Source organism: Heptranchias perlo, chromosome 1 (genome assembly GCF_035084215.1).
Source record: "Heptranchias perlo isolate sHepPer1 chromosome 1, sHepPer1.hap1, whole genome shotgun sequence".
In the NCBI taxonomy this organism is placed as follows: Eukaryota; Metazoa; Chordata; class Chondrichthyes; order Hexanchiformes; family Hexanchidae; genus Heptranchias; species Heptranchias perlo.
The window spans coordinates 19,849,811-19,993,989 of NC_090325.1; positions in this window are offsets into that span (position 1 = coordinate 19,849,811).

Sequence of the window (144,179 nt, forward strand, 5' to 3'; positions counted from 1 at the left end):
TTCCGGGTGGCAGGCAGTGACTAGTGGGGTACTGCAGGGATCAGTGCTTGGGCCCCAGCTATTCACAATATATATCAATGATTTGGATGAGGGAACTGAATGTAACATTTCCAAGTTTGCAGATGACACAAAGCTGGGGTGGAATGTGAGCTGTGAGGAGGATGCAAAGAGGCTCCAATGTGATTTAGACAAGTTGGGCGAGTGGGCAAGAACATGGCAGATGCAGTATAACATGAGGTTATCCACTTTGTTTGTAAAAACAGGAAGGCAGATTATTATGTGAATGGTGATAGATTGGGAAAAGGGGAGGTGTAACGAGACCTGTATGTCCTTGTACACCAGTCGCTGAAAGCGAGCATTCAGGTGCAGCAAGCAGTTAGGAAGGCGAATGGTATGTTGGTGTTCATTGAAAGAGGAATTGAGTACAGGAACAGGGATGTCTTACTGCAGTTATACAGGGCCTTGGTGAGACCACATCTGGAGTATTGTGTGCAGTTTTGTTCTCCTTATAGGAACATAAGAATATAGGAACAGGAGTAGGCCATTCAGCCCCTTGAGCCCACTCTGCCATTTGATAAGATCATGGCTGATCTGTGATCTAACTCCATATACCTGCCTTTGGCCCATATCCCTTAATACCTTTGGTTGCCAAAAAGCTATCTATCTCACATTTAAATTTAGCAATTGAGCTAGCATCAATTGCCATTTGTGGAAGAGAGTTCCAAACTTTTACCACCCTTTGTGTGTAGAAATGTTTTCTAATCTCAATCCTGAAAGGTCTGGCTCTAATTTTTAGACTGTGCCTCCTACTCCGAAAATCCCCAACCAGCGGAAATAGTTTCTCTCTATCCACCCTATCTGTTCCCCTTAATATCTTATAAACTTCGATCAGATCACCCCTTAACCTTCTAAACTCTAGAGAATACAACCCCAATTTGTGTAATCTCTCCTCGTAACTTAACCCTTGAAGTCTGGTTATCATTCTAGTAAACCTACGCTGCACTCCCTCCTCGGCCAATATGTCATTCCTAAGGTACGGTGCCCAGAACTGCTCACAGTACTCCAGGTGCGGTCTAACCAGGGTTTTGTATAGCTGCAGCATAACTTTTGCCCCCTTGTACTCCAGTCCTCTAGATATAAAGGCCAGCATTCCATTAGCCTTCTTGATTATTTTCTGCACCTGTTCATGACACTTCAATGATCTATGTACCTGAACCCCTAAGTCCCTTTGGACATCCACTGTTTTTAACTTTTTACCATTTAGAAAGTACCCTGTTCTATCCTTTTTTGATCCAAAGTGGATGACCTCACATTTGTCTACATTGAATTTCATTTGCCACAGTTTTGCCCATTCACCTAATCTATCAATATCCCTTTGTAATTTTATGTTTTCATCTCCACTGCTTACAATGCCACCAATCTTTGTGTCATCTGAGGAAGGATGTCCTTGCCATGGAGGGAGTGCAACGAAGGTTTACCAGACTGATTCCTGGGATGGCAGGACTGACATATGAGGAGAGATTGGGTCGACTCGGCCTATATTCACTGGAGTTTAGAAGAATGTGAGGTGATCTCATCGAAACATATAAAATTCTAACAGGACTAGACAGACTAGATGCAGGGAGGATATTCCCGATGGCTGGGGAGTCCAGAACCAGGGGTCACAGTCTCAGGATACGGGGTATGCCATTTAGAACTGAGATGAGGAGAAATTTCTTCCCTCAGAGGGTGGTGAACCTGTGGAATTCTCTACCACAGAAGGCAGTGGAGGCCAAGTCATTAAATATATTCAAGAAGGAGATAGATATATTTCTTAATGCTAAAGGGATCAAGGAATATGGGGAAAAAGCGGGAACAGGGCACTGAGTTCAACAATCAGCCATGATGATTTTGAATGGCGGAGCAGGCCCGAAGGGCTGAATGGCCTACTCTTGCTCCGATTTTCTGTGATTCTATGATTCTACAAGCTTGAGTAACCCTTATCAGTGTGAATGTATTAAAGGCTAAATTCACTGATTCTGCACTCCCAGCGGGGATCTGTCCTCGAAGGGAGCACGGGTCAGAGATAGCACTGCAACAGCATACCATTGATTTTCCAATCCGTGCTTCCTTCATGCACACTGGAAGTGCAGGATTGGTGGATTTATCCTGAAATGCCATACATTATGTGGAGAGATTGGGAAAGCTGGGATTGTTCTCCTTCGAGCAAAGAAGGTTAAAGGAAGACTTTATAGAGGTATTCAAAATAATGAGGGGTTTTGATCGAGCAAGTAGGGAGAAAATGTTTCCTCTGGAAAGTGGGTCGGCAACCAACGGTCATAGATTTAAAATAATTGGCAAAAGAATTAGAGGGGAAATGAGAAGACATTTTTTCACCATGGATGTTGTATATATGGACTTTCAAAAGACATTTGATAAAGTACCACATAACAGACTTATTCAGAAAATAGAAGCACATGGGATTAAAGGGATGGTGTTAACTTGGGTATTAATTGGCTAAGCGATAGAAGGTAGAGAGTAGTGGTGAATGAATGTTTTTCTGACTGGAGAGAAGTATGCAGTGGGGTCCCCCAGGGATTGGTATTAGGACCATTGCTTTTCCTGTTATATATAAATGACCTGGACTTGGGTATAGGGAGTATAATTTCAATGTTTGAAAATGATACAAAACTTGGCAACATAGTAAATAGGAGGATAATAGCTGACTTGAAGGGGACTCAGATAGGATGGTGAAATGGGCAGACCCATGGCAGATGCAATTTAACGCAGATAAGTGTAAAGTGATGCACTTTGGGAGAAACAACATGGAGAGGCAGTATAATCTAAATGGTACTATTTTCAGGGGAGTGCACTATTTAAGAAAGGAGGGGGAGAGAAAACAGGGAACTACAGACCTGTTAGTCTGACATCTGTAGTAGGGAAAATACTAGAATCTATTATAAAGGATGTGATAACAGGACACTTAGAAAATAATAATAGGGGGGTACTTGAGCAGAGGGACCTGGGTTACATATTCACAAATCTTTGAAGGTGGCAGGGCAAGTTGATAAGACAGTTAAGAAAGCAAATGGGATACATGGCTTTGTAAATACGGGCATTGAATAAAAAAACAAGGAAATGATGCCAAAACGTTACAAATCACTGGTTGGGCCTCAGCTGGAGTATTGTGTACAATTCTGGGCACCGCACTTTAGGAAGGATGTCAAGGCCTTGGAGATGGTACAGAGGAGGTTTACCAGGATGATACCAGGGATGATGGACTTCAGTTATATGGAAAGATTGGAGAAGCTGTGATTGTTCTCCTTAGAGCAGAGAAGGTTAAGGGGAGATTTAATAGAGGTGCTCAAAATTATGAGGAGGTTTGGTAGAGCAAGTAGGGAGAAACTGTTTCCTCTGGAGAATCTTTTTCATACAGAAGGTTGTTAAGATCTGGAACACACAACCTGAAAGGGTGGTGGAAGCAGATTACATAGAAACTTTCAAAAGGCAATTGGACATGTACTTGAAGAGGCCTAATTTGCAGGGACATGGGGAAAAAGCTGGTCGGACTAAATTGGACTGCTCTTTCAAAGAACCAGCACAGACAGGATGGACAGAATGGCCTCCTTCTGTGCTGTAAGGTTCTATGATTCAATGATTATGCAAATTAATGCTTGTGATGTGATGGTAGATGGTGAAGTTCTGAATGTTAGTTTTAGCCTTATAGAATCATAGAATCATAGAAGTTACAACATGGAAACAGGCCCTTCGGCCCAACATGTCCATGTCGCCCAATTTATACCACTAAGCTAGTCCCAATTGCCTGCACTTGGCCCATATCCCTCTATACCCATCTTACCCATGTAACTGTCCAAATGCTTTTTAAAAGACAAAATTGTACCTGCCTCTACTACTTCCTCTGGCAGCTCGTTCCAGACACTCACCACCCTCTGAGTGAAAAAATTGCCCCTCTGGACCCTTTTGTATCTCTCCCCTCTCACCTTAAATCTATGTCCACTCGTTATAGACTCCCCTACCTTTGGGAAAAGATTTTGACTATCTACCTTATCTATGCCCCTCATTATTTTATAGACTTCTATAAGTTCACCCCTTAACCTCCTACTCTCCAGGGAAAAAAGTCCCAGTCTATCTAACCTCTCCCTATAAGTCAAACCATCAAGTCCCGGTAGCATCCTAGTAAATCTTTTCTGCACTCTTTCTAGTTTAATAATATCCTTTCTATAATAGGGTGACCAGAACTGTACACAGTATTCCAAGTGTGGCTTACTAATGTCTTGTACAACTTCAACAAGACATCCCAACTCCTGTATTCAATGTTCTGACCAATGAAACCAAGCATGCCGAATGCCTTCTTCACCACCCTATCCACCTGTGACTCCACTTTCAAGGAGCTATGAACCTGTACTCCCAGATCTCTTTGTTCTATAACTCTCCCCAACGATATGGGGAAAAAGCGGGAACAGGGTATTGAGTTAGACGATCAGCCATGATCATTTTGAATGGCGGAGCAAGCCCGAAGGGCCAAATGGCCTACTTTTGCTCCTATTTTTTATGTTTCTATGTTTCTGGAAAAGCGGGGGGAAAAGAGAGAGGAAATAAAATGGTTTTATACCTTCATAGAAAGAAAATGTCCATTGCACCTTTATTTGGTGTAATGGAGATTGGAAATAAAATGCAAAAGAAGGAAATTGTCTGAAATATACCAATTTAGTTTAGGGCCTCAGGTTTAACTTAATTAATTTTACTTTGTTTGTTCACTAAGGTTTGAAAATATTTTCTTGTTTTGTTATTTTTCGTTCTCTTAGTAAGTCATTCTAAGCCATGAACTATTGGTGGCCACAAAAAGGGCAAATCCGAGTTATGAATGTCAAGGCCTAGGATAGGATGCAGAGGAGATTTATTAGAATGGTACCAGGGATGTGGGACTTTAGTTATCTGGAGAGACCGGAGAAGCTGGGATTATTCTCCTTAGAGCAGAGAAGGGGAGATTTAATAAAGGTGTTCAAAATTCTGAGGGTTGGTAACCAGAGGACACAGATTTAAGGTAGTTGGCAAAAGAACTAGAGGGGAGATGAGGAGAAAGTTTTTTATGCAGCGAGTTATTATGATCTGGAATAAACTACATGAAAGGGTGGGGGAACCAGATTCAATAGTAACTTTCAAAAGGAAATTGGATATATACTTGAAAAGTAAAAATATGCAGGGCTATGGGGAAAGAGCATGGGAGCGGGACTAATTGTATAGCTCTTTCAAAGAGCCGACTTAGGCATGATGGGTCGAATAGCCTCCTTCTATGTTGTCTATTTTCAAAGAGTCCTCAATTCTTACAAACCTAATGATGTGAGGATTTCCAAGAAGATAAGATCATTAAATGATGGAGTAGTCAGGACTCCTGGTGACCCATGCAATGGAGAACTTTATCCATAGAAGAAAATATTTTTAATAAAATGGAGTTAAAATATATTTTGCTATAAATTTTAGAGAGAAATAGAAGCTTATAGTGAAAGAATGTCACTGTTAGATAAGCAGAGTCAGTCAGGTGTGGAAACATTGAAGCCGTAAGTCTTGCGTGGAATTGCAAGTCTTTTGAAAATCAATTCCATGATTACCTTCTGGGCAAGCACCTCGAGGGATCTTTTTGCTCCAGATGCTTATCAGGTGCCTCTGGAACCGGTGAAGCTGTCACTTTTGCCAGCCTCAATAACACAGGCACTTAGTTTGGGAGCCTGGATGCGAATTGTCGATTTACAAAACGTCTGTTTCCACACTCCAGTCAGAGAACTGCAGGAAATTCCTGATGCTTTCAGCAGCAAAATATGTTTTCAATAGAAAGTGCTGCCATTTGGACTAGCCTCAGTTCCAAAGCTGTCAAGGCTGATACGTGCATGGGAGAACCAGCACATTTACAGCAGAAAAGTCTCCTTATATGCTCATAACTCAGATGACTAGTGCATTAGAATTTTGGAGCGCCTTATCAAAGTGAAATATCAACAAGCAGGCAATGGGGCATGTTTTCTGATTGCTGCTGTTTTGGTATGAATGCTTATAATCTGCTCGTACCAAATTCCTGCCGGTGCTATTTTAACGCAGGCGTTAACCCATTAGACACCACGTTGAAATAGCACAACACGCAAGTTGCTGCAAGCAAAAGAGCTGATCTGACTGTAATTTCAACCCAATAGTATCCAGGCCAGAGGGATATTCTCAGATACTTAGTGCCTGATTCGCACTTTATGCCCAGGTATGTAGATCACTTTATTTATTTGGGGCAATTGGTGGCCATGTCAAAACCAAGTGGGAGTGGGCAGATTAGGACAATGTAATATGGGAATCGACAGAGACCCTGAGGTGTTAGATGAAGGAGAGTCAATGGATGTTATCAAGATGGATTTTCAGAAGATGCTCAGAAGATTTTCAAAATCATGAGGGGTCTAGACAGAGTAGATAGAGAGAAGCTGTTCCCAATGGCGGAAGGGTCAAGAACCAGAGGACACAGACTTAAGGTGATTGGCAAAAGGACATGATGAAAAACGTTTCTACGCAGTGAGTGGTTATGATCTGGAATGCGCTGCTTGAAAGGGTGGTGGAGGCAGATTCAATCGTGGCTTTCAAAAAGGGAATTGGAAAAGTGCTTGAAGGGAAAAAATTTGCAGGGCTATGGGGAATGGGCGGGGGAGTGGGACTGGCTGGATTGCTCTTGCAGAGAGCTGGCACGGGCTCGATGGGCTAAATGGCCTCCTTCCATGCTTTAACCATTCTATGATTCTATGAAAAGATTGCCAGCTAAAGCTCAATTGGAATGGATAGGAAATTGGTTAGGTGGGTAGGAGTCAGAGAGTTTGGGATTAAAAGGACATCCTTGGATTGTTTTTTTTTTATTCGTTCACGGGATGTGGGCGTCGCTGGCAAGGCCGGCATTTATTGCCCATCCCTAATTGCCCTCGAGAAGGTGGTGGTGAGCCGCCTTCTTGAACCGCTGCAGTCCGTGTGGTGACGGTTCTCCCACAGTGCTGTTAGGAAGGGAGTTCCAGGATTTTGACCCAGCGACAATGAAGGAAGGGCGATATATTTCCAAGTCGGGATGGTGTGTGACTTGGAGGGGAACGTGCAGGTGGTGTTGTTCCCATGCGCCTGCTGCCCTTGTCCTTCTAGGTGGTAGAGGTCGCGGGTTTGGGAGGTGCTGTCGAAGAAGCCTTGGCGAGTTGCTGCAGTGCATCCTGTGGATGGTACACACTGCAGCCACAGTGCGCCAGTGGTGAAGGGAGTGAATGTTTAGGGTGGTGGATGGGGTGCCAATCAAGCGGGCTGCTTTATCTTGGATGGTGTCGAGCTTCTTGAGTGTTGTTGGAGTTGCACTCATCCAGGCAAGTGGGGAGTATTCCATCACACTCCTGACTTGTGCCTTGTAGATGGTGGAAAGGCTTTGGGGAGTCAGGAGGTGAGTCACTTGCCACAGAATACCCAGCCTCTGACCTGCTCTCGTAGCCACAGTATTTATATGGCTGGTCCAGTTAAGTTTCTGGTCAATGGTGACCCCCAGGATGTTGATGGTGGGGGATTCGGCGATGGTAATGCCGTTGAATGTCAAGGGGAGGTGGTTAGACTCTCTCTTGTTGGAGATGGTCATTGCCTGGCACTTATCTGGCGCGAATGTTACTTGCCACTTATCAGCCCAAGCCTGGATGTTGTCCAGGTCTTGCTGCATGCAGGCTCGGACTGCTTCATTATCTGAGGGGTTGCGAATGGAACTGAACACTGTGCAGTCATCAGCGAACATCCCCATTTCTGACCTTATGATGGAGGGAAGGTCATTGATGAAGCAGCTGAAGATGGTTGGGCCTAGGACACTGCCCTGAGTGGTGCCCCGAGGAATCTAAATTGGAGCCCCAGTTTTTCACTCTGTATGTAAAAGAATTGGATTTGGGAATGCAGGGGGGTATAGCCCAATCCCATTTACCTGCCTCTGATCTAAATATCTTCATACCCTTATCTAATAAAATATCTGTCGATCCTAGTCTTGAAAATTTCAATTAACCTGCATCCATGACCTTTTGGTGGAAATAATTCCAGATTTCCACTCGTCTTTGTGTAAAAAAGTGCTTCCTGAAGTGAACACCACTTGTCACATCCTGCCAATCCTGTCTCCTACCTCCCAACCAATTACCAACCCATGTCACAAGGTTACCTTCACATCCACTTTCATTGTACTAATAATCTCTTGTGCGGAACCTTATCAAATGCCTCTGGAAGTCCATATAGACAACATCCAAAGACCACCCATGTTAGTGATCTCCTCAAAAAATTCAACTAGATTAGTCAGACATGACCTTATCCGTCACAAATCCATGCTGACTCTCTTTGATCAGCTCCTTTATCTCATTGTTGTTTGTGGGATCTTTCTGGTTGTTGTCTTTTCTCACAAAATGACAGTGCCTGCACTTCAAAAGAAGTTCATTCACTGTGAAGTGATTTGGGACATCCTGAGAATGTGAAATGCCAATTCTTTCTTTTGCTGTCACTGTAACAAAAACGGAAAATGCCGGAAATACACAGCAGGTGGGTCAGCATCTGTAAAGGGAAAAGACTAGTTAGCATTTTGGAACTAAGAAACGAAACATACACAAGCATATTAATAGAATCATAAAAATGGAGAGAGGAGGTGAGAGGGGTGGGAAAAAATACTCCAGTCGCAAGAAGTTAATGGGTCGACTGACTTGTAAACTGCTTGACAGCAAAGCAGGAGATTGTTAGCAGATATAAACAACAACAGCTTGCTTTTATATCGCACTTTTAAAGTAGTAAAACATTCCAAGGTGCTTCACAGGAGTGTTAGCAAACAAAATTTGACACTGAGCCAAATAAGGAGATATTAGGACAGCTGACCAAAAGCTTGGTCAAAGAGGTAGGTTTTAAGGAGTGTCTTAAAGGAGGAGAGAGAGGTAGGGAGACGGAGAGGTTTAGGGAGGGAATTCCAGAGCTTAGGGCCTAGGCAGCTGAAGGCACGGCCACCAGTGGTGGAGCAATTAAAATCGGGGATGCGCAAGAGGCAAGAATTGGAGGAGCGCAGAGATCTCGGAGGGTTGCAGGGCTGGAGGAGGATACAGAGATAGGGAGGGGCGAGGCCATGGAGGGATTTGAAAACAAGGATGAGAATTTTAAAATTGAGGCGTTCCCGGACCGGGAGCCAATGTCGGTCAGCGAGCACAGGGGTGATGGGTAAAAGGGACTCGGTGCGTGTTAGGATATAGGCAGCAGAGTTTTGGATGAACTTATGTTTATGGAGGGTGGAAGATGGGAGGCCGGCAATAAGAGCATTGGAATAGTCAAGTCTAGAGGTAATAAAGGCATCTTAGGAAGGTATTTATTAAATAAAAGAAAAAAACAAATAGCGGGGAAAATGCAAGGAGAAGAAGCAGGCCAACACCAAGTTAACACTGTAACGGAAGAAGGGGTCAATAGTGGGGACTTAGTAGAATTGGAACAAAGCGTGTTGCGGATATCCTATAAATAGTCAGACTTAACTGTGACCTGACTGAATTTGTTCTCACAACTTCTCTTCTGATTTCATTCACTTATTCCTGATTAAAGGTGCTGCTATGGGAACACATGAGAACAAATTCAGTCAGGCGGAGGAAGGTGGTGGTGGTTGGGGACTGGTTGGGCTGCTGATCAAGGTGGAAGCAGGGAGTCCAAGGACCATCCAGGTGAGGGGTAGCATACGAATTGTTACCGCACTGTTATCTCTCTTCTGCGCTTTGGTATGAATTGAATTTTGTTTGTTGCCCCCCTCACTTTGGAAGCTACCACTGATTTACATAATCTGACCTAGGCCACTGCTGGATGGGCTGCGTCCTCTGATTAATAAGTGCAGACTGCGCCTCTTCCAAAATCCACATGCCCACAGTGTTGCCAAACCTTTTGCTCTTGCCGGGGCCTGAAGATGGTGCTGTTTATCATAGTCCAGCATTTCTCTTACTGTAACACAGGTAACTATTTCAATTCATATCCAAACAAACGCTTACTTTTAAAGTGCCATCCCCTCATTAACTTAGAAACAGGATCCTCAGTAAATATGCCAATTCTCTTGAGTCACGCTGCTTGAAATTAACTCCTGGTAGTGTCATTATATCACCAAAATGCTGCAAATTGCAGTTTGTTGTTTTCTCCTAATTTTGCTAAGAAACTGAGCAATCTTGTTTTTAGCATTTCTCTTGGGATTTATTGCCTTCAGTTTACGGCGACAAGAGAATGACTTTCGCTGTTAAATTGCGCGATTACCACAAATTGATTCTCTTGATTGTTAATGTGAAAGAAAGGGCTTGCATTTATATAGAGCTTCTCATGACCTCAGGAAGTCCCAAAGCGCTGTGCAGCCAATGAGGTAGTTTTTGAAGTGTAGTCACTGTTGTAATGTAGGAAACGCAGCAGCCATTTTTGTGCACAGCAAGGTCCCACAAACAGCAATGAGATAAATGACCAGATAATCTAGTGGTGTTGGTTGAGGGATCAATATTGGCCAAGAAACCAGGGAGAACGGCCCTGCTCTTCTTTGAAATAGTGCCATGCGATCTTTTAGGTCCACCTGAGAGGGAAGATGGTGTCTCGATTTAACGTCTCATCCGAAAGACGGCACTTCCAACAATGTGGTTGCAGTTTTAAGAGGAAAATAAATCACAGTGAACTTTTCTTTCTGCAAAATTATTTTTAAAAATACTTTTAAAAGCATCGTCTTCATTGCTTGCAAGCGTAACATTTCAGTGACTTAAATCGTACGGAAATACCAAAATATCAGCAGGAAATTACTTAATTAGGACAAAATGACACGAGGCTGTTCTCCCTTCCCAAACAACAGTAGAAGTAAACAAAGAAGTGGTAAGTGCAGATAACAGAAATAGAAACAGAAAATGCAGGAAATGCACAGTGGGTCCATTAGGATCTGAAAATAGAGAGGTTCATTCATCGGAACAGAAACCTTAGCCTACAAACTCCAGGAGCCCAACTCCAGGAGTTCCCACTCCAGGAGTCCCACTCCAGGAGTCCCACTGCAGGAGCCTCAATCCAGGAGCTCCACTCCAGGAGTCCCACTGCAGGAGTCCCACTGCAGGAGGTCCCACTGCAGGAGGTCCCACTGCAGGAGGTCCACTCCAGGAGCCCAACTCCAGGAGTTCCCACTCCAGGAGTCCCACTACAGGAGTCCCACTCCAGGAGGTCCCACTGCAGGAGGTCCCACTCCAGGAGTCCCACTCCAGGAGCTCCCACTCCAGGAACCTCACACTGATGTCAGAAATGCAATGGGACGAAACTTCCGCCATCCTGTCGGCCTCAGCCCTGACATCAGTCCACATCCCGAAGGCCCAGCATAATAGAGGTGGGCATCAGCACCATTTACGGTGCTGCAGGGGCGCCCATCCCGCGGGGTCATTTCAGAATGGTGCCTTGCGTGTAGCTGGTGAGGGGGTTGGGGGGGGGTTTGTGGGCGGGAGGAGTGATGAGGCATAAGAACATAAGAAATAGGAGCAGGAGTAGGCCAATCGGCCCCTCGAGCCTGCTCCGCCATTCAATAAGATCATGGCTGATCTGATCCTAACCTCAAATCTAAAATCATGTCCAATTTCCTGCCCGCTCCCCGTAACCTCTAATTCCCTTTACTTCTAGGAAACTGTCTATTTCTGTTTTAAATTTATTTAATGATGTAGCTTCCACAGCTTCCTGGGGCAGCAAATTCCACAGACCTACCACCCTCTGAGTGAAGAAGTTTCTCCTCATCTCAGTTTTGAAAGAGCAGCCCCTTATTCTAAGATTATGCCCCCTCGTTCTAGTTTCACCCATCCTTGGGAACATCCTTACCGCATCCACCCGATCAAGCCCCTTCACAATCTTATATGTTTCAATAAGATCACCTCTCATTCTTCTGAACTCAAATGAGTAGAGTCCCAATCTACTCAACCTCTCCTCATATGTCCGCCCCCTCATCCCCGGGATTAACCGAGTGAACCTTCTTTGTACTGCCTCGAGAGCAAGTATGTCTTTTCTTAAGTATGGAGACGAAAACTGTATGCAGTATTCCAGGTGCGGTCTCACCAATACCTTATATAACTGCAGCAATACCTCCCTGTTTTTATATTCTATCCCCCTAGCAATAAAAGCCAACATTCCGTTGGCCTTCTTGATCACCTGCTGCACCTGCATACTAACCTTTTGATTTTCTTGCACTGGGACCCCCAGATCCCTTTGTACTGCAGTACTTTCCAGTTTCTCACCATTGAGATAATAACTTGCTCTCCGATTTTTCCTGCCAAAGTGCATAACCTCACATTTTCCAATATTGTATTGCATCTGCCAAATCTCCGCCCACTCACCCAGCCTGTCTATATCCCCTTGTAGGTTTTTTATGTCCTCCTCACTCTCCACTTTCCACTTTCCCTCCCATCTTTGTATCATCTGCAAACTTTGATATGTTACACTCGGTCCCCTCCTCCAAATCGTTAACATAGATTGTAAAGAGTTGGAGACCCAGCACCGACCCCTGCGGAACACCACTGGCTACTGGTTGCCAGTCCGAGAATGTACCATTTATCCCAACTCTCTGCTTCCTGTTAGATAACCAATCCTCCACCCATGCCAGAATATTACCCCCAATCCACTTATTCTTTATCTTGAGCAATAATCTTTTATGTGGCACCTTGTCGAATGCCTTCTGGAAGTCTAAATACACTACATCCACTGGTTCCCCTTTATCCACTCTGTACGTTATATCCTCAAAGAACTCAAGCAAATTTGTCAGACATGACTTCCCCTTCGTAAAGCCATGCTGACTTTGTCCTATTAAATTATGTTTATCCAAATGTTCCGCTACTGTCTCCTTAATAATAGACTCCAAAATTTTACCCACCACAGATGTTAGGCTAACTGGTCTATAATTTCCAGCCTTCTGCCTAATACCTTTTTTAAATAACGGTGTTACATTAGCAGTTTTCCAATCTGCCGGGACCTTTGCCGAGTCCAGAGAATTTTGGAAAATTATTACCAAAGCATCCACAATCCCTACTGCCACTTCCCTCAAGACCCTGGGATGTAAGCCATCAGGTCCAGGGGATTTATCCGCCTTGAGTCCCATTAATTTACTGAGTACCAATTCCTTAGTGATTTTAATCGTATTGAGCTCCTCGCCCCCTGGAGCCCCCCATTTGTCCACTGTTGGGATATTCTTAGTGTCCTCTACCGTAAAGACTGAAACAAAATATTTGTTCAGCATTTTTTCCACCTCCATGTTTCCCACCATTAATTTCCCGGTCTCATCCTCTAAGGGACCTACGTTTGCCTTAGCCACCCTTTTTCTTTTTATATAACTGTAGAAACTCTTGCTATCTGTTTTTATATTTTTTGCTAATTTATTTTCATAATCTATCTTCCCTTTCTTAATCAATCCTTTTGTTACTTTTTGTTGTCTTTTGAAGACTTCCCAATCTTCTATCCTCCCACTAAGTTTGGCTACCTTATATGTCCTTGTTTTTAGTCGGATACTATCCTTAATTTCTTTACTTAGCCACGGGTGGCTGTCATTTCTTTTACACCCTTTTTTCCTCAGTGGAATATATATTTTTTGAAAGTTGTAGAATAACTCCTTAAATGAACACCACTGTTCATGTACCGTCTTACCCTTTAAACTATTTTCCCAGTCCACTTTAATCAATTCCGCTCTCATACCATCATAGTCTCCTTTATTCAAGCTCAGTACGCTTGTTTGAGAACCAACCTTCTCACCCTCTAATTGGATATGGAATGTGACCATGTTATGGTCACTCATTCCAAGGGGATCCTTAACTAGGACATTATTAATTAATCCTGGCTCATTGCACAGGACCAGGTCCAAGGTTGCTTGCCCCCTTGTAGGATCAGTTACATACTGCTCAAGAAATCCATCCCTAATACACTCAATAAACTCTTCCTCAAGGCTGCCCTGCCCAATTTGATTTGTCCAGTTAATATGATAGTTAAAATCCCCCGTAATTATAGCTGTTCCCTTATTACATGCCCCGACTATTTCCTGATTAATACTTCTTCCAGCAGAGTTGCAACTATTAGGAGGCCTATATACTACGCCCACAAGTGTTTTTTTCCCCTTATTATTCCTTATCTCTACCCAAACTGTTTCATTATCCTGATCCTTTGTCCCAATATCTTTTCTCTGTATTACAGTGATTCCTTCCCTTATTAACATAGCCACCCCACCTCCCCTTCCTTCCTGCCTGTCCTTCCTGATTGGTAAATACCCTGGCATATTTAATTCCCAGTCGTTGTCACCCTGCAGCCATGTTTCTGTAACGGCCACAAGATCATACCCATACGTCGTTATTTGTGCCGTTAACTCGTCCATTTTGTTATGAATGCTACGTGCATTCAGATAAAGAACTTTCAAATATGTTTTGTGACACTTAGTTCCTGCTTTTTCCTTTTTTAACACTTTACCTTTTTCTCCATACCTTCTGTCCCTTCCTGACACGCTTTCCTCTGTCTCCCTGCTCAGGTTCCCAACCCCCTGCCACAGCTTTGATGCTGGGTTAATCGCCTTGCACCTTCTAGTTTTTATTTTATTTCTCGTGCCTAAAGTACACTTTCTTTCCGCTTCTCTACGCTTTTCCCTTTCACTTGTTCTTGAACAACTGTTTGTACTATTTGTATTGTAGATTTCCCCTGGGTCTTCCCCTCTCTTGCTGCTCTCAACTTTATTCCCTTCTGACTCCCCGCTCAGGTTCCCATCCCCCTGCCACTCTAGTTTAAACCTTCCCCAACAGCACTAGCAAACATCCCCGCGAGGGCATTGGTCCCAGTCCTGCTCGGGTGTAACCAGTCACGCTTGTACAGGTCTCACCTTCCCCAGAACCGGTCCCAATGCCCCAGGAATCTAAATCCCTCCCTCCTACACCATCCCTGCAGCCACGCATTCATCCTGTCTATTCTCCTGTTCCTATACTCACTAGCACGTGGCACCGGTAGTAATCCTGAGATCACTACCTTTGAAGTCCTGCTTTTTAATTTATCTCCTAACTCCATAAATTCACCTTGCAGGACCTCATCCCTTTTTTTACCTATGTCGTTGGTACCAATATGGACCACGACTACTGGCTGTTCACCCTCCCCCTCCAGAATGCCCTGCAGCCGCTCCGTGACATCCTTGACCCTAGCACCAGGGAGGCAACATACCATCCTGGAGTCACGTTTGCGGCCGCAGAAACGCCTATCTGTTCCCCTTACAATTGAATCCCCTCTCACTATAGCCCTGCCACTCTTCTTCCTCCCCTCCTGTGCAGCAGAGCCACCCGTGGTGCCCCGAACCTGGCTCTTGCTGCTTTCCCCTGATAAGCCATCTCCCCCAACAGTATCCAAAGCAGAATATCTGTTTGAGAGAGAGATGGCCCCAGGGTACTCCTGCTCTACCTGCCTAGTCCTTTTACTCTGCCTGGCGGTCACCCATTTCCTTTCTGCCTACATATTCTTTACCTGCGGTGTGACCACCTCACTGAACGTGCTATCCACGATAGTCTCAGCATCGCGGATGCTCCACAGTGAGTCCACCCGCAGCTCCAGCTCCGAAAGACGGTTAGCCAGTAGCTGCAGCTGGACACATTTCCTGCACACATGGTCGCCAGGGACACTGGTATTGTCCATGACTTCCCACATAGTGCAGGAGGAGCATATCACGGGTGCGAGCTCTGCTGCCATGACTTGCCTTCGACTTTCAGACTCTCTTCCCGCTCTAGGTCTCCCCTTTTATACTGTGCTCACCTCTCGGACTCTCCTGCCTCACCTGTGACGTCGCACAGTAGTTTTCTCTTGTTGTAGGTCTGCTCCTGCTTTTATTCCCCAATCTCAGTCTTCTACTCTCAGGTACACTGCCGCTCTGGGGAAAAAGTCAGGAAAAGCAAGGCAAAGCAGCACCTCCTTCCCCCACTGCACCGAACTCCCACACTTACCGAACTCTCAGCAGTTCACACTGTGTAGTCCGCACACCGTGCTGTTCGCAGCATGGCCTAGTCTGGCTGAAGTACTGATAGGCAAATGTTTGAAGTGTTTGCTTTCTCCTGATTGTTGTGCCAACCTCCTTTCGATCCCTCTGAGATCGATTGCTTTTGGAATATGGCATTTTGGGCCCCACTTATGGCTGTTGTATGGTAACTATGCCTGCTTCATGCAGGTACTTACTGGTGGCTGTACACCAGGCAGAACTGGTGGCATTTCTAAGGGAGGCCAACATCTTACCATTAACTGTGATGTCACAACAAACGGGAGGCAGATGATTGTGTGTTCAAGTCCCATTCCAGAGACCTGAGCACATAATATAGGCTGACACTTTGGTGCAGTGCTGAGGGAGTGCTGCACTGTCGGATTTGCCGTCTTTCGGATGAGACTTTAAACTGAGGCCCCGTCTGCCCTCTCAGGTGCGCATAAGAGACCTGATGGCACTATTCGAAGAATAGCAGGGGAGTTGGCCGGTTTCCTGGCTAACATTTATCCCTCAGCCGACACTGCTAAAAACAGATTAACAGGCCTTCTATCTCACTGTTGTTTGTGCTCAAATTGATTGCCCCAGTTGCCTACATCAAAACAGTGATTGCACTTCAAAAGTTCTTCATTGGCTGTGAAACACGTTGGGACATCCTGAGGATATAAATGCAAGTTCTTTCTTTCTATTAATATACATTATTAATACTATTAATATTATATTATGTCTTTTGACCAGTAGGCATAATGCAAGTACAGAAACAAATAATGGTAAGTACACACAGGAGTGTATAATAACATTAAATTCCACTTAAATCATTGAGAAACACAGCTTTGTAAATGAATGTGCTGCTGACCAAAACGCCCACGTAACAGAAGCTCGGTGTTGAGAACCGTGACCTTCAGGAACAGAGACAGAGGATAGTGTATAAATTGCTTTAATTCATGTCATTTATTCCTCAGAGCAAGTAAATATAAGAATAAATACGGTATCCCACAGGGTAATTTTTATCTTATATCATTTAATTTTTCAATGTTACGTGCATTCATTTTTTTCTGAAGTAATGAGTACTTGAATAATTCAGTGATGGATGTTAAATTAGTAGATTATCTCCCGAACTTAAAACTCTCTCATTCCAACGAGTTCAGATTTTAGTAACGAACGCATTAGGGCATTTGATTGAAATTCCTTCCTTTGCTATTTTGACAAAGATATTTAACTCTGTTTGAAATACATAAAACATATTTATTGCCAGCGGGAAGTGTCAACTTGGCTCAATTGGTATCAATTCTCACCTCCGTATCCGAAAGGTTCAAGCCCATCTTTTGGACTTAAGCTGACATTTTAGTGAGTGAGTGCTGGATTTTAGAGGTGTGGCTTTTGAGATGAGATATTAAACCAAGGCACCCTCTGCCTAGTTAGGTGGATGTGAAACATCTTGTGGTGCTATTTCATAGAAGAACAGGGTGTTCTCCTGGTGCCTTGGCCAACATCCCTCCCTCAACCAACACCACCGGAAACAAGTTATCTGGTCATTCGTTCGTTTGCTGTTGGTGGGACCTAGCTGTATGCAAATTGATTACTGCATTTGTCTACATAACAGTGGCGAAACTTCCAACATGACAATTTGGTTGTAAAGTACTTTGGCTCTTCCCGAGGAAGTGAGAAGGTGTGAGTAAATTCAAGTTCCGACTATTCATAATATTGCATAGCACAATTTCATACGATCACTCAAAGTTAACAAGTCACCCGGTCCAGATGGGATGCATCGTAATTTGCTGAGGGAAGCAAGGGTGGAGATAGCAGAAGCTCTGACCAAATCTTTCAATCATCCCTGGATATGGGAGTGGTGCCAGAGGACTGGAGGATTGCAAATGTTACACCCTTGTTCAAAAAAGGGGAGAGGGATAAACCTGGTAACTACAAGCCAGTCTAATGCCAATGGTGGAAAAACTACTGGAGACCATTGTCAAGGACAAAATTAATTCTTACTTGGAGAAGCGTGGGTTAATAAAGGACAGCCAGCACAGACTTGTTAAAGGCAAATCGTGTCTGACTAATCTGATTGATGTGGAGATTGACTATCGTGTCTGACTAATCTGATTGAGTTCTTTGATGAAGTAACAGAGAGGGTTGATGAAGGTAGTGCAGTAAATGTTGTATATACGGACTTTCAAAAGGCATTTGATAAAGTACCACATTTGATAAAGTACCACATGACAGACATATTCGCAAAATGGGATTAAGGGGATGGTGTTAACTTGGGTATTAATTGGCTAAGGGATAGAAGGTAGAGAGTAGAGGTGAACGAATGTTTTTCTGACTGGAGAGAAGTATGCAGTGGGGTTCCCCAGGGGTCGGTGTTAGGACCATTGTTTTTCTTGTTATATGTAAATGACCTGGACTTGGGTATAGGGAGTATAATTTCAAAGTTTAAAAATGATACAAAACTTGGCAACATAGTAAATAGGAGGATAGTAGCAGACTTCAAGAGGACTCAGATAGGATGGTGAAATGGGCAGACCCATGGCAGATGCAATTCAATGCAGATAAGTGTAAATTGATGCACTTTGGGAGAAACAACATGGAGAGGCAGTATAATCTAAATGGTACTATTTTCAGGGGAGTGCACTATTTAAGAAAGGAGGGGGAGAGAAAACAGGGAACTACAGACCTGTTAGCCTGACATCAGTAGTAGGGAAAATACTAGAATCTATTATAAAGGATGTGATAACAGGACACTTAGAAAATAATAATAGGATTTGGCAGAGTCAACATGGATTTATGAAAGAGAAATCATGTTTGACAAACCTATTGAAGTTCTTTGAGGATGTAACTAGTAAAAAAGATAAGGGGGAACCAGTGGATGTGGTGCATTTGGATTTTCAGAAGGCCTTCGATAAGGTCCCATACAGAAGATTGGTGAACAAAGTTAGAGCACATGGAACTGAGGGTAATATACTGGCATGGATTAAGATTTGGTTAACAGACAGAAAACAGAGAGTAGGAATACATGGGTCTTTTTCAGGCTGGCAGACTGTGACTAGTGGGGTACCGCAGGGATTGGTGCTTGGGCCCCAGCTATTCACAATCTCTCAATGATTTGGATGAGGGGACCAAATGTAATATTTCCAAGTTTGCTGATGACATAAAACTAGGTGGGAATGTGAGTTGTGAGGAGGATGCAAAGAGGCTTCAAGGGGATATAAACAGGCTAAGTGAGTGGGCAAGAACATGGCAGATGGAATATAATGAGGAAAAATGTGAAGTTATCCACATTGGTAGGAAAAACAGAAATGCAGAGTATTTTTTAAGTGGTGAGAGATTGGGAAATGTTGATGTTCAAAGGGACCTGGGTTTCCTTGTATATCAGTCACTGAAAGCTAACATGCAGGTGCAGCAAGCAATTTGGAAGGCAAATGGTATGTTGGCCTTTATTACAAGAGGATTTGAGTACTGGAGTAAAGATGTCTTACTGCAATTAAATAAGACCTTGGTGAGACCGCACCTGCAGTATTGTGCACAATTTTGGTCTCCTTACCTAAGAAAAGATATACTTGCCATTGAGGGAGTGCAACGAAGGTTCACCAGACTGATTCCTGGGATGGCGGGATTGCCGTATGAGGAGAGATTGAGTAGACTAGGCCTGTATTCTCTAGAGTTTAGAAGAATGAGAGGTGATCTCATTGAAACATACAAAATTCTTACAGGGCTCGAAAGGGTAGATGCAGGGAGGATGTTTCCTCTGGCTGGGGAGTCCAGAACCAGAGGTCACAGTCTCAGGATAAGGGGTAGGCCATTTAGGAATGAGATGAGGAGAAATTTCTTCATTCAGCGGGTGGTGAATCTTTGGAATTCTCTACCCCAGAGGGCTGTGGAGGCTCAGTCATTGAGTACATTCAAAACAGAGATCGATAGATTTCTAGATATTAAAGGCATCAAGGAATATGGGGATGGTGCAGGAAAATGACTTGGAGGTAGAAGTTCAGCCATGATCTTGTTGAATGGTGGAGCAGGCTCGAGAGGCTGGATGGCCTACACCTGCTTCTATTTCTTATGTTCTTATGTTCAGAGGGACCTGGGGGAGCATATTCACACATCTTTGAAGGTAAGGAATATTACAGCACCAGGTTATAGTCCAACAGTTTTATTTGAAAATCACAAGCTTTCAGAGGCTTTCTCCTTCGTCAGGTGAGCCTCCGAAAGCTTGTGATTTTCAAATAAAACTGTTGGACTATAACCTGGTGTTGTAAGATTCCTTACATTTGTCCACCCCAGTCCATCACCGGCATCTCCACATCTTTGAAGGTGGCAGGGCAAGTTGATAAGGCGGTTAAGAAAGCAAATGGGATACATGGTTTTGTAAATACGGGCATTGAATAAAAAAACAAGGAAATCATGCTAAACCTTTACAAATCACTGGGTGGGCCTCAGCTGGAGTATTGTGTACAATTCCGGGTACCACACTTTAGGAAGGATGTCAAGCCCTTGGAGAGGGTCCAGAGAAGGTTTACCAGGATGATACCAGGGATGAGGGACTTCAGTTATATGGAAAGATTGGAGAAGCTGTGATTGTTCTCCTTAGAGCAGAGAAGGTTAAGGGGAGATTTAATAGAGGTGCTCAAAATTATGAGGAGGTTTGATGGAGCAAGTAGGGAGAAACTGTTTCCTCTGGAGAATTTTTTTCACACAGAAGGTTGTTAAGATCTGGAACACACAACCTGAAAGGGTGGTGGAAGCAGATTCCATAGAAACTTTCAAAAGGCAATTGCTCATTTACTTGAAGACTAAGTTGAAGGGTTACGGCGAAAAAGCTGTGGTGTGGGACTTGGACAACTCTTTCAAAGAGCCAGCACAGGCACAATGGGCCAAATGGCCTCTTTCTGTGCTGTAAAATTCTATAATTTTATGACCACAGAAAAGTACAGGGTGAGAAAAGGCTCTGTAGCTCATTTGGATAATTCTCAAAAAATTAATACCTCTCAATTGCCCACTCCCTCAAATATCTGCTTTACTCAATTTTCAATTTGCTTCAGCAGATTTTACCTTTGTACTATAAGTCACTAATAAACCGAATAGGGAATTCAGGAGAAACTTCTTTACCCAAAGAGTGGTAAGAATGTGGAACTTGCTGTCACAAGCTGAGGCAAATAGCATGGATGCATTTAAGGGGAAGCTGGATAAACACACAAGGGGGAAAGGAATAGATGGATATGCTGATAGGTTTCGATGAAGAGGGATGGGAGGAGGTTAGTGTGGAGCATAAACACCAGCATCGACCAGTTGGGCCGAATGGCCTGTTTCTGTGCTGTGGACTCTACGTAATTCTATGTAATTCTAGTCAGGGTGGACAGAAGTTAAGCAGACAATGGTCAAGACCAATGATCTGCAGTTTTCATGCAAAAATGGATGGATTTGTAGAATATGATTGCCAAAAAACTGGTAACAATCTGAGAATTCTATGTAATGAAAACAGATTTTGACTTAGTCAGTCACCATAAAACAATGGCCCTAATGATGCACCACTGTATTTAAAACAAAGACTAACAAAATAGTATTCTTGTACCTGCAGGGCTGGTTGAGAAAATGGTTAAAAAGCATACGGGATCCTGGGCTTTGTAAATAGAGGCATCGAGTACAAAAGTATGGAAATCATGATGAACCTTTATAAAACACTGGTTTGGCCACAACTGGAGTATTGTGTCCAGTTCTGGGCACTGCACTTTAGGAAAGATGTGAAGGCCTTAGAGAGGGTGCAGGAGAGATTTACTAGAATGATTCCAGGGATGAGGGACCTTAGTTATGTGGATAGACTGGAGAAGCTGGGGTTGTTCTCCTTGGAACAGAGAGGGTTGCGAGGAGATTTGATAGAGGTATTCGAAATCATGAAGGGTCTAGACAGAGTAGATAGAGAGAAACTGTTCCCATTGGTGGAAGGGTCAAGAAGCAGAGGACATAGATTTAAGGTGATTGGCAAAAGAACCAAAGGTGACATGAGGAAAATCTTTTTTACACATTGAGTGGTTAGGATCTGGAATGCACTGCCCGGGGGGTGGTAGAGGTAGATTCAATCATGGCCTTCAAAAGGGAACTGGATAAGTACTTGAAAGGAAAACATTTGCAGGGCTACGGGGATAGGGCGGGGGAGTGGGACTAGCTGGATTGCTCTTGCATAGAGCCGACGCAGGCTCGATGGGCTGAATGGCCTCCTTCCGTGCTGTAACCTTTCTATGATTCTATGATTGTCTGTTGAGTCAGAATTACATAGAATGTACAGCACAGAAACAGGCCATTCACCCCATAAGGTCCATGCCAGTGTTGATGCTCCACACAAGCCTTTCCCTCCCTACTTCATCTAACCCTATCACCATATCCTTCTATTCCTTTCTCTCTCATGTGTTTATCTAGCTTCCCCTTAAATGCATCTATGCTAGTCGCCTCAACTGCTCCTTGTGGTAGCGAGTTCCACATTCTAACCACTCTCTGGGTAAAGAAGTTTCTTGTGAATTCCCTATTGGATTTATTAGTGACTATCTTATATTTATGGCCCATAGTTCTGGTCTCCCCCAGGTGGAAACTTCTTCTCTAAATCTACCCTATCAAATCCTTACATAATCTTAAAGACCTCTATCAGGTCACCCCTCAGTCTTTTTTTTCTAGATCAAAGAGCCGCAGCTTGTTCAATCGTTCCTGATAGGTATAAACTCTCCGAAAGCTGTATGTAGTCTTAAGCCCCAGTCTAGCTTTTTAGCACTTAATCTAGGAGGACACTTGGGTGCAGTATTAAGGGTGTACAGTCCTTTAGATGAGATATTGAAGTGAGGCATTGTCCACCTGTTCCAGTGTTTCAAGGGGATGTTAAAAACCCTATTACACAAGTCAAAAGCAAGGAGTTTTGCTGGAGATCCTGGCAACACCCCTCCCTTCATCAACGTCATCAAACCAAAAACAGATTAGCTGGTCATTTATCTGATTGCTGTTTGTGGGATTTTGCTGTGCACAAAATGGCTGCTGTTCTGTCCCATACAACAACACTTTCACCTTCCAAATAATTCATTGCATGTGATGCAATTTGAGGCGTGATAGGGCACCGTAAGTAAAAATCTTTATGATTGCATTTTTTTTCAGACTAATAACAAGTCTTTATGAACTACAGGTGTATGCTGCAGTATTGAGGTAGGAAACCATTATCAGGCTATTTCTTAGTGGCGAGCAGCAGGGATGATTCCAGTTTGAAGCACGTTACATGCAGTTCCCAATCCTAGTCATACTGAGCAGGGAGATGCTGAGTAGAGAGGCTCTCATGTATCTCCCAGCAAGGGGGAGGAAAGGTCAGAGTTGGGGGAGGGAGACGGGATGATGACACCTGTTTGCAGAGGACATTGATGTGCATATCCTTTCTTGGCTTCAGAGAAAGAAAGCACTCATAGAAATACGTAGAAGTTACAACACGGAAACAGGCCAATCGGCCCAACTTGCCTGTGTCAGTGTTTACCCTCCATGCAAGCAAATAGTTCTAATCACATTTACTCACCCTGTTCCCATATTCCTTCAGCCCCTTATCCTTCATCCACGTATCTAATCTAATCCTGAATATTTATAATCTCACTTATCAACATTGGCTAAGGGACAAAAAGTAGTGGTGAATGGTTGTTTTTCAGACTGGAGGGAAGTATACAGTGGTGTTCCCCAGAGGTCAGTATTAGGACCACTGCACTTTTTGATATATGTTAATGACCTGGACTTGAGTATACAGGGTGTAATTTCAAAGCTTGCAGATGACACGAAACTTGGAAATGTAGTAAACATTGAGGAGGATGGTCACAAACTTCAGGCAGACTGATGAAATGGGCAGACAAATGACAGATGAAATTTAATGCAGAGAGGTGTGAAATTATGTATTTTGGAAGGAAGAATGAGGAGAAGTAATATAAACTAAATGGTACAATTTTAAAGGGAGTGCAGGAACAGAGAGACCTGGGGGTTACATACACAAATATTTGAAAGTGGCAGGACAAGTTAATAAGGTTGTTAAAAAAGCATATGGGATCCATGGCTTTGTAAACAGAGGCATAGAGTACAAAAGCAAAGAAGTTATGCTGAACCTTTATAACTCACTAGTTAGGCCTTAGCTGGAGTATTCTGTTTGATTCTGGGCTCCACACTTTAGGAAGGACGCCAAGGTCTTGGAGAGGGTGCAGAGGAGATTTACCAGAATGGTACCAGGGATGAGGGTCTTCGGTTATCTGGAGAGATTAGAGAAGCTAGCATTGTTCTCCTTAGAGCAGAGAAGGTTAAGGGGAGATTTAATAGAAGTGTTCAAAATTTTGAGGGGTTTTGATGGAGTACATTAGGAGAAACTGTTTCCATTGGCAGGAGGGTCAGTAACCGGAGGACACAGATTTAAGATAATTGGCAAAACAACCAGAAGGGAGATGAGGAGAATTTTTTTTATGCAGCATGATCTGGAATGAACTGCCTGAAAGGGTGGTGGAAGCAAATTCAATAGTAACTTTCAAAGGGGAAAAATATCTGAATAAGAAAAATTTGCAGGACCATGGGGTAAGAGCAGAGGAGTGGGACTAATTGTATAGCTCTTTCAAAGAGCCAGCACAGACATGAAGGGCCAAATGGCCTCCTTCTGTGCTGTATGATTCTATGTTCTTTTCGCTCCTTAGGACATCTTCATAACCAAAAAGACTAGACCTACAACAATGTGGCACTCCTTCAGTACTGCACTGAGGCACCAGTCTGGATTATGTGCTTAAGTTGATACTTGAGTCTATAGCCTTCTGACTCGAAGCAAATGTGCTACTAACTGAGACATGGTTGATGTTGGAAACTGGGGAGAAAATGACAAAACAAAATCACAGGAAAGCTTACCTGAAACAATGGATAAAGAACAGTTAAATAAAAAAGGACTGGAGGTAGCTGAATGGTATACTGCTCTTCTCTGAACTGCTAACTGAATGTATTTGACAGAAGGATAACCATATAGTACGAAATTACATTTAATAATATGCTTGCAATGGAGATAATTCTGACATCGGAGCAAGAAGAGATGGCCTATTTGCATTAATAATTATAGTTCACTGCTGCTGGATTCACAGACTGGTGATGAGATCCTGTTATAATTCAGCATTGACAGTTTGCTAGTAGAGCATTGAGCACTGTTGTAAAAAACAGTTCCTACTTGTTCTCGGAGAGAAATTATTTATTTCTGGGGTTTTAAATTATCAATGAAATAAAGACCACGGCATCTGGACATGACCTCTGACCTCCATGTCTAGTAATAGCCATCACGTTATTGGCCTAAGCAAGTCGGTCCATAACTGAATGAAAAAGATAGGATAACATTTCAGGTTTGACCCTGAATTGGAACTTCTGATGAGCTCCACATTCTCATCCAAATGTTTGTGTAACTTTCATTTTCATTGAAGAGAAATAGAACAGGTAGGAAGCAAAAGTTTTTATTACATCTCTCCTAAACAGTATATTGGATGCGCCTTACAATTATTTGTCGCCACCCACTTATTGAACGCTATATTTGGCTAGAAATTCCTTAACGTCTCACATTTATCCCACAGGAAAAATCATGTAACCACCATGTCAATAAATGTAACGCATGGAGGAATTTCTAGCGAAGTCTGATCGTGGATCATAAGTAAAATGAATCTTCCAGTAACTTTGCTAACTGAGTCATCTGAGCTGTCAGCTGTAGCTCAGTGGTAGCACTCTCACCTGTGGAGTAAGATAGTTGTGGGTTCAAATCCCACTCCAGAGACTTCAACACTAAGCTGACACGCCAGTGCGGTACTGAGGGAGCGCTGCACTGTTGGAAACGCTGTCTTTCAGATGAGATAGTAAACCTAGTCTGCCCTCTTAGGTGGATGTAAAAGAACACATGGCACTATTTTGAAGAGCAGGGGAGTACTGCTTGGTGTCCTTTCCAATATAGGAACATCGGAACATAGGAACAGGAGTAGGCCATTCAGCCCCTCGTGCCTGCTCCGCCATTTGATAAGATCATGGCTGATCTGTGATCTAACTCCATATACCTGCCTTTGGCCCATATCCCTTAATACCTTTAGTTGCCAAAAAGCTATCTAATCTCAGATTTAAATTTAGCAATTGAGCTAGTATCAATTGCCATTTGCGGAAGAGAGTTCCAAACTTCTACCACCCTTTGTGTGTAGAAATGTTTTCTAATCTCGCTCCTGAAAGGTCTGGCTCTAATTTTTAGACTGTGCCCTCTACTCCTAAAATCCCCAACCAGCATATGCCCCAACCATCATCACTATAACAGATTATCTGGTCATTATCTCTGTTTGTGGGACCTTGCTGCAAATTGGCTGCAAAACAGTGACGATACTTCAAAAGTACTTCATTGGCTGTAATGAGTCCTGAGCTCGTGAAAGGCACTATAAAGTCTTTCTTTCTTGGGTTATCATCTCAAAGTTGTTATTTTTTGGAAGCCTTAGCATTGATTTTTTTTGGCAATCTCAGTACAGTTGTTTGCTCTCTGACTCCCATTATTCCGTGTCTATCCTATTAATCTAGTGCCTCATATGAAAGTTCAGTTTACATCACTGCTTTTACAGTTTTGGCTCCAATGCTTTTTTCTAATAGCTACAATCTAAACTACTTATTCATTGATGTTCCTTCCATTTTCTCATGGGCTCAGAGTCTCCTTTTGAATTCTTCCTCTGTCTTCATCTTTATACACACTTTATACAAAGACCATGAAAAGTAATGAATCAAACTTCTGTATATATTTAGAACTGAATGTACATTCAGAAAGGTTTCAAAGTCAAGAATGCTCAAGCTCATTGATTGGCGAGAATTCCAAATATTAGATCATCTCTTAATAAAGCAAAAGCCGTCAGTGCTAAATTACTTATTCTTAGTTGTTGTGTTTCTAGAAGCATCTCCTCTTTTCCTTTGGAATCTCTTTATTTCTGACTGAGAAGACTGAGTGGAGATGTACTCCAAAGCTTTTGCCAAGAGCATTTTATAAATGACTGCTAGAATGTGAAATGCAGTGGCTTCTGTCACAGTGCATGACTTCTGCCCTGCCCCTCCTTACAGCAGACTGACTGAGATCCTGAACTCATCCTGAGGGAGCTGGTGGGTACGTATCTTTTTTCTTCGAAGAACAATGCGTTAAACCTCAAGTGTCAAGTTGCTCCCTTTAGTTCCAATTTAAACACAGTGGAAAATCACAACTGCCTGAGAAACTATACCTCACAAAAGGAAATTTAGCCAGTAATACATCTCCATTAACTGCACCGTCATCTCCAGCGTCCCCCAAGGATGTATCCTTGGCCCCATACTCTTCTTCATCTACATGTTGCTCCTTGGCGACATCATCCACAGACATGAGGTCAGCTTCCACATGTATGCTGATGACATCCATCTCTACCTCTCCATTGCTTCTGTGTTGTCTAACATCTAGAATTGGATGAGCTGCAATTTCCCCTAGTTGAACATTGGGAAGACTAAAGTCATGATCTTCAGCAACCACCCCAAACTCCATGCCCTTGCCATATAGTCTATCCTTCTCACTGACCAGTGGCTCAGATTGAAGCAGACTATTTGCAACCTCAATGAACCTGTGCTAAGCTTCCGACCTAAGATCCTCCCCATTATCAAAGATGGCCTATTCCCATAAATTTGCCCGCCTCAGTCCTCACCTCAACCCATCTGCTGCTGAAACCCTCAACCATGCCTTTGTCACCTCCAGATTTGATTACATCAGTGCTCTCCTGGCTGGCCTCTCATCATCCACCCTCTCATTGCTCACCACCATCTTCTCAAGGGCAATTAGAGATGGGCAATAAATGCTGGCCTTGCCAGTGACACTACATCCCATGAATAAAAAAAAACCCTACATAAGCTCATTCAAATCTCTGCTGCCCATATCCTGCTCACCCATCACCCCTGTCCTTGCTGACCACTGTGGCATCGTGTCCTCAGAAGCCTCAGATTTATCATTCTCACCCTCGTTTTTACATTCATTCATGGTCTCATCCCTCCCGATCTCTCTAAAGTCCTTCAGCCCTACAAACCCCGCCGAAATTCTGCGTTCTTCTGACTCTTGTGCATTGCCCCCTGCCTTTGCCCCATCACTGGCAGCTGTGCCTGCAGCTGTCTAGGTCCCAGACTCTGGAATTCCTTCCCTCTACTCCTTTAAGACCCTCCTAAAAACCAAATCTTTTGGTCACCCCTCTTAATATCTCCTTATTTGGCTCAGCAATTTGTGAAATGCTTTGAGACGTTTTTCTACATTAAAGCTAGTATATAATTACAAGTTGTCATTGTTGCTGTTGTCCTTACCTGCTTAAAATCTTTTTACCTAACAAACCACTGCACTAACAGTTGTGTGTATGTATGAGTGGCTGTGTTTGGGATCTACTCAGTAATAAGCATTTTTATGAGGCCAGAGGAGCTGATATTTTCCTTGATCTTCATACCCTTTACCCAACCAGGTTAACACCCACACGAGATTGACAATTGGAATGCAGAACCTTCCTGTCTCAGCCCAGTTTTGACCAAATTTGTTTTTTAACCCACTTGCTATGATTTTCTGTTTGCAAAAGCTACATTTTCCAGTATCTCTCTCAAACACCCTAAGCACGTAAAAAATTGCAATTAATTTTAAAGCACCAGATAGCTACAACTTAAAAGTTCTTCATTTTCATCAGACAGAACTAATACATTGGTCATAAATAACTAACATGCAGGAAAGTGTAAAATTATCCATAAGAAAAATACATTCTTCAAAATCACAGAAAAACTCTCTGTTATGTTGACATGATTAATGATGCTTGCACTTCCCGCATTTGAGGCCAGAAATTATTGTTGGCGACAACATTTATTTTAAATGCCTCCAGTAAATTAGTGAACAGAATATGCTAAGTGTTGGGTCTGATATTGCAGCAAATAGTATTTTCTAAGTTTTAACAGTTGAAGGCGAAGTGAAAATCATTTCAGGTATTCCCATTTTCACCTTTAAATTTGTTCTTCTAACTCACTTAATGAATATTTACTCCAATTGCTACGTGACAGTGATTCGCAATGTGTCTACTTCTGGCAAAATCATAAAAGAATTCCTCCCAGTCCAAAGGTTTGCGATTCCACCAGAGATACTGATCAGACAGTGATCACATTGAAAGTAAATGTGTTTCAATGATCACTGATGGAAAGTAACGGTGTTAAAAATAGGTTAGTATCTCTGGATGGAGGAATGTCAAACAACGTTTGCCCGCTATTATCACCAATAGTAATTTCAGGCCTATCACATACTTTTGTATTTATACCAACTTGTAAGCGATTATGTTTATATTAATTGACGTCATCTCCGACTGTGGTTACACACCATCACAGTGCAATGACTGTTTGTGTAGGTGTATAATGTACAGTTGTATTAAGGGGTACAAGCAGCACAAAGATCTGTACTGCCATAGAAGAGACTTTGAAAATAGAGCGCAAGGTCAAAAATAAAAGTGAATTCAATTTAATGTTGAGAAACAATATCATTTGCAGCAACTGGTAAAATTGTGAATAAGAATGGTAAAAGTTGTAAATAAATGGTACAAAACAAACTGAGGTATTTAATTTCACATTTTGCATCAGGTTGTAATGTTAGAAGAAAATTCCTATCGTTTTTCTGAACTATTATGCATTCACTTACAGAAACAGATTGGAATTAATGGTGTTAGGTTCCTTCTTGTTTATATGTGTGGGAGTAATACCGGAGCCTTGCGACAGCTAAACAGCATTGATACTTATTACCCATGACATCGTTTTGATGGGGAAATTACAGCAAAAACCCAGCAGCAGCAATCAGCTCTGCATGGCAGCGGTATATAATAAAGGAACAGTCCTGACAAGCAAATACCAACCAACATTGCAGTCAACGTAAGAAATGCTAAACAATATTCTTTTTACCAACCACTTTAAGTGATTGGAGGGGTTTGCGTTAGCACCACCCTCACCCAGAAGATTGTAAGGAATCTTACAACACCAGGTTATAGTCCAACGGTTTTATTTGAAAATCACAAGCTTTCGGAGGCTTTCTCCTTCGTCAGGTGAGTGTGGGAGTCTCACACTCCCACACTCACCTGACGAAGGAGAAAGCCTCCGTAAGCTTGTGATTTTCAAATAAAACAGTTGGACTATAACCTGGTGTTGTAAGATTCCTTACATTTGTCAACCCCAATCCATCACCAGCATCTCCACATCACCCAGAAGATTGGCACTGAAACTTACGATAAGTCTTTCAAGAATTTCTATTTACCATTAAAATAAATTCTGAAAACCATTCTTAGCCTTTAACCAAGTCATTGTCCAATAGATGATTCTTCTCTAACATTTGGCTTCCAAACTTCCACTCCTGTAATCTTTCTTGCCTCTTATTAGTATTGGTTTGGTAATTGCCCTGCAGATGCCCAAACTTCTGTCCTTACCAAGCTCCAAACACACCTTCCTCCATTCTCTCTTTCCTCCCTGTGGCTTCACTGGGGTGAAATTAAGATTTATTTCACCATCCCATTCTTTAACTCATTCTTTTCCAGGAACCCCAAAACTGTCGAACTCCTTACCTCCTGCAGACTTCTCATTTTCCTACAACCTTCCAGCTTTTAAACCCAACCACTCATCATCTTTCAGATGAGAAGTTAAACTGAGGCCCCGTCTGCCCTCTCGGGTGGATGTAAAAGATCCCATGGCACTATTTCGAAGATGAGCAGGGGAGTTCTCCCCAGTGTCCTGGCCAATATTTATCCCTCAACCAACATCACTAAATCAGATTATCTAGTCATTATCGCATTGCTGTTTGTGGGACCTTGTGTACAAATTGGCTGCTGCGTTTCCTACATTACAACAGTGACTAATGTTCAAAAAGTACTTCATTGACTGCAAAGCGCTTTGGGACGTGAGAGGCGCTATATAAATACAAGTCTTTTTTTTCTTTGTTTCTTTCTTTCTTACCACTACTTCCTGTACCGCACTGTAGCTTTCCTCCTATCCTTCCAACCTTGGCAGTGCACTACAGCATGGATCTTGGCCCTTCGCCTCTGTTTCTAAGTCAACACAGTAAAAGCCAGCACAATGGGTGTTGTGATTGAAGTTTTAAGGTTAGAGTTTTGGCACAAAATTTAGTTGGGATTATTTGCAAAGTGATCTAGTCTTTTTGGCATTGGCCACAAGATTTAATTAGCTAAGGTACTGTTGAAAGCTATATAAAAAGGCAGGGATAAAATCTTAACAGCATTGGAAATGAGCAGGCCCACATACTGAATGTCATTTATGTATGTGCTAAGCTACTTTTTTGATTATGAAGAACAAGGAATTTTATGAGGTGATGAAGTTGGACATTAGAACTTTATAAATTCTGAACTTGTAAAAAGTTTTCTTTATTTATTCTGGGGTGAGGGTGGTACCAACACGGCAGCATTTATTGCCCATCTTTAATTGCCCTGAGGGCATTAAGAGTCCAACACAGAGTGTGAGGCTGGAGTCACATGTAAACCAGGGCAGGATGGGGTGACAGGTTCCCTTCCCTGAAGGACATTAGTGAGTCAGTTGGGTGTTTAAAACAATTCAGCAGCATTCGTGGTCATTGTTTCCTGGTACTAGCCAACATGTTACGACTGGAGGATTGTAAATGTTACACCCATGTTCATAAAGAAGGAGCAAGATAAATCCGGCAACCACAGGCCAGTCAGCTTAATGTCACTGGTGGGGAAACTTTTAGACACAATAATCCGAGACAAAATTAATTGTCACTTGATAAAATATGGGTTGATAAATGACAGCCAGCACGGATTTGTTAAAGGCAAATCGTGTTTGACTAACTTGACCAAGTTCTTTGATGAAGTAATGGGGGGGAGGCATGGGGGCATGGGGGAGGGCACGGGGGCATGGATGGGCATGGATTGGCATGCGTGTGGTAGTGTGGTTGATGTATACATGGACTTTCAAAAGGCATTTGATAAAGTACCACATAATAGACTGGTTAGCAAAATTGATGCCCATGGGATTAAAGGGACAGTGGCAGCGTGGACATAAAATTGGCTAAGGGACAGAAAGCAGAGTAGTGGTGAACGGTTGTTTTTCAGACTGGATGGAAGTATACAGTGGCATTCACCAGGGGTCAGTATTAGGACCACTGCTCTTTTTGATCTATATTAATGACCTGGATTTGGGTATAGAGGGTATAATTTCAAAGTTTGCTGATGACACGAAACTCGGAAATGTAGTAAACAACGAGGAGGAGAGTAACATACTTCAGGAGGACATAGACAGACTGGTGAAATGGTGGACACATGGCAGATGAAATTTAAAGCAGAGAAATATGAAGTGATGCATTTTGGTTGGAAGAATGAGGAGAGGCAATATAAACTAAATGGTACAATTTTAAAGGGTGTGCAGGAATAGAAAGATCTGGGAGTGTATGTACACAAATCTTTGAAGAAGGCAGGACAAGTTGAGAAGGCAGTTTAAAAAGCTTACGGGACCCTTGGCAAGGGGCACGATTTTAACAGTGAGAAACGGGTGGGTTGTGGGCAGGGGGCATTCAAAATTGCAACCATTTCAGACCCACCCCCATCCCGCCTCCAACCCACTGATTTTCGGTTTTCACCAGGGCGGGTCGATGGGCAGGCGACCAACCCGCTCCAAGGAGGTGGGTCGGGTCTTAAAATCTCTCAAGGAGGCCTCGGGCCTCCATTTTCCCACAGTTTCCGATTTCAAACCCGGGGGACCGGGATTCCCGGGCCTTCTCTTTCGGGCCTCGTGAAAGGAGGCAAGAAGGCCCAAGACTAACAGGTAGGTGCCTTTCTGGCACAGGTTGTGAGCCCGGAGGAGCTGGAGAGCTTCCAACAGGCCCATCAAATCTACCTGCAGCGAGCCCCGCAACGATCGCGGACCCCCGACCCCAACGCCCGATTGTGGACCCCCGACCTTGATTCCCAGTTGCGGACCCCTGACCCCGATCGTGGACCCCTGACCCCGGTCCCCGATTCCCCCACAACGATCGCGGATGCCCGACCCTGATCCCCGATCCCCAATCCCCAATCCCCCCCAACAATCACGGCCCCCCGTGATGACCCCTGATCCCGACACCGCCCCCCGTGACTGACCCCTGATCCCTCCCCCCATGTCTGACGACCCCATGCCAATCCATGCCCCGTGCTAACCCATGCCATATGCCAACCTATGCCTGTGCCAACCTATGCCCCATGCCAATCCATGCCCCGTGCTAATCCATGCCATATGCCAACCGATGCCTGTGCCAACCTATGCCCATCCATGCCCCCATGCCTCCCCCCTACCCCATCCATACAAACTAAGACTTACCTGAATACTTACCTGAACATGTCCTCTCCCTGGCTGGTCTCCCGTCCGACTGAGACCAGCCTGTCAATCAGGCCGTTCAGTCGGATGGCAAATTGCCATAACAAAATAAAAGGCGTCCTTACATCAAAATTGTAAGGATGTCTGGGAAACCTGTACTTCTGGGTTTCCCGTCTGCAATTTGACCCCCCCCCCGCCGCCTTCCCGTCGCGGGGTCAAAATCATGCCCAAAGAGTACAAAAGCAAGGAAGTTTTGCTAAACCTTTATCAATCACTAGTTAGGCCTCAGCTGGAGTATTGCATCCAATTGTGGGCACCACACTTTAGGAAGGATGTCAGGGTCTTAGAGGGGAGATTTACTAGAATGGTGCCAGGGATGAGGGACTTCAGTTACGTGGAGAGACTGAAGAAGCTGGGGTTGTTCTCCTTAGAACGGAAAAGGTTCAGGAGAGATTAAATGGAGATGTTCAAAATCATGAAAGTTTTTGATAGCGTAAATAAGGAGAAACTGTTTCCAGTGGCAGAAGGGTCAGTAACCAGAGGACTCAGAATAAAGGTAATTGGCAAAAGAACCAGAGTGGAGATGAGGAGAATTTTTTTAATGCAGCGAGTTGTTATGATCTGGAATGCACTGCCTGAAAGGGTGGTGGAAGCAGATTCAATAATAACTTTCAAAATGGAATTGGATAAATACTTGAAGGGGAAAAATTTGCAGAGTTATGGGGAAAGGACAGGGGAATGGGATTAATTGGATAGATCTTTCAAAGAGCAGGTAAAAGCCCAATGGGCCTCCTCCTGTGCTGTGTCATTCTCTGATTCTAGATATATTGAATTCAATTTCACAAGTAGTCGTGGTGGGATTTAAACTCACGACCTCTGGCTTGCTAGTCCAACATCGTAACCACGAGGCTACAGTACCCATTCAAAAGGCTCGAAACATCCCTGCAATAAAAGTCAGATACATCAGACTGGTACTTGACCTCACTTCTACTTGAGTGATATTTACAGCTCCAGATGTCCTGAAGCAGAGCTTCTGGTATAGTCAACTTCCACATTAAGTGGCACGCAGCCTCCATCATATCTAACACTGCCGAAATCATTGGACCAGCTTAGGCATATTTCTTCAACCAGCTCCAGTAACCTTGTAGTGTTGCATTATAGCAACAATAACAACCATTTATATAGCGCCTTTAATGTGGAAAAGCATCCCAAGATGTTTCACAAAGATGTAATCAGACAAAAATGGTTGCAAGACAAAAAAAACAAGATATTAGGTGGGGTGACCAAAAGCTTTGCCAAAGAGATAGGTTTTAAAGGAGGAGGGAGCTGGAGAGATGGAGGGGTTTAGGGAGGGAATTCCAGAGCATATGGCCTAGACTGCACAGCCGGCAATGGTGGGGTGAAGGGAGGGGGGATGCATAAAAGGCAGAACCAGAGGAATACAGAGTTCAGGGGGAGGGGTTTAGGGCTAGAGGACGTTACAGAGACAGGAATGCAAATTTACCCACAATTTACCCAATTTTCAGCGCACATTTCCAAAAGTCACCTAAGAGCTATAAAGCACCCGAGTGCATTGTTGGCTTTTAGGCATTATGTCGGCACACTGTAACCAAAAAGCTACACAGTTTGAGGACTTCTCTTGTACTGAACATTCAGAGCAGAAAATTCACGTCAAATTGTAAATCCTCAAGTAGCACAGTGCTGTTAAATGCTCATCTGGAAACGAGCAGTCAGATTCAAACTTTAGCATGATAAATTAGGCTTTGCACTTTGTAAGTATGTACTTTGATTAAGTGCGCCTAAAGTCCCAGTACTGTGCAGTAATCAAGGGGCAGATATTTGTACTGTCTGGTATAAAGCCTCTTCAGACAGTTCCCTGGCAGCAGCCACATCAGTTTAATGCTGAACGATTTCACACTGAATATTCTCATCGAGTGAAACTGCAGCACATAAAGACATTCAATTGGATGAAATTATTCAGATTTACCATCTTAATTAGGAGTGACTGACAAAAATGGGTGCAAGACGAAGAAAGAGATATTAGGAGGGGTGACTAAAAGTTTAGTCAAAGAGATCGGTTTTAAAGGAGGAGGGAGCTGGAGAGGAGGTGTTGTCTAGGGAGGGAATTCCAAGCATTACACCTAAACGGCTGAAGGCACAGCCGGCAATGGTGGCGTGACGGGAGGGGGACGCATAAAAGGCAGAACCAGAGGAATCAGTCACGTGACCCACGCAAATGATGTGACTTTGTTACACTGCAGAAAAAAACAAATTTGACAGTAAATTTAGAAACAGAATAGGGAGAAATGATTGTGAAGAGAATAATGGAAAACAGGAAAGGCAGGATGAGCAGAGGTGATGGATTCAACATTTTAAATGTTAGTTGAGACTATTTTTGTGTACTCGTTGATATTCTGTAGTATTGCTCAGAGACAAATTATAAAAAAAAGCATTGTGTCTATCTTCCTGTGACTGTCTCTCACTTTTTAATTTTTTGTCTGTCTATCTATGTGCATTAAATTCTTCCTGTTTGCCTCTCTCTCTGTATGCGTCTCATGCACCTCCGTTGTCTCTGTATCCCCTGTATGTCTCCAACTTTTTTGTTGTTCCTTAATGCATTCCTTTTTTTATACGTCTTGCCTTCCCTCTGCATGCTCGCTCTTCTGTATTTTTGTAACGTAAATCATTTATCAAAATCAAAAATACACAGTGTATGTGTTTTATTTTAGTAACACCTGTTATTTTTCGAGCCCGCTAATTGAAATTGAAATAAGAGAGATTTGATTCAGCTGTAGGCCAAAGGTTAAATACCAAACACTTTGTTGGCAAAACACACAGCAATGAGCTCAATTTTGTCTCACTGAGTTTTCAGAGGATCTGATAATCCAATAACATTGACTGGAGGACAATCTTTCCTTTCAGCGTCTGCAGCTCGCCAGAAATATGGACCCAATTTTGATTGAGCCTCGGGCCATCAGGTTCAGGTTTGTGCTCCCAGCCCCGCTAACCATTCTGCGCCCCAAAAACGGACCGAAACCAATTTCTATCCTGGTGTCTTTGGTAGAGATTACATAAAGGATACAGACTGTAGAGCTTAGGAACAGCTTCTCTAACACCGGTCCAAAGCAGCGGTTTTCAACCTTTTCTGCGTGGGGAACTGCCTGCAAATATTATCCGCATGTTCCTGTCGACCCCTGCCCCAACTTACAGTTGTAAACAATTTTACAACACCAAGTTATAGTCCAGCAATTTTATTTTAAATTCACAAGCTTTCGGAGGCTACCTCCTTCGGTCAAAAAGAAAAGAACTGCTATCATTATCAGTGCGTTTCAGCTTAAATAATGTGCTGGCAATACAGAAAAGCAGAGAAAAAATATGGGATATGGAATTCTCGAGACACTGTGCTTATAATATAGAGGCACACAACCACGGGGGCAGGACAACAGAACCCTGTGGGCAAGGTTCCGCCATTCAAATAGATCATGGATCTGTACCACAAAATCCATTCGCCTGCCTTTAATCCATATTCCGTGATGCTCTTATCTAACAAAAGTCTGTCAATCTCAGTTTGGAAAATTTCAATTGACCCAGCATCCACAACCTTTTTGGGGGAGGAAATTCTAGATTTCCACTGCTAAGGAGAAGAACATGGGGCCTTTCTGCCCATCAGGCAGACTGGGTCAAAAGACATCATTTTCATAATGCAGCAACCCCCCTCCCCCCCTCCTCCCCCAGTACTCTCTGAAGTGTCATCCTAGAATATGTTCTCAAGTCCATAGTGGGACTGGGACTTAAACCCACAACCTTCTGAATTAGCGGCAAGTGTGGTATCATTATCCAAGATGACAGCTTGCTGCCACACTTTTGTAAATGACATACAGCTCCCATGTGATATCCAAATGATCTGCTTTGCATTTCATGAACTGTATACCAATCTAAACCGCTTCCAGCAAATGGAATCCCAGAGATTGTAAATATTTGAATGCAATTTGTCAGCATCTCTCAGTGATTTGATCGTGTCCTTTTTATCGCAGCTAAAGGTCAATTTCCATTTCGCGCTGTGACATAAGCTTTGTAATGAATTCTCCCAGGGAAGCTCTGGGAGGAATATAACTTTATCAAAGTCAAATGACTTTCTCTGAGCCTGCAGCAGAATTCAATAATAGTAGCATACATTGCATTACATTCGCATTTTTAGATATGTGTCTTATTAACAGCTGCCAGTGAATGTCTGTTTATAGAATATACTTGCTACCGTGATTTAAACTCCTCTTACCCATAGCCGGGTTGGTGACAGTACCATCCAGGAAACCACGCAGGCCAGAATGTTCCAGTTCCAGGTCTGTGTTATGTTAAATGATCTCAGGTACCATATATGAATGCTGACCTTTTTTGGAACAAACTGGTATCTCATATATACAGGAACTACAATTGGGGAAAAATCAGCCAGGGCTCCCACTCCTGTCTGCTATCCAGTGATGCAAGCTGGAATGTGGGATTATGGGTGATTGGTGAAAAAAAAGATACGGTTCAGTTGTGATGCTGCCATAGTTGAATAGCCTGCTGACAATCACTGCCTGGGGTCACACATCGAGAATGACCACTCGACAAGGAACCCGTGAGCTGGCGGTGCCCACGGAACTGTATTCCAGCAAGAGTCAGCACTGTCTGACACAATGAAATGATCATTTCTCGTGATCACTGAAGGCTTTCTCTGGCATCTCACATCCTTCCGAGGGGGTCCGGTAGTACAGTGGTTATGTTACTGGGCTAGTAATGCAGAGGCCTGGACGACTAATCCAGAAAACTGTAAGTTCAAATCCCACCTTGGCAGTTTGGGAATTTGAAATTCCATTTATTAAAAAGCTGGTATCAGTAAGAGTAACTATGAAGCTGTTAAGAATGTAAAAACCCAACTGGTTCACTGATGTCCTTTAGGGAAAGAAACCTGCCACCCTTACCTGGTCTGGCCTATTTGTGACTCCAGTCCCACACCAACATGGTTGGCTCTTACTTGCCTTCTGAAGTGGCCTGGCAAGCCACTCAGTTACTACCACCTTCTCAGGGCAGCAAGGGATGGGCAATAAATGTTGGCCTTGCCAGTGAAGCCCACTTCCCAAGAATTAATAAATAAAAAAATGTTCCATCACCTCCTTTCTCATTCCTCTCTGCTTTATCCATATTGCCAGTCAGTGCTCTGAGAATGATTCAACACAGAAGGAGGCTATTTGGCCCATCGTGCCTGTACTGGCTCTTTGAAAGAGCTATCCAATTAGCCTCATTTCCCCTTTTTCTTTCCCCATAGCCCTGCAAATTTTTCCCCTTCAAGTATTTATCCAGTTACCTTTTGAAAGTTATTATTGAATCTGCTTCCAGCACTCTTTCAGGCAGTGCATTCCAGATCAAAACAACATTCCTCTCTTATTATTTCTGTTGACTTCAAAATTCAAGTCAAGTGAATGTGCTTCGTCAGACTGCTGCTTTAACCTCCTGCTGTGAGGAAACTACAGGGAGTGGGGGAGGGCTGTTTATTAATATGTTAGAACAGCAATAAAAGTCATTCATGCATCACACTGAGGTGAAGTGTTATATTTAATTGCGCCACTAGCTACTGTTGCAAAGCTGATGTCACAAGTCCTTTAGATCACGGAAGAAAGCACGAGTGTGCTACGTGTTGCCTGGCCTATGGCACACTCCAAACTCCTGGAGGTCAGCTCCTTCCACAGCTTCCTTGCCAATTAAGGTCACCATCTGTTCCTCAAGCAGCATTGGGAAGCTCTGCATTTCTGGTCCCTCCCTGTGCCACTGCTCACATTATTGTTGTTGGTCAATTTAGCCTGTGAACAGATTACTGTTCAAGAATTCATAGTAATGTAAGTCATAGTCATTCATGGGTGCATTAGCTGCCCTGCCTCTATAGTGTAATACAATGGGTACAACTGAGCTGTATGTGACCTATACTATATACCTTACACCTACACAAACATCTCCATTTTAAAATTCTCATCCTTGTGTGCACATTCCTCCATGGCCTCACCCATCCCTATCTCTGCAGCCTCCTCTAGGCTTACAGCCCTCCGAGAACTCTGCGTACCCCCAACTCTGGCATCTTATCCATCCCCCATTCCCTTCGCCCCATCATTGATGGCCATACCTTCAGCTGTCTAGGTCCTAAGCTCTAGCAATCCCCCCTAAACCTCTTTGCCTCTCCACCTTTCTCTCCTCCTTTAAGATGCCTGTTAAAATCTACCTCTGACCAAGCTTTTGATCATCTGTCCTAATGTCTTCTTTTTAGGCCCAACTTTTGTCAGATTACGCTCTTGTGAAGCGCCTTGGATGTTTTACTATGTTAAAGCGCCATATGAATGCAAGTTGTTATACTATGGAACAAAACTTGCATCAGGTTATGCTGTATACCAACCCACAAAGATGTCTTAGCAATTATACTGCAGCAAACCACTGTTACTGAGAATACATTTATCATTCCTCTAATTGGTAGCAGCCCCACAACTAGAATGAATGGACAGGATATCGGGTAGGCTTTGTTACGACGCAAGATTCTCCCCACACAATACTCCTTCATGCACAAGTGATCTTTTAGGATCAAGCCCAATAAGAGGAAAATCTGCCTTTCCTGAAGGCTGAGCTTTCATTGATGTTATCATTAATCTGATATGTTCCTCAGAAAATGAAAACAAAATGCATAATGACGATTTAAAAAAAAAAAATGCTGTATTAACTTATTTCAATCTACACACAATTATATATTTTAAAAAAATGTTTAAAAATAAATGATCAAAATTTGCAACATCATTGAAAATTCAGGCTGCAGACTGTTCTCTCACCAAGCAGCATTGACTGTAAATTATCACGCTGAGCTTGGTAATAAATATCCCTTCATCTACTTAAACACCGTCGAGTTCAAATTGCCTGTGATGAAGATACTTGGCCAGAAATCAAAAGTAAAGGTACTCAAAGATACTGAAAAACTTTGATCGTGGAACAGTTCCGGCCGTATAACTCCACAAACGACGCACCACAATGAACTGAAAGAAATTATGACTCTTTCAATGAAGTCAGGTTCCTTCTGGCCTCTGCAGAAGTGTATCTCCATTTTGAGGCAGCTTTAAATTATTCTTTCTTTTTTGGTATGCTTATTGAATTAACCAAACTGAGGCACAAGTAGAATAAACATCTTGTAAACATTCGTGCTCCAGCCATCATGAGTGCAGGGCAGGCTGGTCTTTTCCTGCCTGTCATTTTCGCATGTTCGCATGGAAGTAAGTCAGTCATCATAGCCAGGTTGCCCTAAGACTCCATTAGACCTCACCATCGCATTTTGCCCTCCGTCCGCTGTCCATTGATTTATCACTCGGATCTTCCTACCATCTCAGCTGTATATTTTCTCATTTTGTACTATTCCATCACTTACAGTAGTTACTGACCTTCTCCATCCCATTCTTAATGAGCCAGCTGATGGTCACAGCTAACACTCATCTATTTAGTCAGTTCAGTCATTTCTCAGCAAGGCTTGCATGAAAGATCGAGGCCTATAATGTAGGATATCACCGAGGTTGAGAACAGTAAGGGAGTAGGCATGGTAAACAATGAAGTTCTGGCTAGCCAAGGCCAAGCTTGGGTTATAAAAACCTGTAACTTGGAGGAGGAAGGGGAAAAGAACTATGGGGCGTAGTGCACTTGCTTAAAAGTTCATCTGTAACATCTTCCAGCTCTGATGAAAGGTCATCGACCTGAAACTTTAACTCGGTTCCTCTCTCCACAGACGCTGCCTGAGCTGCTGAGTATTTCTAGCATTTCCTGTTTTTATTTCAGATTTTCAGTATTTTGCTTTTGATTTATGGGAGGGAAGAGTTTGACACATTGAAGTCCTGGAAAAGTGGGAGTTAGAATAAGAAATGGTGTGGTGAGTCTTGCTTTTTAATCCAGCGAGAATGCTGGGAGGATGATTTATAAAATAAATCTGAGATGAATATTTTCTACTCACTGCTCATTAAGCCTCCCATCAGGAGTTTTACTGTGATTGTGTAACCAGCCTGTTTGTTCTTGGCCATATCCCAAGATTTCTTACCTTCTGTGCGGTAACTGCGAAAGCTCCTCATTCCTACTCTTCTAGGTCATTTTTTTCCTATTTAAAATCCTTTTTGAGCCAGGGACCTTATTGCTGATATCGCTCCTTTGTCACCTTTCCATAGTAAGACGCAGATGGAGGGGTTGATTTTAACCCGGAGTGGGTTTCAGTGGGGCCTAAATTTCAGGCCAGGGTTATTTTAGCTTCCGGGCCTCATTAAAATGCCAGGATGGGTGTGAAAAGGGCTCAGAGCTGCTGTCAGCAGGTGCAGCTACAAAAAAGTAATCAAAAAGGCTAATGAAATATTGGGCTTCATCTCAAAGGGGATTGGATTCAAAATGATGCTTCAGTTGTACAGTGCCTTGGTCAGGCCCCATCTGGAGTACTGCGTTCAGTTTTGAACACCAAACCTCAGGAAAAGTATATTGGTTTTGGCAGGGGTGCAGCGCAGATTTACCAGAATTATACCAAGGCTTAAAGATTTAAATTATGAGGGTTGCAGAAAGTTGGTTTGTATTCCTTGAGTTTAGAAGGTTGAGGGGTGATCTGATCAACGTACAGAAAATGATTAAAGGATTCGATCTTAAAAGTAGAACGAGGCCATTTATGAGTGAAATCAAGAAGCACTCTTTCACACAAAGGATAGCAGAATTCTGGAATTCCCTCCCCCAAAAGGCATTGGACGCTGGGTGAACTTAAACATTCAAGGCTGAGGTCAATGGATTTTTGTTATGTAAGGGTATCAAGGGATTATGGATCAAAGGTGGATAAATGGAGTTGAGGTGCAGATCAGCCATGATCTAATTGAATGATGGAACAGGCTCAAAGGGCTGAATGGCCTAATCCTGTTCCTATGTATGTATGAAGATCAGGTGACCCTAGGCCGCCTGCTGGCTTCCAGGTAGGTGGCGGGATGGGGGGTTTTGAGAGGGTCTTGCGATTAGGAAGGAGGGGGGTTGCAAGTCTGAGAAGGCTGCAACTTTTCTTGTGGGGCCTGGAGTGGCACTCCTGCTCCTCCTGGCTTCACAAAAGACATTTTTTGACTTACTTGGAGGGCCTGTTTCTCCTTCCCACCAGCTGCCGACTCGCTTCTGCTCAGGCCCTTGTTAAAATTGACGTAATATGGTCCCTCTTTGCATGAATTCATACGGCTCCCATTTGCTTTAGGTTAATATCGGAAACAGTGGAAAAGGGTTGAGTTCGGAATGGGTTTTTAGCTGCCTCCTCTCAACCCAGTTCCGCCCGGCGGGTAGGGTTAAAATCGACCCCGCAATTTGCTCCCATCTCTGGGATGGGCACAAGACGGTTAAGATACTCGCTCTTACACTCTACTTCCTTGTGTGGAACTTGCTCATCCTCCCTCAACACCTCTAGCAACAGTTTGGCTAAAAGAAGGACCTCACCATGTAAGATATTGACCCTGATAATAACGGGGAGGCGGAAAGGGAACGAAGGAGGCCGGGTGCTGAGATTTAACGGCAGATCCTTATTTAAATTTTTCGAATCGGCTTCCCGACCGCAGTCAGCCAGATTGAGGGGCCGGGTGGGTGTCGGGCGGAAGGGCAGCTGGGGAGCAGAGGGGTGGTGACTCGGACATGGGGGCTGTCAACTGTGGGCCAGTCCGGATAAGACACAGGTCTGTGCACTCCATCTTAACAATAGAGACGCCAAACAGGAATTGAATATTGAGTGGTACGGGAAAAGCCTGGATCATTGTTTCAGCCTAGGCTACCTTGGTGTGACACTGGATCATTTGGCCACGGTGGTCTGGCCATCATGTTGTGTGGGGCGGGCTTGATGGACCAGCTGGACTTTTCCTACCCATCAATTTCGTATGTTCGTATCACGTTTTGAATTACAACAACATCATCAACATCAAAGCTAAATTTGCAGCTATGAATAACATCCTGCAAAATCTGGCTTAGTCAAAGTGGGGCACTGATCCAAACACTATCAGGACGACAGCTCCAGCATTCTGTTTCTCTGCTGCCAAACATACTTGCCCGGTATGGGAACACTCCGCCCATGCAAAGCAATTGAACTTAGTTCTTAACGTCTGCTGCCGTCGCACTTTTGGCTGCCTTAAACCTACCAGGGTAGACAATCTTTACCTACTGTCGGGTATTGCACCTCCACAAACACAAAGAACAGGGGCAGCCAGAGCCAAAAGAAACAGGCAATCTAATAATCCTCGCCATCCGTTTCTCCAGCACGGTCCTACTCAGGGTAGACTGAAGTCAAGACGCAGCTTCCTACACTGTCAACCCTCTCGACTCCAGTGTCAATCAGTGGAGAAATAACGTCTGAAGAACACATCAAATAAGCCATGTTGTCTGGAGAGGGAACCTGAGCAGAATGTCCCAGCTGGTGCCTCTGAGCCATGTCCAATCTGGCAACGCCTCAGTCATTCACGCACTGGTTATGGTCGTTCGAAAGTAATGATGCAGGAATGGGGTTACAACGACAGTAACTCAGTGACCTGCGACTGTGGCGGTGAGCCGCAAACAACAGATCATCTGCTCCACTGCCATCTCCTGTCTGAGTCCCGTAATGCTACAGACCTTGGCAAATGCAATGATAATGCCGAGGCGTGTGCAGCCATGTGGCAAGGAAGAGTGCGAAGACATGATACAACGACAAGCACTGCCCATTCTCGCTGATGTCTGGATTACTGCCGGTTTGGTTGGAGCCTTGAAGTGGGCGGCCCAGGAGCCTGCCGGAAACAGGCGGGAGCCTCATTAGCCCACACAAGTTGGGGTTCTAAAATTTCAATAGGACCCTGATGCAATTTTGAAGTACCAATGGGAAGAGCCTGCGTCGTGCACACCACGCTCATTAGTAATTGGCATTGAGTGGCCTAACCAGGGTACTGGTAGCATAGTGGTTATGTTACTGGACGAGTAATCCAGAGTCATGAATTCAAATCCCACCATGGCAGCTGGGGAATTTAAATTCAATTAATTAAATATAATCTGGAATTAAAAAGAAACTAGTACCAGTAATGGTGGTCATGAAACTACCAGATTGTCGTAAAAACCCATCTGGTTCACTAATGACCCTTAGGAAAGGAAACCTGCCGCCCTTACCCTGTCTGGCCTATTTGTGACTCCAGACCCACAGCAATGTGATTGATTCTTAATTGCCCTCTGAAATGGCCTAGCAAGCCACTCAGTTGTAAAACTCTCGCTAAAAAAAGTCACAATAAGAATAAAACCAGATGGACCACGAGGCACCGGACAAGACAAAGGCAAACCAAGTCCAGTCGACCCTGCAAGGTCCTCCTCACGAACATCTGGGGACTTGTGCCAAAATTGGGAGAGCTGTCCCACTGACTAGTCAAGCAACAGCCTGACATAGCCATACTCACAGAATCGTACCTTTCAGCCAACATCCCAGACTCTTCCATCACCATCTCTGGATATGTCCTGTCCCACCGGCAGGACAGACCCACCAGAGGTGGCGGTACAGTGATATACAGTCAACAGGGAGTGGCCCTGGGAGTCCTCAATATTGACTCTGGACCCCATGAAATCTCATGGCATCAGGTCAAACATGGGCAAGGAAACCTCCTGCTGATTACCACCTACCGCCCTCCCTCAGCTGATGAATCAGTCCTCCTCCATGTTGAGCACCACTTGGAGGAAGCACTGAGGGTAGCAAGGGCACAGAATGTACTCTGGGTGGGGGACTTCAATGTCCATCGCCAAGAGTGGCTCGGTAGCACCACTACTGACCGAGCTGACCGAGTCCTGAAGGACATAACTGCCAGACTGGGCCTGCGGCAGGTGGTGAGCGAAGCAACACAAGGGAAAAACCTACTTGACCTCGTCCTCACCAATCTACCTGTCACAGATGCATCTGTCCATGACAGTATTGGTAGGATTGACCACCGCACAGTCCTCGTGGAGATGAAGTCCCGTCTTTGCACTGAGGACACCATCCAACATGTTGTGTGACACTATCACCGTGCTAAATGGGATAGATTCAGAACAGATCTAGCAGCTCAAAACTGGGCATCCATGAGGCGCTGTGGGCCATCAGCAACAGCAGAATTGTATTCCAGCACAATCTGTAACCATCATGGTCTGACATATTCCTCATTCTACCATTATCAACAAACCAGGGGATCAACCCTGGTTCAATGAGGAGTGTAGAAGAGCATGCCAGGAGCAGCATCAGGCGTACCTAAAAATGAGGTGCCAACCTGGTGAAGCTACAACTCAGGACTACATGCATGCTAAACAGCGGAAGCAACATGCTATAGACAGAGCGAAGCGATTCCACAACCAACGGATCAGATCAAAGCTCTGCAGTCTTGCCACATCCAGTCGTGAATCGTGGTGGACAATTAAACAACTAACGGGAGGAGGAGGCTCTGTAAACATCCCCATCCTCAATGGTGGTGGAGTCCAGCACGACAAGGCTGAAGTGTTTGCAACCATCTTCAGTCAGAAGTGCCGAGTGGATGATCCATCTCGGCCTCCTCCCGATATCCCCACCATCACAGAAGCCAGTCTTCACCCAATTCGATTCACTCCACGTGATATCAAGAAACGGCTGAGTGCACTGGATACAGCAAAGGCTATGGGCCCCGACAACATCCCGGCTGTAGTGCTGAAGACTTGTGCTCCAGAACTAGCCGCGCCCCTAGCCAAGCTGTTCCAGTACAGCGACAACACTGGCATCTATCCGACAATATAGAAAATTGCCCAGATGTGTCCTGTCCACAAAAAGCAGGATAAATCCAATCCAGCCAATTACCGCCCCATCAGCCTACTCTCAATCATCAGCAAACTGATGGAAGGTGTCGTCGACAGTGCTATCAAGCGGCACTTACTCACCAATAACCTGCTCACCAATGCTTAGTTTGGGTTCCGCCAGGACCACTCGGCTCCAGACCTCATCACAGCCTTGGTCCAAACATAGACAAAAGAGCTGAATTCCAGAGGTGAGGTGTGAGTGACTGCCCTTGACATCAAGGCAGCATTTGACCGAGTGTGGCACCAAGGAGCCCTAGTAAAATTGAAGTCAATGGGAATCAGGGGGAAAACACTCTAGTGGCTGGAGTCATACCTAGCACAAAGGAAGATGGTAGTGGTTGTTGGAGGCCAATTTTCTCAGCCCCAGGACATTGCTGCAGGAGTTCCTCAGGGCAGTGTCCTAGGCCCAACCATCTTCAGCTGCTTCATCAATGACCTTCCCTCCATCATAAGATCAGAAATGGGGATGTTCGCTGATGATTGCACAGTGTTCAGTTCCATTCCCAACCCCTCAGATAATGAAGCAGTGCGTGCCCGCATGCATCAAGACCTGGACAACATCCAGGCTCGGGCTGATAAGCGGCAAGTTACATTCGTGCCAGATAAGTGCCAGGCAATGACCAACTCCAACAAGAGAGAGTCTAACCACCTCCCCTTGACATTCAACGGCATTACCATCGCCAAATCCCCCACCATCAACATCCTGGGGGTCACCATTGACCAGAAACTTAACTGGACCAGCCACATAAATACTGTGGCTACAAGAGCAGGTCAGAGGCTGGGTATTCTGCGGCGAGTGACTCACCTCCTGTCTCCCCAAAGCCTTTCCACCATCTACAAGGCACAAGTCAGGAGTGTGATGGAATACTCTCCATTTGCCTGGATGAGTGCAGCTCCAACAACACTCGAAAAGATCGACACCATCCAGGACAAAGCAGCCCACTTGATTGGCACCCCATCCACCACCCTAAACATTCACTCCCTTCACCACCGGCGCACTGTGGCTGCAGTGTGTATCATCCACAGGATGCATTGCAGCAACTCGCCAAGGCTTCTTCGACAGCACCTCCCAAACCGCGACCTCTACCACCTAAAAGGACAAGGGCAGCAGGCGCATGGGAACAACACCACCTGCACGTTCCCCTCCAAGTCACACACCATCCCGACTTGGAAATATATCGCCGTTCCTTCATTGTCGCTGGGTCAAAATCCTGGAACTCCCTTCCTAACAGCACTGTGGGAGAACCGTCACCACACGGACTGCAGCGGTTCAAGAAAGCGGCTCACCACCACCTTCTTGAGGGCAATTAGGGATGGGCAATAAATGCCGGCCTCGCCAGCGACGCCCACATCCCATGAACGAATTTTTAAAAAAGCAGCGGTCCCTTAACAACTTGACTATCTATTGCCATTCTTTCATTACAATGAATGCCAGTCAATATCCTGTAACTTACTGATTAACACCCACATGGAGGCATCAAGATTGCAATGCTTTAAGAATAAGGCCCAACCGCAACCTTCTCAGAGCACGTGGGGATGGAGAACAAATATGGCCTTGCTAGCATCCCCCACATATCGAGAGCAAATGACGAAAGAGTTGAGATCATCCTACTCAGCAGAGACCAGGGATCGAAGCTGGGACTTTGAGTACCGCATGAGGGAGCACATCAGCAGACTGAACTAACGGCAACTCATTTATCGATTAGGCACTTTACAACTTTCCAGACTCAACATAGATTTCAATAACTTCAGATCATAACCACTGCTCCATTTTATTTATTTATTTATTTTTCGGTCAGCAGCTGCTGGTAATGGTTCTGCTTTTGCTATTTACAGCTCCTCGAGACGCATCTTTTGTTTCTTAACCTGTCCCATTACCACCCTCCTTATTTTGCACCATCATCCCTTTTGCCATTTTATCACCCTTGCCCTCGACCTGATCACAGACCGTCCCTTTTGTTCTTTCCTCCCCTCCCCCCTCCCCTTTCCCTGGCTCTGTACTTGCTTAAAAACTTTAACTCTTTACCATCTTCCAATTCTGATGAAAGGTCTTCGACCTGAAACATTGGGCCCAATTTTACCAGGGGTGCGGGTTCTCGGCGGATGGGCAAGCGGGCGCGTTGGTAACGCGCCCGGTGAAATTAGTGTGTTTCCCGCGCGATCGTAGCAGGCAACCCACTAATTGGATTCACTTACCTGGTCTTCCGGGTTCCCCGCTGCTGATCTGCGTGTCGGGCGGGCTGCGCATGCGCAGTAAGATCTGTCAGCTGGAGGAGCTCTATTTAAAGGGGCAGTCCTCCACTGACAGATGCTGCAACCAATAGCAAAGATGACTGCATGGAGCAGCCCAGGGGGAAGGCTGCTTCCAGTTTAATGATGCCTCACCCCAGGTATCAATACATGGGGTGAGGAGGAGGGGGAGGACAGAGATCTTCCACCCCGGCGGGCGGGAGGAAGCGGCCCGCCTCCGCCACCAGGAAGGCCTGGCTCGAGGTGGCAGAGGGGGTCACCTGCGCCACCAACATATGGCCCACCTGCACACAGTGCAGGAGGCGGTCCAATGACCTCAGTAGGTCAGCCAAAGTGAGTACACGTAGTCGTTCCCCTACACTCCGTCTGACACATCACTGTCCCCACCCCACATCTCCTTCTGCACTGCCAACACTACTCTGTCACATCACCCCTCATAACCACTCAAACCCCATCCTCATCTTACCTGCACCTACTCACCTCGCCAGTACTCACCCCACCACTACCACTCAACCCAATCCTCATACAATCTCATGGCTCTATCTCATACTCACCCTCTCGTGCATCTCTCTCACGGCCAGCCTCACTCAACCTGCCACTACCTGTGCTGCAGCCACAGGGCATGCATCACATATGTGCAGTAGGCAGCGTAAGGCAAATGTGTCGTGAGTATGAAGGGGATGCACAAGGGTGTTTGAGGGTTTGTCATGGTTGTTACTTATATTGAATTTCAGAACAACTCACATCACACATTATATTGGCACCACTACTGCCATGTCTTCGCGAATCCTGTCCGGTTTGTGCAATAATGCCCGCTCCTGGGTATCCCTATGAGGACCCACCACTGATGCCACCCAGTGTGTCACTGCAGAGTGGGTGTAGGTGTATTTGCAGGGCTCTTTTGCGCAGACGACTGAGAGACATTGGCGATGTCCCCGGTGGCACCCTGGAAGGCTGTGGAGGAGAAGTTCGGGAGGGCAGTAGTGACTTTGACAGCGACAGGTAGGAAGATGGTGCATGGGCCAGCCAGGAGCAACTCGACATGAAAGAGGCTGCAGATGTCCACGGCTACATGTCGAGTGACTGTGAGCCTCCATGTGCACTGCTGCTCAGAGAGGTCCAGGAGGCTGAGCCTCGGTCTGTGGACCCTGTGGCGAGGGTAGTGCCCTCTGCGACGCATCTCTCTTTGTGGTAGCCCTCCCTCCTGCTGTACAGGTGGATGTGTCACAGCACTCTGTTGTGGAGCTCCACGTGTCAGAGGTGGACGGCGTGGATGGCGAGGCTGGTGAGGCTGGTGATGCTGTTTGCCCTCCGAGGAGGTCATGACTGCAGCTACGGCGGCCCCCATCCGCAAGATGTACATCTGAGGGGGTCCGCAAGGTAGGTACATGTCTCCGGACCCCGGGGTAAGTGTGCAGGTTGGTGACTTTGACCGTCAGGAGGAGGGTGGTGGAGGCCAAACTTTGTCCCAAATGACAGAGTGGCCTCCTGCAATGGGTGAGGGTCTCCCCCCCCCACTTGTCAAATGGACCTTTGCAGCTGCCACAGGGTGACAGCTGCAACACGTCCATTCGATCTGGGAGTGTTTCCCCCAGTGTGGGAAACAGTCCCATGTTGATCCAAAATCACACACAGTCCCTTAATCAGGTCAGTTAATGACCTGAAATAGCTAAATAAATACTCTCAAGTGGCATCCCGCTGGCTTTAATTGCCTGCGGGATTCCCACCAGCGGGGGCTGCGCACGCACGCCGGCGCGTCAGCGGGGAACCCGGAAGTGGGCGGGATCGAGGCGGGATCCGGTCGGGCTCCTGCATTTCACGATTTTCGAGGCCCCCCCGCCGAGAACGCACCCGATAGCGGGTGCTAAAATCGGGCCCATTAACTCTGTTTCTTTCTCCACGGATGCTGCCTCACTTGCTGAGCTTCTCCAGCATTTTCTGTTCTTATTTCAGATTTCCAGCATCCGCGGTATTTTGCTTTTGATTTGGCGGAGACCTCAAGTTGTGTTTTTAATGTCATTTAGTAAGGTAGTGTTTACTTGGTCATGAGTCTGACTGCAAAATAAACTTACGATTTAAGTATATCCTGTCAGCCCTCAAAGTAACCTTTGAGCCACGAGAAATTATTAGCAATTTACTATAATTATATTTAAAAAAAACATATCTAAAACAAACAGGATCTGTTAAGCACATGTGAGAGAACATCAAACAGGCATTTAAAAAGAAAATCCCCTCCCTGTATACCAATGGATTGAACATGAATGTAGAAAATACTCAGTGGGAATTTCACATAAGGTTAGTTGGGTGGTTAAAGTTGAGTCACTACATACACCTTTGAGCTGATATGGTTTTAGTTTATTTTTCCATGTACGTTCAGTTTGAAAGTTAAGCGCTCCAGGGGAAAGCTAGAAGGCGTTATGCAAATTAAGCAGTCTACTGCTAGAAATGTGGAAATACTTAACTGGAGGAGGGGTAATTTCACTGAGTTAAAAAGGATCTTGCCCAGGTGGATTGGAATCAGAAGTTGTTCGGCAAAACAGTAATTGAATGATGGGAGGCCTTCAAGGAGGAGATGGTTTGGGTACAGAGTGGACACATCCCTATGAGGGGGAAAGGAAGGGCATTCAAAGCTAGAGCTCCCTGGATGATTAAAGATATAGAGATTAAAATGAAACAGAAAAAGGAGGCTTATGACGAAAGTAAGGTTTATAATACAATAGAGAACCAGGCTGAATACAGAAAGTATAGAGGAGATCTAAAAAAAGGAATAAGAGGGACAAAGAGAGAGTATGAGAATAGATTAGCAGCTAACATAAAAGGGAATCCAAAAGAGCTAACTAAGAATATTTTTCAAAGTAAGTAAGGACAGTAGGGCCGGAGGATGTATGTTTAAATTGGTGAAAAGTGAATCTAGAACATTCATTAGGAAGAAATAATTTATAGAATGATAAATGTTTGGATATGCTACTGGACATGGCTGTAAAGGTAAAAATGGGAGAGTTAGAGTCCCAGAGGGGTGAACTTTGATAGGTTCAGTAACCTTCACTCGTCCTTTGATTTTTCTATTGTTCTACTAAGGATCAATGAAGCAAAAGATGGAGCTAAACCACCTCCCAAACCCGGGACCTCTACCACCTAGAAGGACAAGGGCAGCAGGCACATGGGAACAGCACCACCTGCACGTTCCCCTCCAAGTCACACACCATCCCGACTTGGAAATATATCGCCGTTCCTTCATTGTTGCTGGGTCAAAATCCTGGAACTCCCTACCTAACAGCACTGTGGGAGAACCTTCACCACACGGACTGCAGCGGTTCAAGAAAGCGGCTCACCACCACCTTCTCAAGGGCAATTAGGGATGGGCAATAAATGCTGGCCTCATCTGCGACGCCCACATCCCATGAACGAATAAAAAAAAAGTCTTAATTCAGCAAAAAGAAATATGGCCACAGTTTTGCGCTCTTTCAGCGAGGAAGATAGCACAGCCATCCAGTCCCCAGATCCTGGTAATATTTTTTTGCATCAAAATTTACATTATTCATGGTATAAAAGTGTCAACCAAAGAGTAGAATTTATAAATTTATGTTAGGTGCGCATATCGGAAATTCAGGATTTCTGTTAATGAATGGAATGTCGACTTCCACTCCCAAGTTCCCACTATGCACTACTTTTGCATGAAGCTCAATGCCAATAGAAGAAATTGGTTAAATCTACTGTAATATATAATTTAGTCCAACATTACGTGGCTACTAATACCACCATGCACAACGTACCTCACTAGCATAATCATTATGGTTTTGTGAAAAGTAGACCATGTCTAACTAACACTAATTGAATTCTTTAACAGCTCCACAGAGGCTCAATGAACGTCATATGCATAGATGTTCAGAAGATATTTGATAAGGTTCCACACAAGGGGTTGCTAGTTAAATTTGAGGCGCATTGAACTTCAGGCAACCTCACGACATGGTTATGATGTAGGTGGCAGAGAGATGCGATAAAAGAAAGCTAATTGAAAGCAGTGACAAGTGATGTTCCCCAGGGATTGGTGCTCCATCAGTTGAGGTTTTTAAAGGGGAGATAGATACTTAAAACTTGAGAAGTAAGAGCTTTAAGGGATGTAGAAAATGGATGGGGAAATGGGATTAAACACACAAGAGTAGTCTTGGCTAACATTAAAGTGTTTCAATCAATAATATTGTTTAAAGTTTTACACATCATCTTTAGAGGGCCTCCAACTTCATGATAACGAGTTTGACAATCCTTCAGAAACACATGATGCGATGACACCAGTCATATCGAAAATGCACCATTGCATTCTTTCCACATGGTACCATTGTGACAAAGCTCATGTGCTGCATTTCTCCATTTCCAGACAAAGACTTCCCAAAAGCATTGTTATGATGGCAGTGCTCCTTAAAGAAAACCTTCTCAAACTAATGGACAGCGCAAGGTCACATCTGTAGGTATGATATTTTCATATCTCAGATGTACTTAGTCATCAGTTCCCATCACTAACATTCAACCATACCTACAGGAATATTAATCTCAAATCATTACTGCCGACAAAAGAAGCAGCAACAACTCGTCTGGGGAGCAGGATGAAGTAAAAGAAGAAGAGGGGTTAGACACAACTGAGAATGTGAAATTTCATCCAATACTGGGGCATAACAGAACGATAAAAGGGAAGAGCTGGAAACACAGAGCATTTGGAAATAGAGATAGTAAGGTTAACATTTTTGGCAGAGTCCCTTCATCAAAATTGTCCAAGGCAAGGATTTCAACCCCAAACATTAAAATGTCTTTTATCCTTTCAGATGTGGGCAAACCTGCTGAGTATTTCCTCCAATTTTGATCTCTTGCGCATCCCTGATTTTCATTGCTTTAACACTGTTGGCCGTGCCTTCAGCTGCCTAGGCCCTAAGCTTTGGAATTCCCTCCCTAAAGCTCTCTGCCTCTCTAACTCTCTCTTCTCCTTTAAGACGCTCCTCAAAACCTACCTCTTTGACCAAGCCTTTGGTCACCTGTCCTAATATCTCCTTATGTGGTTCGGTGTCAACTTTTGTCTGATAACGTTGCTGTGAAGCCCCATGGGACGTTTTACTACGTTAAAGGGGCTATATAAATGCAAGTTGTTGTTGTATTTCCAGAATTTTCTGTTGTTGTTTCATTTATTTGGATTAGAATTTTTTTTTGTGGGGGTGGAATCTACAATTCAGTTCAAAGATACAGTCCTAAAAAAAGACTCTGGGCTGTGAGACAAAAAGAAAGGTAACGGAAAGCAGCACTCTGTTCAGTTTAAGGATTTATGACACCTCTTTGATCTGACAAAACAAATGATTCCACTCTGAATTTTGTGGTGGTAAATGAAAGAAGTTTATTTTATATATTCACTGAACATGCTGCAAAATCATTCCTTCCTGATCCTGGCACAATTACAATAATGAATAAATCATTTTGCAAATATCTATAAAAATGCCTTCTGCTATATATTTATGTATTTGGAATTACATCAAGTCATGCTTGGGTCAATCGGAAAAAAACAGAATTTCACCCACACACCTCCTTCCTTTCCTTTCCCACACAAAAATACATTGGATCTTCAAGATTATTCTGATAAAAACGGTCTTTTAGCTAATTGGAATGAACTAAATGCTTCCTTTAATTTTTACCTCGCTTTTGTAAATTTGGCAGTGTTTTTAATCATTTGAAGCTTATAGTTTTCATTAAATTTTTGGCTGTCAGTCAAAAGCAATATTCTGATGACAGCAGAATGGCCAACAATCCCTAAAAATAAACTCACTGATGAAGAGGAGGCAGGTTAGTAGCGATCAGGTCAATTATTAAGATCAATGAGTAGAGGTTGCTGATGAAGTGTTAACCTGTCTTTTCTCTTTCAGCTGCTGACTGACCCGCCTCCCATTTACAGCATTTTCTGGGGTAGAAATTTGCCTTGACTGTTACCCGCCTCTTATATGCCCCACCTGATCTTTAGTCCCATTGTGAAGTGAACAGCAGGCGGAGCATATACAGGACGGCCCATACGGGCACCGGCCGAGACCAATTTCTACCCCTCTATTTTTTAACCCAGGTTATCAGCACTCTGATAAACCTGCGACCCCACTCCACCGGTGTAACAGGGCAGAGCTGAGCGTCCTGAACTCGTACCACAGTTAAGCGTCCAACTCCATCGGCCTTCTTGGAGCCAGGCTGCTTACATGATGTAGGAGGGTACCTACGCCAATACAGACATAGCTGGACATCTGTAATTTGGCGGGGTGGGGGGGGGCGGTATTGGTGGGGGGGCGGGGGAGGGAAACAAAAATATCAATATTGGCCAGGCACTAAAGCAGATGCTGACAGTTCCGGCAGAAGATGAGAGAATGGAACACAAAAAGACCCCTTTTCTTGGACGCTCCGTTTTTCTAGTTACAGGTGATTGTTGTGCAACCAGTTGCTAGAAGGAAACCAGGGTTTTTCCCACTTTGGTGGGCCTCACTCCGCTGGCTGAGAGTGTTGTATACCTGCTTCATGTGGACGTACAGTGGCTTGGGGGTGGGGGGGGGTGGGGGGAGCGGAGGGGAGCCAGCAGCTGGATTGGTGGGAATTCCGGGCACTTCTGCCGCTTTTTTTACGACACCTGGAGAAGTCTCTGACCCCTTTGGCTGAGGAAACCTCCCGACGCAGGACTAACGGGGTGGGGAGCACAATGTTCACCTCTGCTCATTGCTATTGCACCCTGGATGCCCTGAAAACGTCCAGGGTTTCAAGGCCTGGATATTTTCCAAGAATAGCTGGAAGCTGAGTTAACTCACTCGTTTGCTTTCCGTTCATGACTGTAAATGATCTTGCCAAATTTGACTTATCAGAAACTTACCTCTTGGGTGGAATTCTGGACCTACAGAAGACGTAAACCTGTCCTCCCTTCAGTTTCATATCCATTGTAAACCAGCAGCATTGCACAGTACAAAGGAACATGATTGCCATCAGCATAAGGGGCTAAGGCCTTTCCGCAGGCTACGGTACAGGAAGCAAAGCCACTTACCTGTAGAGAGCTTCCTTAGTGGCTGGGGAAGTTAATGAACGTAGGAATCGCTAGACGAGAAAAGTCCATGTTTACCTTTAAACACCCTGGTAATCGCATGATACAATGAGAATGGAGTTGTTGACTAATCACAGCAATCAATTAGTCTACAATAGACCCAGACCAAAAAATGAACATGTGCCGCCCCATTTACTTTCCCAACCACTGGGTAAAGTCCAAGTAAAATTGCTTCACGCCAGGACTTGATCACACAACGGGGAGTCATCTTCAACCTCGCTGCCAGGCTGGTAACCAGCCAGGGCGGATTGCTCGCCCATTACAGAACACACCCGAATTTAATTCTATGGATGACATCAGTCACTGCTTAGCGACAGTAATTCATGATGTGAAGGGGAAAGAGAGCATGAGCTTAGTACACTCACTCGGGCTGGTGGTCCAAATCCTACTCTCCAGTGGCTGGAGTCATACCTAGCACGAAGGAAGATGATACTGGTTGTTGGAGGCCAATCATCTCAGCCCCAGGACACTGCTGCAGGAGTTCCTCAGGGCAATGTCCTAGGACCAACCATCTTCAGCTGCTTCAATAATGACCTTCCCTCCATCATAAGGTCAGAAATGGGGATGTTCGCTGATGATTGCACAGTGTTCAGTTCCATTCACAACCCCTCAGATAATGAAGCAGTCCGTGCCCGCATGCAGCAAGACCTGGACAACATCCAGGCTTGGGCTGACAAGTAGCAAGAAACATTCACGCCAGACAAGTGCCATGCAATGACCATCTCCAACAATTGTAAACAATTTTACAACACCAAGTTATAGTCCAGCAATTTTATTTTAAATTCACAAGCTTTCGGAGGCTACCTCCTTCCTCAGATGAACGATGTGGAAATGAAGTCCTCGAAATGAAGTCGCATTTATAATTCACAGAACAATGCTGGTGATAACAGACAGTTTTTTCAACTGCCCGTTGCCAAGGCAATCAGTGTGCAGACAGACAGGTGTTACTTGCCAGGTCTCAGAATATACAAATCACCAAAAAAAAACAACAAACAAAAAAAAAACAGAGATAGAGAGGTAGAAACATAGAAAAGACAGCAACTGACCCGTTATATTAAAAACAGATAACATTTGTTCGCTGGTGGGGTAACGTGTAGCGTGACATGAACCCAAGATCCCGGTTGAGGCCGTCCTCATGGGTGCGGAACTTGGCTATCAATTTCTGCTCGACGATTTTGCGTTGTCGTGTGTCTCGAAGGCCGCCTTGGAGTACGCTTACCCGAAGGTCGGTGGCTGAATGTCCTTGACTGCTGAAGTGTTCCCCGACTGGGAGGGAACCCTCCTGTTTGGCGATTGTTGCGCGGTGTCCGTTCATCCGTTGTCGCAGTGTCTGCATGGTCTCGCCAATGTACCATGCTCCGGGGCATCCTTTCCTGCAACGTATGAGGTAGACAACGTTGGCCGAGTCACAGGAGTATGAACCATGCACCTGGTGGGTGGTGTCCTCTCGTGTGATGGTGGTATCTGTGTCGATGATCTGGCATGTCTTGCAGAGGTTACCGCGGCAGGGTTGTGTGTACGACACCACACAACCCTGCCGCGGTAACCTCTGCAAGACATGCCAGATCATCGACACAGATACCACCATCACACGAGAGGACACCACCCACCAGGTGCATGGTTCATACTCCTGTGACTCGGCCAACGTTGTCTACCTCATACGTTGCAGGAAAGGATGCCCCGGAGCATGGTACATTGGCGAGACCATGCAGACACTGCGACAACGGATCAACGGACACCGCGCAACAATCGCCAAACAGGAGGGTTCCCTCCCAGTCGGGGAACACTTCAGCAGTCAAGGACATTCAGCCACCGACCTTCGGGTAAGCGTACTCCAAGGCGGCCTTCGAGACACACGACAACGCAAAATCGTCGAGCAGAAATTGATAGCCAAGTTCCGCACCCATGAGGACGGCCTCAACCGGGATCTTGGGTTCATGTCACGCTACACGTTACCCCACCAGCGAACAAATGTTATCTGTTTTTAATATAACGGGTCAGTTGCTGTCTTTTCTATGTTTCTACCTCTCTATCTCTGTTTTTTTTTGTTTGTTGTTTTTTTTTGGTGATTTGTATATTCTGAGACCTGGCAAGTAACACCTGTCTGTCTGCACACTGATTGCCTTGGCAACGGGCAGTTGAAAAAACTGTCTGTTATCACCAGCATTGTTCTGTGAATTATTAATGCGACTTCATTTCGAGGACTTCATTTCCACATCGTTCACCTGAGGAAGGAGGTAGCCTCCGAAAGCTTGTGAATTTAAAATAAAATTGCTGGACTATAACTTGGTGTTGTAAAATTGTTTACAATTGTCAACCCCAGTCCATCACCGGCATCTCCACATCATCTCCAACAAGAGAGAGTCTAACCACCTCCCCATGACATTCAACGGCATTACCATCGCCGAGTCCCCCACCATCAACATCCTGGGGGTTACCATTGACCAGAAACTTAACTGGACCAGCCATATAAATACTGTGGCTACAAGAGTAGGTCAGAGGCTGGGTATTCTGTGGCGAGTGACTCACCTCCTGACTCCCCAAAGCCTTTCTACCATCTACAAGGCACAAGTCAGGAGTGTGATGGAATACTCTCCACTTGTCTGGATGAGTGCAGCTCCAACAACACTCAAGAAGCTCGACACCATCCAGGACAAAGCAGCCCGCTTGATTGGCATCCCATCCACCACCCTAAACATTCACTCCCTTCGCCACCGGCGCACCATGGCTGCAGTGTGTACCATCCACAGGATGCACTGCAGCAACTCGCCAAGGCTTCTTCGACAGCACCTCCCAAACCCGCGACCTCTACCACCTAGAAGGACAAGAGCAGCAGGCACATGGGAACAACACCACCTGCACGTTCCCCTCCAAGTCACACACCATCCTGACTTGGAAATATATCGCCGTTCCTTCATCGTCGCTGGGTCAAAATCCTGGAACTCCCTACCTAACAGCACTGTGGGAGAACTTTCACCACACGGACTGCAGCGGTTCAAGAAGGCGGCTCACCACCACCTTCTCAAGGACAATTAGGGATGGGCAATAAATGCTGGCCTTGCCAGCGATGCCCACATCCCATGAATGAATAAAAAAAATCTTTGCTGCCCCTGTGGCCTTTCCTGTTAAAACCGGTCTACACCCACTGCTCACCACAGTGCAGCTCCCTCTGAGGACGCCACTCCAACAAAACCAGCACCTTTTACCCTGATCCACAGTGAAATGAACGTCTTGTGGATCAGTGTGTGTGTGTGTGTGCCCGCAAGGAAAACCCCAATGGCTCAATTTGGTACGTTCATCACCCAATGTGGAACTGTGCCGTATAAATCAGGACAATCCCAGGTCATGTCTAGTCTGCTTTATCTCAAGTGGGGTGGCGATAGGGAAGCTACATTTGGCTTCAGAGACGCCGGACTAGGGAGGATTGGCCCTCACAGTTGAATAGGCTGCCTACACTCACTGTCTAGGCTCATTCATGAAAAATGGGTGCATGGGTGAAGTACCAGAAAATGGTTGATGCCCATGAACTGTTCCCCAGTCATCGCTCCACCTCCTGGAAAGAAGGAGAGAACATTTGGAGAAAAAAACCCCACAGTTGTGTATGTGTATGAGAACAGGCTAATGTTTGGAAGTTTCACTCAGGTTTCATTGAGGGCTGTCAACCATGGCTCAGTGGGTAGCACTTTCACCTCTGAGTCCAAAGGCTGTGGGTTCAAGTCCCACTCCAGGCGCTTGAGCACAAAATCTAGGCTAATACTCCAGTGCAGTACTGAGGGAGTAGCACACTGTTTCGAGGTGTTGTCTTTCAGATGAGACGTTAAACCAAGGCTCCATCTGCCCTCTCAGGTGGACATAAAAGATCCCATGACACTGTAAAGAGCAGGGAAGTTCTCCCTGGTGTCCTGGCCAATATTTATCCCTCAACCAACATCACTGAAACAGATTATCTGATCATTATCACATTGCTGTTTGTGGGACCTTGCTGTGTGCAAATTCACAGCTGCGTTTCCTACATTACAACAGTGACTACGTTTCAATAAAAATACTTCATTGGCTGTAAACTGCTTTGGAACGTCCTGAGGTCGTGAAAGGTGCTATATAAATGCAAGTTCTTTTTTTCTAAGGAAGGAAAGTAGCACATCTTGCAGTGTGTTTCAAACAATGGCTGCACGTGCAGCATCATAGAAAGAGTAACTGCTGCCAAATGCTTTTGTTTCAGACTGGCCCGTGTGTCCAACACATGCTCAGCACATATCTGGCAATGTAGAATCACTTGGACAGATTTAATTTTTTTAATCAGCATGAATGCACACTGTTTGAGACTCTTGTGCCAGCAGCTTCACTGCAGCTCTGTGTATGAATGAAGCGAATAAAATAAATAATTCCTTCTCGCTGAGAGCCCGTGGTGACTCTGTTCCAGTGGGGTTTTGCATATAGCATCAGCCCTCGGTGTTACAGACCCAGGGGCAGTGAAAAATAATTCTACTCAGGACCTGAGCTCTTTAGGATTTGACGGCTGATTTTAACATCCCCCTGCCCGACAGAAACTGGAAGGCAGCAGAGTTAAAACCGTAACAGTGGACTTACCACTTTGTCTCACCTCTGGCGCCGTATTCTCTCTGGTGTTTTCACAGGCAGCCAAGGCGCATGCCTGAACCAGTCGGAAGCCTCATGAATCCATGCAAATCAGGGTCCGATGATGTACATAACAATAACAACGTGCATTTATATAGCGCCTCTAATGTAGTAAAACCTCCCAAGGCGTTGTTATCAGACAAAGAAAAACTGACCCCACGCCAAAGACGGAGACATTAGGACAGGTGACAAACGCCTGGTCAATAGAGATCGCCATGTCTATTGACACCACTAAGTTGGAGGCGGGCGGAACTAATGGCCAGCAGGAATTGCAGCCAGTGTATTTGACAGCAAATAAAGCAAAGAGCGAAGCAAACAAGCACTATTTACAGTCTATTTAAAAAGAGTCTCTACGAACTGCACCAAACAGAACTCATGTGTGTAAAATCAATCCAAGTCACATACAGCAATGCAGTGGTTAATGGGGGAATTACCCATTCTGGCCGGGAATAATGGTATCACTATTTGCAGTCCAAAGAGAGCGGTTTTAAGGATTTTCTTGAGAGGTGAAAGGTAGCGAGGCGGAGAGGTTTAGCGAGAGAGTTCCAGATGATAGGGCCTAGACAGCTGAAGGCACGGCTGCCAATGGAAGGTCGAAGGAAATCGGGGATGCACAACGAGCCAGAAGTGGAGGAATGCAGTGTTCTCGGAGGGATGTAGGCCTGGAAGTGGTTACAGAGATAGGGAGGGTCACCCCTTGGCGGGATTTGAACACCGGGATGAGAATGTTAACATAGAGGTGTTTGGGGACCGGGAGGCAACGTAGGTCAGGGAGCACAGGGATGATGCGTGAATGGGACTTACTGCAAACAGACAACAGAGTTGTGGATGAGTTCAAGTTTATGGAGGGTGGAAGGTGTGACATTAGACCGTAAGACCACAAGAGATAGGAGCAGGAGTAGGCCATTTGGCCCCTCGAGCCTGCTCCGCCATTCAATGAGATCATGGATGATCTGATTTTTACCTCATCTTCACTCTCCCCCCTTTCCCCATATCCTTTGACTCCCTTGCTGATCAAAAAATTGTCCAACTCAGCTTTGAATGTATTCAATGACTCAGCATCCACGGCTTTTTGGGGTAAAGAATTCCAAAGATTCACGACCCTCTGGGAGAAGAAATTCCTCCTCATTTCCATCTTAAATGGGCGACCCCTTATTCTGAGACTATGCCCCATAGTTTTAGATTCCCCCATGAGGGGTAACATCCTCTCAGCATCTACCCTATCGAGTCCCCTCAGAATCTTGTATGTTTCAATAAGATCTCCTCTCATTCTTCTAAACTCCAATGAGTATAGACCCAACCTGTTCAATCTTTCCTCATAAGACAACCCTTCCATACCCGGAATCAACCGAGTGAACCTTCTCTGAACTGCCTCCAATGCAAGTATGTCTTTCCTTAAATAAGGGCACCAGAACTGTACGCAATATTCCAGGTGTGGTCTCACCAGCACCCTGTACAGTTGTAGCATGACTTCCCTGCTTTTATACTCCATCCCCCTGGAAATAAAGGCCAATATTCCATTTGCCTTCCAGATTACCTGCTGCACTTGTATGTTGACTTTTTGTGTTTCATGTACGAGGACACCCAGATCCCTCTGTACCGCAGCATTTTGTAGTATTTCTCCATTCAAATAATATTTTGCTTTTTTATTTTTCCTCCCAAAGTGGATGACTTCACATTTTCCCACATTATATTCCATCTGCCAAATTTTTGCCCATTCGCTTAACCTGTCAATATTCCTTTGCAGACACTTTGTGTCCTCATCGCAACTTGCTTTTCCACCTATCTTTGTATCATCAGCAAATTTGGCCTCAAGACTCTCTGTTCCTTCATCCAAGTCATTGATATATATTGTAAATAGTTGCGGCCCCAGCACTGATCCCTGCGGCACCCCACTAGTTTCAGATTGCCATTTTGAAAATGACCCTTTTATCCCGACTCTTTGTTTTCTGTTAGCTAACCAATCCTCTATCCATGCCAGTACATTACCCCCAACACCATGAGCTCTTATCTTGTGCAGTAATCTTTTTTGTGGCATCTTATCGAATGCCTTTTGGAAATCCAAATATACTGCATCCATTGGTTCCCCTTTATCCACCCTACCCGTTACTTCCTCAAAGAACTCTAATAAAATGATCAGACATGATTTCCCCTTCATAAAACCATGTTGACTCTACTTGATTGTATTATGAGTCTCCAAATGTCCTGCTAATACTTCCTTAATAATGGATTCCAGCATTTTCCTAATGACAGATGTTAGGCTAACTGGTTTATAGTTACCTGCTTTCTGTCAGTTTTTATATTTCTTGCTAGTTGACTCTCGTAATTTATTTTCTCCCTCTTTATTATTCTTTTATTCATCCTTTTCTGGTTTTTAAAGTTTTCCCAATCTTCAGGCTTACCAGTAATCTTTGCCATGTTGTATGCTTTTTCTTTTAACCTGATACCATCCTTGATTTCCTTAGTTAGCCATGGTTGGTTCACCCTTTTTGTGGAGTCTTTCCTCCTCACAGGGATATATTTTTGTCGCGAGTCATAAAATATCTTTTTAAATGTTTGCCATTGCTTATCCACCATCTCACCATCTAATCTGTTTACCCAGTCCACTTTAACCAATTCCGCCCTCATTCCTTTTGTAATTGCCCTTATTTAAGTTTAATACAGTAGTTTCAGACCAAAGATCCCCGCTTTCAAACTGGATGGGAAATTATATCATGTTATGATCACTGCTTCCCAAGGGATCCTTTACTTTGAGATCATTAATTAATCCTGTTTCATTACCCATTACCAGATTCAAACTGGCCTGGTCCCTGGTTGGTTCCCTGACGTATTGGTCTAAGAAACAGTCCCTAATACACTCTGAACTCCTCCTCAGGGCTATTTTTGCCAATTTGATTTGTCCAATCCATGTGAAAGTTAAAATCGCCCATGATTATTGCATTACCTTTTTTACAAGCCCCCCTTATTTCCTGATTTATATTTTGCCCTGCAGTGTAGCTACTGTTAGGGGCCTATATACTACTCCCACCAATGATTTCGTTCCCTTGTTATTTCTTACCTCCACCCAAATTGATTCAACATCTTGATCTTCTGAGCCAAGATCATTTCTCACTATTATACCAATTTCATCCTTTATTAACAGACTTTACCTTTTTTCCTATCCTTCCGAAATGTTAAATAACCCTGACAATTTAGCTCCCAAACTTGGTCACCTTGCAACCACGTCTTTGTAATGGACCATAGGAACAGGAATAGGCCTTTCAGCCCCTCGTGCCTGCTCCGCTATTTGATAAGATCATGGCTGATCTGTCATCTAACTCCATATACCTGCCTTTGGCCCATATCCCTTAATATCTTTGGTTGGCAAAAAGCTGTCTATCTCAGATTTAAATTTAGCAATTGAACTAGTATCAATTAGCGTTTGCAGAAGAGAGTTCCAAACTTCTACCACCGTTTGTGTGTAGAAGTATTTTCTAATCTCACTCCTGAAATGTCTGGCTATAATTTTTAGACTGTGCCCCCTACTCCTAGAATCCCCAACCGGCGGAAATAGTTTCTCTCTATCCACCCTATCTGTTCTCCTTAATATCTTATAAACTTTGATCAGATCACCCCTTAACCTTCGAAACTCTGGAGAATACAACCCCAATTTGTGTAATTTCTCCTCGTAGCTCGACCCTTGAAGTCCGGGTATCATTCTAGTAAACCTACGCTGCACTCCCTCCAAGGCCAATATGTCCTTCCGAAGGTGCGGTGCCCAGAACTACTCACAGTACTCCAGGTGCGGTCTAACCAGGGTTTTGTATAGCTGCAGCATAACTTCTGCTCCCTTGTACTCCAGTCCTCTAGATATAAAGGCCAGCATTCCATTAGCCTTCTTGATTATTTTCTGCACCTGTTCAGGACACTTCAATGATCGATGTACCTGAACCCCCAAGTCCCTTTGGACATCCACTGTTTTTAACTTTTTACCATTTAGAAAGTACCCTGTTCTATCCTTTTTTGATCCAAAGTGGATGACCTCACATTTGTCTACATTGAATTCCATTTGCCACAGTTTTGCCCATTCACCTAATCTATCAATATCGCTTTGTAATTTTATGTTTTCATCTACACTGCTTACAATGCCACCAATCTTTGTGTCATCGACAAACTTAGATATGAGACTTTCTATGCCTTCATCTAAGTCACTAATAAATATTGTGAATAATGGAGGCCCCAAGACAGATCCCTGTGGGACTCCACTAGTCACATCCTGCCAATCTGAGTACCTTCCCATTATCCCGACTCTCTGTCACCTTTCGCTCAGCCAACTTCCTAACCAAGTCGGTACTTTTCCCTCGATTCCATGGGCTTCTATCTTAGCTAACAGTCTCTTATGTGGGACTTTATCAAATGCCTTCTGGAAGTCCATATAAATAACATCCATTGACATTCCCCTGTCCACTACTTTAGTCATCTCTTCAAAAAATTCAATCAGGTTTGTCAGGCACGACCTACCTTTCACAAATCCATGCTGGCTCTCTCTGATTAACTGAAAATATTCGAGGTGTTCAGTCACCCTATCCTTAATTGTAGACACCAGCATTTTCCCCACAACAGATGTCAGGCTAACTGGTCTATAATTCCCTGGATTCCCTCTCCTTTCTTAAAAAGCAGAGTGATATGTGCAATTTTCCAATCTAGAGGGACGGTTCCTGAATCTAGAAAACTTTGAAAGATTATCGTTAGAGCATCTGCAATGTGCTCACCTATTTCCTTTAAAACCCTGGGATGGAAACCATCTGGTCCTGGGGATTTGTCACTCTTTAGTGCTATTATTTTCTTCATTACTGTTGCTTTACTTATGTTAATTTTATCGAGTCCCTGTCCCCAATTCAATATTAGTTTTCTTGGGATTTCCGGCATGCTATCCTCTTTTTCTACTGTAAATACTGACGCAAAGTAATCGTTCAACATGTCCGCCATTTCCCCATTGTCAATGACAATATCCCCACTTTCAGTTTTTAAGGGGCCAACACTGCTCCTGACCACCCTCCTTATCCTAATATAACTATAAAAGTTCTACGTATGGGTTTTGATATCCCTTGCAAGTTTCTTTTCATACTCTCTTTTTGTAGCTCTTACTATCTGTCTTGTGACCCTTTGTTGATCTTTGTATCTTTCCCATTCGCCAGGATCTGTGCCATTTTTTGCCTTTTTGTATGCCCTTTCCTTATGTCTTATACTGTCCCTTACCTCTTTAGTTGTCCATGGCTGTTTTTCTTGGCAAGTAGAGTTCTTGCCCCTCAGGGGTATAAGCCGGTTCTGTATCACGTTAAATGTTTCTTTAAACATTTCCCACTGATCATCAGTCGTTTTACCCATTAACAGTTTACTGTGGACAGTCTCTGTCTCATCCCATTGAAGTCGTCCTTACCCAAGTCTAGAATCTTAGCACCTGATTCACTTTTTTCCCTTTCAAACACTACATTCAACTCGATCATGTCATGATCGCTATTGGATAGATGTTCACGCACAGTTAAGCCGTTAACTAAATCTGGTTCATTACTCATTACTAAATCTAGTATGGCTTGCCCCCTATTGCCTCTAGGACATACTGCTGTAGAAAACTATCCCGGACACACTCAAGAAATTCACTACGTTTCTGACAGTTGCTAGTCTGCTTTTCCCAATCTATTTGAAGGTTAAAGTCCCCCATTAAGGCCACTATGCCTTTTTTGCACGCTTGTCTAATCTCTGCATTTATACAATCTAGCACTTCAGAATTGCTGCCAGGGGTCCTATACACAACTCCCACTATAGTCTTAGATCCTTTCCTATTTCTCAATTCAACCCATAAGGTTGGCTGCTTACCTCTCGTTATATCCTCCTTTATCATTGAAGTGATTTCATCTCTAATCACTAAGGCTACTCCTCCCCCTCTTCCATTTTCCCCATCTCGTCTGTAGACCTTATAACCTGATATATTTGGTTCCCAATCCTGACCATCCTGCAACCATGTCTCAGTAATAGCTATCATGTCATATCCTCCAATTTATATTTGTGCCTGTCGTTCATTTAATATATTCCTTATACTCCGTGCATTTGTATATAGAACTATTAGTTGGGCCACACACCCTAGCCTGACCTTCAGCTTTGATGCTGGGTTAATCGCCTTACACCTTCTAGTTTTCACTTTATTTGTTGTGCCTACACTACATTCTCTTTCCGTTGCTCTCCGCGTCTAGCCTAACATCTGTGGTGGGTAAAATTTTGGAGTCTATTATTAAGGAGACAGTAGCGGAACATTTGGATAAACATAATTTAATAGGACAAAGTCAGCATGGCTTTACGAAGGGGAAGTCATGTCTGACAAATTTGCTTGAGTTCTTTGAGGACATAACGTACAGGGTGGATAAAGGGGAACCAGTGGACGTAGTGTATTTAGACTTCCAGAAGGCATTCGACAAGGTGCCACATAAAAGATTATTGCTCAAGATAAAGAATCATTGGATTGGGGGTAATATTCTGGCATGGGTGGAGGATTGGTTATCTAACAGGAAGCAGAGAATTGGGATAAATGGTTCATTCTCGGACTGGCAACCAGTAGCCAGTGGTGTTCCGCAGGGGTCGGTGCTGGGTCCCCAACTCTTTACAATCTATATTAACGATTTGGAGGAGGGGACCGAGTGTAACATATCAAAGTTTGCAGATGATACAAAGATGGGAGGGAAAGTAGAGAGTGAGGAGGACATAAAAAACCTACAAGGGGATATAGACAGGCTGGGTGAGTGGGCGGAGATTTGGCAGATGCAATACAATATTGGAAAATGTGAGGTTATGCACTTTGGCAGGAAAAATCAGAGAGCAAGTTATTATCTTAATGGAGAGAAACTGGAAAGTACTGCAGTACAAAGGGATCTGGGGGTCCTAGTGCAAGAAAATCAAAAAGTTAGCATGCAGGTGCAGCAGGTGATCAAGAAGGCCAACGGAATGTTGGCTTTTATTGATAGGGGGATAGAATATAAAAACAGGGAGGTATCGCTGCAGTTATCTAAGGTATTGGTGAGACCGCACCTGGAATACTGCATACAGTTTTGGCCTCCATACTTAAGAAAAGACATACTTGCTCTCGAGGCAGTACAAAGAAGGTTCACTCAGTTAATCCCGGGGATGAGGGGGCGGACATATGAGGAGAGGTTGAGTAGATTGGGACTCTACTCATTGGAGTTCAGAAGAATGAGAGGCGATCTTATTGAAACATATAAGATTGTGAAGGGGCTTGATCGGGTGGATGCGGTAAGGATGTTCCCAAGGATGGGTGAAACTAGAACTAGGGGGCATAATCTTAGAATAAGGGGCTGCTCTTTCAAAACTGAGATGAGGAGAAACTTCTTCACTCAGAGGGTAGTAGGTCTGTGGAATTTGCTGCCCCAGGAAGCTGTGGAAGCTACATCATTAAATAAATTTAAAACAGAAATAGACAGTTTCCTAGAAGTAAAGGGAATTAGGGGTTACGGGGAGCGGGCAGGAAATTGGACATGAATTTAGATTTGAGGTTAGGATCAGATCAGCCATGATCTTATTGAATGGCGGAGCAGTCACCGAGGGGCCGATTGGCCTACTCCTGCTCCTATTTCTTATGTTCTTATGTTCTTTTCCCTTTCACTTGTTCTTGAACAACTGTTTGTAATATTTGTATTGTAAATTTCCCCTGGGTCTTCCCCTCTCTTGCTGCTTTCAACTTTACTCTCTTCTGACTCCCCATTCAGGTTCCCATCCCCCTGCCACTCTAATTTAAACCCTCCCCAACAGCAGCAGCAAACCCCCTTGCGAGGATATTAGTCCCTGATCTGTTGAGGTGAAACCCGTCCAGCTTGTACAGGTCCCACCTTCCCAAGAATCGGTCCCAATTCCTCAGGAATCTAAATCCCTCCCTCCTGCACCAACCCTCCAGCCACGCATTCATCCGGTCTATTCTCCTTTTCCTATACTCACTAACACGTGGCACTGGGAGTAATTCTGAGATTACTACCCTTGAGGTCCTGCTTTTTAACTTATTTCCTAACTCCTTATATTCTGCTTGCAGGACCTCATCCCTCTTTTTACCTATATCGTTGGTACCGATATGTACCACGACCTCTGGCTGTTCACCCTCCCCCTTCAGAATGTCCTGCAGCCGCTCAGTGACATCCATGACCCTGGCACCAGGGAGGCAACATACCATCCTGGAATCACGTTTGAAGCCGCAGAAATGCCTGTCTGCTCCCCTAACTATAGAATCCGCTATCACAATTGCTCTCTCGACCTTTCTCCTCCCCCCCTGTACAGCTGAGCCACCCATGGTGCTCTGGTCTTAGCTCTGGCTGCACTCCCCAGAGGAACCCTCTCCCCCACCAGTACCCAGAACTGAATGCTGGTTAGAGAGTGAGATGCCCTCAGCGGACTCCTGCACTACCTGCCTGGTCCTCCTTGTCTGTCTGGCGGTCACCCAGTCCCTCTCTGCCTGCACTCTATTAATCTGCGGGGTGACCACCTCCTGAAACGTGCTATCCACGAAACTCTCAGCCTCGTGGATGCACTGCAGTGACACCAGCTGCTGCTCAAGGTCCGAAACCCGGAGCTCGAGCTCCTCCAACTGATGACGCTTCCTGAACATGTGGATGTCCATGACACTGGAAGTGTCCTGGAGTTCCCACATGGCACAGGTCGTGCGTTCCACGGGTCTGAGCTGCCCTGCCATGCCTTAATTTATTAGTTGTAAACAATTTTACAACACCAAGTTATAGTCCAACAAATTTATTTTAAATTCCACAAGCTTTCGGAGGCTTCCTCCTTCCTCAGGTGAACGGTGTGGAAATGGAATTTTCGAATCCTTCGCATTTGAAAATCACAGAACAATGCCTGGTGATTACTGCCCGTTGCCAAGGCAATTACACCTTCGGGTAAGCATACTCCAAGGCGGCCTTCGAGACACACGACAACGCAAAATCGTCGAGCAGAAATTGATAGCCAAGTTCCGCACCCATGAGGACGGCCTCAACCGGGATCTTGGGCTCATGTCACGCTACAAGTAACCCCACCAGCGAACAAATGTTATCTGTTTTTAATATAACAGGTCATTGACTGTCTTCCTTCTCTCTCTCTCTCTTTTTTTTGGGGGTTTGTATATTCGGTGGCCTTTTAGGTGACACCTTTCTGTCTGCTCACTGTGATTGCCTTGGCAACGGGCAGTAATCACCAGGCATTGTTCTGTGATTTTAAAATGCGAAGGATTCGAAAATTCCATTTCCATACCGTTCACCTGAGGAAGGAGGAAGCCTCCGAAAGCTTGTGGAATTTAAAATAAAATCGTTGGACTATAACTTGGTGTTGTAAAATTGTTTACAATTGTCAACCCCAGTCTATCATTGGCATCTCCACATCTTAATTTATTAGATCAACTTAATCCAAGCAAAAACAAATTAAGCCTTAAATACGGTTATTTTTGGTTTTGTTACTCTAGTTCAGTAGGTTACGTTTTTAATTTTAATGAGCTACCAGTAGTTTTACGCTTCTAGCTTTTAATTCATGGCCATGAGATCATACCCATTTGTTTCTATTTGTGCCGTCAATTCATCTACCTTTATTACGAATGCTGCGCGCATTCAGATAAAGAACCTTTAATGTTGTCTTTTTACCATTCTTTCCTACCACGGCCCCATTTGCTAGTGTACTCTTATGTTTGTACGCTCTATCCATTCCTGACCTACACTGTTTATCATTACCCCCATCACTTTCCTGTACTACTTCCTTGTCTTTTCTCTTTAGCAATCTAAACTTCGCCCCACCTGAGCCCTCTTCCCCCCACTCTATATAGTTTAAAGCCTTCTCTACCCGCCCTAGTTATTCGGTTTGCCAGAACACTGGTCCCAGCATGGTTCAGGTGAAGCCCGTTCCAATGGAACAGCTCCCTCTTTCCCCAGTACTGCTGCCAGTGCCCCATGAATCGAAACCCACTTCTCCCACACCAATCTTTGAGCCACGCATTCATCTCTCTGATCTGATTTACCCTGTGCCAATTTGCTCGTGGCTCAGGTAATAATTCGGAGATTATCACCTTTGTGGTTCTGCCTTTTAATTTAGTCCCTAGCTGCTCAAAGTCCCTCAGCAGAACCTCTTTCTTAGTCCTACCTATGTCGTTGGTACCTACATGGACCATGACAACTGGATCCTCCCCCTCCAACTCCATGTTTCTCTCCAGCCCGGCAGAGATGTCCTTAACCTTAATTCTACAGTATTTAGTCTAAGGGGCATGACTGCCTTCTGGATCAAAGTGTCCAGGTAACTTTCTCCCTCCCCGATGCATCGCAATGTCTGCAGCTCGAACTCCAGCCCCTCAACTTGGAGCCGAAGTTCCTCGAGCTGCAGACACTTACCGCAGATGTAGTCGCCCTGGACAAAACTGTCCAGTAGCTCCCACATATTGGAGCTGCAACACATCTCCTGCCCTGTCATAACTATTTTATTTATTTCGTTGATTACTACAATGCCGATCAAATTATTTTTAGGTTGAACCAAGCACTGGCCTTGTTTAATTTATTAAATTAAGTTTAGTTTCTTTTAAAAATATTTAGTTTTATGCTATAAGTTACTGAGCCCACAGTCCTAAGAAAGAAGAAAACAGAAGAGATACTCACCACCTACCTGCCTTACCTGTGACGGCACACTGCAGTTTGGTTTTGTTGTTGCTGTGACCCACTCTCCGTACGCTCCTCTCCGCTCTCGGTACGATCCTCTCCGCTCTCCGTACGCTCCTCTCCGCTCTCGGGGCGCTCCTCTCCGCTCTCGGGGCGCTCCTCTCCGCTCTCGGGGCGCTCCTCTCCGCTCTCCGTGCGCTCCTCTCCGCTCTCGGGGCGCTCCTCTCCGCTCTCGGGGCGCTCCTCTCCGCTCTCGGGGCGCTCCTCTCCGCTCTCGGGGCGCTCCTCTCCGCTCTCGGGGCGCTCCTCTCCGCTCTCCTTACGCTCCTCTCCGCTCTCCGTACGCTCCTCTCCGCTCTCGGGGCGCTCCTCTCCGCTCTCCGTACGCTCCTCTCCGCTCTCGGGGCGCTCCTCTCCGCTCTACGTACGCTCCTCTCCGCTCTACGTACGCTCCTCTCCGCTCTCGGCGCGCTCCTCTCCGCTCTCGGGGCGCTCCTCTCCGCTCTCGGGACGCTCCTCTCTGCTCTCCGTACGCTCCTCTCCGCTCTCCGTACGCTCCTCTCCGCTCTCGGGGCGCTCCTCTCCGCTCTCGGGGCGCTCCTCTCCGCTCTCGGGGCGCTCCTCTCCGCTCTCGGGGCGCTCCTCTCCGCTCTCGGGGCGCTCCTCTCCGCTCTCGGCCCGCTCCTCTCCGCTCTCGGCCCGCTCCTCTCCGCTCTCCGTACGCTCCTCTCCGCTCTCCGTACGCTCCTCTCCGCTCTCGGGGCGCTCCTCTCCGCTATCGGGGCGCTCCTCTCCGCTCTCGGGGCGCTCCTCTCCGCTCTCGGGGCGCTCCTCTCCGCTCTCGGGGCGCTCCTCTCCGCTCTCCGTACGCTCCTCTCCGCTCTCGGGGTGCTCCTCCCCGCTCTCGGGGCGCTTCTCTCCGTTCTCGGGGCGCTCCTCTCCGCTCTCGGGGCGCTCCTCTCCGCTCTCGGGGCGCTCCTCTCCGCTCTCCGTACGCTCCTCTCCGCTCTCGGCCCGCTCCTCTCCGCTCTCGGGGCGCTCCTCTCCGCTCTCGGGGCGCCCCTCTCCGCTCTCGGTACGCTCCTCTCCGCTCTCGGGGCGCCCCTCTCCGCTCTCGGGGCGCTCCTCTCCGCTCTCCGTACGCTCCTCTCCGCTCTCCGTACGCTCCTCTCCGCTCTCGGGGCGCTCCTCTCCGCTCTCGGGGCGCTCCTCTCCGCTCTCCGCGCGCTCCTCTCCGCTCTCGGGGCGCTCCTCTCCGCTCTCGGGGCGCTCCTCTCCGCTCTCGGGGCGCTCCTCTCCGCTCTCCGTGCGCTCCTCTCCGCTCTCCGCGCGCTCCTCTCCGCTCTCGGGGCGCTCCTCTCCGCTCTCGGGGCGCTCCTCTCCGCTCTCGGGGCGCTCCTCTCCGCTCTCCGTGCGTTCCTCTCCGCTCTCGGGGCGCTCCTCTCCGCTCTCGGGGCGCTCCTCTCCGCTCTCGGGGCGCTCCTCTCCGCTCTCGGGGCGCTCCTCTCCGCTCTCGGGGCGCTCCTCTCCGCTCTCCTTACGCTCCTCTCCGCTCTCCGTACGCTCCTCTCCGCTCTCGGCGCGCTCCTCTCCGCTCTCGGCGCGCTCCTCTCCGCTCTCGGGGCGCTCCTCTCCGCTCTCGGCGCGCTCCTCTCCGCTCTCGGGGCGCTCCTCTCCGCTCTCGGGGCGCTCCTCTCCGCTCTCGGGGCGCTCCTCTCCGCTCTCGGGGCGCTCCTCTCCGTTCTCGGGGCGCTCCTCTCCGCTCTCGGGACGCTCCTCTCCGCTCTCCGTACGCTCCTCTCCGCTCTCGGCGCGCTCCTCTCCGCTCTCGGGGCGCTCCTCTCCGCTCTCGGGGCGCTCCTCTCCGCTCTCGGCCCGCTCCTCTCCGCTCTCGGGGCGCTCCTCTCCGCTCTCGGGGCGCTCCTCTCCGCTCTCGGGGCGCTCCTCTCCGCTCTCGGCCCGCTCCTCTCCGCTCTCGGGGCGCTCCTCTCCGCTCTCGGGGCGCTCCTCTCCGCTCTCGGGGCGTTCCTCTCCGCTCTCGGGGCGCTCCTCTCCGCTCTCGGGGCGCTCCTCTCCGCTCTCGGGGCGCTCCTTTACGCTCTCGGGGCGCTCCTCTCCGCTCTCGGCGCGCTCCTCTCCGCTCTCCGTACGCTCCTCTCCGCTCTCGGGGCGCTCCTCTCCGCTCTCGGCCCGCTCCTCTCCGCTCTCGGGGCGCTCCTCTCCGCTCTCGAGGCGCTCCTCTCCGCTCTCGGGGCGCTCCTCTCCGCTCTCGGGGCGCTCCTCTCCGCTCTCGGGGCGCTCCTCTCCGCTCTCGGCGCGCTCCTCTCCGCTCTCCGTACGCTCCTCTCCGCTCTCGGGGCGCTCCTCTCCGCTCTCGGGGCGCTCCTCTCCGCTCTCCGTGCGCTCCTCTCCGCTCTCCGTGCGCTCCTCTCCGCTCTCGGGGCGCTCCTCTCCGCTCTCCGTGCGCTCCTCTCCGCTCTCGGGGCGCTCCTCTCCGCTCTCCGGGCGCACCTCTCCGCTCTCGGGGCGCTCCTCTCCGCTCTCGGCCCGCTCCTCTCCGCTCTCGGCGCGCTCCTCTCCGCTCTCGGGGCGCTCCTCTCCGCTCTCGGCCCGCTCCTCTCCGCTCTCGGCGCGCTCCTCTCCGCTCTCGGGGCGCTCCTCTCCGCTCTCGGGGCGCTCCTCTCCGCTCTCCGTACGCTCCTCTCCGCTCTCCGTACGCTCCTCTCCGCTCTCGGGGCGCTCCTCTCCGCTCTCCGTACGCTCCTCTCCGCTCTCGGGGCGCTCCTCTCCGCTCTCGGGGCGCCCCTCTCCGCTCTCGGCCCGCTCCTCTCCGCTCTCGGGGCGCTCCTCTCCGCTCTCGGGGCGCTCCTCTCCGCTCTCGGGGCGCTCCTCTCCGCTCTCGGGGCGCCCCTCTCCGCTCTCCGCACGCTCCTCTCCGCTCTCCGTACGCTCCTCTCCGCTCTCGGGACGCTCCTCTCCGCTCTCGGGGCGCTCCTCTCCGCTCTCCGGGCGCTCCTCTCCGCTCTCGGGGCGCTCCTCTCCGCTCTCGGGGCGCTCCTCTCCGCTCTCGGGGCGCTCCTCTCCGCTCTCGGGGCGCTCCTCTCCGCTCTCGGGGCGCTCCTCTCCGCTCTCCGTACGCGCCTCTCCGCTCTCGGGGCGCTCCTCTCCGCTCTCCGTACGCGCCTCTCCGCTCTCGGGGCGCTCCTCTCCGCTCTCCGTACGCGCCTCTCCGCTCTCGGGGCGCTCCTCTCCGCTCTCGGGGCGCTCCTCTCCGCTCTCCGTACGCTCCTCTCCGCTCTCGGGGCGCTCCTCTCCGCTCTCGGGGCGCTCCTCTCCGCTCTCGGTACGCTCCTCTCCGCTCTCGGGGCGCTCCTCTCCGTTCTCGGGGCGCTCCTCTCCGCTCTCCGTACGCTCCTCTCCGCTCTCGGGGCGCTCCTCTCCGCTCTCGGTACGCTCCTCTCCGCTCTCGGGGCGCTCCTCTCCGCTCTCGGGGCGCTCCTCTCCGCTCTCGGTACGCTCCTCTCCGCTCTCGGGGCGCTCCTCTCCGCTCGCGGGGCGCTCCTCTCCGCTCTCTGCACGCCCCTCTCCGCTCTCGGCACGCCCCTCTCCGCTCTCGGCACGCCCCTCTCCGCTCTCGGGGCGCTCTTCTCCGCTCTCGAGGCGCTCCTCTCCGCTCTCTGTACGCTCCTCTCCGCTCGCGGGGCGCTCCTCTCCGCTCGCGGGGCGCTCCTCTCCGCTCTCGGGGCGCCCCTCTCCGCTCTCGGGGCGCTCCTCTCCGCTCTCTGTACGCTCCTCTCCGCTCTCCGGGCGCTCCTCTCCGCTCTCCGGGCGCTCCTCTCCGCTCTCCGGGCGCTCCTCTCCGCTCTCCGGGCGCTCCTCTCCGCTCTCAGTACGCTCCACTCTGCTCTCGGGGCGCTCCTTTACGCTCTCGGGGCGCTCCTCTCCGCTCTCCGGGCGCTCCTCTCCGCTCTCGGGGCGCCCCTCTCCGCCCTCGGGGCGCCCCTCTCCGCCCTCGGGGCGCCCCTCTCCGCCCTCGGGGCGCCCCCTCCTCTCCGCTCTCAGTACGCTCCTCTCCGCTCTCAGTACGCTCCTCTCCGCTCTCCGGGCGCTCCTCTCCGCTCTCGGGGCGCTCCTCTCCGCTCTCGGGGCGCCCCTCTCCGCCCTCGGGGCGCCCCTCTCCGCCCTCGGGGCGCTCCTCTCCGCTCTCAGTACGCTCCTCTCCGCTCTCCGGGCGCTCCTCTCCGCTCTCGGGGCGCTCCTCTCCGCTCTCGGGGCGCTCCTCTCCGCTCTCGGGGCGCTCCTCTCCGCTCTCGGGGCGCTCCTTTACGCTCTCGGGGCGCTCCTCTCCGCTCTCGGCGCGCTCCTCTCCGCTCTCCGTACGCTCCTCTCCGCTCTCGGGGCGCTCCTCTCCGCTCTCGGCCCGCTCCTCTCCGCTCTCGGGGCGCTCCTCTCCGCTCTCGAGGCGCTCCTCTCCGCTCTCGGGGCGCTCCTCTCCGCTCTCGGGGCGCTCCTCTCCGCTCTCGGGGCGCTCCTCTCCGCTCTCGGCGCGCTCCTCTCCGCTCTCCGTACGCTCCTCTCCGCTCTCGGGGCGCTCCTCTCCGCTCTCGGGGCGCTCCTCTCCGCTCTCCGTGCGCTCCTCTCCGCTCTCCGTGCGCTCCTCTCCGCTCTCGGGGCGCTCCTCTCCGCTCTCCGTGCGCTCCTCTCCGCTCTCGGGGCGCTCCTCTCCGCTCTCCGGGCGCACCTCTCCGCTCTCGGGGCGCTCCTCTCCGCTCTCGGCCCGCTCCTCTCCGCTCTCGGCGCGCTCCTCTCCGCTCTCGGGGCGCTCCTCTCCGCTCTCGGCCCGCTCCTCTCCGCTCTCGGCGCGCTCCTCTCCGCTCTCGGGGCGCTCCTCTCCGCTCTCGGTACGCTCCTCTCCGCTCTCCGTACGCTCCTCTCCGCTCTCGGGGCGCTCCTCTCCGCTCTCCGTACGCTCCTCTCCGCTCTCGGGGCGCTCCTCTCCGCTCTCGGGGCGCCCCTCTCCGCTCTCGGCCCGCTCCTCTCCGCTCTCGGGGCGCTCCTCTCCGCTCTCGGGGCGCTCCTCTCCGCTCTCGGGGCGCTCCTCTCCGCTCTCGGGGCGCCCCTCTCCGCTCTCGGGGCGCTCCTCTCCGCTCTCCGCACGCTCCTCTCCGCTCTCCGTACGCTCCTCTCCGCTCTCGGGACGCTCCTCTCCGCTCTCGGGGCGCTCCTCTCCGCTCTCCGGGCGCTCCTCTCCGCTCTCGGGGCGCTCCTCTCCGCTCTCCGTACGCTCCTCTCCGCTCTCGGGGCGCTCCTCTCCGCTCTCGGGGCGCTCCTCTCCGCTCTCGGGGCGCTCCTCTCCGCTCTCGGGGCGCTCCTCTCCGCTCTCCGTACGCGCCTCTCCGCTCTCGGGGCGCTCCTCTCCGCTCTCGGGGCGCTCCTCTCCTCTCTCGGTACGCTCCTCTCCGCTCTCGGGGCGCTCCTCTCCGTTCTCGGGGCGCTCCTCTCCGCTCTCCGTACGCTCCTCTCCGCTCTCGGGGCGCTCCTCTCCGCTCTCGGTACGCTCCTCTCCGCTCTCGGGGCGCTCCTCTCCGTTCTCGGGGCGCTCCTCTCCGCTCTCCGTACGCTCCTCTCCGCTCTCGGGGCGCTCCTCTCCGCTCTCGGTACGCTCCTCTCCGCTCTCGGGGCGCTCCTCTCCGCTCTCGGGGCGCTCCTCTCCGCTCTCGGGGCGCTCCTCTCCGCTCTCGGTACGCTCCTCTCCGCTCTCGGGGCGCTCCTCTCCGCTCGCGGGGCGCTCCTCTCCGCTCTCTGCACGCCCCTCTCCGCTCTCGGCACGCCCCTCTCCGCTCTCGGCACGCCCCTCTCCGCTCTCGGGGCGCTCTTCTCCGCTCTCGAGGCGCTCCTCTCCGCTCTCTGTACGCTCCTCTCCGCTCGCGGGGCGCTCCTCTCCGCTCGCGGGGCGCTCCTCTCCGCTCTCGGGGCGCCCCTCTCCGCTCTCGGGGCGCTCCTCTCCGCTCTCTGTACGCTCCTCTCCGCTCTCCGGGCGCTCCTCTCCGCTCTCCGGGCGCTCCTCTCCGCTCTCCGGGCGCTCCTCTCCGCTCTCCGGGCGCTCCTCTCCGCTCTCAGTACGCTCCACTCTGCTCTCGGGGCGCTCCTTTACGCTCTCGGGGCGCTCCTCTCCGCTCTCCGGGCGCTCCTCTCCGCTCTCGGGGCGCCCCTCTCCGCCCTCGGGGCGCCCCTCTCCGCCCTCGGGGCGCCCCTCTCCGCCCTCGGGGCGCCCCCTCCTCTCCGCTCTCAGTACGCTCCTCTCCGCTCTCCGGGCGCTCCTCTCCGCTCTCGGGGCGCTCCTCTCCGCTCTCGGGGCGCCCCTCTCCGCCCTCGGGGCGCCCCTCTCCGCCCTCGGGGCGCTCCTCTCCGCTCTCAGTACGCTCCTCTCCGCTCTCCGGGCGCTCCTCTCCGCTCTCGGGGCGCTCCTCTCCGCTCTCGGGGCGCTCCTCTCCGCTCTCGGGGCGCTCCTTTACGCTCTCGGGGCGCTCCTCTCCGCTCTCCGGGCGCTCCTCTCCGCTCTCGGCACGCCCCTCTCCGCCCTCGGGGCGCTCCTCTCCGCCCTCGGGGCGCTCCTCTCCGCTCTCGGGGCGCTCCTCTCCGCTCTCGGGTCATTCCTCTCCGCTCTCAGTACGCCCCTCTCCGCTCTCAGTACGCCCCTCTCCGCTCTCGGGGCGCTCCTCTCCGCTCTCGGGGCGCCCCTCTCCGCTCTCGGGGCGCTCCTCTCCGCTCTCGGGGCGCTCCTCTCCGCTCTCCGTGCGCTCCTCTCCGCTCTCGGGGCGCTCCTCTCCGTTCTCCGTACGCTCCTCTCCGCTCTCGGTACGCTCCTCTCTGCTCTCTAAACAAATACACCTCACCCTTACTGCACCGAATCCCCTCACTCGCCAAATTCCCAATTTTAGACTCCGTCGAAACCAGACTCCATTGATAGCTGCTACTCCGTGCTCCCTCACTCCTTGCGTTAGCAAAACCCTTCTGAATTTATGCTAGCTCGAATGCCAATCATTGAGTCAGCCCCAGCTGACAGTAGATTACCAGTTCTAACCAGTCACCTAATTAACTACGTGACCAACTGCCACTTGATGACCCTGATGCCATTTTAACGGCCTACTGGGCTCAGTAAAACCCAGTGCTGCAACAGATGTTGCCCAAAAAGGTAAAAGTCGAAATTATTTTCATGCTGCCAGGAGGTTCAGAAGTGTTTCTCCAGGCTCCACCAGAATAATGTGGGCCGTTGTCGCCTCAGGTCCCCCACCTCCACAATCACAAACTCCCCCCTCCCCCCCCCCCACCCCAGACCTACCATTTTCCTGGGCTGGCAGCTCACACCAGGATTTAAGCAGATAATGACTGATACTTGATGCCGTAATGATGTATTGTTGCATTACTTTGTGAGGGAGGGTTGTATTATTCACAACGGGAACCGGGCGGGCACGGAGCTGGGCAACCAGCAAACCCCCATGACGTCGCTGGCCGTGAGATCTGAGTCTTATTTTAAAATGATTGGTGGACGGAAACTGGTTAGGCCCCAGCTGGAGTATTGTGGACAATTCTGGGCACCACATTTTAGGAAGGATGTCAAGGCCTTAGAAAGGGTGCAGAGGAGATTTACTAGAACGGTGCCAGGGATAAGGGACTTCAGTTATGTGGAGAGACTAGAGAAGCTGGGGTTGTTCTCCTTGGAGCAGGGGTTTAGCGGAGATTTGATAGAGGTGTTCAAAATCAAGAACGGTTTTGACAGAATAAATAAGGAAAAACTGTTTCCAGTGGCAGAAGGGTCGGTAACCAGAGGACACAGATTTAAAGTGATTGGCAAAAAAACCAAAGGTGACATGAGGAAAAATAATTTAACGCGGCAAGTTGTTATGATCTGAATGCACTGCCTGAAATGGTGGTGGAAGCAGATTCAATAATAACTTTCAAAAGGGAACTGGATAAATACTTGAAGGGGAAAAATATGCAGGGCAATGGGGAAAGGGCAGGGGAGTGGGACTAATTGGATAGCTCTTTCAAAGAGCTGGCACAGGCACAATGGGCTGAATGGCCTCTCCGCTCTCGGCCCGCTCCTCTCCACTCTCCGGGCGCTCCTCTCCGCTCTCCGGGCGCTCCTCTCCGCTCTCCGGGCGCTCCTCTCCGCTCTCCGGGCGCTCCTCTCCGCTCTCGGCGCGCTCCTCTCCGCTCTCGGCGCGCTCCTCTCCGCTCTCGGCGCGCTCCTCTCCGCTCTCGGGGCGCTCCTCTCCGCTCTCGGCGCGCTCCTCTCCGCTCTCGGCCCGCTCCTCTCCGCTCTCGGCGCGCTCCTCTCCGCTCGCGGGGCGCTCCTCTCCGCTCGCGGGGCGCTCCTCTCCGCTCGCGGGGCGCTCCTCTCCGCTCGCGGGGCGCTCCTCTCCGCTCGCGGGGCGCTCCTCTCCGCTCTCGGGGCGCTCCTCTCCGCTCTCGGGGCGCTCCTCTCCGCTCTCGGGGCGCTCCTCTCCGCTCTCCGGGCGCTCCTCTCCGCTCTCCGGGCGCTCCTCTCCGCTCTCCGGGCGCTCCTCTCCGCTCTCCGGGCGCTCCTCTCCGCTCTCGGGGCGCTCCTCTCCGCTCTCGGGGCGCCCCTCTCCGCTCTCGGGGCGACCCTCTCCGCTCTCGGGGCGCTCCTCTCCGCTCTCCGGGCGCTCCTCTCCGCTCTCCGGGCGCTCCTCTCCGCTCTCGGGGCGCTCCTCTCCGCTCTCGGGGCGCTCCTCTCCGCTCTCCGGGCGCTCCTCTCCGCTCTCGGGGCGCTCCTCTCCGCTCTCGGTACGCTCCTCTCCGCTCTCTGGGCGCTCCTCTCCGCTCTCGGGGCGCTCCTCTCCGCTCTCGGGGCGCTCCTCTCCGCTCTCGGGGCGCTCCTCTCCGCTCTCCGGGCGCTCCTCTCCGCTCTCCGGGCGCTCCTCTCCGCTCTCGGTACGCTCCTCTCCGCTCTCGGGGCGCTCCTCTCCGCCCTCGGGGCGCTCCTCTCCGCCCTCGGGGCGCTCCTCTCCGCTCTCCGTACGCTCCTCTCCGCCCTCGGGGCGCTCCTCTCCGCTCTCCGGGCGCTCATCTCCGCTCTCCGGGCGCTCATCTCCGCTCTCGGGGCGCTCCTCTCCGCTCTCGGGGCGCCCCTCTCCGCTCTCGGGGCGCCCCTCTCCGCTCTCGGGGCGCCCCTCTCCGCTCTCGGGGCGCTCCTCCCCGCTCTCGGGACGCTCCTCCCCGCTCTCGGGGCGCTCCTCCCCGCTCTCGGGGCGCCCCTCTCCGCTCTCGGGGCGCCCCTCTCCGCTCTCGGGGCGCCCCTCTCCGCTCTCGGGGCGCTCCTCCCCGCTCTCGGGACGCTCCTCTCCGCTCTCGGGGCGCTCCTCTCCGCTCTCGGGGCGCTCCTCTCCGTTCTCGGGGCGCTCCTCTCCGCTCTCGGGGCGCTCCTCTCCGTTCTCGGGGCGCTCCTCTCCGCTCTCGGGGCGCTCCTCTCCGCTCTCGGGGCGCTCCTCTCCGCTCTCGGGGCGCTCCTCTCCGCTCTCGGGGCGCTCCTCTCCGCTCTCGGGGCGCTCCTCTCCGCTCTCGGGGCGCTCCTCTCCGCTCTCCGTACGCTCCTCTCCGCTCTCGGTACGCTCCTCTCCGCTCTCGGCCCGCTCCTCTCCGCTCTCGGCCCGCTCCTCTCCGCTCTCGGCCCGCTCCTCTCCGCTCTCGGGGCGCTCCTCTCCGCTCTCGGGGCGCTCCTCTCCGCTTTCCGGGCGCTCCTCTCCGCTCTCGGGGCGCTCCTCTCCGCTCTCGGGGCGGTCCTCTCCGCCCTCGGGGCGCCCCTCTCCGCCCTCGGGGCGCCCCTCTCCGCTCTCGGGGCGCCCCTCTCCGCTCTCGGGGCGCTCCTCTCCGCTCTCGGGGCGCTCCTCTCCGCTCTCCGGGCGCTCCTCTCCGCTCTCCGGGCGCTCCTCTCCGCTCTCGGGGCGCTCCTCTCCGCTCTCGGGGCGCTCCTCTCCGCTCTCGGGTCATTCCTCTCCGCTCTCAGTACGCCCCTCTCCGCTCTCGGGGCGCTCCTCTCCGCTCTCGGGGCGCCCCTCTCCGCTCTCGGGGCGCTCCTCTCCGTTCTCCGTACGCTCCTCTCCGTTCTCGGGGCGCTCCTCTCCGCTCTCGGGGCGCCCCTCTCCGCTCTCGGGGCGCCCCTCTCCGCTCTCGGGGCGCTCCTCTCCGTTCTCCGTACGCTCCTCTCCGCTCTCGGGGCGCTCCTCTCCGCTCTCGGGGCGCTCCTCTCCGCTCTCACTACGCTCCTCTCCGCTCTCACTACGCTCCTCTCCGCTCTCCGTGCGCTCCTCTCCGCTCTCGGTACGCTCCTCTCCGTTCTCCGTACGCCCCATCCGCCCTCGGTACGCTCCTCTCTGCTCTCTAAACAAATACACCTCACCCTTACTGCACCGAATCCCCTCACTCGCCAAATTCCCAATTATAGACTCCGTCGAAACCAGACTCCATTGATAGCTGCTACTCCGTGCTCCCTCACTCCTTGCGTTAGCAAAACCCTTCTGAATTTATGCTAGCTCGAATGCCAATCATTGAGTCAGCCCCAGCTGACAGTAGATTACCAGTTCTAACCAGTCACCTAATTAACTACGTGACCAACTGCCACTTGATGACCCTGATGCCATTTTAACGGCCTACTGGGCTCAGTAAAACCCAGTGCTGCAACAGATGTTGCCCAAAAAGGTAAAAGTCGAAATTATTTTCATGCTGCCAGGAGGTTCAGAAGTGTTTCTCCAGGCTCCACCAGAATAATGTGGGCCGTTGTCGCCTCAGGTCCCCCACCTCCACAATCACAACCTCCCCCCCTCCCCCCCCCACCCCAGACCTACCATTTTCCTGGGCTGGCAGCTCACACCAGGATTTAAGCAGATAATGACTGATACTTGATGCCGTAATGATGTATTGTTGCATTACTTTGTGAGGGAGGGTTGTATTATTCACAACGGGAACCGGGCGGGCACGGAGCTGGGCAACCAGCAAACCCCCATGACGTCGCTGGCCGTGAGATCTGAGTCTTATTTTAAAATGATTGGTGGACGGAAACTGGTTAGGCCCCAGCTGGAGTATTGTGGACAATTCTGGGCACCACATTTTAGGAAGGATGTCAAGGCCTTAGAAAGGGTGCAGAGGAGATTTACTAGAACGGTGCCAGGGATAAGGGACTTCAGTTATGTGGAGAGACTAGAGAAGCTGGGGTTGTTCTCCTTGGAGCAGGGGTTTAGCGGAGATTTGATAGAGGTGTTCAAAATCAAGAACGGTTTTGACAGAATAAATAAGGAAAAACTGTTTCCAGTGGCAGAAGGGTCGGTAACCAGAGGACACAGATTTAAAGTGATTGGCAAAAAAAACCAAAGGTGACATGAGGAAAAATAATTTAACGCGGCAAGTTGTTATGATCTGAATGCACTGCCTGAAATGGTGGTGGAAGCAGATTCAATAATAACTTTCAAAAGGGAACTGGATAAATACTTGAAGGGGAAAAATATGCAGGGCAATGGGGAAAGGGCAGGGGAGTGGGACTAATTGGATAGCTCTTTCAAAGAGCTGGCACAGGCACAATGGGCTGAATGGCCTCTCCGCTCTCGGCCCGCTCCTCTCCGCTCTCCGGGCGCTCCTCTCCGCTCTCCGGGCGCTCCTCTCCGCTCTCCGGGCGCTCCTCTCCGCTCTCCGGGCGCTCCTCTCCGCTCTCGGCGCGCTACTCTCCGCTCTCGGCGCGCTACTCTCCGCTCTCGGCGCGCTCCTCTCCGCTCTCGGCGCGCTCCTCTCCGCTCTCGGGGCGCTCCTCTCCGCTCTCGGCGCGCTCCTCTCCGCTCTCGGCGCGCTCCTCTCCGCTCTCGGGGCGCTCCTCTCCGCTCGCGGGGCGCTCCTCTCCGCTCGCGGGGCGCTCCTCTCCGCTCGCGGGGCGCTCCTCTCCGCTCTCGGGGCGCTCCTCTCCGCTCTCCGGGCGCTCCTCTCCGCTCTCCGGGCGCTCCTCTCCGCTCTCCGGGCGCTCCTCTCCGCTCTCCGGGCGCTCCTCTCCGCTCTCCGGGCGCTCCTCTCCGCTCTCGGGGCGCCCCTCTCCGCTCTCGGGGCGCTCCTCTCCGCTCTCGGGGCGCTCCTCTCCGATCTCGGGGCGCTCCTCTCCGCTCTCCGGGCGCTCCTCTCCGCTCTCGGGGCGCTCCTCTCCGCTCTCGGGGCGCTCCTCTCCGCTCTCGGGACGCTCCTCTCCGCTCTCGGGGCGCTCCTCTCCGCTCTCGGGGCGCTCCTCTCCGCCCTCGGGGCGCTCCTCTCCGCTCTCCGGGCGCTCCTCTCCGCTCTCCGGGCGCTCCTCTCCGCTCTCGGGGCGCTCCTCTCCGCTCTCGGGGCGCCCCTCTCCGCTCTCGGGGCGCCCCTCTCCGCTCTCGGGGCGCCCCTCTCCGCTCTCGGGGCGCCCCTCCCCGCTCTCGGGGCGCTCCTCTCCGCTCTCGGGGCGCCCCTCTCCGCTCTCGGGGAGCCCCTCTCCGCTCTCGGGGCGCTCCTCCCCGCTCTCGGGACGCTCCTCTCCGCTCTCGGGACGCTCCTCTCCGCTCTCGGGGCGCTCCTCTCCGCTCTCGGGGCGCTCCTCTCCGCTCTCGGGGCGCTCCTCTCCGCTCTCGGGGCGCTCCACTCCGCTCTCGGGGCGCTCCACTCCGCTCTCGGGGCGCTCCTCTCCGCTCTCGGGGCGCCCCTCTCCGCTCTCGGGGCGCTCCTCTCCGCTCTCGGGGCGCTCCTCTCCGCTCTCGGGGCGCTCCTCTCCGCTCTCGGTACGCTCCTCTCCGCTCTCGGCCCGCTCCTCTCCGCTCTCGGCCCGCTCCTCTCCGCTCTCGGCGCGCTCCTCTCCGCTCTCGGGGCGCCCCTCTCCGCTCTCGGGGCGCTCCTCTCCGTTCTCCGTACGCTCCTCTCCGCTCTCAGTACGCTCCTCTCCGCTCTCCGGGCGCTCCTCTCCGCTCTCGGGGCGTTCCTCTCCGCTCTCGGGATGCTCCTCTCCGCTCTCCGGGCGCTCCTCTCCGCTCTCGGGACGCTCCTCTCCGTTCTCGGGGCGCTCCTCTCCGCTCTCGGTACGCTCCTCTCCGCTCTCGGGGCGCTCCTCTCCGCTCTCGGTACGCTCCTCTCCGCTCTCGGCCCGCTCCTCTCCGCTCTCGGCCCGCTCCTCTCCGCTCTCGGCCCGCTCCTCTCCGCTCTCCGCGCGCTCCTCTCCGCTCTCGGCCCGCTCCTCTCCGCTCTCGGGGCGCTCCTCTCCGCTCTCGGGGCGCTCCTCTCCGCTCTCACTACGCTCCTCTCCGCTCTCGGTACGCTCCTCTCCGCTCTCGGTACGCTCCTCTCCGCTCTCGGTACGCTCCTCTCCGCTCTCGGGGCGCCCCTCTCCGCTCTCGGGGCGCCCCTCTCCGCTCTCGGGGCGCTCCTCTCCGCTCTCGGGGCGCTCCTCTCCGCTCTCGGGGCGCTCCTCTCCGCTCTCACTACGCTCCTCTCCGCTCTCACTACGCTCCTCTCCGCTCTCGGGGCGCTCCTCTCCGTTCTCCGTACGCTCCTCTCCGTTCTCGAGGCGCTCCTCTCCGCTCTCGGGGCGCTCCTCTCCGCTCTCGGGGCGCTCCTCTCCGCTCTCGGTACGCTCCTCTCCGCTCTCGGTACGCTCCTCTCTGCTCTCTAAACAAATACACCTCACCCTTACTGCACCGAATCCCCTCACTCGCCAAATTCCCAATTATAGACTCCGTCGAAACCAGACTCCATTGATAGCTGCTACTCCGTGCTCCCTCACTCCTTGCGTTAGCAAAACCCTTCTGAATTTATGCTAGCTCGAATGCCAATCATTGAGTCAGCCCCAGCTGACAGTAGATTACCAGTTCTAACCAGTCACCTAATTAACTACGTGACCAACTGCCACTTGATGACCCTGATGCCATTTTAACGGCCTACTGGGCTCAGTAAAACCCAGTGCTGCAACAGATGTTGCCCAAAAAGGTAAAAGTCGAAATTATTTTCATGCTGCCAGGAGGTTCAGAAGTGTTTCTCCAGGCTCCACCAGAATAATGTGGGCCGTTGTCGCCTCAGGTCCCCCACCTCCACAATCACAACCTCCCCCCCTCCCCCCCCCACCCCAGACCTACCATTTTCCTGGGCTGGCAGCTCACACCAGGATTTAAGCAGATAATGACTGATACTTGATGCCGTAATGATGTATTGTTGCATTACTTTGTGAGGGAGGGTTGTATTGTTCACAACGGGAACCGGGCGGGCACGGAGCTGGGCAACCAGCAAACCCCCATGACGTCGCTGGCCGTGAGATCTGAGTCTTATTTTAAAATGATTGGTGGACGGAAACTGGTTAGGCCCCAGCTGGAGTATTGTGGACAATTCTGGGCACCACATTTTAGGAAGGATGTCAAGGCCTTAGAAAGGGTGCAGAGGAGATTTACTAGAACGGTGCCAGGGATAAGGGACTTCAGTTATGTGGAGAGACTGGAGAAGCTGGGGTTGTTCTCCTTGGAGCAGGGGTTTAGCGGAGATTTGATAGAGGTGTTCAAAATCAAGAACGGTTTTGACAGAATAAATAAGGAAAAACTGTTTCCAGTGGCAGAAGGGTCGGTAACCAGAGGACACAGATTTAAAGTGATTGGCAAAAAAAACCAAAGGTGACATGAGGAAAAATAATTTAACGCGGCAAGTTGTTATGATCTGAATGCACTGCCTGAAATGGTGGTGGAAGCAAATTCAATAATAACTTTCAAAAGGGAACTGGATAAATACTTGAAGGTGAAAAATATGCAGGGCAATGGGGAAAGGGCAGGGGAGTGGGACTAATTGGATAGCTCTTTCAAAGAGCTGGCACAGGCACAATGGGCTGAATGGCCTCTTTCTGTGCATTCTAAGATTCCATGATTCTAGCCCGCCATTTTCTCCACACAATTTCTGTCGGGCATCCTGAGGCCTATTTAAAGTGAGAATGCACCACTTAAAGTGAGGTGACATTCTCTTCTGGAAGATTTCATTGGAACAGTGTGGGGACAATTATCTTTGTAATAATGAATCGCAGAGCTGCCCCTCGGTTTTGAGATGCCTCCCTGGAAGTCCACGTGCAGGAGGTCAGGGCAAGGATGGCGGTATTGTTCCCCCACGGGAACATCCCCACGCCAATTATCCAGCAGCCCTGGACAGAGGTGGCTGAGAGGGCCAGCACCCCCAGGACCTGGCTTCAGTTTAGGAAGAGATTTAATACCCTCACTGGAGCAGCAAGGGCGAGTACAGCTCTTCATCTCTTCATCTCTTCATCTCTCTCAACAGCACCTGCCCAACGGGTACGGTAGTGCAGTGGTTACCTCATTGGACTAGTAAAACTGTCCAATTGTCATAAAGATCCAACTGGTTCACTAATGTCTTTTCTCAGTCTGGTCCAAATGTGACACCAGTTCCACACCAACATGATTGGCTCTTAACTGCCCCATGAAGTGGACAAGCAAGCCATTCAGTTGCATACCACCTTCTCAAGGCAACTAGGGATGGGCAATAAATATTGGACTTGCCGATGAAGAATGAATAAAGAAAACCAATCCTTTCGACCCCTTTGCACCGCTCTCAACAATTCTCTTCCTTCTATCCTAATGTTCAACATACAATCACAAGAGTGTAACATATCAGGGACCGAGTGTAACATATCAAAGTTTGCAGATGATACAAAGATGGGAGGGAAAGTAGAGAGTGAGGAGGACATAAAAAACCTACAAGGGGATATAGACAGGCTGGGTGAGTGGGCGGAGATTTGGCAGATGCAATACAATATTGGAAAATGTGAGGTTATGCACTTTGGCAGGAAAAATCAGAGAGCAAGTTATTATCTTAATGGCAAGAAACTGGAAAGTACTGCAGTACAAAGGGATCTGGGGGTCCTAGTGCAAGAAAATCAAAAAGTTAGTATGCAGGTGCAGCAGGCGATCAAGAAGGCCAACAGAATGTTGGCTTTTATTGCTCGGGGGATAGAATATAAAAACAGGGAGGTATTGCTGCAGTTATATAAGGTATTGGTGAGACCGCACCTGGAATACTGCATACAGTTTTGGTGTCCATACTTAAGAAAAGACATACTTGCTCTCGAGGCAGTACAAAGAAGGTTCACTCGGTTAATCCCGGGGATGAGGGGGTGGACATATGAGGAGAGGTTGAGTAGATTGGGACTCTACTCATTGGAGTTCAGAAGAATGAGAGGCGATCTTATTGAAACATATAAGATTGTGAAGGGGCTTGATCGGGTGGATGTGGTAAGGATGTTCCCAAGGATGGGTGAAACTAGAACTAGGGGGCATAATCTTAGAATAAGGGGCTGCTCTTTCAAAACTGAGATGAGGAGAAACTTCTTCACTCAGAGGGTAGTAGGTCTGTGGAATTTGCTGCCCCAGGAAGCTGTGGAAGCTACATCATTAAATAAATTTAAAACAGAAATAGACAGTTTCCTAGAAGTAAAGGGAATTAGGGGTTACGGGGAGTGGGCAGGAAATTGGACATGAATTTAAATTTGAGGTTAGGATCAGATCAGCCATGATCTTATTGAATGGCGGAGCAGGCTCGAGGGGCCGATTGGCCTACTCCTGCTCCTATTTCTTATGTTCTTATGTAAGAGAAACACCACGAATCCTCTCCTTCTCATCCTAAACGCACGCACCTCTTTCCTTGCTCTCTTCACACCACACTGAAGCCCTGGAATCAGTGGCCCAGGAGAAGCCGTGAGCATCGAGGGAGGCAAGGGTCTTGGCATGGTGTCTGCACATCACTTGCAAACTCTTTGTTTACATTTATTAAAAGCAATTTGATTATAAAAATGATTAGCTGAACAACAACCATGCTACAATTCTGCTGTATATTTTATGGAAATAATGTTTATAATATAATATTTAGAACTCAAAGAGCTGCAGAGATCTAATCCCCTATGAATATACTGCAGAATGTCAAGTATTTATCAACCAAGTTTCCCGGTGGCACTCACTACTAACTCTGCCACTGTTAGTCTGCGCCCGAGCTTAATTACATGGGGCTTAATATAGCTTGCTGTTGGGACTGAGTGATTAGACAAACAACACTCAGGATTACAGTTAAACTGAAGAACCTGAAACTCAAAGAAAACCATTTACTAGAAGAGTTGTTAATATTTACCCCAGCTGTGATATTTTAAAGTATTTTCATTAATATATTTCAAATGCTGCCAATTTTCCCCATCGGTACAAGAGGCACCAATATATCAAGGTCAATTTTGCCGGGCTCCATTCTTGGCACAGAATCTCGCTTAACTGGAACGTGGATCGGAGAATCGGGTTCAAAGGTCACATGGCACTGGAAATTTTCCGGTCATTAAAATGGGACCTGCTAACCTTCTCGTCCGATTCTCCGACCTGCAATCCCGTGATGAGCGGTCTGTCACGAGACGTACCCAATTGACCCTACCTACAGGCACGGAAACACAAAACAGAAAACTGCCTGAACTCCTCGGCTGATTAAAGCATTGTTGGCACCACATGGTAATTCACTCACTGACCCACCAAGGCTGCCCCCTTACACTTTTTAAAAATCTGTCATCCTGGAGTATCACTCCCCAAATCAATACCTGGTAACTCTTTTCACTTTGCTGTTTCATTAGGAATAACCACCTTTATCCTAAATTACAGACTGGGTAATGCACAGATAGACAGGCAGGGCCTGATACTTCCTGATTGACATTCTGTAACAGCTTTCTGATTAAAAACCATCGCCCCACTCCTCGGCCTTCCAGAAGTTTTACTGGATTCCTAAAAACCACCTCCATATTAATAAATCCTGCAAACTTTTTGCTGTTGTTTTTCTAACGCAAAGGTATTAATCAACGTCTTCCAATATTTATTAGCGTCAGAGGTCGTTTCTCTCAAGCACCCGTCAAACATGACAACATCGGCATATAGGTGTGCACTGGAAGCTCTGTCTAAATATAATTTAATATTCACAGGGTGTGATCCACTCCACTGATACTCAGTGCCACAGAGTGGGAGCATGCAGGATCAATCCCCCAGTCCGTTATCTGAGGCACCGGTTCGCGAGGCACTGAATGGAAGCTGCAGTGTTTACTTTTCAGGGGGCAATAAAAATCAGATGGGGCAGCATTGTCAGATCACTCGGTGACTGGAGCACAGCACTCAAGGGATACTTAGGATTACAGGGAGAGCAATACGGATATCATTCATGGAGGGTTAAAAATTTGCCACAAGAAAGAATATTCAAATGTGTGTACACAGGAAAGCACATGGGGCTCGATTTTCCCGGGATATTGCGGGTGCGTTGGGGGTAGGGGGGCTCCAAAAATCGGGAAAATCCCGTTCGGGTTCGGAGCCCGGCTCCAACCCGCCGACTTCCGAGTTCCCCACGGACGCCCCTGTGAGCACATTAATCACCATCAATTACGATGCGATCGTGTCAGAAACAGTAAGTTTTGTTTATTCGGGTTTGCCACGCGCACCTTCACCCCCCCCCCCCCCCGCTGCCAACCCGCCACCATTTCAAAATCGAGCCCATGGTGCAGATGTGTGTACACGTGCACACGCACATATACAAACATACATACAGAACAGCACTTCAACATATTCACATACATCCATATACAAACATGTACATATATATATACACACAACAGACACATATACAAAAACAGACACAAACATAAACATATACACAAACAGGTACATGCAGACACACACACAAACACATATGTACACACGAATGCACACACACATGTGCAAACATATACATACAAACACATACACACGCAAACGTACACACAAAACACACATGCCTACACAAGCACATACATGTATACATAAACACATACACACACAACAGATACATGGGCCCGATATTTATGGGGAGGGTGCAGGTGAGGCCGAAAACAGCCGAAGAACCCGGCAAGGCCGGGGACGTGGAGGGCCTGCCGATCTTAACGCCAGCACCTCATTAACACCTTTGTAGTTCCATCACTGGCCCAGCAGCCAGCCAAATGTTCAGCCTAGCTGTCGGGCGGGACGGAACACCAGCGGCAGGAGGTCGCAGCCAGAGACCCGTGGGGATGGTCCCCGGCAATTGGGGGATTGGCGGATGTCGACAATTGGGAAGGAAGGAGGTTTGGCAATCGGGAGGGAGGCCTTTTAAATAGCAGGTCCCTTCAGCCTATATTATAGAAAAATATTAATAACCGAGCCTCTCACCTCTTCTTGAGCAGGTCAAGGCAAGACAATAGAATTTTAAAGCTCCACGAGACAACTTGGGGCCTACATTCAACATCGTTGCACGCTGCCCCTCGGCCCCTCGGTGACATCATTCGAAAACTCAATGTCAGGTTCCACACGTACGCTGTTGACACCCAGCTCTACCTCACCAGCACCTCTCTCGAACCCTCCACTGTCTCTCATTTGTCACACTGCTTGTCCAACATCCAGTACTGGATGAGCAAAAATTTCCTCCAACTGAATATTGGGAAGACCGAAGCCATTGTCTCCCTGGCCACTGCGAGGCTGAACCAGGATGTTCGCAACCTTGGCTTCCTATTTGACCCTGTGATGAGCTTCAGACCACATATCCGCCCCATCACCAAGAGCGCCTACTTCCACCTCCATAACATCGCCCGTCTTTGCCCCTGCCTCAGCTCATCTGCTGCTGAAACTCTCATCCATGCCTTCGTTGCCTCTAGACTGGACTATTCCAATGGCCGGCCTGCCTTCTTCCACCCTCCATAAACTTGAACTCATTCAAAACTCTGCTCCCCGTATCCTAACTCGCACCAAGTCCCGTTCACCCATCCCCCCCGTGCTCGCTGACTTACATTGGCTCCCAGTCCCAGAAAGCCTCGATTTTAAAATTCTCATCCTTGTTTTCAAATCCTTCCATGGCCTCGCCCCTCCCTATCTCTGTAACCTCCTCCAGCCCTACAAACCCTTCGAGATCTCTGCGCTCCTCCAATTCTTGCCCCTTGCGCAGTCCCGATTTTAATCGCTCCACCATTGGCGGCCGTGCCTTCAGCTGCCTAGGCCCTAAGCTCTGGAATTCCCTCCCTAAACCTCTCCGCCTCTCCACCTCTCTCTCCTCCTTTAAACACTCCCTAAAACCTACCTCTTTGACCAAACTTTTGATCAACTATCTTAATATCTTCTTATGTGGCTCGGTGTCAAATTTTGTTTGATAATTACTCCTGTGAAACACCTTGGGATGTTTTACCACCTTAAAGACGCTAAATAAATGCAAGTTGTTGTTGTTTTATGGGCCTCGAACGATAACCAATTTAACAGGGAAGAGACATTTGGGCGTTCCGATGACGTCATTGGGATGATAAGCTGCTGTTTAAATGAGGACCCCCATCTCTGAAGCAGGCGACCTTCCTGTGCCTGAGATCAGGCAAGTAAACGTGGTAGGGTGCGGGAACATGTCGGGAATGTGGTGCAAAGCCCCCAGTCACCTTGATTTCCTCCCTGCAATGTTCCCGCAGATGTGAGCATTAAAATCGACCCCTTAAACCATTAATGTAGACGAGGAGTGGTAGAGGTCCTGGTAAAGATCCCTGGGACCCTCCACTCAGAGCATCTCCCACCCTCAACTCAACCCCCTAACAAGTACCCGCTGTTTTTTTTCCTTCGCACAATTTGTTGTCCACATCCATGTGTTAATGTAAATTCCCCTTTCTCCCCACAGGCTCACTTTCTTTCTTATACTTTCGAGTTTCACTTTAGATTATTTGCTAGCACCGTGGTTTTGCGTCTGTGTTAGCTAATCAAAAGTATATATTGGTTCTACATACTCCTCAGTACGCCTTTGAAGGTGTTCAATTTTCCCTCAAGTGAGGTGTCAAGAAATAATTTCTTTCAGTCAATCTATTTTAGCTCTTCCCTCATATCATATCAGAGTTTGAAAAATCCTGAAATGTGACAAATGCACTGGGTGATGACGTCTTCCTGCATTACTTTACCAATTCCTGACTCTAAACCACATTCCCAATTTTTATTTGGTTGGTTGAAATCTCTCATGACAACAACTTTCCTGTACACACAATTTGGAACTTCAAAAGTACTCTATCGTCCCTCTTATTCTGAGCTGGTGATCTACGGCATGTCCCTGGTATCATTCTGGTTCTCATGGTGTTAGAAACTTCCAGCCAGAGTATTACATCGGGTTGTTTTTTTTTGTCCTTTTCCACAATATCTACTCCTTTACTCCCCAGGTGAGCTACATCCCTTCTGTTCCTAACTATTCTATTCTTCAACAACAACAACAGCAACCTGCATTTAGAGAGCCTCTTTAATGTAGTAAAACGTCCCAAGGCGTTTCACTGGAGCGTTATCAAACAAAAATTTGACACCGAGCCACATTAGGACAGGTGACCAAAAGCTTGATCAAAAGAATTAGGCTTTACGGAGCGTCCTTTGACCTTCGGCACCTGACTGGTGCTGAAAGCTGGATCCAATATTTATTCCAGATTGATTGAGTTCCAACTCCTTCTACTGTAACCTGTTGGGGTACATTGTTGTCTTCACACCCAGGCAATAATCTTGGAAAGTGGGATCGCCCGGTCTTTTTAGAACCCACCCAATTTTAATTCCATTCAAATCAAAACTGGGCAGCTTCTATGAAGGGTAGATGATCCTTGCACTGCAGCAACTTGCCAAGGCTTCTTCGACAGCACTTCACAAACTCGCGACCTCCATCCCCAAGAAGGACAAGGGCACCTCCAAGTTCCCCTCCAAGTCACACACCATCCCGATCTGGACATATATCTCCATTTCTCCATCATCGCTGGGTCAAAATCCTGGAACTCCCTACCTAACAGCACTGTGGGATCACCTTCATCACACGGACTGCAGCGGTTCAAGAAGAAGGCCCACCACCACCTTCTCAAGGGCAACTAGGGATGGGCAATAAATGCCGGCTTTGCCAGTGATGCCCTTATCTCGAGAATGAATATAAAAAGAAAATGACCCACTCTGTCAGATCACTGCCCAGACAGTGTAGACAAAAATCTTCCCCCTTCTTTCCGAGTACCTCAAAACTATGAAACTCCTTACTCCTTCAGCCTTTCTCTTACAGGCGACGGGCTTTTAAAAGCCGAACGTCACTACTTCCTGATTGACATTCTGTAACAGCTTTCTGATTAAAAACCATCGCCCCACTCCTCGGCCTTCCAGAAGTTTTACTGGATTCCTAAAAACCACCTCCATATTAATAAATCCTGCAAACTTTTTGCTGTTGTTTTTCTAACGCAAAGGTATTTATCAACCTCTTCCAATATTTATTAGCGTCAGAGGTCGTTTCTCTCAAGCACCCGTCAAACATGACAACATCAGCATATCGGTGTGCACTGGAAGCTCTGTCTAAATATAATTTAATATTCACAGGGTGTGATCTACTCCACTGATACTCAGTGCCACAGAGTGGGAGCATGCAGGATCAATCCCCCAGTCCGTTATCTGAGGTACTGGGTGGGGAGGTACTGAATGGAGGCTGCAGTGTTTACTTTTCAAGGGGCAATAAAAATCAGATGGAGCAGCATTGTCAGGTCACTCGGTGACTGGAGCACAGCACTCAAGGAATACTTAGGATTACAGGGAGAGCAATACGGATATCATTCATGGAGGGTTAAAAATTTGCCATAAGAAAGAATATTCAAATGTGTATACACAGGAAAGCACATGGTGCAGATGTGTGTACACATACACACACACAAACACATACAAACAAACATACAGAACTTTCACACATGCCAGGGACGCAGAGGTGCTGGCAATCTTATCGGCAGCACTTCATTAACATCTTGTAGTTCCGCCTCCCGCCCGGCAGTCGGCCAAATGGACAGCCTGCCCGGCAGGCGGGAGGGAACACCAGTGACAGGTGGTTGCATCCGGGGAGCCTTGGGGATGGTCCCCAGCAATAAGTTGGGGGGGTGGGGTGACAGTCGACAATCCGGAGTTGGGGAGGTCGGCAATCGAGAGTGGGGGAGGTCGGCAATCGAGAGTGGGGGAGGTCGGCAATCGAGAGTGGGGGAGGTCGGCAATCGAGAGTGGGGGAGGTCGGCAATCGAGAGTGGGGGAGGTCGGCAATCGAGAGTGGGGGAGGTCGGCAATCGGGAAAGGGGGAGTTCGGCAATCAGGAGAGGGGAGGTCGGCAATCAGGAGAGGGGAGGTCGGCAATCAAGAGGGTGAGAGGCCTACGATCGGGAGGAGGCTGGAGCTCGGGGCTGGGGGAAGGCCGAAGGCTACCGTGATGGGCCCGGAGGGGACACTCGTGCTCCTCCTGGCCCACAAGGAGTGCTGAATTAGCCAATTACCTGGTAGAGCCGACAGCTCCTGCTTTTGTTTCACTGCCAAGTTTCCAGACCCCTGGGGAAACTGTGCAGCAGCAGTTAACTTTAAATCAGGCTCCCAGCCCGATTTAAATATGTTAAGAAGTGGCCCGCCTCTTCACGGCGTAAAAATGGCGGCGGGCGCCTGCGTGGCAGGTTGGGGTCGCATTCCATGTATTTCACTTTTTAACCCCCCCCCACCTACCGACCCTCTCCCCCAATTCGTGAGGGAGTTAATATCGAGGCCATACATTCACAAACGCACACAAAAACTAACATACAATACGTGCATGCACAACACATGCATGCACACACATAAAACACACATGAATACACTTGAATACACACACAGATATAAACACACACTCCACACACACATTATAGACACATAACGACTAGCATGTATTGCACACACATACACATGACACGCATATATACACATACATAACACGCAACACACATACATACATGTATATACACAAACAACAAGCACAACTCACACACACACAAACATACACACACATCGTGCACTCAATGTGCATACAGGAGATCATTTTAACTTTCAGTGATGACTCCAATGGAAAGGAAAATCAGCTGAGCTGTACAATGGTTGCAGTAGCAGCCAAACCAATATCGCCCGTTTTACACTATCGCTGAAAATTAAAATTCGCCCCACACGCACAAAACACACACTCAAGAAGCAAACACAGCCAATGTATTCTTCACTTTCAAAAAATGTGAAAACAACCACACCCTTTTCAGATATTCAAAGCAAAGCTGTCTTTACTAATGTCCCCAACATATATTCATTACCAGTTCAGTCTGCACCTTGCACCAAGACATTTGTTTCATCTGAATAATGTGTGATCTTCAGTTACGCAGAACTAAGGTCCTGAAGGATCCCTGGAATTGAAATGCCACCCTGCTCCTGTCCACGTAGGGTGCTGCGTTATACACAGTTTGTGAATGAGTGCGAAAAGTGTTAAGTAGTATATCACAAGATGGTTTCACCAAGAGAGAAAGTATAATTATTGAGTTCAGTCTGTCGGCAGCAGATTTGTTTTAGATTTCTCACAAAACTTTTATTTCCTGTGAAGATAATTCAATATTTTCATGGTTGATGAGTCATACCATGATTCCATTTTCTTTCTTTTAAGGTACGACATCGTTGAAGGGAAACGGGTGGGTCATTTACTAATTTAGGACACTGGAGTAAACTTTTGTTTTCACCGCCTGGGCAGTAATCTAGCGGAGCAGATTGCCCAGTCATTGTGCAATTGGTCAGGGTTTCATTTTATTGGATGGGTTGTATAATGGCGATCCTCTCCGCCAGATTACTGCCCGGGCAGTGAAGACAATAATTTACTCCATAAAGTTTCGATACGGACCCCAGTTTTGAGGTGCCTGCAAAATGTTTGACCTGTTGTTTCTCTTTTAAGGGTGCATTTAAACTACAGCCCTGAATTTCCTGTCAGCCGTAAAGGCAGCGGGGTCTTTGGAAGGTCATGACCTCTGCCTGCCCCATGACTGGACCATTTCCCAGGGTGGGGGTAACTTAGATATTGAGGGTGGATACCGGGGTCATTTCCAGTGGTTGCTGGGTCGTGTGCCTCAGGGGGGGAGGGTGAGGGGAATGACTGCGGCCCCTTGCCGCAGAGCAGCTTGCCTAATCGTGCTGCATGAAGAGAAGGAAAACATTCGAGAAAGTTTAAAGATATTCAAATTCTGAAGTTGCTTACGTAAGTAAGATGTAAAATTATTCCCCCGCACCCCCCCACTCCCACCCCATGGCAATGTAGGATGCCAGGATTACATCAAAAATTCGGTCCATTTTTTGCTGCCAGAGAACTGGGATCAGTCCAAGTGACCATGAAGCCGTGTAAGGGGTTTTTGTTTCCGGGGCTTATTGGAGGTCAGCCAGTTATGTTTTCCTGAGCTGCCCTGCCCGCTGTGCGGTTTCGAATCGCTTTCCCCTTTCTGATTCTGAGCTCAGGACTAATCGAGGGGTAATAAGGACAGACAAACAGACCAGTGGATTGGTGCAAGGAAAACCAATGTTTATTAATAAGAAAACTAAAACTACAAGGTAAACAGTATTACACAAAAGGAATCGCTATGGATGCAATACAGTCTTACACTTAACGGGGTGGAAGAAACGGACACATCGAGGGAAAATTCTAAAATCACAATTTTAGCAATACCCCTTTAACTCCCACCCTTACACCTCGCTAGGTTGTCTTGTGGTGGCCAGAAAAAAAAATAATGCTCACCGTGAAACAGATGAAAAGGCCTGGCCCTTGTGTCCTGCTGCTGCCGTCGACATGTGGTTGCAATGTTTACTGGACGGCCTTCCTTCTTGGTTGCTAGCAGGCAAGCAGGACACTGGGCCAAGGCGAAGAGAGAAGTGAGAGAGAGGTCTGGGATGCCCCCAGTTATACCCTCCTGGTAATGGGTTAATTTCGCACCTCATCAGTTTGCTCCATTGTCCGATTTGGGCTGAAAACGTAAGACAATAGAGCCCCGATCTTGGCCCATTTACATTAATGGCCGGTACCTGTACTGATCTGTTCCATAACTGCTTTTCATTGTTCCGAATGTTCCTTAATGGGTCACATTAGTCCTGGGATTATTCCTGCTCGAATTTTGATGTGTAGGACGGCAACGTTGATGGCTTGCCTCAGGGCGTGAATGCAACTGCATTGTTCAAAGAAACCTGTCTGAAACACGGAGCCTGCCAAGCTGTTAGAGAATCCAATTTCAAATCTGCAGGCCCTTGGCCATGTGTCTGACTGCAGCCATTTTGAAAGACCCTGGATTTTTTAAAACACACACACCAGGGTTTCTTTAATAACTCCAATAAATCTTCGGCGGTGGCGGGGGTGGGGGGGACATGTGAAATTTTGCGAATCCCTTCACCGTCAGATTATCATAAAAACCCAACTGGTTCCTTAACGTCTTTTAGGGAAGGGAACCTGCCGTCCTCACCCGGCCTGGCCTCTACGTGACTCCAGTCCCACGCCGACGCGGTTGACTCTTAACTGCCCTCTGAAGTGGCCTGGCAAGCCATTCAGTTGTATCAAAACATTGGGCAACTAGGGACGGGCAATAAATGCCAGCCTTACCAGCGACGCCCACATCCCAAGGATGAATAATAAAATCAGATGAAATGGATAGAAGAAATTCTCGAGCTCACGACTTAATCAGTGTTATAAAGTGCCCTGCAGCAATGATTGTGACAGCAATAGGGGCAGATTAGCACAGGAGGCTGTGACTCTGTGCACCTGCTTTTAATCAGAGATACAGGTGCAGCATGTTCAAAGGGACATCAATATTGGCCGCTTATTATCCCTCTAGTTTAATACAAATTGCACTACAAATCATATGTAGCAGTGCTTAATGTGGGTGTAGCGAGGGCACTCACCCAGCAAGTCGTCATTTAATACTTTTGCCTTCAAGTTGTGCCAGGTACACTTCACTCTCCCAACTTACAATGGTATTTACATCAGTATTAGTGCTTCATACTTTCCTGATAAAGCTTTATCTCTGTAGCCGAAACTACAGCAGGCAGATCTGTAAAATAAACCTCAGAGAGAAATTAAGCAGACTTAAAAAGAAACAGCCCAGTTACAAAGAACTACATAGAATTTACAGCACAGAAACAGGCCATTCGGCCCAATAGGTCTATGCTGGTGTTTATGCTCCACACGAGCCTCAAACCATTTTATCTACTTCATCTAACCCTATCTGCCTATCCTTCTATTCCTTTCTCCCTCATGTGTTTATCTAGCTTCCCCTTAAATGTATCAATGCTATTCGCCTCAACCACTCCGTGTGGGTTGCGAGTTCCACATTCTCACCACTCTCTGAGTATTTATTTACTCTGAGTTGTATTTATGTTGTGGACTTTGCCAGGAGGAAACTACCTCTTCTTTAAGTCTGAGAACCACACTCCGTGGGGGGTTGATTTTCACTCCCTCTGCTGGGCGGGAAAAGGCGGTAACGCAATTACAACAAAGTATCTACTGCCCCGCTCCCGCTGACTCGGGGTCGCTGGCATCTTGGTTGGGGCCTTGAACCCCAGGTGCCAGCCGGAAACTGGCAGGGGCCTTGTTAGCTCATTCTAATCGGGGTCCTATGGCATTAATAGGACTCCAATGCAATTTTGAAGTACAGTGCTCCTCCAAGCCCAATTAAAAATCGACCCCCGTGATTCCAGATCCTCCCTCGAGATCGCCCCGTTGAACCCCAAGATCTCTCTGTTCACCCACACCTTTCAGATTCCTTCCATTAAGTTTCTACTGCTATTCCTTGCTTTTTCTCCCAAGGTGTATTACTTCACGCTTCTCCGCATTAAACTTCATCTGCCACCTTTCTGCCCATTCTACTAACTTGTCTGTGTCTACCTGAAGTCTTATAAAATCTCCTCACTCTTTGCCAAGCCTCCTACTTTTGTATCATTGACAATTTTTTAGAATGTCTTCCCTGTACCCAAATCTAAATCATCTCTATACACCGAGAACAAACCTGGACCAAACACTGACTAATCTGAGCAACACCCATTTTACCCTAACTTTGCTTTCTGTCCATCAGCCAACTTTCTATCCACACTGCTACATTTACTCTTGTACCATACACCTGAATATTTCAAACACACCTCTCACGAGACACCTTATCAAAAGCCTCCTGAAGATCCATACACACTACATATACTGCATTCCCTTTATCCAATCAGTGACTTTTTCAAAGAACTATATTAAATTTCTCTAACACACCTCCAATTATCTGAACTTTGAATTTGCCCAGACTGCAGGTAATGTCAGAGATCATATTAACGATGTTTGATCATTTTTACACTGCTCCACACATGGAACGTTATCACCCAATTGATTCTTGTGCCTGGAACTGGCAAAGATACCTCAACACTGTATTCATTCCCAGATAATGAACAGTTAATCTGAAAGAGTAAATAGATTTTTGTACCTTTCATTATTTTGCAAGTAGGTATCATCCCTACAGGTCTTCTTTCTCCAGTACAAATATGATTAGTCCCTTAAGCCTTTCTTCAATCAAAGACTGAGCTAGTTGGTGTCCTCCTGCTTGATATATCTCAGCCAGTATAACATCAGAACACGGGATGCTGGCTGAGAGGAGTTAGTGAGCCCAACAGCATGAGGATGCTGCATTAGTACTAGCAATGATACGTTATCAGTAACTTACATTTGTTCATGGCAAGGGTTCAGTGACCAGTGATCAGCCATGGGAGCCACAGCTAAACCCTTCCCTGGGCCCGGAATACTGAGGTCAACTGTTACATCCCTATTGTCCTCCTGGCTGAGATCAATTAACTCAGCACAGATTGGGAATTGAATATTTCAAGTATGAACATGGGAAAGTCAATGAGAGAAGGGCATTCATCCTTAGAATGTGGAACTCGTTACCACAAGGAGTAGTTAAGGCGAACAGCATAGATGCATTTAAGGGGAAGCTGGATAAACACATGAGGGAGAAAGGAATAGAAGGACATGCTGATAGGGTTAGATGAAGAAGTTGTGGGAGGAAGCTCGTGTGGAGCATAAACACCGGCATGGACTTGTTGGGCCGAATGGCCAGTTTCCCTGCTGTAATTTCTATGTAATTCTATGCAATTCATGACTTAGTCCCACATGACCATAAATCTACCTGGCCACTGTTCTCTGAAACCTTTTTATTGGATTTTCCATTCATCGCCACCCTCTCTCTCTCACTGCCACCCAGTTTACGATAATTTAACATAAGAACATAAGAAATAGGAGCAGGAGTAGGCCAATCGGCCCCTCGAGCCTGCTCCGCCATTCAATAAGATCATGGCTGATCTGGTCCTAACCAGATTGTCAATTATTCCTTGAAACTTCAGATTCCTTTCTAGCCTACAGTTAATTTCAATCTACTGGACTATCCTCACCCACGAGAAGAATCAGCTGGTAGTACGATATGACCTATTGCTTCTAAAATGACGTTGACTGCTCTCTATGATACCACGGCTCTGCTGTAACTTCAATGGGGGAGACTAGCAGAACCCAGAGGGAATTGACATAAATGGCTGAATTTGGTTGGTTCCACTGTATCCATGGGATTCAGCTGGCCCTCAGCAGGTCATCCTGTAGAACGCTGTTGTGTATTTTTCCCACTACAGGTACCAGTTCAACTAAACTTGTCATTAGACCTTTTCTTGGAATATAGGTATCCTTAAATCCTTGGATGTTTCACCAGTGTTTCTGGAGCGCTGAAAAATATCAACCAAAGCACCCTTTCATTTGTTGAGGATTCCAGGATCTATCAGGGAGCTTTTTCTTCTTGTAAATTTTTTCAGGTTGACCCTCCTTGCTCAGGCGGTGGAAAGAACCACGGCCAGTGTCAGGTGTGGGGAAGGGGTTGGCTGAGCACACGACCCCTCCTTGACCTACAGGCACCTGAGTTTCTGACCAAAGTGGTCAGGTAGGTACCAGAGATGTGCCCGAGGTGGTGCTTGCATCTGTCTGTCCCATCTTAATGAGATGCGCTCCCACTGATCCCGCAAACCCCAGCAGGGCCAACAATGGAGGGTGCTGGTGGGCGCAATCTCGGGATTGCCAGGATCACAAGCCATGGATTTTTGGCCCCAGTGTGTTCCTGTGTTCCTTCAATTAATAGTTGATGAATTGGCTGATTAAAATGCTAAGCTAGAGAAAGTTCTTTTTGCCTGACTCCATCAGGACTCTAGGACAATGAAAACATCTCTTACTTTAAAGTACAGCAACTGTTGTAAAATAGGCGAAGAAGCTATCCATTCTGCACACAGAAAGATCTCACAAACAGCAATGAGATGAATGGTCAGTTTTTGGTGGTGCTGGTTGAGGGAACAATGTTGCCCACTGCACCAGGAGACTTCCCTCCTCTTGTCTGAATAGTGCCATGTGATCGTTAACATCCAAATGATCCACTAGAACAGGCAAACAGTCCAACATCTCATCGAAAAACAGCACCTTTGACAATGCAGCACTCCATCAGCACTGCATTGAAATGTCCACCTAGATGTTTTGCTAAGTCCTGGAGTCATTGAACAGACAACCTTCAGGCTCAACGATGAGAGTGCTATCAACTTCTTGCAATAATAAATACAGTGAATAAGGAAGCCCCTCCTTGTGACAATGGCCAGATAATCAGTTTTAGTGATGTTGTTTGAGGGGTAAATATTGGGCAAGACACCAGGGCGAACTCCCATGCTCTTCTTTGAAATAGTGCCATGGGATATTTTATGTCTACCTGAGAGGGCAGACAGTACCTCAATTTAACATCTTATCCGAAAGACGGCACCTCTAACAGTGCAGAACTCCCTCAGTGCTGCACTGGAGTGTCAGCCTAGATTATGTGCTCAAATCTCTGGAGTGGGACTTGAACCTACAGCCTTCGTATTCAGAGGCGAGAATGCTCTCACTGAGCCAAGGCTGACACAACTACAGGGAATAAGGAGGAAGAGGCATCTTTTCAAAGAAGCACCAGAGAATGACTACTTGGATAACAACTAGTCTTTCATCTAATTTTCTGGGACTGATGTTTAGATGGGTATTGTCTTCACGCAAGGCACTTGGCAAAACTTTTCTTGTGTTTCCATACTTTGTGAGGCACACTTGCTGCCTCATTTACATGACACCATTACCAGAGGTGGTATCGTAATATAAATGGGATCAGGTGTAATACATTCTTCAAACAAATGGGATGAAAAATCAAAAGAGAAAAATAATTATTTTAAGTATTGCCTATGAGAATAATAACAGCACTTTGTACCGCATGTGACGTGAAGTGGCAAGTGATCTCCTGGACTAGTTTCTATCACCTGAGGGAGTCGGAGAGGGATTTTCCAGAGTATTTTTTCTCTTATTGGCCCTGGGGTTTTTTCTCTGTTTTTTTGCCTATCCCAGGAGATTGCATTGGCTGCGGGGAGGTGGTGGGGGGGGGGAGGGAAGAAATGTTTAGTCATGATGCTTTGGCCGTCACGGTATGGGACAGGCTTGATGGACCAGCTGGTCTGTTCCTGCCCGTCAGTTTTGTATGTTCGTATAATCGGATGGTTGCAGGAAATGGATGCTGACTGTTTGCTTCAATTTTCTTACCATTTTTGATACCAATCAGCAAGTAGTGTGGCAGATGAAAAAGCTATGCATGAGTCAGTTTACTGCCGTTCTAATATTGAGCGCCTTGTATTTAATCTTCACTGCCAGGAGTATTTAAATTGTTTACATATAGATGAAGGGTATGCTTCAGCTGTGTAAATAAGACGACGGAAAAAGGTAAACAGTGACTTTCAGCGGCTAACCAGATTTCCCACAGAACTTCCAGGGACATGAAATAGTTTTGTCCCTCTGACCCAGTAATTAAAACAAATATTTTCATGCATAAATTCTCTGCCAGGCAATTAACATTTTCAGACCTGTTGTACTTTATTAACGAGCGATCGCTATCACCAGTAATCTGTTTAGGATGTCAGCCTTGGATCAGTGGGTAGCGCTCTTGCCTCTGAATCAGAAGGTCGTGGGTTCAAGTCCGACACTTCAATGCAATATTGAGGGAGTGCTGCATTGTCGGAGATGCCGTCTTTCGGATGAGATGTTAAACCAAGGTCCGCTCTGCCCTCTCAGGTGGACGTGAAAGATCCCACAACACTATTTCAAAGAAGAGCAGGGGAATTCTCCCCTGTGTCCTGGCCAATATTTATTCCTTCAACCAATTTCACTAAAACCAATTATCCAGTCATTATCACATTACTATTTATGGGACCTTGATGTGCACAATTTGTCTGCCCCACTTCCAACAGTGACGACATTTCAAAAGTACTTTGATGTACAAGATATTAGGGGAACAGATAGGGTGAATAGAGAGAAACTATTTCTGCTGGTTGGGGATTCTAGGAGTAGGGGGCACAGTCTCAAAATTAGAGCCAGACCTTTCAGGAACGAGATTAGAAAACATTTCTACACACAAAGGTTGGTAGAAGTTTGGAACTCCCTTCCGCAAACGGCAATTGATGCTAGCGCAATTGCTAAATTTAAATCTGAGATAGATAGCTTTTTGGCAACCAAAGGTATTAAGGGATATGGGCCAAAGGCAGGTATTTGCAGTTAGATCACAGATCAGCCATGATCTTATCAAACGGCGGAGCAGGCTCGAGGGGCTGAATGGCCTACTCCTGTTCCTATGTTCCTATGGCGGTAAAGTGCTTTGGGATGTCCTGAAGTCATGAAAGGCACTATATAAATTTATTTTCTTTTAAATCATGTGCTGAAGGTTTAATCTGAGGTGAATATCTGGCACAAATTGTAAAAACACAGGGTGGGGGGGAGGGGTGAAATTTCATGGGGTTCTCCCATTCCTCCACCATAACTCTGGTGGAAGAGCCCGAGAAACCTCGGAAAAATGGTGTTTATCCTGTTTCTCCTTGGGCATCCGTGGCTGTTCGACCGGGGGAGAACCTCAGTGCAAATTCACCCCATCATCTTTGACTGTGCTTTCAGGATGTTTGTAAACAATTTTACAACACCAAGTTATAGTCCAGCAATTTTATTTTAAATTCACAAGCTTTCGGAGGCTACCTCCTTCCTCAGGTGAACGATGTGGAAATGAAGTCCTCGAAATGAAGTCGCATTTATAATTCACAGAACAATGCTTGGTGATAACAGACAGTTTTTTCAACTGCCCGTTGCCAAGGCAATCAGTGTGCAGACAGACAGGTGTTACCTGCCAGGTCTCACAGAATATACAAATCACCAAAAAAAACAACAAACAAAAAAAAAACAGAGATAGAGAGGTAGAAACATAAAAAAGACAGCAACTGACCCGTTATATTAAAAACAGATAACATTTGTTCGCTGGTGGGGTAACGTGTAGCGTGACATGAACCCAAGATCCCGGTTGAGGCCGTCCTCATGGGTGCGGAACTTGGCTATCAATTTCTGCTCGACGATTTTGCGTTGTCGTGTGTCTCGAAGGCCGCCTTGGAGTACGCTTACCCGAAGGTCGGTGGCTGAATATCCTTGACTGCTGAAGTGTTCCCCGACTGGGAGGGAACCCTCCTGTTTGGCGATTGTTGCGCGGTGTCCGTTCATCCGTTGTCGCAGTGTCTGCAAGGTCTCGCCAATGTACCATGCTCTGGGGCATCCTTTCCTGCAACGTATGAGGTAGACAACGTTGGCCGAGTCACAGGAGTATGAACCATGCACCTGGTGGGTGGTGTCCTCTCGTGTGATGGTGGTATATGTGTCGATGATCTGGCATGTCTTGCAGAGGTTACCGCGGCAGGGTTGTGTGGTGTCGTGGACGCTGTTCTCTTGAAAGCTAGGTAATTTGCTGCGAACGATGGTCTGTTTGAGGTTGGGTGGCTGTTTAAAGGCGAGTAGTGGAGGTGTGGGGATGGCCATAGCGAGGTGTTCGTCGTCATTGATGACATGTTGAAGGCTGCGGAGAACATGGCGTAGTTTCTCCGCTCCGGGGAAGTACTGGACGACAAAGGGTACTCTGTTGGTTGCGTCCCGTGTTAGTCTCCTGAGGAGGTCTATGCGATTTTTTGCTGTGGCCCGTCGGAACTGTCGATCGATGAGTCGAGCGTCATATCCCGTTCTTAATAGGGCGTCTTTCAGCGTCTGTAGGTGTCCATCGCGTTCCTCCTCGTCTGAGCAGACCCTGTGTATTCGCTGGGCCTGTCCATAGGGGATGGCCTCTTTGACGTGGTTAGGGTGGAAGCTGGAAAAGTGGAGCATCGTGAGGTTGTCCGTGGGCTTGCGGTAGAGTGAGGTGCTGAGGTGCCCGTCTTTGATGGAGATTCGTGTGTCCAAGAAAGAAACTGATTCTGAGGAGTAGTCCATGGTGAGCTTGATGGTGGGATGGAACTTGTTGATGTTATCGTGTAGTCTCTTCAGTGATTCTTTGCCGTGGGTCCATAGAAAGAAAATGTCGTCGATGTATCTGGTGTATAGTGTTGGTTGGAGGTCTTGTGCAGTGAAGAAGTCCTGCTCGAACTTGTGCATGAAAATGTTGGCGTATTGGGGTGCGAATTTGGTCCCCATGGCTGTTCCGTGTGTTTGGGTAAAGAACTGGTTATCGAAGGTGAAGACATTGTGATCCAGGATGAAGCGGATGAGTTGTAGGATGGCGTCCGAAGAATGGCTGTTGTTGGTGTTGAGTATTGATGCTGTCGCAGCGATGCCGTCATCGTGGGGGATACTGGTGTAGAGTGCCGAGACGTCCATCGTGGTGAGAAGTGTTCCTGGTTCAACTGGTCCGTGGGTACTGAGTTTTTGTAGGAAGTCTGTAGTATCGCGACAGAAGCTGGGGGTTCCCTGTACGATGGGTTTCAGGATGCCCTCGATGTATCCAGAGAGGTTCTCACACAGGGTTCCGTTGCCTGATACGATAGGACGTCCGGGTGTGTTGGCTTTCACACCCGGACGTCCTATCGTATCAGGCAACGGAACCCTGTGTGAGAACCTCTCTGGATACATCGAGGGCATCCTGAAACCCATCGTACAGGGAACCCCCAGCTTCTGTCGCGACACTACAGACTTCCTACAAAAACTCAGTACCCACGGACCAGTTGAACCAGGAACACTTCTCACCACGATGGACGTCTCGGCACTCTACAGCAGTATCCCCCACGATGACGGCATCGCTGCGACAGCATCAATACTCAACACCAACAACAGCCAATCTCCAGACGCCATCCTACAACTCATCCGCTTCATCCTGGATCACAATGTCTTCACCTTCGATAACCAGTTCTTTACCCAAACACACGGAACAGCCATGGGGACCAAATTCGCACCCCAATACGCCAACATTTTCATGCACAAGTTCGAGCAGGACTTCTTCACTGCACAAGACCTCCAACCAACACTATACACCAGATACATCGACGACATTTTCTTTCTATGGACCCACGGCAAAGAATCACTGAAGAGACTACACGATAACATCAACAAGTTCCATCCCACCATCAAGCTCACCATGGACTACTCCTCAGAATCAGTTTCTTTCTTGGACACACGAATCTCCATCAAAGACGGGCACCTCAGCACCTCACTCTACCGCAAGCCCACGGACAACCTCACGATGCTCCACTTTTCCAGCTTCCACCCTATGGACAGGCCCTGCGAATACACAGGGTCTGCTCAGACGAGGAGGAACGCGATGGACACCTACAGACGCTGAAAGACGCCCTAGTAAGAACGGGATATGACGCTCGACTCATCGATCGACAGTTCCGACGGGCCACAGCAAAAAATCGCATAGACCTCCTTAGGAGACTAACACGGGACGCAACCAACAGAGTACCCTTTGTCGTCCAGTACTTCCCCGGAGCGGAGAAACTACGCCATGTTCTCCGCAGCCTTCAACATGTCATCAATGACGACGAACACCTCGCTATGGCCATCCCCACACCTCCACTACTCGCCTTTAAACAACCACCCAACCTCAAACAGACCATCGTTCGCAGCAAATTACCTAGCTTTCAAGAGAACAGCGTCCACGACACCACACAACCCTGCCGCGGTAACCTCTGCAAGACATGCCAGATCATCGACACAGATACCACCATCACACGAGAGGACACCACCCACCAGGTGCATGGTTCATACTCCTGTGACTCGGCCAACGTTGTCTACCTCATACGTTGCAGGAAAGGATGCCCCAGAGCATGGTACATTGGCGAGACCATGCAGACACTGCGACAACGGATGAACGGACACCGCGCAACAATCGCCAAACAGGAGGGTTCCCTCCCAGTCGGGGAACACTTCAGCAGTCAAGGACATTCAGCCACCGACCTTCGGGTAAGCGTACTCCAAGACGGCCTTCGAGACACACGACAACGCAAAATCGTCGAGCAGAAATTGATAGCCAAGTTCCGCACCCATGAGGACGGCCTCAACTGGGATCTTGGGTTCATGTCACGCTACACGTTACCCCACCAGCGAACAAATGTTATCTGTTTTTAATATAACGGGTCAGTTGCTGTCTTTTCTATGTTTCTACCTCTCTATCTCTGTTTTTTTTGTTTGTTGTTTTTTTTGGTGATTTGTATATTCTGTGAGACCTGGCAGGTAACACCTGTCTGTCTGCACACTGATTGCCTTGGCAACGGGCAGTTGAAAAAACTGTCTGTTATCACCAAGCATTGTTCTGTGAATTATAAATGCGACTTCATTTCGAGGACTTCATTTCCACATCGTTCACCTGAGGAAGGAGGTAGCCTCCGAAAGCTTGTGAATTTAAAATAAAATTGCTGGACTATAACTTGGTGTTGTAAAATTGTTTACAATTGTCAACCCCAGTCCATCACCGGCATCTCCACATCATGACTTTCAGGATGTAGCATTCTGCTTCCTGCTGAAGGCCCACTTTTTTCCTTTGACCTGAAAAATGCCCTTGGGCTCCTTTTCGGTATCAATGTAAAATGTAAGTGTTTTTTTTGCAAAAAGTCAAGTTTTCAATAGATTTAATAAATCTACAAATCCCTTTACACAAAACTTGCAAGTTGCTATTTAGATTTTGTTAGATCTGGTGCAGTGATTCCTCAGCTACCCATCCATTCGCAATCCTTTGGCTTTAAATCTGTGGGCGTTAAAAAGCTTAGTAGATAAAACCATTACCAAACTAATCAGGATTTACAGGTGTCGCATCAGGTTTTATAGATTGGGCTGACTCACACTGTTTACATAGATTTCAACCTAGTGAGGTGATGCCCTGTCATCTGTGAGAGCAATTAAAAGAGGATTTAAAATTCAGGATGATGTTGGTTTATCAAAGTAAAATCTCCTCTCGACTTGAAATCAGGCTAAATTCCAATCTGAAATGTGGCAGTGCATGTTGCGCCTTGCATTGTGTTTCCGTAGAGATTACATTGTGACCCACTGATTGAAGGGCACTGTGCCCTATATTTAAGCTGCGGTTGAGTGTTTTTTCTTTCTCTGCTGATACATTTGTTTAGTGATATTGATTGTCGTGGCTGGATTTCCAAAAGGGTTCATCATCTACATGGGCTGTATAAGTGATGCAAAATGGTACCTCATTAGAGGGAGGGCAGAAGGTGGAGCTTTAAGCCGCTCTGTCCTGCAGGAATGGGGTGGTCGCACAGTTAAAACAGCTGTGCAAAGACTTACCGCCTGTTCCCACCTTCCGGCATCTTAACTGGGCCCTTTGTATAGGCGGCTGAGATGCCTGTCTGACTCACATGGAAGTTTCATTAATATATACTAACCGGGGTCCTATGATGTCCATTGGCTGGTGCGGCAGTGATCGTTGGCCGGGTCAGGGGGATTGGTAGCCACGGGGAGGGGTTGTGATTGGTTGCCGTGGGGTGGGGATCGATGAAAATCGACCCCAGTGTCTCTAATGATCACAAAATCGCATTATGCAGCAAGGAAACCATTTCAAGCAGTACCTGCTGTCAGCTGTTGGACCTTTCAAATGTGTCTCATGTTGTCGTCATCCAATGCTCAAGATTTGTGCGCAAGAACAGGAATGGCCATTAAAAGGGTGCAAACAATGCAAAATGGTGTCGGTGTCCCAATGACATCACTTTGGCCTCACTATAATATATTCACAAGGCTCCTATCTGGTTTGGACAAGAACTTCCACCCAACTGGAAGAGAGCCAATATTTGAGATGGGATCTAGCACAGGTGGACTGGAAACAAAGATTGGCCAAGGAAACAGAAAATGAGCAACAGCAGGCCTTCAGGGCAGAGATAGTTTGGGTACAACCAAGCATGTTCTCATAAGGAGGAAAGATAGGGCATCTAAAGCCAGAGGTCCTTCAATGACAAAGAAAATAGAGGTTAAAATAAAAGATAAAAAGGAGGTCTATAACAAATGTCAGGTACAGAATACAATAGAAAATCAGGCAGAATACAGAGAGTGTAGGGGGAAATTGAAAAAGGAAATTAGAAGGGCAAAGAGAGAGTTTGAGAAAAGATTAGCGGGTAACATAAAAGGAAACCCAAAAATATTTTATAAACAAATAAAAAGTAAAAGGATAGTTAAAGGAATGGTGGGGCCGATTAGGGACAAAGAAGGAAATCTTCTTATGGAGGCAGAGGGCATTACTGAGGCATTGAATGGGTACTTTGCACCTGTCTTCACAAAGGAAGTGGATGAAGTTAATGTCGCAGTAGAGGAGGGGGAAGTAGGGATATGGGATAGGATAAAAATAGATAGAAAAATGGTGCTAAATAGATTGGCATCACTCAAAGTTAACAAGTCACCCGGTCCAGATGGAATGCATCCTAGTTGGCTGAAGGCAGCTAGGGTGGAGAGAGCAGAAACTCTGACCACAATCTTTCAATCCTCCTTGGATATGGGAGTGGTGCCAGAGGACTGGAGGATTCCAAATGTTACACCCCTGTTCAAAAAAGCGGGAGGGGATAAAATGGGTAACTACAGGCCAATCAGTCTAATGTCAGTGGTGAGAAAACTGCTAGAGATCATTGTCAAGGACAAAATTAATTCTCATTTGGAGAAGCATGAGTTAATAAGGGATTTGTTAAAGGCAAATCATGTCTGACTAACCGGATTGAGTTCTTTGATGAAGGTAGTGCAGTAGATGTTGTATATATGGGCTTTCAAAAGGCTTTCGGGAAATAGAAGCACATGGGATTAAAGGGACGTTGGTAACTTGGGTAAGTAATTGGCTAAGGAATAGGAGACAGAGAGTAGTGGTGAACTAATGTTTTTCTGACTGGAGAGAAGCATGCAGTGGGGTCCCCCAGGGATCAGTATTAGGACCACTGTTTTTCTTGTTTAATATAAATGACCTGGACTTGGGCATAGGGAGCACAATGTCGAAGTTTGCAGATGACACGAAACTCGGAAATGTAGTAAACAGTGAGGAGGATAGTAATAGATTTCAGGAGGACATAGACAGACTGGTGAAATGGCCAGACACATGGCAGATGAAATTTAATGCGGATAAGTGTGAAATGATGCACTTTGGGAGGAACAACATGGAGAGGCAGCATAGTCTAAATGGTACTATTTTGAGGGGGGTGCAAGAGCAGAGGGACCTGGGGGTGCATATTCACAAATCTTTAAAGGTGGCAGGGTAAGTTAAAAAACCATATGTGATACTTGACTATGTAAATAGAGGCATTGAATACAAAAACAAAGAAGTCGTTCTAAACCTTTACAAATCAGCTGGAGTATTGTGTACAATTCTGGGCATCACCCTCTAGGAAGGATATCAAACCCTTGGAAAGGGTATGGAGGAGGTTTACCAGGGATGATGGACTTCAATTATGTTGAGAGATTGGATAACCTGGGATTGTTCTCCGTAGAGTGGGAAAGATTAAGGGGAGACCTAATAGAGGTATTCAGAATAATGAAGGGTTTTGATAGAGCAAGTAGGGAAAAACTGTTTCCTCTGGCAAGTGGGTCGGTAACCAGAAGTTATAGATTTAAAATAATTGGCAAAAGAACTAGAGTGGAAATTAGGAGAATTTTTTTTCACACAGAGGATTGTTAAGATCTGGAACACACGACCTGAAAGGGCAGTGGAATCAGATTCCATAGAAACTTTCAAAAGGCAATTGGATATGTATTTGAAGAGGATGAATTTGCAGGGTTATAGGGAAAAAGCTGGGGTGTGGGACTAAATTGGACAGCTTTTTCAAAGAGCCGGCACAGGCACGACGGGCCGAATGGCCTCCTTCTGTGGTGTAAGATTCTATGATTCCATCCCAGGCCCTGTGGGGCAACCAATGGGTGGAGACTGATCTTCATCCTATTTTGTTGGGTAATTGGACTCTGTGGCTTTAAAGAAACACGGCTTCAACTTAACAGCAGAGTAATACATCGTGTATTACATGGTACAACATTCTTGTCCAAATAAAACAGCTTGCCCTCAAACTGACTGTGAGCGGTGGTACAGGGCATCCGCTAGTGATCTCTTATCTTCTTAAGACGACTGCATTGAAGAAGCAGCAGGACTCATTGTCATTCAGGACACACAGCTCAAAGCTCAGTAAAGCCAATAGGCTAACAAAAGTGTTAAATGCACTAACTGTATTGAAAATATTCCAGCTTTCAGGAATGTGTGGTTTGTGTATTCAAACTGCTGACCTCAGTTCTTTGACCCCTGACTTCATAACAATAGCAGAAGCAGAACTCAGGGACAAAGCAGTGGAGGTCAATGACCTGAAGAAATAAACCAAAAAACGCAGAAAATGGACCTCTGCTGAAAAGACTGGAATATTTTCTGCACAGACTTTGTTCCGGGGTCCTGTTTGTTAACATTTTTACCTCCAACCTATTACATGAGAGCAGGTTCCAGAGAAGTATGATGTGGAGATGCCGGTGATGGACTGGGGTTGACAATTGTAAACAATTTTACAACACCAAGTTATAGTCCAGCAATTTTATTTTAAATTCACAAGCTTTCGGAGGCTTCCCCCTTCCTCAGGTGAACGATGTGAAAAGTAGTGAGTGAGCGAGCGTCTGTAGCAGTAACCATCTTAATAACAGCAGTGAAAGCAGCAGCTGAGATTTGAACAGATGTTAGATATTGCACTCGACATCGGGTTTCTGTCAAATCACTGCAATTTACTCAAAGTAAAAGTCCAATTTACAGTCAGCATAATAAACAAGCACCCTCTGTTTCAAATCATTGTGACTTCCTCTTCAGTTCTCACCAGTTTACTTCTCATTCTCAATTTAATCTAGTTTTCACCGTGCAGCTTATTTTATTATTTTTTAATTAAAACAATTACCTGGGATTGTTCTCCTTGGAGCAGAGAAGGTTAAGGGGAGGTTTAATAGAGGTGTTCAAAGTTATGAGGGGTTTTGATAGAGTAAATAAGGAGAAACTGTTTCTACTAGCGGGAGGGTTGGTAACCAGTGGACGCAGATTTAAGATAATTGGCAAAAGAAGCAGAGGGGAGATGAGGAAATATTTTTTTATGCAATGAGTTGTTCTGATCTGGAGTGCACTGCCTGAAAGGGTGGTGGAGGCAGCTTCAATAATAACTTTCAAAAGAGAATTGAATAAATACTTGAAAAGGAAAAATTTGAAGGACAATGGGAAAAGAGCAGGGATTGGAATTAATTGCATAGCTCTTTCAAAGAGCTGGCACAGGCACAATGGACCGAATGGCCTCCTTCTGTGCTGTATGATTCTCTGATTTTATACTTTTCACTGTAACTGTTCTTGAATTTGAAGGTCAGAATTTCATCAATTAATATGAGATTTGATTTAATTTAAAGAATTCCAATGATGAGAAATGACCTGAATGAAGAAACCAATTGTAAATTTGTAGGCCTAAAATTGGTTTGCGCCAGCCTGCTTCCTTCTTTACTTTATTTCTTTCTTACTCTCTTAGGGAACGATCCCTGCGCTGGAACAGGTAGACCCAAGGCACACCCGACATTAGACCTCGGGCCCTGTTTAAATGAGACCGGTGAGATGTCTGCTGGACATCCCCAAGCAGCTCGCGAGCAAAGAGAATTTCAATTACGGGAATCTCCATCGCTGGCAGAGGCACTCGGGTAGTCCTGGAAGAAGGGGGGAAGTGATGGGGAGGGAGGGGGGAGATCGGGAGAGGGAGCGAAGTGATGGGGAGGGAGGGTTGATCGGGAGTGGGAGCAAAGTGATGGGAGGGAGGGGGTGATCGGGAGAGGGGGTGACGTGATTGGGAGAGAGGGGGTGATCGGGAGAGGGGGGATGTGATTGGGAGAGAGGGGGTGATCGGGAGAGGGGGGATGTGATTGGGAGAGAGGGGGTGATCGGGAGAGGGGTGATGTGATTGGGAGAGAGGGGGTGATCGGGAGAGGGGGGATGTGATTGGGAGGGAGGGGGTGATCGGGAGAGGGGGGAGGTGATTGGGAGAGAGGGGGTGATCGGGAGAGGGGGGAGGTGATTGGGAGGGAGGGGGTGATCGGGAGGGGGGGGATGTGATTGGGAGGAGGGGGTGATCGGGAGAGGGGTGACGTGATTGGGAGGAGGGGGTGATCGGGAGAGGGGGGGATGTGATTGGGAGGAGGGGGTGATCGGGAGAGGGGGGGATGTGATTGGGAGGAGGGGGTGATCGGGAGAGGGGGGGATGTGATTGGGAGGGAGGGGGTGATCGGGAGAGGGGGGAGGTGATTGGGAGGGAGGGGGTGATCGGGAGAGGGGTGACGTGATTGGGAGGAGGGGGTGATCGGGAGAGGGGTGACGTGATTGGGAGGAGGGGGTGATCGGGAGAGGGGGGATGTGATTGGGAGGGAGGGGGTGATCGGGAGAGGGGGGATGTGATTGGGAGGGAGGGGGTGATCGGGAGAGGGGGGATGTGATTGGGAGAGAGGGGGTGATCGGGAGAGTGGGGAGGTGATTGGGAGGAGGGGGTGATCGGGAGAGGGGGGATGTGATTGGGAGGGAGGGGGTGATCGGGAGAGGGGGGATGTGATTGGGAGGGAGGGGCTGATCGGGAGAGGGGGGGATGTGATTGGGAGGAGGGGGTGATCGGGAGAGGGGGGATGTGATTGGGAGGGAGGGGGTGATCGGGAGAGGGGGGAGGTGATTGGGAGGGAGGGGGTGATCGGGAGAGGGGGGATGTGATTGGGAGGGAGGGGGTGATCGGGAGAGGGGGGATGTGATTGGGAGGGAGGGGGTGATCAGGAGAGGGGGGAGGTGATTGGGAGGGAGGGGGTGATCGGGAGAGGGGGGATGTGATTGGGAGGGAGGGGGTGATCAGGAGAGGGGGGAGGTGATTGGGAGGGAGGGGGTGATCGGGAGAGGGGGTGACGTGATTGGGAGGAGGGGGTGATCGGGAGAGGGGGTGACGTGATTGGGAGGGAGGGGGTGATCGGGAGAGGGGGGAGGTGATTGGGAGGGAGGGGGTGATCGGGAGAGGGGGGAGGTGATTGGGAGAGAGGGGGTGATCGGGAGAGGGGGCAGGTGATTGGTAGGGAGGGGGTGATCGGGAGAGGGGGCAGGTGATTGGGAGGGAGGGGGTGATCGGGAGAGGGGGGAGGTGATTGGGAGGGAGGGGGTGATCGGGAGAGGGGGTGACGTGATTGGGAGGAGGGGGTGATCGGGAGAGGGGGGGATGTGATTGGGAGAGAGGGGGTGATCGGGAGAGGGGGTGACGTGATTGGGAGGAGGGGGTGATCGGGAGAGGGGGGGATGTGATTGGGAGGAGGGGGTGATCGGGAGAGGGGGGGATGTGATTGGGAGGGAGGGGGTGATCGGGAGAGGGGGGAGGTGATTGGGAGGGAGGGGGTGATCGGGAGAGGGGGGAGGTGATTGGGAGGGAGGGGGTGATCGGGAGAGGGGGGATGTGATTGGGAGGGAGGGGGTGATCGGGAGAGGGGGGATGTGATTGGGAGGGAGGGGGTGATCGGGAGAGGGGGGAAGTGATTGGGAGGGAGGGGGTGATCGGGAGAGGGGGGAAGTGATTGGGAGGGAGGGGGTGATCGGGAGAGGGGGGAAGTGATTGGGAGGGAGGGGGTGATCGGGAGAGGGGGAAGTGATTGGGAGGGAGGGGGTGATCGGGAGAGGGGGGAGGTGATTGGGAGGGAGGGGGTGATCAGGAGAGGGGGGAGGTGATTGGGGGGAGGGTGTGATCAGGAGAGGGGGGAGGTGATTGGGGGGAGGGGGTGATCGGGAGAGGGGGGACGTGATTGGGAGAGAGGGGGTGATCGGGAGAGGGGGGGATGTGATTGGGAGGGAGGGGGTGATCGGGAGAGGGGGAAGTGATTGGGAGGGAGGGGGTGATCAGGAGAGGGGGGAGGTGATTGGGAGGGAGGGTGTGATCAGGAGAGAGGGGGGAGGTGATTGGGGGGAGGGTGTGATCGGGAGAGGGGGGAGGTGATTGGGAGGGAGGGGGTGATCGGGAGAGGGGGGAGGTGATTGGGAGGGAGGGGGTGATCAGGAGAGAGGGGGGAAGTGATCGGGAGGGAGAGGGTGTGATCGGGAGAGGGGGGAGGTGATTGGGAGGGAGAGGGTGATCGGGAGAGGGGGGAGGTGATTGGGAGAGAGGGGGTGATCAGGAGAGGAGGGAAGTGATTGGGAGAGAGGGTGTGATCGGGAGAGGAGGGAAGTGATTGGGAGGGAGGGGACGATCGGGAGAGGGAGCTGCGCGATCAGGAGAGGGGGCAAGTTATTCTCAGGTGACGAAGGAGGTAAGCTCCAAAAGCTTGTGATTTAAAATAAAACTGTTGGACTATAACCTGGTGTTGTGCAAGTCCTTACATTTGTCCACCCCAGTCCATCACCGGCATCTCCACATTATAAAGGTTCATCATGACTTCCTTCCTCAATCTCTGGAATTGTTCATCTTTATGTATTTAATTCACATTGTGCTTCCATGCACCCTTAAATCCACAAAGATTGATACGTGGAGTCCTTTATGAACATGTCCATGCTGCTGAGCCATGGCTGGGATGGTTGCAGTACCCCAAGCATGAGTCTGCCTGGGAGGGAGTTGGTAAAGGGAAGTGCTGTGGTGACAAGCAGTGGGTGGAGGCCAAAGAAAAAGAGGTGATTGAATGAAGAATGTTGGGTGCAGCAATAAGGAGGCAGGTGCTGGTTTGCCTGCGAGACCATTCTTTTAATTCAAGGTGGGATGGAGTGATTTCCTGGTCTGGAGAGGGAGGATTTGTGAATTGCGGTAAGGAAGCAGTTGTTTGCGGCTCAGGAGAGGGTCAGGTGTAATTCTTCAGCAGCTGGCCAAGCAAGTTTTATCACAAAGGGGTGAGGACGGGGTTCCACAGTAATTAACACACCTTGCACCACTTAGTGTAAAAGACTAACAGTGTTCTTCCACAGGTTCTGAATGCTGCAACACCATTTTTAATGCCAAACGACAATGATAAAGACCTTGCTTAACAATACCAGCCTGTCCCTGTAAGACAGATAGCATCCGAAAGGGAGCCCTAAGAAACAGTAGCACCGGGTTTACAGGAAATCTGGGATTGAAATTCTGCCGGGTTCCACCAGTGTCCCAGTGCAATTCTGGCAGAATCCCCGAGAAAATGGCAGGGACCCATTTGATCCTTTGCAATCTGCCTCACTTAGAGGCAAACCACAGACCCCGTTCCTCCCCGACCCTTGACAGTAGCTGAAGAAATTCATCTGGCCCTCTCCTGATGTTTCTGGAAGTTTCCCACTTGCCTTGTAAGGGGCAGAACTTCCCTTATACCCAACACATTTAGATCTTCCTCTGTGGATCTTTCAGCGAAACCTTATGTTCACAGGTCAGCTCCAGTGGAATCGGATTTTGACCTTTGACAATGCAACATGGCTACAGAAATCCTTATACTTAGAAGATGTCAGTGCCCTGGTATCATTAATGTATTCCATACTTAGGAAACTAATTCAGTGTACCTGCGTCGCTGCAGAGCTGGGAGCCTGATGAATGCACCGATTGTTTGCAGAGCTTCGATTAACATTTCCACGGACAGTGGATACAAATTGAATTTGCAAATCGTCGTACTACAGCCTGATGAACCATTCATACAGCAGGTTCATTCAGACAAAAAACAACCCAAATTCTTACTAACTGATAAATTTTACATAGGTGATTATTCTTGCAAAAGGTGTTGCTGCCAAGTGGAAATTGGCAGTGAACTGAGTGTATGTGAAAGCCGGATAACACGTCATGACCGGCTAACACTGTGTTTATCTACAAGCGACTACAGTTTAAAAGTAATTCTTTAGCTATGAAGCACTTTGGGATGTCCTGAGGACATGAAAGATCTTTCCTTCATTCTTTCTTTCGTTCTAATCAGAAGTGATGGAATCAAGTGCTTTGATCACTGGCATTCCGTGCTTGAGTGCAGCATTCATTTATTTGGTTCTAAGCAACATTCTTATCATTTGTCCCTCTTCTGCGATGCTGTCCCAGCATGAATCCTCCCTTCAATAAAGGTTTCCTTTATGGGGGTGAAATGCCTTCTGCCATGATTTTAACCCTTTATGCACAGGACCGAACGCCTGTTTCAGGCTTGGATCCTGGACGTCTGTTTTTCGGCCTTTACCAATATGGCGGGCATCACATTTCCAGCTCGTAATGAGCACGCATTACCTGCCTATCAGATAGGAGGCTTAGGTGGCCTTTTAACACCCAACAAACAGGCACTGCTCAATCGAATTTCCAGGCCAGTATATCACAGGGAAGAAATGTTGCCTGGAATGTGATATATTACAGCAAACAGCTAGATTGTTAGAAAAAAAACTGAACTACTAACTAAAATGTTACTAATTTTAATTAGAAACTCACAGCAACTCCACAAAAAACATGGTATAAATAACTGTCCAGCTCTTGGCAACACAACTGTTATTACTTCCCCTAATCATGCTGATCAACAGTGTAACACAGAACTAAGGTTCACGAACTGGTTTAGCACTTGGTGCTTCTGTAGTGAGTAATACAGGGATATCTTTAAAATGTATCCTGCTTATTTTGTTTCACAACATCACAAAATAGGTTTTGGTGAAGAAAGCCTTTCAGCCCATTTTATCCCATCCATCTAACCCTGCCATCTTGTCACTGCAGCTTCTGCCTATGAAACGAATCCGTGCCTTAGTCTTAACCACGCTTCCTGACAACCCATAATTTAGATAGAGTATGGTTTCTTCATAAAGTTAAGGCACCGTTTCATATGTTGAGTACAGAACTACGCTTATCGGTACTTCTTTCTTTTGAAAGCCATTCAGAAATAATTGGGCCGGACCTTCCTCTTTCGCACCCTTTGAACATCCTCTAAAGCATCGCCTGGGAGGAGCTCAAAGAAAGAAAGAACGAACTTGCATTTATATAGCACCTTTCATGACTTCAGGATGTCCCAAAGCGCTTTACAACCAATGAAGTATTTTTGAAGTGTAGTCACTGCTGTAATGCAGGGAAACATGGCAGCCAATCTGCTCACAGCAAGGTCTCACAATTAGCATGATGTGGAGATGCCGGTGATGGACTGGGGTGGACAAATGTAAGGAGTCGGACAACACCAGGTTATAGTCCAACAGCTTTATTTGAAATCACAAGCTTTCGGAGCAAATAAAGCTGTTGAACTATAACCTGGTGTTGTGCGACTCCTTACATTTGTCCACAATTAGCAAGGTGATAATGACCAGATTGTCTGTTTTTTGTGATGTTGGTTGAGGGATAAATATTGGTCGGGACACCAGGGAGAACTCTCCTGCTTTTCTACTGCCATGGGATCTTTCCTGCTTTTCTAGTGCCATGAGAGTATTGGAAAAGAGAAAAATTGCACAGGAGGACTGTCTGCTGATAACGCAGCCCATTTAACGTCTATCCGTTGAAATTAATGGATGGAAAATCAAGATGTGGGATGCAGAATTCTCCAGGGTAGGTCCCAGGGTTGCAAAGTGGAAAACTCCTCTTGTAGAGAGATTGATCGAATAAAATGACTGAAGGGAAATGTTGAATGACAGTATACTGTGCATCGTGGGATATTTTTCCATGTTGTACTCAACCATGTTGAGCAAGAGACATTCTATGTAAATTCAACAGTAACCTTGATTTCGACCTATCTTGTGGAAACTTAATGTGAGACAGAAAAGCAAAGGATCAAAAGATGTGATGTGTTAAGGACAGTGAATGTGTCAAAGGTGTGAGACCAGAACTCAAAGTGTGATGGGCCTGCAGATCATCAAAGAGCAGATGGCTGATTAAAACAATTCTGGTTCTGTAAAGAAGTGTTGAACCAGCAGGATAAACTGATAGGGAAAAAATGTGTTGAACCAAGGAACAGGCTTAGGCGATGTTAAGTGTAGAAACAAAAGATTGAGATCAGAAGACCCCCGAAGCACCACTGGCAGAGGCTGTGTCACCATCTGTATTGAGTATAATGCAATGAGACACCCCAGAGTGTCATGAACTGTAATTATGTACAATGTGTTCATTGAACTGTACTTGATGTAATCTGCAAATTGTATAATCTGTATTGTGTACGTTTGGAATGTGATATGACAACTGTATTGTATGTTTTGCTGCAAATTTTATGAATAAAGTATATTTTTTGAAAAAAAAGACAAGAGAACACATACCCGGAGACAGGGTGGGAATGGCAGATTCAAACAACCACGCAGGGAACCAAGAAACGAGCAGTGACGGTGGATATAAGGAGACCTTTGGGCCCACCTAAGTTGTTAACTGACGGTGGAGATGAAGGAACCGTCTATGAGGAAGAAGAGTGCAGACATGCGTGGGGGAACCTCCAGAGATTGAAGGAGCTGATCACCTCTTGATTCTGGGTGCAGCACAGTCCAAACGAAGGCTTTATGTATTTGGCTACTGAATTTTAAAGTAAATTTAGTTACTAAGTTTTGTTAAACTCTGTAGTAAAAATTGGGATTGTGTAGTGAGGATTCTTTTTTTCTTTTAATAAAGTGAACAAAAAGTGAACACAAACTTCTCTTTGTGTCTGTGGTTAAGTTTATCGCTCCACTCAGTAGTTTGTTTAAGCCGAGCCTCATAGGGTTAACGAGAAAATCTTACAGCCTATAACTTTTTATAGCCATTTTGCCCATCAAGCCCATTTTTGGTACTGGAAAATAACTCTGCGACACTACATATAAATTATAAGTAGACTGCATCACAAATAACTTTCCAAATTCCAGAATCAAATATGAGAGCACAATAATAAACCTAGATGGGATATAATGACAATAATAAGGGAGCAGAGCAGAGCAGAAAGCTCCCTGGGTAAGGGAAACGTTGAGGCAGCAATACTCAGATTAAGGGGCCTGAGGAAAACAGAGGAAATAATAAATAATAATATTTAATAATAAGTAATAGTTAACATGTGAAGGATGAGGGCAATGAACAGAAAAGAACTGGGATGAGAGGGATTAGCAAGTCAGCAAGGGAAGAAAGGCCTACCACCAATAGGTGAGGCCAATGCCTTCTGTGAAAGGATAAAGCCGTACAAAAAAATTGTTATCTGTCTCTTTTGCCTATAGCTTCTCACTGCTAACTAGCTCAGTAGGCTGCACATCAGACTTGGGGCTGTAGGCTCTTGAATCCCACAGGTTTCATTCAGCCTTTCATCCATCCATGGTGGGTAGAACAAGTAACATGAATGAGCATGTGGGAGGACAGCAAGGGCTGAGCAGTGCTTGCAACACTGCTGCAGTGTTCCCAGGCTGTTTTACAATTGAATAAGGATCACCGTAATTGGAATTCCTCGCCAGACCAGCCTCGCAGGTAATCTCTCTCTCTCTCTCTTTCTCTCTCTGTATCTTAACATTATAACATTGGTCACATATTTTGTTATGGTTTTGCCCTCTGCACTGAGCCCATTCTTACCATTAAAAATCATTGCAGCGGCTCCACTTCAAAAGTACTCAATTGGCTGTGAAGTGCGTTGGGAGTCCTGGGGCCATGAAAGGCGCTATATAAATCCAAGTTTTTTCTTTCTTTCTTTCTCTTTCCTTCTTTCTTTCTTTCAGTCTTTCTTCCTTTCTTTCAGTATTTGCTAGACTGGCCGCTTAAATATTAAACTCCACGCCCACCCAGCAGTCTTAACCTTTCATGTTATTGTGAAGAGGGTTCAAAATGTTTTCAAAGAAATATTTCATTTTGCTCACATCATATATTTATATCGAACTATGTTCACTATCAAGATCTGTGCCCAAAGTAGCGAACAATCTGATTACATTATATTTACCGCGTAAAACAAATTCCAGACAAACAATAAAATACAGAATGTAGTATTGTGGTGAGAGGGCTGGCGATACAAATCATTCATGGAAAAGGTTAAATAAATAAACTTTTTTTTGTTCCGTGTCAGTTTAGAAAAACAAAACTACTGAACTTCCGCAACAATGTTTGATTAAGACGGTCACCACTTTACGAGGTTCGCTCCTTTCCTAGGTTACCCTGGGAATCTGACGGGAGAGACGATTCTCAGGCTTATCCCATGAAGGAATTTGTCAGCCATTCTTCTGTGATGTCAGCACAACTGGGCAGACAAATAAACCGAAGCTGCCTTGACTTTAATTTTAACCCTCACTGACTGTTTCTTAGATTGAAGATCCTGCACTCTCATGCTCTCAGTGGGGAGGTCACCGGGAATCATCAGACAGAGATAGGACTACAACATTGCAGCCCCCGATTCTCTGACCTGCACTCGATGATGGGAATGCTGGATCAGGAATCATCCAAGAACTTTGTTTTGAAAGTAGAAAAGAATACAAATCCCAACCTTCTCTTCCCTCCTGACGTTAGAGTGAAATTGGTACAGGCACTGCAATACTGTAATATTTTAATGGCAATAGTGTAATAAATATTAAAATACTGTCAATTAGTACAGGCTGCAAGACAGGGCTGTTAGGAACACTGGCAGAAAAGGTTGTATTAAAGAATCCATTTTATGATAAAGACTTCATTTCGTAGCAGACAGATTCTCCAGAATCTGCTCACAACAGCATTCTGGAAAATATCTGGAAGAACCAACCCGAATCTCCACGGCCCCTTGTGAGGTTGGTACAATTGTCGTCACAAAGATAGTTATTCAGTTATTTGCACAGCTCTGACCTACTGGTAGATAAATCTATTTGTTTGATGACTATAAGTTTACCTTTTCTGTGCATGTAAGGAGAGAAGTCAGTTTTTGTTATGTCCTAAGGCCCATTAAGGAACTTTCACCCCTGATTCCAAATCTGAAATGCTGAGCTGATGTAAGTTGGTGTGAAACGAGAGTAAAGGTCATGGAAGAGGTATGATGAAATGATCGTTAGCTGAGGGTCTAATTGCGTACTATTGTTACGGGAAGTGGGGGGAGGACCCAGGGCTGATCACCCTGCTACAGAACTCAACAACTGTAACACGAGATCTCCTGCAGCCTTCACATCACCATGTGAGTTGCTCGTGAGTATCATTTCCTCTAATGAATCTAAAAGCGAAAGACTCTAGCCCAGAGTTTCAACTCGATTGCGTTGGCTTTCTAGAATGATTCAGCATAGAAGGAGGCCATTCGGCCGGTCTTGCCTATGCCGGCTCTTTCAAAGAGCTATCCAATCAGTTCCACTCCCCCTACTCTTTCCCCATAGCCCTGCAAATGTTTCCTTTTCAAGTATTTACCCAATTCCCTTTTGAAAGTTATTGTTGAATCTGCTCACCACCCTTTCCGGAAGTGCATTCCAGGTCATAACTACTCGTTTTTTTTTGATAATTTTGCCGACAGTCCTTTCTACCCTCGTGGTGATGGACTGTTCAATCCACACAGCTTGGTTTATTCCCATTGTATCCGTGGAGTCGAATTAGTAACCATCACCAACTGCACAGCTTGATCCAACACTGCTATCAACTTTACTAACCCTTTCCAAAATGTGCGCTTAGTGTTAAGGCATTTGCGTTGCATATTTAGTCCACCATAACTACACCAATCAGGAGAATACTGCAAACAAACACTAAAAACAACATTTTGTGGTTCTGTGCACATTTTCAATCTACTAAAAGACAACAAAGCCCTTTAATATCCAGGTGGATGAGATTACATCCCTTGTAGAAACCTTTTTTCAACAGTGTCACCATCGATAATGCAAAATGTTTGCCGAATCACAGTTTGATTGTGAGCAACATTAAAATGAAAAGAAGGCTGGCATTTCTCAGTTACATGCAGGCGCCCTGCTCTGTAACAGCATCATTCGGAGCCAGACGCAAAGTGTATGTTACAGTGCGAGCTGCATTACGTTGATGGTGTGTTCTATGGTTTCTTCATCAGCGACAGAAAGGTTAGTTGACAAAGCTCAGGGTACAATGGGGTGCTATAGAGAAGAGGTTCTTTGATAGTGAGGGAGGCATTCACAACAGAGGTGATGTCAGGAAGCACTTCATCTCACAAAGAGAAGTGGAAATCTGGAACTCTCTCCCCCAAAAAGCTGTTGGGAGTCAATTGAAAATTTCAAAATTGAGATTGATAGATTTTTGTTAGGCAAGGGTATTAAGGGCTACAGAACCAAAGCGGGTAGATGGAATTAAAATACAGATCAATCATGACCTAATTGAATGGCAAATGTAAGGACTCTTACAACACCAGGTTATAGTCCAACAGTTTTATTTGAAAATCACAAGCTTTCGAGGCTTTCTCCTTCGTCAGGTGAGTGTGGAATTCCTTGAAGGTTACCGCATATATAGTCAGAGAACAATGCCTGGTAATTACAGATAATCTTTCCAACTGCCCGTTGTCAAGGCAATCAGACAGAGAGACATTACATACAGGACTACTGAATATACAGACAGTCCAAACCCAAAGACAGAGAGAGAGAGAGAGAGAAACATCCGAAAGGAAGAGAAAGAGAGAGAATGACCAGTTGTATTAAAAACAGATAACTCTTTTTTCGCTGGTGGGGTTACGTGTAACGTGACATGAACCCAAGATCCCGGTTGAGGCCATCCTCATGGGTACGGAACTTAAATAATCAATAAGGCTAATGGAATGCTGGCCTTTATATCTAGAGGACTGGAGTACAAGGGGGCAGAAGTTATGCTGCTGCTATACAAAACCCTGGTTAGACCGCACCTGGAGTACTGTGAGCAGTTCTGGGCACCGCACCTTCGGAAGGACATATTGGCCTTGGAGGGAGTGCAGTGTAGGTTTACTAGAATGATAACCGGACTTCAAGGATTAAGGTACGAGGAGAGATTACACAAATTGGGGTTGTATTCTCTAGAGTTTCGAAGGTTAAGGGGTGATCTGATCGAAGTTTATAAGATATTAAGGGGAACGGATAGGGTGGATAGAGAGAAACTATTTCCACTGGTTGGGGATTCTAAGAGTAGGGGCACAGTCTAAAAATTAGAGCCAGACCTTTCAGGAGTGAGATTAGAAAACATTTCTACACACAAAGGGTGGTAGAGGTTTGGAACTCTCTTCCGCAACTCTGATGCTAGCTCAATTGCTAAATTTATATGTGAGATAGATAGTTTTTTGGCAACCAAAGGTATTAAGGGATATGGGCCAAAGACAGGTATATGGAGTTCGATCACAGATCAGCCACGATCTTATCAAATGGCGGAGCAGGCACGAGGGGCTGAATGGCCTACTCCTGTTCCTATGTTCCTATATCAAGTGCTGTGATCCCTGTCATTGAGCAGATGTCTCATGTATTAGTCAGGGCATCACAAACAATACACATTAAAGCACACCCAACAGTACATCACAATGTACAGTGAGGAATGCGAGAACCTTTCAAGGTGGATTATTATTTGTGTGCGAGCCAATAACAACTGGAAAAGAACCTACTCCGGTTGTTATGCGTGACAAACTTACAAACACATTGTGGGGGTAATTTTAACCCAACTGGAGTCTGGTCGTGACAGAGTCTATAATTGGGAATTTGGTGAGTGAGGGGATTTTTAAGGTTGATCTTTATCTAAAATTTGACCAAATTTGGAATCAAGCATTTAACTTAAATTTAATCTTAACTTGCAGTTTTCAGTTAGTGGTAAACAAGCAGCCTGAAGTGACAGTTGGTCACCTAGTTAATTAGGTGACTGGTTAGAACTGGTAATCTACTGTCAGCTGGGGCTGACTCAATGATTGGCATTCTAGCTAGCATAAATTCAGAAGGGTTTTGCTAATACATTGAGTAAGGGAGCACTGACTAGCAGCTATTGATGGAGTCTGGTGAGTGAGGGGATTCATTGCAGTAAGCGGTGAGGTGCATTTGATTAGTCAGCAGAGCGGAGGGGGGGCGTGTGTGCTGAGAGCGGAGGGGGGCGTGCTGAGAGCGGAGGGGGGCGGGCTGAGAGCGGGTCACAGCAACAACAAAACTGCAGCGTGACAAGGCAGGTAATGATTGGTGGTCTGTTTTCTTCTTTCTTAGGACTGTGGGCTCAGTAACCTATAGCATAAAACTAATTTTTAAAAAAAAAAACTAAACTTAATTTAATAAATTGAATAAGGCCAGTACTTGGTTCAACCTAAAAATAATTTGATTGGCATTGTAGTAATCAATTAAATAAATCAAATAGTTATGACAGGGCAGAAGATGTGTTGCAGCTGCACTTTGTCGGAGCTACTGGAAAGTTTTGTCCAGGGCGACTACATCTGCGTTAAGTGTCTGCAGCTCGAGGAACTTCGGCTCTGAGTTGAGGAGCTGGAGTCTGAGCTGCAGACATTGCGATGCAGTGGGGAGGGGGAAAGTTACCTGGACACTGGTCCAGGAGGCAGTCATACCCCTTAAACTAAATACTATAGAATTGGCATGTGGACAGGGACTGTGAGTGAGGCAGGAGGTAGCATTGCAGGAGCCTCAGCCTCTGCAATTGTCCAATAGATATGAGGTTCTTGCAGCCCTTGTGGACAAGTGCAGGGACTGCAGGGAGGATGAGCAAATGGGCCAGGACAACATGGTTCAGGGGGCCATTCAAGTGGGGGGAGTAAAAAGGAATGTGGTTGTAGTAGGCGACAGTATAGTTAGAGGGATAGATACTGTTCTCTGCAGCCAAGAGCGAGAGTCCTGAAGGCTGTGTTGCCAAGATTAAGGACATCTCCTCTGGGCTGGAGAGAAACATGGAGTGGGAGGGGGAGGATCCAGTTGTCATGGTCCACATAGGTACCAACGACATAGGTAGGACTAAGAAAGAGGTTCTGCTGAGGGAGTTTGAGCAGCTAGGGACTAAATTAAAAAGCAGAACCACAAAGGTAATAATCTCCGGATTATTACTTGAGCCACGAGCAAATTGGCACAGGGTAAATCAGATCAGAGAGATGAATGCGTGGCTCAAAGATTGGTGTGGGAGAAGTGGGTTTCGATTCATGGGGCACTGGCACCAGTACTGGGGAAAGAGGGAGCTGTTCCGTTGGAACGGGCTTCACCTGAACCATGCTGGGACCAGTGTTCTGGCAAACCGAATAACTAGGGCGGTAGAGAAGGCTTTAAACTATATAGAGTGGGGGGAAGAGGGCTCAGGTGGGGCGAAGTTTAGATTGCTAAAGAGAAAAGACAAGGAAGTAGTACAGGAAAGTGATGGGGGTAATGATAAACAGAGTGTGTTAGGAAGGGACAGAGCGTACAAACATAAGAGTACACTAGCAAATGGGGCCGGGGTAGGAAAGCATGGTAAAAAGACAAAATTAAAGGTTCTTTATCTGAATGCGCGCAGCATTCGTAATAAGATAGATGAATTGACGGCACAAATAGAACCAAATGGGTATGATCTCATGGCCATTACAGAGATGAGGTTGCAAGGTGACCAAGGTTGGGAGCTAAATATTCAGGGTTATTTAAGATTTTAGAAGGATAGGAAAAAAGGTAAATCAGATCAGCCATGATCTCATTGAATGACGGAGCAGGCTCGAGGGACCGAATGGCCTACTCCTGCTCCTTTCTCTTATGGTCTTATAACTCATCGGATAGGAATCCGGCGGGATCAGGTGGAAGGCTACTCCCTTAGCCTGCCCAATACTGCCCTCCATTGACTTCAATGGAGAATAAAATCAGGCGGGGTACGAACCCAGCACTGAACCCGATCCCATTGGGTAAGTCGAGTTTGCCCGATGTTTTCCGTTGGCAAAAAAAAATCGCAGCAACTCGCCCCCCCCGCTCGAAACAACGAGGAAGGTGAGTTTCTGCCGATTGCAGCTGTTCGAGGAGGCTTTTAAAATTAAGCTTGTTTCCTTAGGCGCAAAGGCACTGGTGGGCATGGTTTAAATGCTTTTACATATCAAAAAATATTAATTTATTAAGAAACTGACAAGTGTACACCACCGAAAGTAATAAATACAACGGTGGTTTTTGAGTCATTTTTAATTATTTTAAATCTGGTAACTCAGAGGATTGGAGACCTTTGATAAAATTGCTTATTTTTAGTCATAAGCCCATTTTCAGATGTTTCAGATGTTTTAATCTAAAAGTGCTAAACTGCACCAGCTTAGCACTTTTAAATACATCTCTTAAATACATCAATTAATTTTTTATGGCAAAAAATAATTAAACTATTAAGCTAATGAATTATGCTGATTTATGGCAGATTTTATGTTTGTGATTATGTTAATACATTTTAGCAGAAACTCTGTGTAATTTGCAGTGCAATTTTTGGGCGCAATTTGTGCCCAAATGCCAATTGCGCTCAAAATAGAAACTCCAAGAAGCCTCTGCGTCTAGAACTCTGTTTCCTGCCACAGAGACAACAGCTCCAAACTTGTCTCTAGTATTAATCAAATAGTAATCTAATATTGCAATATCGTAATTCTGTAAATAGATAGACTGTAAGACACGACAATACCGTAATAAGGTACTGGTAGTACGGAAACATTGGGTTGGAACTTGCTCCGACCGGTATGGCAAGGCTGGTGGTGCATCCTGCGGACAAAGACAACGAAAATACTTGCCTCGTGGTCCCCGACGTCCACTTGCTCCATTTTAAATGTTATTTCAGTTCAGCGCTGTGATATCAGCACCCCTTCCTCTGTACCGATACTCTGTGGGAATGGAAGCCCCGCCCACAGAATCTGTCAAGGAGAGAAGCCCCGCCCACAAGCAGGCAAGTAAAACTCATTCATCTAAAGTGAACTCGTCATTGTTAGTGTAAATAAAAATTTAACATATCTTTATAAAATGACAAGCAAATGATTTAATGAAACTTACAGAAGTTAAAAGTTAAGAAAAGTTTCTAAATTTAAAAAGAATTTAGATCAAAAAATATTAAAATAAGAGTAATATGACATTCCACATTTTTAAACTTAAATTTTTTGTTGTTTCGCAGTCATCATGCTTTTTAAAAAGTAGTGTAGGACTGATATTTTCCAGCGTACCTTTTGGTGGCGTAAGTATGTTCATTCCAGCTGGGCAGATGGGGAAGTTTACAAATGTTTCCTGATTTTATTGATTGTAGCGTGGGTGGCCCTTTAATTCATACCTGTCAAACCGCTGGTGAACCAATGGGAGCAAGTTTGCGATTTTTGGGGTTTTACTGCGCATTCGTGAACTTGCACAATCGATTTGCTGGCGGTTGGAGAGGACGCCATTGGGGAGCGGCATCCTCAGGTGAGTAATTTCTGGCCCATTGTAGTACTGTAACACCGTGAATCGGTGCAGACTGTAAGACACAGTAATACTGTAATAATGGGCTGGAGTTTGCAGTGAACGGTGAACAATGCTAGCTGTTCGTTAGACTTGCACTTGCCCATAGGCTTTCTATGAGCTTTTGTACGACAAGTTACGGTCAACAGGACAGTCAAATGGCACAGGGCCCTCTACAGGGCATCTGGGACCTGTGTGAACAGGTCAAACAGCTGTATGTCTCCTTAACCAATCAGATCGAAGAATTGTTAATAGCAGCGCAGAGTCTGAACCAGGAAGTGTAAGTTAGAATAGTGAATTCAATGTCAAATCAGGTACAGAAAGCGAAATAAAGAGGGGGAAGAAAGATTGGATTAAGAGTCAGAAAGAAAAAGTTTTAATTTTTTTAATATGTCCAACAATAATTAAAAGCTGAAGGAATGAGACTCCACACTTGTAAAAGTTAATTTTCAGTGCCAGAGAGGTTGTTTGGCAGTAAGACTTACCACATTATTAAGAGTAATTACAGTGGAATGGACAAGGCTTAACATTTTTTGGTGAGTTCAGTCCGTATCTATGAGGTAAGTACAGGAACTTCACGCCGTTCAATATATTTGAATGATGAGTCAGATGGCGAGATGCCGTTTCTGTGCAGCTTTTGGAGGAGCAGAGCAAAATCCGGCCCATTGTAATATTACAACAGTGTAATATTGAAAATTGGTACAGGCATTAATGAATAATTAACAAGTGCAAACTGTTCCAAATTTTCTCTCTTTTACAGAGATATAGAATCTTACAGCACAGAGGAAGACCATTCAGCACATTACAGCCCACTTAGTTCCATCCCTTTGCCCTTTCCCTTCATTTTGTTTCCCCAAATATTTATCCACTTCTCATCTTAAAGCTATTATGGATTCTACTTCCATCTCTTTTTCTGGCAGGACGTTCCATGCCCACTCTTCTTTACACCACTCCTTGCCTAAAGTCATTGACACTAGCTGGTGCACAGATACTGGTTTCCCTCTGGTACCTTGCCAAATCAACCATTCTTCATGTGGCAGGTCAGCTATCTGACCGGAGGGTGGAGGGGGAGGCCGCATTGTAGCCCAGCTGAATCTGTACTCAGCAGAGACCCTTACATGTGGAGTTTCTGCCAATGGTCATAACATAACAACCTCTACCAGGAGCCTAACCAACGTTCGCACTTTCTAGTCCAGGGTGTTGAGGGCAGTTGCAGCACCCCAGTTGTCTCATGACTGAGCTCAGCTAATTTGACACCTGCTTGAGATGCAGCTCAGTACTACAGTGGGACAAGCCTTTAGTTACTGGACCAAGGCTATAAAGGCAAACTGAAATGATTTAAGACTTGAAAAGAATATGGGGCGGGTGGGGGTAGAAATTAGTCTCGGGCCATAGTGCTAAACGGGCGTTATCGCCCCGCTTGATAGTGGGCCAGAAATCGCTCACCTCCGGACGCTGTTCCATAATGGCGTCCTCTCTCTCCGCTGGCGAATCCAGGTAGCAAGTTCACGAATGCGCACTAAAATCCGGAAATTGTGAACTTGCTCCCATTGGTTCGCCGGCGATTTGGCAGCTGCGAATTAAAGTGGCATGGTACAAATTATCACTGAAATCATTCCAAAATCGTAAACTTCCCCGTCTGCCCAGCTGGAATGAAAACACTTACACCACCAAAAGGTATACTGAAAAATACCAGCCCGACACTACTTTTTAAAAGCGCAGTGACTCCTAACGACTGCGATAAAATGAAAAATTAAATTTCAAAAATGTGGAATGTCATATTACTCTTAATATGTTTTGATCGTTAAAAAAAATTTAATTACATTTTTTTACTTTTAACTTCTGTCAGTTTCACTATATTAAATAATTTGCTTGGCTTTTTATAAGATATGTTAAATTTTTATTTACACTGACGTACAGAAGTTTACTTTAAATGAATGATTTCTACTTGCCTGCTTCAGAGGCTGGGGTGTTGATGCAATTTTTCTCAAAGCTTCAAAATCACGCCACGGATCTGCGGTAAAATAATTCGCAGGAGCTGCTGCGAACGTTGCCATGCCAATGTGAGCAATTTCTGGCCCATTCGGTTCTATTGAAGTCAACGGAACCTGAATATCAAACTTTGGGGGGAGGGGGGGTGTGGAATAACGGGCGGCAGACACTGGACACCCCCGTTCTATTCTGCATCCCTGCCCACGTCCCATTTAAACCCTCGCATGTCCTTCCTTCTCCAGTGCATTTCAAGTGAATTTGGTACAACTTGCAAGACACAAGACAACCAGTGCAGTAACAGTACAACCAGAAAGAGCGCAGGCTCCAAAAACTCTTTCAATTGCCAGGAGTTTCCCGAGAGGCTCTCCCGCGCACCGCTACCGTGACTTTGCCACAAACCCGGTTCACACCCGTGTAAACGGGATTTGTACCGCACCTCTATTGTCAAAGGTACGGTGACTGAGCGGGGGCAGGTCTGAGGAGGTTCACCTCCAATGTGTTTTTAAAAAAAAATAAAAAGACATCGATTGAATAATTTCATCAACCAGATGTTAATCATTCCTGCTGTGTGTACAGAAAATGGAAAAAAAAATGCAAAATTTAATGGGTGCTTAACTGGGCCGTGTAGCGTCTGTTGTTTCGGCACTACACGGCCTCTCTGACATCCGAGATGTTGTCTTGGATGCGCACGCACGTTTCCAGCGTGACGTGCGCCGGACGCCATCTTGGTATATGAGTTAGCGCGTGCGCAAATACCGATCACCGGAAGCATGTAAAGTAAGGAGAAAATGCATGCAATCAATGTGCAATGCTGATTTAAACACCATTTTGGACCTTGACGCTCAACTCAACACACAGTCTTAACCCCGACCATCTGAACGTGTCTTACAGTGTCTGAAGGACCCACCCCCTCCCCCCCCCCACCCCACCAGTGCTATTTAAAGGGGCCATGCAGATGTTGCAGGTTAGTTGTTGGATTATGGAGATGGCAAAAATGCTGAACAAATATTTTGTTTCAGTCTTTACAGTAGAGGACACTAAGAATATCCCAACACTGGACAAACAGGGGACTCTCGGGGGGGAGGAGCTAAATACGATTAAAATCACTCAGGAGATGGTACTCAGTAAAATAATGGGACTCAAGGCGGATAAATCCCCTGGACCTGATGGCTTCCATCCTAGGGTCTTGAGGGAAGTGGCAGTAGGGATTGTGGATGCTTTGGTGATAGTTTTCCAAAATTCCCTGGACTCAGGAGAGGTCCCGGCAGATTGGAAAACTGCTAATGTAACACCGTTATTTAAAAAGGGTAGTAGGCAGAAGGCTGGAAATTATAGGCCAGTTAGCTTAACATCTGTGGTGGGTAAAATTTTGGAGTCTATTATTAAGGAGACAGTAACGGAACATTTAGATAAGCATAATTTAATAGGACAAAGTCAGCATGGCTTTATGAAGGGGAAGTCATGTCTGACAAATTTGCTTGAGTTCTTCGAGGATATAACGTATAGGGTGGATAAAGGGGAACCAGTGGACGTAGTGTATTTAGACTTCCAGAAGGCATTCGACAAGGTGCCACATAAAAGATTATTACTTAAGATAAAAAATCACGGGATTGGGGGTAATATTCTGGCATGGGTGGAGGATTGGTTATCAAACAGGAAGCAGAGAGTTGGGATAAATGGTTCATTTTCGGACTGGCAACCAGTAACCAGTGGTGTTCCACAGGGGTCGGTGCTGGGTCCCCAACTCTTTACAATCTATATTAACGATTTGGAGGAGGGGACCGAGTGCAACATATCAAAATTTGCAGATGATACAAAGATGGGAGGGAAAGTAGAGAGTGAGGAGGACATAAAAAACCTGCAAGGGGATATAGACAGGCTGGGTGAGTGGGCGGAGATTTGGCAGATGCAATATAATATTGGAAAATGTGAGGTTATGCACTTTGGCAGGAAAAATCAGAGAGCAAGTTATTTTCTTAATGGCGAGAGACTGGAAAGTACTGCAGTACAAAGGGATCTGGGGGTCCTAGTGCAAGAAAATCAAAAAGTTGGTATGCAGGTGCAGCAGGTGATCAAGAAAGCCAACGGAATGTTGGCTTTTATTGCTAGGGGGATAGAATATAAAAACAGGGAGGTATTGCTGCAGTTATATAAGGTATTGGTGAGACCGCACCTGGAATACTGCATACAGTTTTGGTCTCCATACTTAAGAAAAGACATACTTGCTCTCGAGGCAGTACAAAGAAGGTTCACTCGGTTAATCCCGGGGATGAGGGGGCGGACATATGAGGAGAGGTTGAGTAGATTGGGACTCTACTCATTGGAGTTCAGAAGAATGAGAGGCGATCTTATTGAAACATATAAGATTGTGAAGGGTCTTGATCGGGTGGATGCAGTAAGGATGTTCCCAAAGATGGGTGAAACTAGAACTAGGGGGCATAATCTTAGAATAAGGGGCTGCTCTTTCAAAACTGAGATGAGGAGAAACTTCTTCACTCAGAGGGTGGTAGGTCTGTGGAATTTGCTGCCCCAGGAAGCTGTGGAAGCTACATCATTAGATAAATTTAAAACAGAAATAGACAGTTTCCTAGAAGTAAAGGGAATTAGGGGTTATGGGGAGCGGGCAGGAAATTGGACATGAAGCTGAGTTCGGATCGGTCAATGCCCTGTGGGTGGCGGAGAGGGCCCAGGGGCTATGTGGCCCGGTCCTGCTCCGACTTGTGTTCTTTAGATTTGTGGTTGGGATCAGATCAGCCATGATCTTATTGAATGGCGGAGCAGGCTCGAGGGGCCGATTGGCCTACTCCTGCTCCAATTTCTTATGTTCTTATGTTCTTATGTTCTGGTTGCTGGTGGAGTAGGAAGTGTTTTTTGAAGCTCCCTATTCTTAGAGTTCCTAGACTACATTTGAGAGTGGTTTGGCAGGTATTGACTTATGGTTCGGAAAGTTACTACCGTGGTGGAACAACATTCCTGCCAACCATGGGCGGTCTGCTAGGGCTCCCGCTGGCTATTGAGCACGACTGGGACCATGCAGAGAGGCCAAGCACAGCAGGTCAAGCTGCGAGGAGACGGAGGACGAGGAGGCGCAGGGCACTCAGCAGGAGGCCGTACCCAATGAGGGCCTTCTGGGACCAATTCTCTTACCTCAACATGACCGAGGAGGATTGCGTCCAACACCTGAGGTTCACCAAGGAAGCCGTGACCGAGATCTGTCAACTGGTGCGGCCACAACTGCAGCCTCAGAGCAGGGCGAGGACAGCATTGCCTGTGGCTGTGAAGGTCACCGTTGCGCTGAATTTCTGCGGCTCAGGATCATTTCAGGCCTCTGCTGGTGACATCTGCAACATCTCGCATTATGCAGTGCACTGCTGCATAAGGGAGGTCACAGATGCACTGTACCACATGAGGAACAGGCTCATCACCTTTCCTCTTGACAGAGACAAGCAGATCGAGTGAGCACAGGGGTTCGCTCGCATTGCTGACTTCACCATGGTGCAGGGTGCCATTGACTGCATGCATATTGCCCTGCGTGCCCTGCATATCAACTCAGCCTTCTTCGTCAACCAAAATGGCTTCCACTTCCTCAACGTGCAGCAGGTGTGCGACCACACGCATCGAATCATCGCGGTTATGCCCGCTACCCTGGGAGCAATCATGATACCTTCGTCATGCGGCAGTCCAACATACCAGCTATCTTTCACCCAACTCAGCAAGTCAAAGGCTGGCTACTGGGCGACAAGGGCTATCCCCTCACGTCGTGGCTCATGACACCGGTCAGGAACCCAATCACACGTGCACAGCAGGCCTATAATGAGAGCCATGCTGCCACACGCAACATCATGGAGCACACGATAGACCTCGTCAAACAACGCTTCCGCTGCCTGGACCGGTCTGGAGGAGCCCTGCAGTACTCCCCTGAGCGGGTGGCCAGATTCATGGTGGTCCGCTGCATGCTGCACAACCTCGCCATCATGAGGTACCAGTCTTTGCCACCAATGATTGGAGAAGACCCTGAGCCAGAGGAAGAGGCTGAGAAGGAAGAGGCGGAGGAGGAGGAGGGGGTGGAGCCAGAAGAGGAAGTGGAGGAAGACGCAAGGGTGCAACAGGAACCACACGCCTTGTCTGCAGGGGCTCTGCGTGCTCGCCTGATCTGTGCCCACTATCAATAATTTGAACTACATCCCCCAACTCACCAACAGTCCTACACTCCCCACCTTTCCACTCCCACAAGACAATCAAATCGCCCTACATCTGATTGCACATTGGTTTCTATCTCAGCTCATTGCTTGAATTAAAACCACCACCAAGTGCAAAATCAAAGTCTCATTTATCAATGAATAAATGAAATTATGGGAACATATCAGAGCTATTCACCCTTGTGCATTCCCTTAGTGTATGTTGTCCGTGTGCCTTTACCTATCCTAGTGCTCCTACGAGGTGCTTCCCCAGTGGCTGGAGCATGGGTGGTGGGAGGCTGCTGGCCTTCTATGGAGGAGCATGCAGATGGCCTTGGAGGACGACCTCGAGCAGCTCTGGACCGGGAGAGCCCAGCTTCAGATTGCACCATCTCAGCCTGGACTTCAGCGTTCTGGCCTGGCTGGCTGATAGGCAACAACAGGGGAATTGGTGGGGTGGGAGCAGGAATGCTGTTGTCCTGAGAGAGGACAGCAGGTCCGACTGCCATGGCGCCACTGCCACTCTCCCGGGGCGGCGCCTCAGCATTCCTGGTGATCAGCTGGAGAATGGATTGCTGGAGTGCTGTGACGTCCTGGGAGCCCCGTTCCACAGTGGTCCTCAGAGCCACGATAGCAGCGGTCTGAACTCCAAATGCAGCAGTCAGACCTTGGATGGCAGATGTTTGTGCTGCAATGGATGCAGTGACATCAGTCATCAGACGCTGCATCATGGTGGGTTCCACAGGTGTGCTGATGGAGGTGACCACCCGTTCCATGTTGGAAAGGATGGGCTCCGAGCTCTGTGCAAAGCCATGTGCCAAATTAGAGCTGGACTCCTCCATGCCCCTTCTCATTGTGTGCAGGCTTTCCAGTGCCCCAAGCATTTGTTGGTGTACGCCCATCAGCCGTCTTCTGTAGCCTGGCCCATTGAAGTCCTCATCGGACTCCTCTGCAGCAGAACTAGTGAACGATCTCGCGCTCCGGCGAGTTGGCACCTGTGGTATCTGTTCCCCCACCCCCCCGGCCCAGCTCCTGCACACTTGTGCCCGGTGTCTCACCATGTGCAGATCTAAACTAGCCTCTCATGGACGCGCAGTCTCAATCTCTGAGCTGGTGGAAGCAAGTGTCAGATCGAGTGACGGTGTGGCTTCAGTGTCCCCCTCCTCCTCGGACGGTGCCACCACATGATATTGGGTTTCTGCAATGACAAAGGGAAACAGGTTGAGTTGTGGAGTGGGGAGAGGAGCAAGTAAGACGTGTGTGCTGACAGCATCTGCAGCACGTGAGTCAGAAAAGATTATGGGAGGAGGTGGATGTGGGAAAGGAGAAGGAGCATTAGATATGCAGAGACCCTCTTCATTGTGACCTCCAGCGCGGCATTTTGTGACAGCTGCAGCGATGGCCCGCCCAATGATCCGAAACACTGTCTCCTCTGTGGGGTGAGGATGTGTAAACATCCCCGTCCACCCTCAGGTCTCTCCTGCTGTCGGCTGTTATGTGCCACCTTCTCCTGCAAGACAGAGGACTGTGTGTCAGTGAGTATCCTACAAGGTGTGTGGGTGATGTGCCTGTCGTGGTTGAATAGCTGCCAGTTTGTGTGACCTGTGAGTAGTGGTTGTGTGGCCTGCAAGTGTGGTACTATGTGTGGGTGAGATGCAGCATGCCGAGTGCAGCATTGCATATGGATGGGCAGTGTTTGTTGGTGGGTGGGTGACGGGGAGTGTGATGCATGGAGCAGTGACGCAGTTGGTTGGATGTACCACTTGATACTTGGATTCACTCACCTTGACCACTCGTGTCAAATCATTGAACTTCTTTCGGCACTGCACCCATGTGCATGGTGCAATGCTCCTGGCGTTCCTTCCTGCGCCACAGCCTGCCAATGCCTGAGGAGCTGCAGTCTGGAGGGTCTCCAGGCAGCCTGCGGATAAATGTTGGCCCTCCTTTCATCCACCCCTTTCACCAGGGCCTCCAGTCCATCATCGGAGATGGGTAGAGCCCTCTCTCGTGCCGGTCCAGCTATCCTCATGGCCATTTTTCCCTTCTCCTAGTAAGCTGTGTACCTGCCATTTGAAATGTGCACCTGCACCTTTAAATAGTGCAGGCTGCCGATGACGCGCGCTGTGCATCCCCTGTTTCCAACTTCCTCATTCTCTGTGCAGCCTCTCAGTAGTACGGGTAGCGATGGCTGCATGGAGATATCACGGTAAGTAGCAGGCAGCACGAAGTTTCATTCTGAGTGCGTATGGGCCATCGGGCGTGGGGTACTAGTGCATCACACTACCCTTATCGAATTTTTCCCCTATTATGTTTATGCAAATGAAAATGCAAATGATCATTTGACCACTGAGGGAAATAGTCATCTAGGACTAGTACTGTTGGATCATTAATTTTAATAGGGAAACGTTAGTCGGAAGGGTGATGAACCATGGTGTTTTGCAATGAAGATGAGAATTTTTTCTTCAAATTTGTAAATGTAATTTTGTTATATTACACAACATTACTTTAACTGAAATGGAAAATAAATATGTTAATTAGTTGCACATTCACAAAATGCTTATGCATCTTTGCTAATAAAAAAAATTGTAGATTCACAAATACATACACATCGGAAGAAATATTTTCCAGTTGGTGAAGTTCAGGTATAAATACTCACTGGACTCCAGCAATGTTCCTCTGTGAGCTGGTTTTAAACAAGCATTAATGCCTGATAGTATTTCACAGAGAAAGATAGTACAAACTCATTAAGTATTTGTAAAAGAAAGACTTGCATTTACATAGCGCCTTTCACAACCTCAGGACATCCCAAAGTGTTTTCCAGCCAATTAAGTACGTTTTGAAGTGTAGTCATTGTTGTAAGGTAGGAAACATGGCAGCCAATTTGCACAAGGCACGGTCCCACAAACAGCAATGTGATAATGACCAGATAATCTGCTTTAGTGATGTTGGTTGAAGGATAAATATTGGCCAGCACTCCGCTGCCCTTCTTTGAAATAGTGCCATGGAATCTTTTACATCCACCCAAGAGGGTGGGCAGGGCTTCGGTTTAATGCCTCATCCAAAAGACAGTGCAGCACTCCCTCAGTACTGCACTGTAGTGTCAGCCAAGATTGTATGTTTACATCTCTGGAGTGGGACTCGAACCCACAACCTTCTAATTTAGAGTGCTGCTAACTGAGCTACGACTGACACCTGAAGTTCAGAGATTGGGAAATATACCTAAATGCATTATTTTTACTATATATTTAATGTCAATTTTTTATGCCTGGAAAAAAGAGAGAAAAATATCCACAGGTGTGAAAAACACAAAATAGAGGCTCGCGATCTCTGAATTTCCTGTATTAAGAAACTTAAGTAAACAGCTCCCCAATTGCTCAGTCATTTTATTCGGTCGCTGTGCTATCTGATCAGGAAAGGTCTGCTAATCTCAGCTAGGTGATGGTAAGGGCATTAGAGTTGGCCTCAGTATCTCTGGCTTAAAAAGCAGAGTGGAATTTCCTGCTGAATTCTACAAAGTGTTACTCCCTGAACCGACCCCCTTTTACTGGCAGAACTCCTCCCACACACCCTCAGCCGCGGTCACTTTCAATATATAAAAGAAGCAACAGCTCAGTCATGCATCCTGCAGGCCAGTTTTGATCCTCAACTGCCATTTTCTTTTTTCTTTTCTTCCCCGCCAATTTTTCTCCCTTTCCCCTCCCCCCCCCCCCCCGAAGGCATTGGGGGGGTGAAAGTGGTCACACCAGTGGCACGAAATGGGCTGATCGCGAATCAGCGGCCTGTTTTATACCGCACAATGGAAAAGACAATCAGACGTGGCATAAAATGGCCTCCCGATTTGCAATCCGCCCGTTTCACACTACTGGCCTTCGACCAAGTTCATCCCCATAGACTCTACTGTAGTTTGTGCTCTTTTGGAGGATTAGATGTTGAAATAATGACATTTCGATGCTAGGCCACAAATTCCGTGGAGCACCTCTGTGACTCCTGTGAAAGCAACAGGGCCTGGGTGGAAGGAGAATGGTTGCTATGGGAGAAGGCTGAGTGTCAAAGGTCAACGACTCCCATCAGGAAGCCAGTCTTCGCATGGTAAGTATTTTGAAGAGTAGTTTTAAATCAGAAGCTTTGCTTTTAGCTCCTGATATTTTTTGCATGACTTTTTTAAAAAATGAAACCTCACAGAGGAACATAGGAACAGGATTTATGTGCTTTTGGTCCATATTCCATGATGCCTTACCTAACAAAAATCAATCTCCGTCTTAATATTTTCAATTGGCCCAGCATCCAGGATCTTTAGGGGGAGGTGATTCCAAATTTCCACCACCCCTTGTGTGAAGAAATGTTTTCCGATTTCACTCCTCAATGGCCTAGCTCTAATTTTAAAATTGTGCCCCCTTGTTCTGGAATCCCCCACCGAAGGAAATAATTTGTCTGTATCTACTTTATCAAATCCCTTTTATCATTTTAAAGACCTTGTCGGGTAAGACACTGAAACATTCACTTAAAGGAGACATACTTTCCAATCAAAGATCTGAAGCATGCTCTCTTGCGGTTGTGCAGTAGTTTAACGGACTCATTTAAAAACAGTTCCACCTCTTTGGTCTGACAAGAAAATAATAAAACGGTCTGTATTTGCATGAAAGCTAAGTGCAAAAAGCATTGTCAGCGGTCACATGAAGTGATGAGAAAAGGCAGTGTTGTCAGATATGACATGAGCTGGGATCTGACAGTCAGCTTTTCCACCCCTTGTCACATTTCAGATGAAAATTCAGCATTTTTCCCACTGGGATTGAAAGTTATCAATGTGAACCAATCAGGTCAGATGGAGGGCAGGACTGAAAGTTGCTAGAATAAAGGAACATAGCGACAGGAGTAGGCCATTCAACCCCTTGAGCCTGCTCTGCCATTCAATTAGACCATGACTGATCTGTACCTCAACTCCATCGACCTGCCTTTTATCCATATCCCTTGATATCCTTGCCAAATAAAAATCTATCGATCTCAGTCTTGAAAATTTCAGTTGGCATCCATAGCCTTTTAAGGGAGAGAATTCCACATTTCCACAACCCTTGGGATGAAAAAAATGCTTCCTGAATGGCCTACCTCTAATTTGAGATTGTGCCCCCTTGTTCTGGATTCTCTCGCTAGAGGAAATAGCTTCTCTGTATCTACTCTCTCAAATCCTTCTATCAGTTTAAATCAAATCCTTTTATAATTTTTCAAAAACTCAACCAGGCATTACTTTTTGCAACTCATGGTTAGGCATGAATTTAAGGTGGAAAGATTGAAGATGAGCTGATGGTTTCTGAGAGTCATAGATACAGAGTTTAGTATTTGTTTCCAAAGAAACTGTTAACGTATGTAGGGCCCAACATTCCTCGGGGGTTCCGCCAGTCTGCCATGGGAGACTGGTGGAAACTTTCTGAAAAGCATCAGAAATCTGGTTTTGCTTGGTTTCCAGGAGTTTCCTATTCATCCTTTTAAGGGCGGAATCTCCTTATAAGGCAAGGAAGTTGGAGCCAGAGGCAGGGACTTCCTGTGCCAGGAGCTCCCACTCCTTTGCCTCAATCAGGACTTGGCTCATCAGTGGAGGATGGTACATGCTGTGAGGTGAGGCGCACCAGTCCCCACATGGACGGGACTAGGCCTTACTGGTGGGGTCCAAGACAGGGGGAGTGACCTGGACCCCTGAGGAAATACTTTTTTTTTTACAGATCAGCCATTATCAAATTGAATGACGGAGCAGGCTTGAGGGGCTGAATGGCCTACTCCTGTTCCTAGATTCCGAAACAATGTTTTCATGCACTTTATTGTGCTTTATAAAAGTAAAGATTTATATTTCCAGTACAGAGAAAAACATCTTTTTGACAGGTTCAAAAGCTAGAAATTACTGTTGGCGGCAATCATAGCTAAATGTTTAGTGTGCTTGTTTGACATTTCTACATTTACTATTTTACCCCGTTTATTTTAACTTTACCGTGTAAAGTCGTATTGAAGTCCGTGGAGCAATCTTTCTTTTCATATTTAAAATACCTGTGACCAATTCAGGGAAGAATCACATTCTGGCTTGACAGGCAGATGAGTAGGTTCCAAAATCCACCAATTTAGGGGGTTGCTAATCCGCAGCCCTTTGATCCTGGCGTAAGTGCCAGGATCAGCCCACAGGGAATCTCCGTCGCTAACCCACTGATCCCATAAACTTTATGACAACCCAGAAATAGCCCTGCATTTAGCCCTTATGATAAATAAAGACCAAATTTCTGGTGGGATATAAAAAGAAAAAAGAAAGAAAAGAACTTGCATTTATATAGCGCCTTTCACGACTTCAGGACGTCCCAAAGTGCTTGATCGTCAATGAAGTAGTTTTGAAGTATCGTCACTGTTATAATGTAGGAAACACAGCAGCCAATTTGTGCACAGCAAGTTCCCACAAATAGCAGTGAGATAAATGACTAGATAATCTATTTTAATGATGTTATTTGAGGGATAAATATTGGCCTGGACATTGTAGGGTGTTTTGGGGTTGTTCTCACCCTATTGATCGGTGCAGATATCTGGTCCCCGGTCTAGCCAAGGAACACTTATACCTCACGGATCGGGGGTTCAGGAAAACGGGACTTACGCTAACGCACCCGGTGATGGATCACACAGTCGAATAGCACAGAGAACACACAAACTTTGTGCTTGAATTGAATTGGAATGTTGGTTTTATTATACCGGCAACACGAAGAAGATAACGATGTAAACGGTCCCTACAAAGTATATTGAGTTACACACACCCGCTACAGTACTTTATCCTGCTGAACTAAGAGGTTGGTGGGGACCCTGGAGACACCTATCACACACACACACACACACACACACACACACACGTATGGTCGAGGCTCACCAATCCTTTGCACTTGCAGGTCTGGCTGACCGTAGGGTTCGTTGGTTTCGCTGGAAGCTGCCCTCCTACCTGGGGAGCTCGGGTGAAAAACAAGAGAAAGAAGAGCAGGAACTAAGAGGAAGAGAGAGAGAGAGAGTTAGAGAGAGAGAGATGGAAAAGAGATAAGAAGCAAGAACCAGAGACAGCAAAAAAAGCGACAGGCAGAACAAGAGAGGGAGAACACAAGAGAGAAGAGCCAGAGAGCGAAAGGGGTTTCGAGTTTCCACTTATATACCCCTCCTCTTACAATGGTCTTCGTCACTTAAATGAGGCACTTCATGTCTGTTTAAACAGTTCTCTCAAAGTCCTTAAGAATCTTTGACTTTTGATGGTCTCTCATCATGTTGCAATTGCTTTTCTCGATGGGCCATTGTTCTTCTGCAATTCATTCCGATTTTTGATCACCTGGTATTCAGGCCTCCTTTAGTATCCAACGTCCTAGGTGTTGATCGGTTTTGCTTTAAAACAAAGACATGGCCCCACCATGTCTGGAGCAGTTGCCACTTTCAATGGCCTTTCTGATCATCGACCACCTGCTGTAGGTTTTGCATTAAAACAGAGACATGTCTGAAGCAGTAATTCTCCCACATTCCACTGTGTGTGTTGTTGACTCATCTGGTGACCTCTCACCTATCCTTTCATCTTAGGATTTTAGTCAATGGCCAAAGTTTTCCATACTCAGGGAAAAGGTGGAATTCCCAGAATTCTTACAACACCGGGGAGAACTTCCCTGCTCTTCTTTGAAATAGTGTCTTGAGATCTTTTACATCCATCTGAGAGGGCAGCTGGGGCCTCGGTTTAATGTCTTATACAAAAGACGGAACCTCCAGCAGTGCAGCACTCCCTCAGCACTGTCCTAGAATGTCAGCCTAGATTTTGTGCTCCAGTCTCTTGAACCCATCTACTTCTGACTCAGAGGTGGAAGTGCTACCACCGAGCCACAGCTGACACTAAATCATATGGACTTACTCCCTCGTTTAAATACTCCTGTCTGGCGCCGGTGCCATTAGGGGTGTGTCACAGGTGACCTAGTTGTGTGTTTCCGACAGTTTGACAGCTTCATGGTTAATTTTACCGGTATCAACTTTTTATTTTTCCAGATTTAAAAAAAAATTGAATTCAAAATGTCAAACTGCCGTGGTGGGATTTGAACTCACGTCCTGTGGATTATTGAGTGCACCACTGGGGTGCTGAAGACATGCTTTTGATGTCTGGATAGAGTCGGGTGGAGTTCTACAATATCCACTTGCTTGGATGAGTGCAGCTCCAACAACACTCAAGAAGCTCGACACCATCCAAGATAAAGCAGCCCGCTTGATTGGCACCCCATCCACCACCCTAAACATTCACTCCCTTCACCACCGGCGCACTGTGGCTGCAGTGTGTACCATCCACAGGATGCACTGCAGCAACTCGCCAAGGCTTCTTCGACAGCACCTCCCAAACCCGCGATCTCTACCACCTAGAAGGACAAGGGCAGCAGGCACATGGGAACAACACCACCTGCACGTTCCCCTCCAAGTCACACACCATCCCGACTTGGAAATATATCGCCGTTCCTTCATCGTCGCTGGGTCAAAATCCTGGAACTCCCTTCCTAACAGCACTGTGGGAGAACCTTCACCACACGGACTGCAGTGGTTCAAGAAGGCGGCTCACCACCATCTTCTCAAGGGCAATTAGGAATGGGCAATAAATGCCGGCCTCGCCAGCGACGCCCACATCCCATGAACCTATATAAAAAAAAAATTGCCGAAGAGGGTCTCCAGATTTCTCATCGCCTGCTGTGCCCTTCACAACTTTACAATCCAGGAAGGGCTGCTGTTTGACTTGGCCGAAGAGGTGGTGTTGGCACCAGAAGATCTGACCAGGAGATCTGGATGACCTCCACGTAGAGGAGTCCTCACTGACAGCTCAAGGGGCATCAGAGGGCAGATTCTCGCCAAAGTCTTCACTATGTGATTTAGTCTCGCTGCACACTACAGCCTGACCTCCTTCTGCCCACTGACCAATCAAAGAGATGGAGGTGGGGGTGTGGGGAGGGCGTAATTTTAACCTATCTCGCCCTGCAGGAAACAGAAGGGATTGGGTTGGCAAACCGTTTAACTCTCCATTGAAGTCAAGTGCATGGTGGACAGCCCGGGTGAAATATCTTGTGATTGTTATTCCTAAAGCAAGTTGCTCCCATTGAGGTAAGTTTCGGATCATACCAGACACTAGTCTGGCCGTGGAAAATGCACTCCGGCTGTCAACAGGAGTTGGTAGGTAAACTGGGAACAGTAGTCATGTAGCATTGCTGCTCATGGGACCTTGCTGTGAGCAAATTGGCTGCTGCATTTCCTACATTACAACAGTGGCTTCGCTTCAAAAGTACTTCATTAGCTGTAAAGCTCTTTGGAACATCCAGAGGACACGAAAGGTGCTATATAGATGCAAATTCGATCCCTCTTTCTTTCTTTCCTTCTTTCCACCTGCCCAACTTCATGCGAATTCCTTAGGTTTCTCTCTGCTCATCCAGGGCCCTGTCGTTGTCAGCACTCGGTGACAAGCCGCATTTGTGTATATATTAGATTACAATGTGATACTGATTCTATTTCCATTTCTGCATGCACTGAAATGGTTCTGAGGGTTTTTGTGCCTCTATTCCTTTATTATAAATGTGTCCGTGTTCTTCAGTGGCATTTCCTTCAGTCGGATCGATCGCACTGTTTCTTCTCTGTCTCACTATCTAATGTTAGCCTCAGGTTACTGCAGCCTTACGGCTACAGCTGTTACCAGCTGCTGAAAGGAAGCTATTCACAGATCAGTCACTGTCCTGCA